We start from the raw sequence: 144,179 nt of genomic DNA on the forward strand, positions 1-144,179 counted from the left end.
CGTAATTCAGAGCACACTCGTGTCTTCAAACTGCCGCCTCTGCCTCTCGTCTTCTCGTACCTCGACTTTGATCAAGACCGCTCTGCTTGTCTGCACACTCGTCTCTTCAAACTGCCGCTTCCCTCTCTTCAGACCGCCACACACACTGAACCCCAGTCCGCCACACACACTGAACCCTGGACGCTGAACACTGAACGTTGAAATAGGCACTTGATTATCCACTGCAGCTGTCGCTCATCAACATGGGCGGCCATGACAGGTCACCGGAACCGGCCTGGTGTTACACCGGAACTGTTTCCCCAAGGGAACTCGTTCCATTTGTTATAGTTCCTATTTGTCACTCCCGTGACACACGCACACGCACACTTACACGAGACGAGGAAGAGACAGTGAATTCATGAACCGTGTCACTCTTCCTTCTCTTTTCCTGAGTGCTTGAAATTCGCCTGTCTGACATTTGACTTTGTTTTCGTGATTTTGTTCACAGCCACTTCTGCTTCTTCATGCAGCACTTTCATATGGCTTTGTGTTATTTCGTTTGCACGACAGTTATCAACAGCCTTTGCTAGGTTCAAATCCATTTCTCTGAGAAGCCTAGCTCTCACGGTGTCATTGTTAACACCACAGACAATGCGATCTTTAATCAAGTCATCAGTTAATCGTCCAAATTCACAGTCTTTTACCTTATTTTTCAAGTCAGTCACGTATGCATCAATGGTTTCGTTCGGTCCCTGTGCTCTCATGAAAAACATATGCCTCAGATATGTAATATTCTTTCTTGGCTCACAGTACTCTTTAAACTTCTCTTTGAGCACTTCAAAATCATCCACATCATCATCGGAGTCCATGGTATTAAATACCTCTATGGCATCATTTCCAGCCATGTGAAGAAATGTCAAGCATTTTACCTTGTCACTCTTCTCTGCAATGCCAATTGCAATGAAATACACATCGAACTTTTGAATCCACGTTCGCCAGTTTTCCGCCAGATTTCCTTCGAAATCCAAACTGTTAGGAGGCTTCAACTGCTCCATGGTTTTCTTCTGACACCATGTGATGTTTGTTGACTGTGTATTTTAGTAATAATTAACTGAGACACCAGGGGCCTGTTTCAGAAAGGAGGTTAAGTGAAAACTCTGAGTATGTTAACCCTGAAATGAGGGAAACTCTGAGTTTTCTGTTTCAGAATGGGAGATATGTTAAACCTGAGAAAGCAGAGTAAGTCAAGCCCGTTTCTGAAAGAGAGGTAACTTTTACTCAGAGTCAGTTACCATGGCAACTTACTCTGTGAACCTAACCTGGTCGGGAGCAGGTTTTCTTCAGTAAACCCAGAGTTTCTTTCGGTCTCCTCCCCTTTTTTAGAGAGGAAGTAGTGTTTAAACACCTCATTCATTCTTTCAGTACATTTTTATTAATAAAATTACTGCTTTACTTTAAATTTAAATTTACTGATGTTTTTTTTTTTTTTTTTTAATAAGATGAAGTCTATATAACTCCTTAACTGGCAACTGAAAATACAGTAGTAGATTAGAGTTACATAATGTAGTTCTAAACAAATTCTACAGAATTAAACTGTGGGATTTACTGGCAATCACTGAACTGTTCATCAGTGCAACAGAAGTTGCTGGACCGTCCTCCTGCTGTTCTTCCACACTCTGGGGGCTCGGGGAGAGATAAGAATACCCGTTTATACTTAGATTTAAACCTAGATTCTATAGGCTACTCCACATAAAAATGTGAAAAAATGTGAATTGTTTAATGTGTAGACACATAATGTTAACATTACCTCTGTAGGCCTCTCTGTGGCAGCAGAAACTATTTATCCCCATGTGATGAGCATTTGGTTGAATACACTTTATAACACTATTTGTCATAATTTCTGGTTTATTGAGTAGAGACAGGAGGCTCCAAAAGACAGATATTACCATCAGAATCTATTGGTCCAAAAAAAAAACCCTAACCCAAAGTAAAATAAATGGAAATATCAAACATAGCCTATATAAAAAATAACACATATGTAAACCTCTTACATTTTATGAAGGCCCTTGGATCTTCGGGAGTGAGTGGCTCTGAAGTCCCTCCAGGAATTCCCTCAGCTGTAAATGCTGCTACACTGGATGCTATTTAGTTATTTAATATGTCAAATGTTTGTAAAGTCAGGTAGCCTACACCCATGATATGCTCAAGCCTTACTTGACTGAATTATGTTTTTATATTTAATTTTCAGCTGCTGCCATGTTCTTTTAATGCCTGCAGGATTGCACCTACATGAAAATTAAAATTAGGTTGAATAACACACCGTTCTTCCAGTTTCACCTCTGATATTATAACAGTTGGGTAAGTTACTTGTATTACTAACTACAAATGACATCTTCAACAGTGTAATTAGATTAATGTAATAATGACTTATCTTTAGAAATTATTGGTCTACTTATTAATTACTAAATCCCATATCAACCTCAACCATTTGAACAATACAAGGAGAGACAAGAAACTGCACTTTTAATGCTTTCAAATAAACAATATACAATTGCATGAATTATTCTTGAATTGACCAAAGTGTGTAGAGGGAGAAGGTTACATTAGAAATATACCTTTTAAAAGTGTATATTAAATAGCCTATACAGAATTGTTCTATAGTCTAATACAATTACATCAGATTTAACTTTAAATTACAGAAGAATTAAGAGAAATCCCTTTAATTAAATTACAGTATTTAGATTACTTGGTAATTAATTACACCCATCACTGTATAACAGTAATTAAAATGTAAACTTATAAACGAAATAATATTCGTACTCTCCATATGCTTGCAGAAGCTCATCCAGTTCTGCTGGTGAGAAATATGCAGACCTCTTTTTGTCTGGCGCTGTTGCCATGGTGACTCATAATATCTGCGCTCCATTGATAATGGCTTTTATAGTTGTGGTGCACGCGCTTAACTCAGAGTCAGTCAACTCAGAGTTGATTGAACTAACTCATTTCAGCTGTTCTGTAACCGAAAACTCAGAGTTTCCCATCTCAGGGTAAGTCAACTCAGAGTTCAAGTTTTAACTCAGAGTTGGTTGAACCTCCTTATTGAAACAGGCCCCAGGTTAATGCAACTAACTGTTTTACTGAACTTTCTTATTTTTCTCTTAAAAGGTTATATCCACAACATATTTCTAGACCGAGAGCATCATCAACAGGTAAGGAGTAATAACACAATTCCTATACATTACAGTACAATCACTGTAACACGCAAACCTTTCCAGGGGCCTGTTTCAGAAAGGAGGTTAAGTGAAAACTCTGAGTATGTTAACCCTGAAATGAGGGAAACTCTGAGTTTTCTGTTTCAGAATGGGAGGTATGTTAAACCTGAGAAAGCAGAGTAAGTCAAGCCCGTTTCTGAAAGAGAGGTAACTTATACTCAGAGTCAGTTACCATGGTAACTTACTCTGTGAACCTAACCTGGTCGGGAGCAGGTTTTCTTCGGTAAACCCAGAGTTTCTATCGGTCTCCTCCCCTTTTTTAAAGGGGAAGCGGTGTTTAAACACCTCATTCATTCTTTCAGTGCCTTTTTATTAATAAAATTAATATTTTATTTATAAATAAAAGATTGCTATTTTTACTGCTGTTTTTTTTGTTGTTGTTTTTTTTAATAAAATGAAGTCTATATAACTCCTTAACTGGCAACTGAAAATACAGTAGTAGATTAGAGTTACATAATGTAGTTCTAAACAAATTCTACAGAATTAAACTGTGGGATTTACTGGCAATCACTGAACTGTTCATCTGTGAAACAGAAGTTGCTGGACCGTCCTCCTGCTGTTCTTCCACACTCTGGGGGCTCGGGGAGAGATAAGACACGTTTATACTTAGATTTAAACCTAGATTCTATAGGCTACTCCACATAAAAATGTGAAAAAATGTGAATTGTTTAATGTGTAGACACATAATGTTAACATTACCTCTGTAGGCCTCTCTGTGGCAGCAGAAACTATTTATCCCCATCGTCCTGTGAAGATGAGCATTTGGTTGAGTACACTTTATAACACTATTTGTCATAATTTCTTGTGTATTGAGTAGGCGACTTACGACTGCCTGGGGTTCTGTTGGGACAGGAGGCTCCAAAAGACAGATATTACCACCAGAATATATTGAGATCAACAAAAACCCTAACCCAAAGTAAAATATATGGAAATATAAAAAAATAGCCTATATTAAAAATAACACATATGTAAACCTCTTACATTTTGAGGTTTGGCCCTTGGATCTTCGGGAGTGAGTGGCTCTAAAGTCCCTCCAGGAATTCCCTCAGCTGTAAATGCTGCTACACTGGATGCTATTTAGTTATTTAATATGTCACATGTTTGTAAAGTCAGGTAGCCTACACCCATGATATGCTCAAGCCTTAATTGACTGAATTATGTTTTTATATTTAATTTTCAGCTGCTGCCATGTTCTTTTAATACCTGCAGGATTGCACCTACATGACAATTAAAATTAGGTTGAATAACACACCGTTCTTCCAGTTTCACCTCTGATATTATAACAGTTGGGTAAGTTACTTGTATTACTAACTAAAAATGACATCTTCAACAGTGTAATTAGATTAATGTAATAATGACTTATCTTTAGAAATTATTGGTCTACTTATTAATTAATTAATCCCATGTCATCCTTAAACACTTGAACAATACAAGGAGAGACAAGAAACTGCACTTTTAATGCTATCAAATAAACAATATACAATTGCATGAATTATTCTTGAATTGACCCAAAGTGTGTAGAGGGAGAAGGTTACATTAGAAATATACCTTTTAAAAATGTATATTAAATAGCCTATACAGAATTGTTCTATAGTCTAATACAATTACATCAGATTTAACTTTAAATTACAGAAGAATTAAGAGAAATCCCTTTAATTAAATTACAGTATTTAGATTACTTGTTAATTAATTACACCCATCACTGTATAACAGTAATTAAAATGTAAACTTATAACTTATAAACGAAATAATATTCGTACTCTCCATATGCTTGCAGAAGCTCATCCAGTTCTGCTGGTGAGAAATATGCAGACCTCTTTTTGTCTGGTGCTGTTGCCATGGTGACTCATAATATCTGCGCTCCATTGATAATGGCTTTTATAGTTGTGGTGCACGCGCTTAACTCAGAGTCAGTCAACTCAGAGTTGATTGAACTAACTCATTTCAGCTGTTCTGTAACCGAAAACTCAGAGTTTCCCATCTCAGGGTAAGTCAACTCAGAGTTCAAGTTTTAACTCAGAGTTGGTTGAACCTCCTTATTGAAACAGGCCCCAGGTTAATGCAACTAACTGTTTTACTGAACTTTCTTATTTTTCTCTTAAAAGGTTATATCCACAACATATTTCTAGACCGAGAGCATCATCAACAGGTAAGGAGTAATAACACAATTCCTATACATTACAGTAGGGTCCAAATATTGTCCAAAATGACTAACTGGCCTGGTTGATTCACTACCTTTCATAAGTTGGGGTCTGCAAGATAATGTGAGATGATTTAATCAGTTTTATGCTCGCCTGAATTTTTTCATCAAACACAGTAAACAGAAATATTCTGAAATATTACAATTTTAAACAATTTAAAAATAATTAAAATGACAAAAAAAAAAATAAAATAAAAAAAAATTAAAGGTTGTATCTAAGCATGATATGCTTCTCTGCTCGGTCACCAAAATTTCGCTATGAGTATTATTTCTCAAGGCAGGGCATTTATCTCTCGTCTGTTAACGATGGCCACTCCGTGCCTAATTTAAGCGACCCGATCCAGCTAAACGAAGGGTGCATGTCTGATCTCAGATCTTGGATACTTGGAACAAAAAAGGCCAGATGAATTTCCCAAGCTCGCTCAGGCTTCGTTTTGTCCGCGCTTCACGAAAACGATCCTACAGCGGTCGTTAGCTTCCTCAGGGGTTTGACGTGGTCGCAAAACATATTATATTGTTTGTGCTGCTAATGAAGCATGGTTGCCATCATTAAGGCAGATCTTATTGTCAGGCGATCATGCCATTCCTGAGACATCAATCTGGCTATCAGTCGTCATTAATTTTAGAATTAATGTCACACTCATTCCTGGCCACTGCAATGCCACAAGTATTTTAATCTTAATAATCCAAGTCTTTTCACCATACTTTCTGTTCACTTGCTACTCAAAGGCATAGCCAAGTCCTCTAGTAAACCTCCTGTGGTAGGTAGGGGGACGGGAAGAATTGTGTGAGGCATGACCGGTAAGGGTGCTAGGATTAATAATTGTCACACAAATTAGACCAGGTGAAAGAAATAATTTAAAGGGAGACAAAACGATCAGAACAGTAGAAGGTGAATGGGAAGCTGGGTTCTGTGATCGTTCAGGGGTGTGTTTCCCGAAAGCATCGTTGGCCAACTATGGTCGCACGTTCCATCGTTACCAATAGAGTTCAATGGACATTGCGATGAACTTGCGACCATAGTTGGCTAACGATGCTTTCGGGAAACGCACCCCAGGATGAGGGGGATGATTATTGCACTGCATAACGCAAGCTGCTAAGGCAAGGTAGTGACTGCTTTTGTGGTTTTGTTTACTGTTTTCTAAGCGTAATGTTATGTTCCTTGTTTGTTGCAGCATTTTGATGTTTCAGGAACGGGGCTGATGACTAATATATCAGTGGATAGCACAAGCTACTAAAACCAGGTATTAGTCCAATCGATAGTTATTAATAATTGTTTTTGTTTTAGAAATGTAGGCTACTAACGTGTGCATTTTTATTGTAGGACTGGCAGCGATTGTTATCTGTTTAGTTTAGAGTTTTGTTTTCTACTGGTTTTATTTAATATGGTGTTTAAATGAGTCTTTGAACTTGCTGGAAATGGTGTTTTAAGTGTGACTGAGTCCCTCTTTTTGAAGGGGTTATGCGAGGTTTGGCTCAGACAAATTTCAAAACTTTTAGCTTTTATGTTCAAACCGGAGTCAGACAAAGATAGAGAGACTCAAGAAGTGTCAACATGTAGACAACATTTCTGAATGGTTAGTTGATGAATTTATTAGTTGATTAGTATATTCTGTCTTGATAATCTATAAATCATGTTCCGGGGGCAGGATTTATGTAAATTTTAGGGTTTGTGATGTCACTAACCCGGGAGGATTGTCGCGTAGTCCCTCTCAGTGTTTGTTGTAGTCCTTAAAAAGCCATTTCTTTAAATGAAAATCTCCCATTGCTTGAACTTTGAGCATTGTAACTTTGCAGATGTTGTTTATGCTCAAACAGCAACATTACACACTAACTAAAATTAGAAAAGTGAAATCCATTTAACCACCCCTTTAATTACCTCCCGTCCGCAATGGTCTCTTCTCTTCCTATTTTCATATTCAGATTGTAGCCATGTTTTTAACTGCGTTTCATGGCTCATTGTCACAGTGTTGGTTTATGTTCCCTGGTGTCCACTAGAGGTCCTCTTTCCCCACGGTGTCATTCACATTAGGAATTCCCCACAATCCTTGTCTGCACTCATCACTGTTCATTGCACCCAGCTGTTCCCCATCATGATTGTTAGTTTCTGTGTGTATAAATACCCTGCCTGTTTAGTGTTTGTTACGGAGTCCTTGTTATTCATCACACCACTTTTGAGGTCTGTTTCCGCTCTGGTTTACCTGTTTATTGTTTTGTGTTTGGATTGCTTATTTGGATTTTGACCCCTGCCTGGACTGTTCATGAGTTACGGATTTCCCTAATAAAATATCACTGCATTATTAAATCTTCCCTTGTTTCTTTGAGTGTGGATCGTGACACTCATGCATCCAGGGGAATTTACTTCAGAATCTAAACACTCTTTAAATCTTGCCCGTGGTCTTTTTTTGATTTACGTTTCTCCCCTAATTTCTTTACTCTCTTTCTTAAGCACTCTAAGAACGGCTCTAAAATGGCTCATCTGTCCTAGAACTTCAGATTACTCCCCCCATTTATCTTATCTAATGGAGCACCTCTCTCTAAGGTCCTGGTTCAGGACAGTTACTGTCCTCAAAAGCTGCAGATCTTCTTCTCATTATACCAGACACTCCTTCAGGATTGGGGCAGCCAGTACAGCGGCTGAACGCGGTGTTTCCACGTCAGCTATCAAGATCCTGGGCAGATGGTCTTCCTCTGCATTCGAATCCTATAAGACCCGATTCCAAAATCCTCCTCAAAGCTCAACCCTTTCCAGCAACGATTAAGGTAATCCTCATGTAAATACTGGTGGTGGTGTCATACTCACACCTACTGTATTACTCATCTATCCTGTCGATAGTCTTAGCTTGCATTTCCAGTCTAAGTGGCTAATGTGTCATTGTCTCTATGTGGCTTAGTGGCCGTTGTCTCTGTGCGACCTCATCTCTGTGTGGCCTATTGTGGTCTTGTCCTGTGTGGCCCATCATGGCCTTGTGGCCTTCGGGCTCTGGTTCTGTGTGGTCTGTCATGGCCTTGTGGCATATCGTTGCCTTGTCCTTTTTGCCTATCATGGCAGTGTGGCCCTTCGGGGCATAGGTTCTGTGTGGCCTAGCGGCTTTGTCTCTGATAGGTTCATCTCTGTGTGGCATTAGCAGCCTTGTGGCCTATCGTGGCCTTGTCTCTGTGTGGGTCTTCCAGGCCTCGTGGCATATCGTTGCCTGGTCCTGTGTGTGGCCCATTGTGGCCTTGTGGCCCTTAGTGGCATTGGTTCTGTGTGGCCTCATCTCTATGTGGCATTTAGTGGCCTTGTGGCCTATCGGCTACACTTGTCCTGTGTGGCCTATCGCGGCCTCGTGGCCCTCGTGGCTTTGGTTCTGTGTGGTCTACCATGGCCTTGTGGCATATCGTTGCCTTGTCCTTTGTTCCTATCGTGGCAGTGTGGCCTTTAGGGGCGTAGATTCCATGTGGCCTAGCGGCTTTGTCTCTGAGTGGTTTGTCTCTGTGTGGCCTTAGTGGCCTTGTGGCCTATCATGGCCTTGTGGCCTATCATGGCCTTGTCTCTGTGTGGGTCTTCTAGGCCTCGTGGCATATCGTTGCCTTGTCCTTTGTGCCTATCGTGGCAGTGTGGCCCTGTGGGGCATTGGTTCTGTGTACCCTAGTGGCCTCGTCTCTGTGTGGCTTTGTGGCCTTGTCTGTGGGGCCTATCATGGCCTCGTGGCCCATCGTGGCCTTTGTTCTGTGTGGTCTTTCACGGCCTTGAGGCATATCGTTGCCTTGTCCTCTGTGCCTATCGTGGCAGTGTGGGCCCTCGGGGTGTAGGCTCTTGTCTCAGTGTGGTTTTTAGGAGTAGTATGCAGACTCGGAGCCTGCAGCTACAGTCCCGCACCCAGAGTCCCGCATTCTCAGACCCCTAGTTTTTCGAGACAGCGCCTCCTATCAAGTTGGATCGGATAAACATGTGAACAATGAGTTTTTTGGCACATGCATTAAGCAGGGAATGCAAATATTTATTTGGATAACTTTAAATAAAACAAGACCGTAATATTGCATCCTATTGTTTTCAATGGCATTTGGATAAGGGTGTTATACAATCTTCTGAACAGCAGGAGGCGCTGTCTCGAAAAACGAGGGGTCTGAGAATGCGGGACTGTGGGTGCGGGACTGTAGCTGCAGGCTCCGAGTCTGCATTGGTTTTTAGTGGCCTTGTCTCTGTGTGGCCCATCGTGGCCTGGCTCTGTGTCAAAGCGCAAGCTCTTGAAACTGTGCTAGGAGCAGCCAAACATCTATGTAATTCAAAATGTGAATGGCCTTGGAATCGCAGTGGAGACAGAGGTGCAACTACACATTTTGTGTATATGCGGGGTAACAAGGCTAGGTCGAATGGAAGAACCCGATATTGGTAAGTTTCGCCCCCAAAAACAAAACTCAGGAACTTCCTGTGTTGTGGCAATACTTCTATGTGAAGATATGCATCTTTAAGATCGATCGTGACGAACCAATCATGATGGTGAATTTGCGACACGATCATCTTGATAGTTAGCATCTTGAACTTCAGCGTTCTGACGGAACGGTTTAAGCCTCGAAGATCTAAAATCGGATGCAGTCCCCCATTTTTTCATTTTGGGAAACAGGAAATATTGACTGTAGTAGCCTGACTCTTCTCTCTGGGAGGGAAACATGTTCTATGGCCCTTTTGTCCAGAAGTGATTATCTTGTGACAGCTGATGCACCTAATCTGGTTTCACGGTAGTGGCAACCACGCTGTTGAAACAAGGAGGGCACTGTATTCCTTTATTTTTTATTTTTTACTGTCTTTAGGACCCAAAGAGAGATACCAGGCAGTAGCTTTAACACTGCCAATGTCTCTTCAAATGGGTACCAATTTCAACACTTTGGGCTCTATTTTAACGATCTGAAACGCAAGTTTCAAAGCGCAAAGCGCAAGTAACTTTGTGGGCGGGTCTTGGCGCTGTTGCTATTTTCCCGGCGGGATAAATGACTCTTGCGCCAGGCGCAAATCTAAAATGGGTTGGTCTGAAGTAGCTTCATTATTCATAGGTGTGGTTTGGGCGTAACGTGAAATAAACCAATCAGAGCGTCATCTCACATTCCCTTTAAGAGCAGGCGCGCTTGTTCTAAAGCGGATTCCTATTATAACGGCGGATTTGCCAGGCGCGCGCCAGGAGCGTTCACAGCCGAGGAGAGCAACACTCTCGTCAGGGACGTTGGGGATGGAGAACCCCACCCAAATTAACTTTGGTTAAAAAGGCGTATGATAATTTGGGTAAATGTGTAAGCTACATGTATGCTTTTATAATAAATTGTCTATCTATCTATCTATCTATCTATCTATCTATCTATCGTAATAATGTATGATTTGCAAAAAATGAAAACTGCTGCTTCTGTGTAGATGAGAGAATCAAAGTGTATGCGCGTTGTGCACACGCTACATTGATTATGGCCAAGCGAGCGCCATTAAAATAGCATATGAATAACATGCGCAACGCGCCACTGACTTTAAACAATTTTTTCCTGGTTAGTGGCGCAATTGTTTTCTAAACCTGCAAAATAGCATGAAGGAACGTTTGCGCCGGAACACACCTCCTTTTTTGCGCTGAACCGCCCAGGGAGCGCAAATTTATTCCCTAGTTTAGCGACGTGCTTCTGTGGAGGGAAAAACGCGCTTTGCGCGGGTGCAAAATAGGAATGATACATGCGTCGGTGTACAAAGTCAATTGCGCTGGGTGCAAGATAGGGCCCTTTGTGTTGGGGGGGGGGGTGTTAAATGTTCTGTGTCCTGGGCGATAACAGGAAATAGCAGAACTTCCAACATTTCCCTGGAAACTGCTGCTGCAAGGGGACTAAAAGGGAACGACTCGGTTACATATGTAACCCTCAAGAATTTTCTTAACTTTGTACTTAATAAACTTCCTTAGAAAAGTCTACGTTGGATTCATGACATGTTCTTAAACAACAGAATTGTTCGCACCTGTGTTCTTAGGATTGATGAATCCCACGTCTTCGTAATTGAAAGAGCGTGCCAGTTGCTCCTAATTAGCATAAGAAAACGCCCCATTCCCATATAAGGACATGACACTTCAGGGCCATGTGCAAGAAAAGTTGGAGAATGTCCAAAAGATGTACAGACAGTGGTGGGCCACCGATCACCAAACGAAAAAAGAACTTCAGTAATTCTGAAATAGAAATTCTACTGCAACAGGTAAATGCCAAACGAGGCATAATATTTGATTTAATCAGCTTAATTGCTGATGTAAATAGCAGTGATAGTGTTTCTTTGCATACTATGATTTTTTTTCAACAAATGATCAGAAATACATTACAGTAAAATTATATCATTGTAAACGACTGTAGAATTAAATAAAATGCAGTAACCAATTATTTGGAGCAAACCGTCATCACTCAAATGTGCACAAGAGTGCTCTTGAGTGTGCGTAGATTTTGTTCTTAGCTTAGAACCAATCCAAGATAAGAAAACATTAGTGAATGTCTGAATCTTCATATAAATTGCGTAAGTGGGGTTTAAGAACAAATTTCTTCGTAAGAACGGTTGGTGAATGAGTCCCATTCTTCTTATGCTGCACAATGAATGCTGTGTGATTTGTGGACTTTAATGTCCTAAACTTGCTAATAAAAGATGGCTGGTTTTCTCAATTGCCAAGGTAGGAATGTTAATGCTAAATTGCTTTCCACAACAGTACATCTTTTTTACAGTCCTTACTAGTTAATATGTTTAAGCTTATTATTACAAAGGTTAAAGAGCTGGGCCCGGTTTCCCAAAGCGTTCTTATCTCTAAGTAGTTCTTAACCTATTCCTTAACCTCTCTCTTAACCTTATGGCACGATTCCCGAAACGTTCGTACGCTAAGTATATCTTCTGTAAGTCACACTTTCGTAAGGTTGGTCTGGACCACTCTTAGCTTTACCTTATCACTGTTGCAGGTCTATACAAATATAATTCTGAAGTTTTAATACACCCAGACAGTGTTCAGTTAGGCTAATTCAAGTGTTTTCATGCAAAGAATAAAATTGTCATTACACTGATAGTTGTTAGATTTTTAATTATATTATTATACAATATTATTAATTTAATTAAAACGCTCTTTTGAAGGCCAGTGAAAGCATAGGCTACTGTCAGTTAAGTCCTATTCGGACGCTAATATTGTTTCTCATGGGCTCGTCCGGTATTTTAAACATTTACAGGGGTAAGTCTGTGATTTTAGTGCCTTCCGAATCCATAATATCAGTGTTTTTTCTCACCCAACCCGCGTAAAAATCCCTGGCCAAATTAGTACCTACTGTTTTTTGACAAACAGGTCGTGTGGGAATTTAATTGCCGTCTGAATCCACATCTCTGAGTTTACAAGAGATTAAAAATTCACGGTTTAAATCCTTTTTGATCAATGCCGAGCACCGTACACAAGATGTAAACTTTTATTACTGAAATGCTGGAAAGTATTTACAAGAACAATATTTCATCGCAGCTCCACCTCAGCGAACAAAAATGGGAAAGAGAAGAAGGCACGTAAATTTTTGAAAAGGTTATTGTGGCAGCAATATATGTTACAATTTTAAAATATGTAGGCTAGGCTATTATACAGTAGGCTATTATAGTTTGGATTATTTTTTATAATATCCAGTAATCATAATAAATTGCAATTTCAACTATTTCTGAAGTGCTTCATTTATAAAGATCACCGCTTTCTCACATAAACAGCCCCTGCACGAGAGAATAATTGATTCTCGAGCCATCGATATCAACCAATTCAGCACCATCGCCACGGACAGTGCCGGGTAACGTCGCACGTAAGAAGGCATATCTTAAGCAGCTTTCTAAGGTATGGTTCGGGGAACACACTTAGGAACATAAACAACTTTGGTAAGATATATCTTTCTAGCTTTCTTAGCGCGCTAAGAGTGAGCGTTATCGGGAAACCGGGCCCTGGTCATTTCCATGCATGTAATTTCCAAACATTACATTTCCATGTATTGTTTATGTACAATACATGGAAATGTATTGTACATAAACAATACATGGAAATGTAATGTACATGTATTGTTTATGTACAAGGGTGCACTTAATTTTTCAGTCCCATTTCCATGTACTTACTATGAACAAATTAGTGAATATACAAGATACACTATATTGACAAAAGTTTTGGGATGTCTGCCTTTACATGCACATGAAATTTAATGAGATCCCATTCCTGATCCATATGGAGTTGGCACACACTTTGCAGCTTTAAAGTCCCCGTGAACCAGAAGTTGCAAATGACTTTTCTCCAGTGTTGTGACGTATTTCCAAGTGAAAGGGAATATTGAACAGAGGGCAGGGTTTTACTTTAACACTCCTCCTCTCCATCTCTGCTCATAGCGGACTAATGGTTTGAGGGCAGTGTTTAGGCGTTTTCAACCCAAACCGTTGTTGTGGCAAAAACAATAACTAACAGAACAGCATAAGAGACATCAGGATTCAAATTGTCCTTTTATAAGATATTTATTCTTGCAAGAATAGTTCCCAGTCCATCCACAGTCCAGCTGCAGGCGGAGTGAGACATTTCAGAGGCTCAAAGCTATCTCTTACAGCCCCCCCCAAACAAAAGAAACAGAGGAACCCCTGTGGCTCCCCTAACCCCTCCCCAGCCCAGGAATCTTCCCACCTCTGAAGTCTCACACACACCCTTCCAGCTGTATCAACATCATAAAATAAACTCAAAATATAGCCAATCAGCATGGCATTCATTTGTTAAATCATTGAAAATAAAATACAAAGAAAAGATACATTTTTCCATAACACCGTCAAACTGAAGTCATCAGAAAAGGAACGCCATTCCAGACCTGAAGTAACTTTTCAGATTTTGATTAAAGATTACCATGGCAAACAATTTTTTTTTGTGTATTAACTGTTCCCACAAAATTGTGAGCATGAAATTGTCCAAAATGTCTTGGTATGCTGAAGCATGAAGAGCTCCTTTTACTGGAACTAAGGGGCCAAGCCCAACCCTGAAAATCACGGTACCACTCCTGAATTCACTGAGCTCCTGAGTGCGACCCATTCTTTCACAAATGTTTGTAGAAGCAGTCTGCATGCCTAAGTGCTTGATTTTATTCAACTGTTGTTACGGTATGCAGACACAGGAGAGGAAGTTTGATGGTGAATATTGATTTACTGATAATATAAAGATGCAGTGATGAGGAAAGCAGGGTAGTGAAGTCCAAGGGATGACCTTAATGGAGACACAGAGGAAAGGAAGACGCTGGAGACAGGGAGATCGCTGGAGACAGGGGAATAGTCCCATTGCATGAAGGAGGTCAGACCATGAACTGTGGTGAGGAGTGTGCATTTGAAGTGATGGTGATGATGACGTGCAGGTGTGTGTGATTGGAGATGACGTGCAGGTGGGGACCAGAAGGGATGATTAATTGATTGATTGATTAATTGATTGATTGATTGATTGATTGATTGATTAACTTTATGGTCCCCAGGGGGAAATCCCTTTCCACAGCACTGCTTCTTTAACACATACAACATAACCAATATAATACATGATGCTGGGATATGAAGTGCAGAGGATGGTCATGGAACTGGCCATGGAAGTGATTGGAACACCTGAATTCAATGATTTGGATGGGTGTCCCAATACTTTAGGCAATATAGTGTTCTTATTGAGTACCGGATGGTTAGCACCCTACCATTGGGGTTCAATTTACCTAATCTTTACTGGACAATGATTCATTTAACCGACTGGTCTAATAGGCATTTTTGATGACATGCATACACTAATAATTATGTGTTTGTTGACAGATCTGTAACAATTTAAAAATAGCTACCAGACTCATATTTGGACTTGGCATACTCAGTAGTCATCTGTCAAAAGTTAGCTTAAAAGGACTGTTCTTGCTAAGTATTAACTGTATAATTACTGCAGTGTTCCCATCCAACTTACAAAGCATGAGGACATGAACTAACAAATGTCTATCATTTTGGGAAGCACATTTGTTTCACATTAGTTCACTGCAAGTGGCCATTATTATCCACACATGTAAAATATAGTTACTATGTGTATGCATACACTATTAGCCGCTTTGCATACACATGAGTTAAACAAGACCCGCCCTTGTTGTGAAAATAACTAAACGTTAACAATGCGTTCAACCTTGACACATTAAGATTTTCAGTTTCAGTTCAATCATGATTGGCTGATTCTTACCATATCCTTTTATAGACATTAAGAAAGCAGCCTCTGTTCTTTCCTGTTGTTATAACAAAACTAGACCATCGACAATAAGATAGGGTAGTTCATTGGGGAGCATTATATATATATATATATATTATATATATGATTGATCAACATTTACAGTGAAGCTTATGAAAAACATTCACAACTAAGAAATATCCAGAAAAATTCCGAAATGAGTGATACGGGTAAGTAATTTATTGACATTTTTTAAGTAACATTCAATAAATATCAAATTTAATCAACATGATTTTTTCTTCCACAGAGGCATTACTGTCAAGTGACTATTCCAGAATGTTCTATAACTCAAATGTCCCATTGAGTAAGTGACTTAATTTTCCCATAATGTTTTTTTTTGAAAGTGATACTAACAAGTGTAACGATTATAAGAGGTTTCAATGTTGTCAGGCTTTCATTGTACACTATTGTTTTCAATAAGCTATAGATAGACTTTGTATAACACTTTATGAATTTCATTAAAAGGTTGTATTTGATTCTAATTTCTAATTATCAGTCAAAAGTTCACTGACAGTTTAGTAATGTAAAGACATCTCTTACGGAATGAAAATATATTTCCATATATTTAAGGGAAATCAGGGATGAAAGTAACACCTTTTGTTAGAACATTGTTAATTCAGAGGTTGTTTTTTCTATATCTCTCAAAATTTGATACATTGTAGCCACATTTGTCTACTAAAAATAACTCACTTGGACATATACAACATGATCACAGATTATGTGAGTCCCATTGTTACAACCCCACTACTCGGTGAGTTGTTACCCTAGCTGGGGCTAGATGTAACAATGAGAGGTAATTTGCTGAAAAAAGAACCACAATCACATTTTTTGCAAGAATGTTATTGAAGAACAAAGAACAACATGTACTGTATTTCTTTAAGGACTTTAAATTTAACACACACACACACACACACACACACACACACACAAACAGGGTTGCCAACTCTCACGCATCTGGCGTGACAGTCACGCATTCAGCCTCAATCTCACGCTCTCACGCTTAACAAAGAAATCTCACGCTAAATTTGACATTCTTCTGTGCTGTATTTTTTTTCACTCGTGTGCACTAAATTTCAGAATTACTATAAACAATTCAGGCTCTTAACTACTGGATGGACCACTATTTATGGCGCAAATTAGTTCAAATCTCCCGGAATCTAGAGCGAGCACGCATGCGAGACAGAAACCGTAGCGCACACACGGCGTACGGCAGCGTTGAGCATTGTAGCCAATCACTGACATGTCTGTTGAACGCATTGGCCAATCAGAGGCGTTTAAATGAGTCGCTGTCCTGAAGATGTGTTTTGCGCGAGCTCACCGAGTTCTACACTTTCGCAAACCTGTCATTATTATTGCCTATAAACTTAAGATGCAAATAAAAGATTCACTGCAATGTATTTGATATTCTTGATGCTGTTCCGATGCGCTCCATTACGCACCGCTCTGTTTGGTGTTAGGATGACTAAAAGTTCAGCGGTCTAGCTCTTCAATGTCAGAATGATTAAAGAAGTGAACGAATGCCTGGCAAAATGTAAGTGGAAAACATTTAATATTTGACTGTTTTACAATAGAAATGTTCAACTACTGACAGTATCCGGTGACGCGAATTACTCAACTTTTTTTTATTTATTTACTAAATTTAGCCTTTTTGAATTGAAAATATGCTATAATTTCTTTGATTCATTTAGAGAGATTGCATGCATAATAAAAAATAAAATATTATTTGCAAATAGTTACAATTATTTCACTAATACAATAAGCTTTTTTTTCTTTATTCCCTTAAATCGCTTTTATAATTAACTCCTTTAAATAAAAATACCCAAAAAAAATTTGGGTTGGAAATCACGTGACTCATCGCCCATCAGTACTTTTGATCTGAGTTTATGGTCTTTGCAAAGGCGTTTACCAAAACACATGATGTTGCAAAGGAAGTCAGAAAAGATGATCAGGTGGTATATTTTTCATCATCATAAAGTGGAATAATTTATCTCATTCCTGACCAAAAACTATTACTTACTACAGATCAGACACAGTGAGCTGCCACCTTACCGTGGTGGAGGGGTTTGAGTACCCGAATGAAGCTTATTGCCAGCAGTAAGTCAGACTTGTTCCCGGTGCGTGTTGGACTCCGGCAGGGCTGCCCTTTGTCGCCGGTTCTGTTCATAATTTTTATGGACAGAATTTCTAGGCGCAGCCAGGGGCCGGAGGGGGTTGGGTTTGGGGACCACACGATTTCATCTCTGCTCTTTGCGGATGATGTTGTCGTGTTGGCCTCATCAGACCAGGACCTCCGGCATGTACTGGGACGGTTTGCAGCCGAGTGTGAAGCGGCTGGGATGAAAATCAGCACCTCCAAGTCCGAGGCCATGGTTCTCAGTCGGAAAAGGGTGGCTTGCTCGCTTCAGGTTGGCGGAGAGCTCCTGCCTCAAGTGGAGGAGTTCAAGTATCTTGGGGTCTTGTTCACGAGTGAGGGAAGGATGGAATGGGAGATTGACAGGCGGATCGGTGCAGCTTCTGCAGTAATGCGGTCCCTGTACCGGTCTGTCGTGGTGAAGAAGGAGCTGAGCCGCAAGGCGAAGCTCTCGATTTACCAGTCAATCTACGTTCCTACTCTCACCTATGGTCATGAGATGTGGGTCATGACCGAAAGGACAAGATCCCGGATACAAGCGGCCGAAATGAGCTTTCTCCGCAGGGTGGCTGGGCGATCCCTTAGAGATAGGGTGAGAAGCTCGGTCACTCGGGAGGAGCTCAGAGTAGAGCCGCTGCTCCTCCACATCGAGAGGGGTCAGTCGAGGTGGCTCGGGCATCTTTTCCGGATGCCTCCTGGACGCCTTCCCGGGAAGGTGTTCCGGGCATGTCCCACCGGGAGGAGACCCCGGGGAAGACCTAGGACACGCTGGAGAGACTATGTCTCCCGGCTGGCCTGGGAACGCCTCGGTGTCCCCCCGGAAGAGCTGGAGGAAGTGTCTAGGGAGAGGGAAGTCTGGGCATCCCTGCTTAGACTGCTGCCCCCGCGACCCGGCCCCGGATAAGCGGTAGAAGATGGATGGATGGATAGATCAGACATTCAAAATTTAGATTTTAAATACATTGTGGGGAAATTATATATATAGATATATATATTAGACACACACAGACATCAAGAATCAGCATATGAATCTCAACAATAGTGACAATGCATCATGCGGTGTTACGTCCCTCGTTAATTATATGTTATTTGTCTAGGAATATTATTAGACATAAAGTTTTGCACGTGTGTGTCAAGACAGTTACGGGAATTGCAAAAGAAAAGGAACAGACAACAACCCACAACTTAGTTGAAAGATTTAATTCTTCAACTGCAAGTAATGAATGAAAATATAGCTGCGAGCAGCGATTGCGGGCCCAAGCCGGTGGAACCGCCACCCTGGTGCCTTTAGTTACACTAAAGGCACCGGGGTGGCGGTGTCACTGGCTTGGGCCCTCCATCGCTGCTTGCAGCTATATTTATATATATATATATATATATATATATATATATATATATATATATGTATGTATATATATATATATATATGTATGTATATATATCGGATAAGTAATATTCTCTGTCTTGTCACTTTAAAAAATATATATATAAAATTCAGAGGCCGATTTTGCAAATAAATCCACATTCAAACCAAAATATCTGACTTCCTGTTGGTCAGAGCTAATGACTGTAAATTAGAAACTTGTCCGGCTCGGTGAGACCAATATATATACTGATTTTTGTAACTGTTGGTAAAACTAACCCCCCCACTTTTGTCAAAAGCATGTTGAAAGTGACACACTTCCTGCTGCCAGTTGGTGGCGCTATAACTTTGACTCACAATAGTTACATCCATCTGATTGGCCTCTTACCACGAACACACTGCTGAAGTTTCATCAAGATCAGTTAATGTATGCAGAGGTTATACCGCTTTGTGTTTCTCTTTTCTCGCCATAAATTCGTTTCCTCGCCACGGCCAAACCGTTCGAGATATCAAAAATCCGTCCGCAATTTAGCATCCTCAATGTCTTGACTTCATGCACACGAGTTTGGTGGCGATTTAATTAATTCTCTAGGAGGAGTGTTTTAAATTCCACAGCAAGCGTTCTCCAAACAACCCATAATAGCTGACTTCCTGTTGGGCTGGCGTAAAACTTAACTAAGGGAAAGTTGTTCGGCCCGATGAGATCTATATGTGTACCGAGTTTCATATTAATTCATGTAAGCGTGTTTGATATATGGAGCAAGTTTTCAGACCCCGTTCAAGGGGGCGCTGTTGAGCCCCCCTGCCACGCCCATTTCTGAAACTTTTCACATGTCTACTGGCTAATAAATGTGATGTGTCTGTCGAGTTTCATCCAATTTCAAGCATGCTAAGAGTTTTAAAAGCATCCAAAAAGAATATTAAAGTTTGATGCGTTGCCACGGCAACAGTATCTAAGATATCAATAATCCTTTCACAGGTCTACATCTGCCATGTGTCTACATTATACACATAAAGTTTGAAGCAAATCGGGTAAAAATAAGAGGGTGATTTCAAAGCATTTTTAAAGTGACACACTTCCTGCTGCCAGTTGGTGGCACTATAACTTTGACTCACAATAGTCACATCCATGTGATTGGCCTCTTACAATGAACACACTGCGGAAGTTTAATCAAGATCAGTTAATGTATGCAGAAGTTATAACACACTTCCTGTTTCCATTATTCGCCATAAATTCGTTTCCTCGCCACAGGCAAACCGTTTGAGATATCAAAAATCCCCTGGCAATTTTTCATCCTCGATGTCTTGACTTCATGCACACCGAGTTTGGTGGCGATCGGATGAATTCTCTAGGAGGAGTATTTCAAATTCCAGAGCATACGTTTTTCAAACAACCCATAATAGCCGACTTCCTGTTGGGCGGCGCTAATAACATAGAGTGCGGAAGTTGTTCGGCCTGATGAGATCTATATGTGTACCAAGTTTCATACTAATACGTTCTTGTATGTGTCCAAGATTTCAGATTGTTTTCTAGGGGGCGCTGTCGAGCCCCCCTGCCACGCCCGGGTGCCAGCTTCAGCGCTTTCAAGAGTTTTCGAGCATGTTAAGGGCCCCAAAAGTGGCCGAGAAGTAGAAAAAAATAATAATAAATATATATATATATATATATATATATATATATATATATATATATATATATATATATATATATATATATATAATATAGCTGCGAGCAGCGATTACGGGCCCAAGCCGGTGGCACCGCAACCCCGGTGCCTTTAGTTACCTAAAGGCACCGGGGTGGCGGTACCGCCGGCTTGGGCCCTCCATCGCTGCTCGCAGCTATATTTATATATATATATATATATATATATATATATATATATATATATATACATACATACACACACATACATATATATGTATATATATATATATATATATATATATATATATATATATATATATATATATATATATATATTATTGTTCAAAAGTTTGGGGTCAGTAAGATTTTTAATGTTTTTAGGAGAAGTCTCTTCTGCTCACCAAGGCTGCATTTATTGATTAAAAATACAAACAAAAACAGTAATATTGTGAAATATTATTCCAATTTAAAACAGCTGTTTTCAATTTTTAAATATTTTACATAGTAATTCATTTCTGTGATCAAAGTTGGGTTTTCAGCATCATTACTCCAGTTTCAGTGTCACATGATCCTTCAGAAATCATACTAATATGATGATTGATGCTCAATAAATATTCATTATTATTTTCAATGTTGAAAACAGTTGTGTACAGATTTTTTTTTTCAAAATGCTTTGATGAATGTTAGTTCAAAAGAACAGCATATATTTCAAATATATATATTTTTAACATTATAAATGTCTTTACTGTAACTGTTGATCAGTTTAACTCATCCTTCATAAATAAAAGTACTGATTTATTTTATTTATTTACCCCAAAAATAAAATTTTAATTATTACTAACCCAAAACTTTTGAGCGGTAGTGTTTAACGTTACAAAAGCTTTAGATTTCAGATAAATGCTGTTCTTTTGAACTTTCTATTCATCAAAGACTGTACACAACTGTTTTCGACATTTAAAATAATAATGAATGTTTCTTGAGTATCAATCATCATATTAGAATAATTTCTGAAGGATCATGTGACAGTGACGACTGGAGTAATGATGCTGAAAACTCAGCTTTGATCACAGGAATAAATAACAGTTTAAAATATATTAAAATAGAAAGCAGCTGTTTTAAATTGGAATAATATTTTACAATATTACTGTTTTTGTTTGTATTTTTAATCAAATATATGCAGCCTTGGTGAGCAGAAGAAACTTCTCTGTTATGTGCGCGCCACAGACTGCACGCACGTCCGCTTAGAGTTCCGCCTTTTGCCTTCCGTCAATATTACGTTATTAGAAAAAATTTTTTTTAGAGAATCGATTTTTTGACATTTGTGAATCGATTCAGAATCGTCCACGTCCGCATCGCGATGCATCTAAGAATAATTTTTTTCTCCCACCCCTAGATTTCATACAAATAAACAGTTACAATTAAGTCACTTACATTTTAGATGCAATGTTGACTGTTTTTGTTCTGTTTCAGCAGCGAAAATAGTTAAACAAAGATCACGGCAGAACCATCACTTATCACGTGTTTTCTCATAACTGAACGATTCAGCATTTTTAACGAATCGGTTGACTCAAAGATTGAATGATCAATCCATAAACATCTGTCTTAATCATGATCGACTCATTCGAACGAATCGTTTGAACGAATGTATCAATGACTCGCTTATTAAGATGGATGCCTGGCGACACCTAATGGCGGTTTAGTGTTGTTTATTCTTTCCCACGTGTGTGTGATTTGTGTGTGCAACATTATCATTATTTTTCTTTCACTATTATATTAGCGATTTAAAAGCACCCACTCGTGTCACACGTCGATTAACCGGTGGGAAAATATCCTCAGACACATACCTAATAAATGTATATTTAAATACAATATTGGCCTACCTGGTAAAAAGTTTTATATACTATTTTGATGTCCTTTTGGACACAAGAGGGCAGTATAGCCCTATGTTTGCTTTTTTGTTGAACCAAATAGCACTAAATAGCCTGTTTTAACTTTTTCATTCTTCTTGAATTGCAAAAACAGAATAAAATGGGTTTAGTTCGATATTTGTATACTTTTATATAGAAATAAATGGTATATAATTACATTTTTAGAAGATTTTTAGTGTTTCCTTTTTGGACATTACTTTAATCCCTCGCCATAGCAAAACCGTTTAAGATATTTATTATCCATTCACAATTTAGCATATTTAATGTAGTTTCATCATGTTGAAAAAGTTTGGTACGAATAAAATAAATAGTTTAAGAGGAGTGGCTAAAAATTCAGAGGCTGATTTAGCAAAAAAAATCACATTCAGACCAAAATATCTGACTTCCTGATGGCCAGAGCTATTGAATGTAAATTAGAAAGTTGTCCGGCTTGATGAGAACAATATACAAACTATTTTTTCTTTACTGTAGTTAAAACTAACCCCCCCACTTTTGTCAAAAGCATGTTGAAAGTGACACACTTCCTGCTGCCAGTTGGTGGCGCTATAACTTTGACTCACAATAGCTACATCCATCTGATCGGCCTCTTACCACGAACACACTGCTGAAGTTTCATCAAGATCAGTTAATGTATGCAGAAGTTATTCCACTTCGTGTTTCTCTTTTCTCGCCATAAATTCGATTCCTCGCCACAGCCAAACCGTTCGAGATATCAAAAATCCGTTCGCAATTTAGCATCCTCAATGTCTTGACTTCATGCTGACTGAGTTTGGAGGTGATTGAATGAATTCTCTAGGAGTACATCACATTCCACAGCAAGCGTTTTCCAAACAACCCATAATAGCCGACTTCCTGTTGGGCTGGCGTGAAACTTGACAGAGGGAAAGTTGTTCGGCCCCATGAAATCTATATGTGTACCGAGTTTCATATTAATTCATGCAAGCGTGTTTGATATATGGACCAAGTTTTCAGACCCTGTTCAAGAGGGCGCTGTTGAGCCCCCCTGCCACGCCCGTTTCTGAAACTTTTCACATGTCTACTGGCTAATAAGTTTTATGTGTCTGTCGAGTTTCATCCAATTTCAAGCATGTTAAGAGTCTCAAACGCATCCGAAAAGAATATTAAAATTTGATGCGTTGCCACGGCAACAGTATCTAAGATATCAATAATCCTTTCACAGGTCTACATCTGCCGTGTGTTTACATTATACATATAAAGTTTGAAGCAAATCGTGTAAAATTAAGAGGGTGACTTCAAAGCATTTTGAAAGTGACACACTTCCTGCTGCCAGTTGGTGGCGCTATAACTTTGACTCACAATAGTCACATCCTTGTGATCGGCCTCTTACAACAAACACACTGCGAAAGTTTCATCAAGATCAGTTAATGTATGCAGAAGTTATAACACACTTCCTGTGTCCCATTAATCGCCATAAATTCGTTTCCTCGCCACAGCCAAACCGTTCGAGATATCAAAAATCCGTCCGCAATTTAGCATCCTCAATGTCTTGACTTCATGCACACCGAGTTTGGTTGTGATTGGACGAATATTCTAGGAGGAGTATTTCAAATTCCAGAGGATGCGTTTTTCAAACAACCCATAATAGTTGACTTCCTGTTGGGCTGGTGTAAAACTTAGAGCACGAAAGTTGTTCGGCCCGATGAGATCTATATGTGTACTGAGTTTCATATTATTATATGCAAGCGTGTTTGATTTATAGACCAAGTTTTCGGACACCATTCCAGGGGGCGCTGTCGAGCCCCCGTGCCACGCCCGGGTACCAGCTTCAGTCCGGCCCTGATGGCCGCAGGTTCTGATGTGTGTGCAAAATTTCAAGAGTTTTTGAGCATGTTAAGGGCCCCAAAAGTGCTTTTTTTTATTATTATTATTATTTTTTTATTCAGATTTTATGATACACTCAAAATATTCCACAACAAATCCTTTAAATTTAATGTAAAAGTAAAAATGAAAGTAAGCAGTGTTGGGCTCACGTAACCCTCTCATCAGAATCAAAATGTTTCAACATTTGCGATGTATTTGGATGCTAAACTATTCTTTATTATAGGCTTTGTTCTTCACTCGTGTTCCAATATTGATGGAAAAAATCATCCTCTTCACATGCGCAAAAATTTGCTTGGAAACATCACAGTGGAGCGAGCGGTGCTTACTGTGAATGTACGAATTGTACTACTGACTATTTAGAGCAGTGTAATTTTTATATGTTAGGTTGACTATTTTATTATTATATTTTATTAAGGCTATAATGAACAGGCTGCGATGTCAAGATTGTAATGCTGGAGTGTGTGTGTGTGTGTGTGTGTGTGTGTGTGTGTGTGTGTTCATGTTTTTCTATCCCGGTGGGGACTTTAACCTGAATGCACACAGACTCATGGGGACTCGTGTCACAGTGGGGACCTAAATAGAGGTCCCCATGGGTAAACAAGATTATAAATCATACAGAATGAGTTTTTTTGGAAATGTAAAAATGCAGAAAGTTTTATGGGATAGGTAGGTTTAGGGGTAGGGTTAGTGTGAGGAGATAGAATATACAGTTTGTACAGTATAAAAACCATTAAGTCCATGGAGAGTACCCACAAAGATAGTAAACCGTGTGTGTGTGTGTGTGTGTGTGTGTGTGGCGTGGGCGCGATTGAACAGTAGACACATAAAAACATACTCCATCATTATACAGGACGACATTCAAACTGCAAAGTGTTAACTTATATTTGTGTACAGTTGCAATAAAACACAAAATTGTGCTTTTGTAAAATAATTTCAAGCAATCCACCCCCCGAAAGGCGCTAATTTTAAAATGAAACTAAAATGCTCATGGCTGCACGGGCATTCATAACGGTGCACGTCCACGGCGAGGAACGAGCAGAACAGAGTGAACGTTTTTCAGTTAATTCCTACTTCCATAGGAATTCATTTGAAACGCTCGCTCAACCAATATAAATGTCAGTGCGGACGAACATATTTTACTTTAGTTTTTAAGTTAGCGATTAAAAAGCCCCCAGCGGTGTCACACGTCAGCTAACCGGTGGTAAAATATTCTCACCGTCACATACCTAGTATATTTATATATAGATATAATAGGCCTACCTGATTTTGAACACAAGAGGGCAGTATAGCACTATGTTTGACTTTATTTATGTATTGTTTAGACTAAACAACCATTCTGGCAGTTTTTAAACTTAAAATTCATTCTTAAATTGAAAAAAAAGAATAAAATGTTTAGTTGTGATGTTTGTATACTTTTATATAGAAATAAATGGTATATAATTACATTTTTAGAAAATTTGAGGCTTTTAGTTTTTCCTTTTTGGACATTACTTTAATCCCTCGCCATAGCAAAACCGTTTGAGATATTTATTATCCGTTCACAATTTAGCATATTTAATGTATTTTCATCATGTTGAAAAAGTTTGGTGGGAATAAAATAAATAGTTTAAGAGGAGTGGCTAAAAATTCATAGGCTGATTTTGCAAAAAAATCCACATTCAGACCAAAATATCTGACTTCCTTTTGCTCTGAGCTAATGAATGTAAATTAGAAAGTTGTCCGGCTTGATGAGAACAATATAAAAACATTTTTTTTTTACTGTATTTAAAACTAACCCCCCCACTTTTGTCAAAAGCATGTTGAAAGTGACACACTTCCTGCTGCCAGTTGGTGGCGCTATAACTTTGACTCACAATAGTCACATCCATCTGATCGGCCTCTTACCACGAACACACTGCTGAAGTTTCATCAAGATCAGTTGATGTATGCAGAAGTTATAACACTTCGTGTCTCTCTTTTCTCGCCATAAATTCGTTTCCTCACCACGGCCAAACCGTTCAAGATATCAAAAATCCGTCCGCAATTTAGCATCCTCAATGTCTTTACTTCATGCTGACTGAGTTTGGAGGTGATTGAATGAATTCTCTATGAGGAGTACATCACATTCCACAGCAAGCGTTTTCCAAACAACCCATAATAGCTGACTTCCTGTTGGGCTGGCGTGAAACTTGTCAGAGGGAAAGTTGTTCGGCCCGACGAAATCTATATGTGTACCGAGTTTCATATTATTTCATGCAAGCGTGTTTGATATATGGACCAAGTTTTCAGACCCTGTTCAAGAGGGCGCTGTTGAGCCCCCCTGCCACGCCCGTTTCTGAAACTTTTCACATGTCTACTGGCTAATAAGTGTTATGTGTCTGTCGAGTTTCATCCAATTTCAAGCATGTTAAGAGTCTCAAACGCATCCGAAAAGAATATTAAAACTTGATGCGTTGCCACGGCAACAGTATCTAAGATATCAATAATCCTTTCACAGGTCTACATCTGCCCTGTGTTTACATTATACACATAAAGTTTGAAGCAAATCGGGTCAAATTAAGAGGGTGACTTCAAAGCATTTTGAAAGTGACACACTTCCTGCTGCCAGTTGGTGGCGCTATAACTTTGACTCACAATAGTCACATCCATGTGATCGGCCTCTTACAACGAACACACTGCTGAAGTTTCATCAAGATCAGTTAATGTATGCAGAAGTTATAACACACTTCCTGTGTCCCATTATTCGCCATAAATTCGTTTCCTCGCCACGGCCAAACCGTTCGAGATATCAAAAATCCGTTCGCAAGAATTCATCCTCAATGTCTTGACTTTATTCTCACCGAGTTTGGTGGCGATCGGATGAAATCCCTAGGAGGAGTATTTCACATTCCATTGTATGCGTTTTCCAAACAACGTATAATAACCGACTTCCTGTTGGGCTTTTGTAAAACTTAGAGCACGAAAGTTGTTCGGCCCGATGAGATCTATATGTGTACTGAGTTTCATATTATTACATGCAAGCGTGTTTGATTTATGGACCAAGTTTTCGGACCCCATTCCAGGGGGCGCTGTCGAGCCCCCCTGCCACGCCCCAGTACCAGCTTCAGCCCGGCCCTGATGGCCGCAGGTTCTGACGTGTGTGCAAAATTTCAAGAGTTTTTGAGCATGTTAAGGGCCCCAAAAGTGGCAAAAAGGCAAAAAAAAAAATAATGAAGAAAAAAAAGAAAAAAAAAAAAAAAATCCTTACGGAAACAATAGGGCCTTCGCCCTTTCAGGGCTTGGGCCCTAAATATAGCTGCGAGCAGCGATTACGGGCCCAAGCCGGTGGCACCGCAACCCCGGTGCCTTTAGGGTGGCGGTGCCGCCGGCTTTGGCCCTTCATCGCTGCAATATATATATATATATATATATATATATATATATATATATATATATATATATATATATACACATATACATATATATATATATTTATTTATTTATTCATTCATTCATTCATTCATTTTATTTTTTTTATTATTATTATTTTTTTATTCTGATTTTATGATACACTCAAAATATTCCACAACAAATCCTTTAAATTTAATGTAAAGTAAAAATGAAAGTAAGCAGTGTTGGGCTCACGTAACCCTCTCATCAGAATCAAAATGTTTCAACATTTGCGATGTATTTGGATGCTAAACTATTCTTTATTATAGGCTTTGTTCTTCACTCGTGTTCCAATATCGACGGAAAAAAATCATCCTCTTCACATGCGTAAAAATTTGCTTGGAAACATCACAGTGGAGCGAGCGGTGCTTACTGTGAATGTACGAATTGTACTACTGACTATTTAGAGCAGTGTAATTTTTATATGTTAGGTTGACTATTTTATTATTATATTTTATTAAGGCTATAATAAACAGGCTGCGATGTCAAGATTGTAATGCTGGAGTGTGTGTGTGTGTGTGTGTGTGTGTGTGTTCATGTTTTTCTATCCCGGTGGGGACTTTAACCTGAATGCACACAGACTCATGGGGACTCGTGTCACAGTGGGGACCTAAATAGAGGTCCCCATGGGTAAACAAGATTATAAATCATACAGAATGAGTTTTTTTGGAAATGTAAAAATGCAGAAAGTTTTCTGGGATAGGTAGGTTTAGGGGTAGGGTTAGTGTGAGGAGATAGAATATACAGTTTGTACAGTATAAAAACCATTAAGTCCATGGAGAGTACCCACAAAGATAGTAAACCGTGTGTGTGTGTGTGTGTGTGTGTGTGGCGTGGGCGCGATTGAACAGTAGACACATAAAACACACTCCGTCATTATACAGGACGACATTCAAACTGCAAAGTGTTAACTTATATTTGTGTACAGTTGCAATAAAACACAAAATTGTGCTTTTGTAAAATAATTTCAAGCAATCCACCCCCCGAAAGGCGCTAATTTTAAAATGAAACTAAAATGCTCATGGCGGCACGGGCATTCATAACGGTGCGCGTCCACTGCGAGGAACGAGCAGAACAGAGTGAACGTTTTTCAGTTAATTCCTACTTCCATAGGAATTCATTTGAAACGCTCGCTCAACCAATATAAATGTCAGTGCGGACGAACATATTTTACTTTCGTTTTTAAGTTAGCGATTAAAAAGCCCCGAGCGGTGTCACACGTCAGTTAAAGGTACAATATGCAATAATTTTGCATTAAAATATCCCATAATCTCAAGGCCAGTGTTATATATTTTGTTAAGTTGATTACTTACAATATCCCAAATGTTTCCAACTATTTTTAAATCGTGAGAAAATTGCGATTTTAACCAAGGAAATGGGGCGTTAGAGCAGGGGGGACCTGGGAGTCGCCAGTCAATTGCGTCACATCCGCGTTACCCTCTGTTTCCGCTCGTACTGCGTGGAGTCCTAGACAAATGCGGAAGTTGTAATTGTAGCGTCTATCAAGCAACAAACGTTAGCTTGTTTCGTGCAGTCGTTATGGAACACAATTATTCTTTACCGATTGCAGCTGGTTCTGTCGACAAAGCATGCTTAAAGGGGTGGTTGATTGCTATTTCACTTTTTTCATTTTAAATACTGTGTAATGTTGCTGTTGGTGCATGAACAGTATCTGCAAAGTTGCTGCGCTTAAAGTTCAACATAAGCGGAGATATTGTCTTTTAAAAATCAGGAAGTTTAATGCCTACAAAAACGTCTCGAATGGGACTACAACGAGATACTTCCCGGGTTTTATACGTAACTAACCCATACATTTACATCCACCCTCCCTCCGGAACATGTTCTGCTGTCGAAGAGGAGGAGTTATAGTGGAGAGCTGTAGCTGTCAGGTCTTCTGTGTTCAGGCTTCCTACAGACGCTGTAGTTCGTCAACAATGGTTAAAATTTAAGTTTGGTTATGTTCCTGACAATTACAATCGTAGTTTAGCTCTCTGTGCTGCACATTTTACGGAAGACAGCTTCCAGAATCTACACGAGTTCAATGCCGGATTCAACAAGAAACTATTACTACAACATGAAGCAGTTACAGCTTTAAAACCAGAGGCCACAACCTGCAAGTAAGGTTTAATCATTTTAAATGTATTTGCCTGTATAATTTAAGACGTAATGTTTTAGTTTTATCAAGGATGTAAAAAAATGCCAGCGCTGGCTTTAGTATATGACAAACGCGTACAAACATTTTGGACCCGAATTTGTAATATGTACAAATTTTGTAAACGTATTTTCCATGTATACTTAATGACGTAATTTTTTGATTTGATCAAGAACGCAAACCAATGCCAAAGCTGTTTGTTTATAGTAGCTAGTTAGTTCGATGCTATTTTGTGTGTATAAGACAAACGTGTACAAACTTCAAAAAATTATCGCAACAGCAAACTTCAGCTGTTATCACATGTACACCTAAAGAAAACGACAAACTGAGTAAACTAAGCTTTGTGAATAGTTAAACGGTTGTTCATTCTATCAATAAAACAATATCTTTAAAAAACGGTATTACTCAGTCATGTATTCAGTTATATTAAATGTTTAATCAGGGGGAAAGCGTATCTCAAAAGCTAACAAACAGCAGTAGCATTTTCAAGTAACAGCGTATGGAAATTCTTTGAGAGAATAATAATAAAATAAAATAAATTACCATTCAGAAACGTTTAGTAAGAGCCGTGTTTGCGGAGGTTCTGCTTGACTCTCTTCATCACCGCTCTCTGGGTCTGATTCTGGCTCAAACTGATGAGGCAATATTGACACCATTACATTTGACCGGAGCACATGCAACTGTCGCCCGTAAAGGTAATGGGCGTGAAGATTCCGGGCGCAGTTTAGCCAATTACAACACACCGGCCGAACTAACCAATCTGAGCTCATTGCCTCTTTCTGAGGGAGTGGTTTCATAGAATCAGGAAGTCAACCGGTCGTTCAAATGACAGAGGAGGAAGCGGCTTACAATAAAGGTGAAATTTATGAAAAATAAGGCGTTTTTTAACAAACGAAACACGAAGACATGTTATATTGCAGCCCATAAACACAATCAAGCAAAGAAAAAAGGCAGTAAACCACCCCTTTAAATTTATATTTTCCAAATGTAGCATTCTGTAATAGTTATTTAAGGGAAGTATTATTGCTTTAGATTTGTGTTTAGTTCATTGACATTGTTTATCACGTCTGGTGTTTATGGCCATGTAAATAAATATAGCATGTGTTATACATAAAGATTAATCAGTATTTTGGCAAATGATGTGGGTATGTTCGAATGTACTTTTACAACAATGGTTTAGAACACGTAAAACTGCGCCGCTTTATCACAACAATGAATTCGACATACACAGTAACATCTATGATAACCAGTGTAGTATTAAACCTTACTTTTCTTGCGGTTAATTAATTTTAATGAAATAAAAGTGTGATGAGGTTTAAGAGTCAGGAAGGAAGAAGACAGGGGTCAGCGTGACTGGTACTTTATTAAAATAAAGCAAAACAAACTGAAGTCATGCACAACGCGCATTCACCGTGGCAACCGCGACGGCACAAAACAGTTCAAAAATGAGAGCTCGGATCCACCGGTTTTCTTTCTCTGCGTCCAATTTTCTCTTCAGTCTCTCTCTCGTTCCAGCGCGGCTTATAAGCAGTCTCTCCAAGCGGATCACAGCAATAAGACACAGGTGTTCGTCATTTGCACTTGACCTACTTGCGTCCCACGCTCTTCTCTTCTCTCTCCCATTACAGACCGCGCTGAACCATGCCCCCCTCGCCACAAAAAGCATGTCATTATAAAAATAGAACTTAGCCTCATCCATGAACATGATTTTTCGATTCCCATCTGACTGATTTACATCCACGGTGGAGTTTAAAACGACAGTTCCCATCATTCCCGCTCCTTCACATCGTCATCAAGCTACGCCGTTGTTGTTGTTTGGAATGTAGCGCCCTCTCGTGGCAAAAAATTCTTGCATATTGTAGTTCTCTTACGAGAGGTTCTCTCGTATTGCGTAGTTGCTTACGCTACGGGAAAGCCTTTCTTTCTCGAGATACTGAAGCCAAAAATTATCCTTAATTTTTATAATCTTGTCAACGCAGTGCGGCAGCCTGCAGACCTAGGGCAAGCTTACTAGCGTGCCCATTGGCTGCCCTGCGGCAACTGCAGCAGCCTACCGCTGAGCCCTTGGCGTGACGTCACGACCAATGAGCGCGCTTGGCGCGCTTAATGCGTCACAGCCCGCGAAAAGGGGTGTGGCTTAGCGTATATAAACAGGGCTCGGAGGCTGCTTCTCTGATTTCTGTCTTTTCAGCGAAGCTCTACGCATCGCTGCTCTCTGAGGAAGCCGCCGTCGAATCAAGCGACCAGCACGCCGAGGATCTCAGCCTGAGGACGCCGGCCGCCTTCGCCGCCTTCAGCTTTCCCTGCCTGCTTCGCTATCCGGCGAATATATCCTTTTACTGCTCTGTGTTGTATGTGTTTGTGTGTTCGCCCCGCGACACACTTTGCATCTAAAAGAGCGCGAGGCGTTGTTGCAAATGCCTCGCTCATCCTGTGGCTCGTGCAGAGCCGCGCTCAGCGACGGAGACCGCCACGTGATCTGCGCTCTCTGCCTGGGTTTCGACCACGCAGCCCGCGCCCTTCACAGGCGGCTGCGAACAGTGTGAGGACTTGCCGATGTCGACCCTGCGGGCTCGACTCGCCATGTTTCACGATCCTCCACCTTCTCCGGCTGCCTCTTCCGGGCCGCGTAAGAAAAAACGCCGCTCTCAAAGGCCTTCCGAGCCGGTGGTTATAGCTGAGCGCTCGCCGGAGCCCCTCCCGCGAGCCTCGCTCTCTCCTTCTCCCCCGCCCTTCACCGACGCGCAGCGGCCGGCCTCTGCCCGCACTGCCGTCGCCTCAGGGGATGAAGCAGACCAGCTGGTTACTCCCCTCTGTCAAGCCGCGCAAACGGCGCCGCTCACAAGGGATGTCAGAACGGACGGTCACGGGCTATAGCTTCCTTTACGTTACAAGGAAGCTACCCCCCCCGGATGACGCACGCCCTCTCCCCCTCTGTTCGAGCCGAGCAAGGCACCGCTCACAAGGGATGTCAGAAGTAGACGGTCACGGGCTGGCTTCCTTTACGTTATAAGAAAGCTACCCCGCGTCTCGGTCGCGCGCGTCACTCTCCGGCCACCTCCGTTTCTCACACATTTCTCAGTCCCCTCCTAGCTCAGGCGACTAGAAATATCTATATTGCAGTAAACGAGCCTGTTATACACGCACGCCTGCAAACAAACGATGTCACAGCACATAATGACATCTTCCCGCTCTCTCTCCCTTTGTTCGAGCCGCGCAACTGCGCCGTTCTCAAGGGATATCAGAGCGGACGTCACGAGCACCGGCGAAAGGAGGAAGAGAGAGTGTTTACGTCCCGCTTAGGCCGGACTCCCTCCAATCCTCGCATATTTCTCAGTCCCCTCTAAGTTCAGGCGGCTGGAAATACTATTATTGCAGTAAACGAGCCTGTTGTAATACACGCGCGCCTGCAAACAAACGCTCGGTCATATGCTCGCACTGACTGGAAGCTCATGTGTGCCCCTGTGGCTCAGTGGCAGAACATTAGACTTCCGCACCAGAGACCCGTGTTCGAATCCGGCTCTGGCAGCAGAAAAACTTTTTTCTGCTTGCTTCTCTCGAGCTCGCGGCCAGCTTTCTTACATACAGAAAGCAAACCCGCATCTCACGGGATACAGATTTCTCAGTCCCCTCTAAGTTCAGGCGGCTGGAAATACTAATACTGCAGTAAACGGGCCTGTTTTAATACACGCGCGCCTGCAAACAAACGCCGAAACGAAACACGACGCTCGGTCATATGCTTGCACTGACCGGAAGCTCATGTGTGCCCCTGTGGCTCAGTGGCAGAACATTAGGCTTCCGCACCAGAGACCCGTGTTCGAATCCGGCTCTGGCAGCAGAAAAAAAAAAAAAAAAAAACTTTTTTCTGCTTGCTTCTCCGAGCTCGCGGCCAGCTTTCTTACATACAGAAAGCAAACCCGCATCTCAAGGGATACATATTTCTCAGTCCCCTCTAAGTTAGGCGGCTGGAAATACTAATGCTGCAGTAAACGGGCCTGTTTTAATACACGCGCGCCTGCAAACAAACGCCGAAACACGACGCTCGGTCATATGCTCGCACCAACTGGAAGCTCATGTGTGCCCCTGTGGCTCAGTGGCAGAATTTTACTGGAGAACCGTGTTCAAATCCGGCTCTGGCGGCAGAAAATATTTTTTCTGCTGTCTTCTCCAAGCTCGCGGCCAGCTTTCTTACATACAGAAAGCAAACCTGCATCTCACAGGATGGTGCTTGAGTATTTATGAGCGTCTAAACATATGAGCCATCAAAGCATTTGCTCTATAACGCCGATGGTGTTACAAGTGTAGAAAATGTGCCCACTCCCATGTGCTCACTGCTACACACAAACGCGGTCCCCATGGTAACGCGTTCAGAGCGCTCTCTCATAAAGCGGTCACACGCCGCTCGAGTAATAAGTGTAGTAAATGTGCCCACAACTCTGTGCTCACATCTACCTGTAACTCGCTCTGCCACTCGGTTACCCCGGGCAACAGCGGCTCAAGCCGAGGGTGTTATAAGTGTAGAAAATGTGCCCACTCCCATGTGCTCACTGCTTCACACAAACATGGTCCCCATGGTAACGCGCATAGAGCGCTCTCTCATAAAGCGGACACAAGCCGCTCGAGTACTAAGTGTAGTAAATGTGCCCACAACTTTGTGCTCACACCTACCCGCTGCTCGCTCTGCCATTCAGTTACCTCGGGTCGCACACCCTCTAAGCTCCCAAACTCTGGCCGTGTCATAAGTGTAAACTCTGCGCCCGCTCAGGTGCACGCGCACTCACTTTTAGACATTACAATCCCCACGCCGCTTTCGCGCCAGGGGTGTTTGTCAGCAAATCGCGCTCCATCCTCTGGGACCGAGCTACCGAACGCTGTACAGCCGGCCAATACTGTTTACCAGCCCCCGTGTTCGAGCACCAGCGGCGCGCACGCCGCTCCATCCTCTCTGATACAGGTTCCCCAATCCCGCGCAGCGCGGCGATCTGAACCCAGAGACCATTCGACCCCTAGCTATGCATGCGGAAGCATGGGAAGCTATTCAGGGCGCGTCAGAATGGGTGCTGAGTACTATAAAACACGGCTATTCGCTTCAATTCGCTCGTCGCCCTCCGCGCTTTCTAGCACAGACGGAGACGAAAGTGAGTTCAGAAGCTGCGCACCTGCTTCAAGCCGAAATAGCGAAGCTACTGCGCAAAAGGGCTATAGAACAGGTTCATCCTTCTCTAAGCGAGTCGAGCCTTTACAGCCGCTACTTCCTCGTACCCAAGAAGGACGGAGCGTTAAGACCTATTTTAGATCTGAGACATCTGAACAAAGCCCTCATGAGACGGCCGTTCAAAATGATCACAACCAGAAAATCCTCGCGCAGATTTGCCCAGGAGACTGGTTTATCTCTCTCGATCTAAAAGACGCATATTTTCAGATCCAGATAACTCCCCGTCACAGGCCATTCTTGAGATTCGCCTTCAACGGTCGAGTATATCAGTACACAATCCTGCCCTTCGGCCTGTCTTTGGCACCCCGTACATTACGAAATGCATGGACACGGCTCTCGCTCCCCTGAGAAAACAGGGAATGCGAATACTGAATTATCTGGACGATTGGCTTATTCTAGCGCTGTCAGAGACGGAACTTGTGTCTCACGGAACAGCGCTTCTCAGCCATCTGGAGGAGCTGGGTCTCTCGGTCACTGGACCAAGAGCTCGCTATCGCCCCGTCAGTCAATTTCCTTCTTGGAATAGAACTGGACTCGGTGGCTATGACGGCCAGACTGTCGGAGCAGCGCGCGCGCCGCATCCGCCTCCTCGCCGCATCCCTCCAAATAGGCAGCCGGGTTCCGCTGAGGACATTCCAGCGTATCCTGGGGCATATGGCCTCAGCTGCAGCAGTGCTCCAGCTGGGCTTACTGCGCATGCGCCCGCTTCAACGCTGGCTGAAAGCGCGCGTGCCCCACCGAGCCTGGGCGGCCGGCGGCTTGCGAGTCAGAGTGAATCAGAGCTGCTTTTCAGCCCTGCAGCCCTGGCTGGCAGCCGAATGGTATCACACAGGAGTGACTATGGGAGTGATTTCACACCGGAAAGTTGTCTCGACAGACGCTTCCAACCTAGATTGGGGAGCGCTCTTCGAAGGCAGACCGGTCTATGGCCGCTGGTCAGACCAGGAGAATCTCCTACACATAAACTGTCTAGAGATGCTCGCGGTCGAGAAAGCTCTCAAACACTTCCTCCCATTCCTCCACGGTCACCATGTTCTAGTCCGCACGGACAATACATTGGTAGTGGCCTATGTGAATCGCCAGGGCGGTGTCAGATCAGACGCTCTGCACCCTGGCGGAACGCCTCCTCGTGTGGGCTCAGCACTCTCTGCACTCGCTGAGAGAGCCGCGCATGTGCCTGGCCACCTGAACGAGGGCCCCGACAGACTGTCCAGGGACAGCGTTCCCCCTGGGGAGTGGTCTCAACACCCCCAAACAGTCCAGTCACTGTGGCGCCGTTTCGGCAAAGCGAAAGTCGACCTTTTTGCGTCAAAAGACAACGCTCATTGCCCAGAGTTCTTCTCGAAGAACGAGGACACGCTGGCCCAGACCCGGCCCAGCGGCCCGCTGTATGCTTTTCCCCCGGTCTCTCTGCTGCCTCAGGTCATCAAGAGAATCAGGGAAGCGCGCCACACAGTGCTCCTCTTAGCCCCATACTGGGAGAACCAAGCTTGGTTCCCGGATCTAATACAGCTGGCAGACTCAGCCCCCTGGCCGATACCGGTGAAGAGAGACCTTTTCTCTCAAGCCCGCGGCTCGATATGGCATCCCCATCCAGAGCGCTGTCTCTGCATGCGTGGAGCCTCAACGATTACACGCTGATCTGCCAGACGGGGTCATGAACACGATCATACAATCTAGAGCCCCCTCTGCGAGGCGGCTCTACATGTCGAAATGGTCAGTGTTTAACAGATGGTGCACTGCTAAGGGGCTCGATCCACAGACATGTGGGGTATCGCGAGTACTGTGTTCCTTCAAGAGTTACTGGACGCGGGCAGGTCCCCCTCCACGCTCAAAGTCTATGTCACGGCCATTTCAGCGCTCTCTGTTCAGAGCTGGGCCGCGCATTAGGAAGGAACGAGTTCGTCATCCACTTCCTTAGAGGAGCCAGGAGGATGAACCCCCCGCGACCCCCCTCGGTTCCTATGTGGGATCTTTCACTGGTCTTGGAGGCCCTGAAAGCGCATCCCTTCGAACCCTTGGAAACTGTGGATATGAAATACCTCACGCTCAAAACCGTTTTTCTGATAGCACTGTCTTCAGTCAAACGAGTGGTGGAACAGCTCTTTGTTTCGTTTGGCGGGCGCACCAAGGGTCTCGCCGCCTCGAAACACAGCCTGTCCAGATGGATAGTGGACGCTATTGCTGCTGCTTATGCGTCTAAAGACCTGCAGTGCCCATTGGGCATTCAAGCTCACTCCACCAGAGGCATGGCCTCGTCGTGGGCGTGGTCCAGCGGGATTCCCATTCATGACATTTGTGCAGCGGCAGGCTGGGCCTCCCCCTCCACATTTGTTAGGTTTTACAACCTGGATGTTCCCGCCTTGCAGGCTAAAGTGTTATCAGTCTAAGTCTCGCGTATGCCAGCCCACTATCTGTGCGCGGGCTACGTTGTGTGATTTAGCTCTACTGGTTGAGCTGCACTATGCAGGGAATTGTCAGTTCGGACCGGCCGTGCCGCTCCTAACCCCCTAGTGTGTGCTTATGTACGGCGCTAGCCCTCTTCGGGCCGCCCGGCTCTCTGCTATCACGTTCCCCGGGCTCTCCCTGGGACTCATTCAGTGGATGCTGGGCGCGCACGGCGTTGACAAGGGCGTTCCCGTAGCGTAAGCAACTACGCAATACGAGAGAACCTCTCGTAAGAGAACGTTTCGGTTACTCACGTAACCTCTGTTCTCTCTAGAAGAGGGAACGAGTATTGCGTAGCCCGCCGTGCTCGCACCACGAGCTCATTTCGCTTCATGCGACAGAAACCAGAGAAGCAGCCTCCGAGCCCTGTTTATATACGCTAAGCCACACCCCTTTTCGCGGGCTGTGACGCATTAAGCGCGCCAAGCGCGCTCATTGGTCGTGACGTCACGCCAAGGGCTCAGCGGTAGGCTGCTGCAGTTGCCGCAGGGCAGCCAATGGGCACGCTAGTAAGCTTGCCCTAGGTCTGCAGGCTGCCGCACTGCGTTGACAAGATTATAAAAATTAAGGATAATTTTTGGCTTCAGTATCTCGAGAAAGAAAGGCTTTCCCGTAGCGTAAGCAACTACGCAATACTCGTTCCCTCTTCTAGAGAGAACAGAGGTTACGTGAGTAACCGAAACGCTTTAACCGGTGGTAAAATATTCTCACCGTCACATACCTAGTATATTTTTATATAGATATAATAGGCCTACCTGATTTTGAACACAAGAGGGCAGTATAGCACTATGTTTGACTTTATTTATGTATTGTTTAGACTAAACAACCATTCTGGCAGTTTTTAAACTTAAAATTCATTCTTAAATTGAAAAAAAGAATAAAATGTTTAGTTGTGATGTTTGTATACTTTTATATAGAAATAAATGGTATATAATTACATTTTTAGAAAATTTGAGGCTTTTAGTTTTTCCTTTTTGGACATTACTTTAATCCCTCGCCATAGCAAAACCGTTTGAGATATTTATTATCCGTTCACAATTTAGCATATTTAATGTATTTTCATCATGTTGAAAAAGTTTGGTGGGAATAAAATAAATAGTTTAAGAGGAGTGGCTAAAAATTCATAGGCTGATTTTGCAAAAAAATCCACATTCAGAACAAAATATCTGACTTCCTTTTGCTCTGAGCTAATGAACGTAAATTAGAAAGTTGTCCGGCTTGATGAGAACAATATAAAAACAATTTTTTTTTACTGTATTTAAAACTAACCCCCCCACTTTTGTCAAAAGCATGTTGAAAGTGACACACTTCCTGCTGCCAGTTGGTTGCGCTATAACTTTAAATCACAATAGTCACATCCATCTGATCGGCCTCTTACCACGAACACACTGCTGAAGTTTCATCAAGATCAGTTAATGTATGCAGAAGTTATAACACACTTCGTGTCTCTCTTTTCTCGCCATAAATTCGTTTCCTCACCACGGCCAAACCGTTCAAGATATCAAAAATCCGTCCGCAATTTAGCATCCTCAATGTCTTTACTTCATGCTGACTGAGTTTGGAGGTGATTGAATGAATTCTCTAGGAGGAGTACATCACATTCCACAGCAAGCGTTTTCCAAACAACCCATAATAGCTGACTTCCTTTTGGGCTGGCGTGAAACTTGACAAAGGGAAAGTTGTTCGGCCTGACGAGATCTATATGTGTCCCGAGTTTCATATTAATTCATGCAAGCGTGTTTGATATATGGACCAAGTTTTCAGACCCTGTTCAAGAGGGCGCTGTTGAGCCCCCCTGCCACGCCCGTTTCTGAAACTTTTCACATGTCTACTGGCTAATAAGTGTTATGTGTCTGTCGAGTTTCATCCAATTTCAAGCATGTTAAGAGTCTCAAACGCATCCGAAAAGAATATTAAACTTGATGCGTTGCCACGGCAACAGTATCTAAGATATCAATAATCCTTTCACAGGTCTACATCTGCCCTGTGTTTACATTATACACATAAAGTTTGAAGCAAATCGGGTAAAATTAAGAGGGTGACTTCAAAGCATTTTGAAAGTGACACACTTCCTGCTGCCAGTTGGTGGCGCTATAACTTTGACTCACAATAGTCACATCCATGTGATCGGCCTCTTACAACGAACACACTGCTGAAGTTTCATCAAGATCAGTTAATGTATGCAGAAGTTATAACACACTTCCTGTGTCCCATTATTCGCCATAAATTTGTTTCCTCGCCACGGCCAAACCGTTCGGTTCGAGATATCAAAAATCCATTCGCAAGAATTCATCCTCAATGTCTTGACTTTATTCTCACCGAGTTTGGTGGCGATCGGATGAAATCCCTAGGAGGAGTATTTCACATTCCATTGTATGCGTTTTCCAAACAACGTATAATAACCGACTTCCTGTTGGGCTTTTGTAAAACTTAGAGCACGAAAGTTGTTCGGCCCGATGAGATCTATATGTGTACTGAGTTTCATATTATTACATGCAAGCGTGTTTGATTTATGGACCAAGTTTTCGGACCCCATTCCAGGGGGCGCTGTCGAGCCCCCCTGCCACGCCCCAGTACCAGCTTCAGCCCGGCCCTGATGGCCGCAGGTTCTGACGTGTGTGCAAAATTTCAAGAGTTTTTGAGCATGTTAAGGGCCCCAAAAGTGGCAAAAAGGCAAAAAAAAAAATAATGAAGAAAAAAAAAAAAAATATAGCTGCGAGCAGCGATTACGGGCCCAAGCCGGTGGCACCGCAACCCCGGTGCCTTAAGTTACCTAAAGGCACCGGGGTGGCGGTACCGCCGGCTTGGGCCCTCCATCGCTGCTCGCAGCTATATTATATATATATATATATATATATATATATATATATATATATATATATATATATATATATATATATATACATACATACACACACATACATATATATGTATATATATATATATATATATATATATATATATATATATATATATTATTGTTCAAAAGTTTGGGGTCAGTAAGATTTTTAATGTTTTTAGGAGAAGTCTCTTCTGCTCACCAAGGCTGCATTTATTGATTAAAAATACAAACAAAAACAGTAATATTGTGAAATATTATTCCAATTTAAAACAGCTGTTTTCAATTTTTAAATATTTTACATAGTAATTCATTTCTGTGATCAAAGTTGAGTTTTCAGCATCATTACTCCAGTCTTCAGTGTCACATGATCCTTCAGAAATCATACTAATATGATGATTGATGCTCAATAAATATTCATTATTATTTTCAATGTTGAAAACAGTTGTGTACAGATTTTTTTTTTCAAAATGCTTTGATGAATGTTAGTTCAAAAGAACAGCATATATTTCAAATATATATATTTTTAACATTATAAATGTCTTTACTGTAACTGTTGATCAGTTTAACTCATCCTTCATAAATAAAAGTACTGATTTATTTTATTTATTTCCCCCAAAAATAAAATTTGAATTATTACTAACCCAAAACTTTTGAGCGGTAGTGTTTAACGTTACAAAAGCTTTAGATTTCAGATAAATGCTGTTCTTTTGAACTTTCTATTCATCAAAGACTGTACACAACTGTTTTCGACATTTAAAATAATAATGAATGTTTCTTGAGTATCAATCATCATGTTAGAATAATTTCTGAAGGATCATGTGACAGTGACGACTGGAGTAATGATGCTGAAAACTCAGCTTTGATCACAGGAATAAATAACAGTTTAAAATATATTAAAATAGAAAGCAGCTGTTTTAAATTGGAATAATATTTTACAATATTACTGTTTTTGTTTGTATTTTTAATCAAATATATGCAGCCTTGGTGAGCAGAAGAAACTTCTCTGTTATGTGCGCGCCACAGACTGCACGCACGTCCGCTTAGAGTTCCGCCTTTTGCCTTCCGTCAATATTACGTTATTAGAAAAATATTTTTTTAGAGAATCGATTTTTTGACATTTGTGAATCGATTCAGAATCGTCCACGTCCGCATCGCGATGCATCTAAGAATAATTTTTTTCTCCCACCCCTAGATTTCATACAAATAAACAGTTACAATTAAGTCACTTACATTTTAGATGCAATGTTGACTGTTTTTGTTCTGTTTCAGCAGCGAAAATAGTTAAACAAAGATCACGGCAGAACCATCACTTATCACGTGTTTTCTCATAACTGAACGATTCAGCATTTTTAACGAATCGGTTGACTCAAAGATTGAATGATCAATCCATAAACATCTGTCTTAATCATGATCGACTCATTCGAACGAATCGTTTGAACGAATGAATCAATGACTCGCTTATTAAGATGGATGCCTGGCGACACCTAATGGCGGTTTAGTGTTGTTTATTCTTTCCCACATGTGTGTGTTTTATGTGTGCAACATTATCATTATTTTTCTTTCACTATTATATTAGCGATTTAAAAGCACCCACTCGTGTCACACGTCGATTAACCGGTGGGAAAATATCCTCAGACACATACCTAAAAAATGTATATTTAAATACAATATTGGCCTACCTGGTAAAAAGTTTTATATACTATTTTGATGTCCTTTTGGACACAAGAGGGCAGTATAGCCCTATGTTTGCTTTTTTGTTGAACCAAATAGCACTAAATAGCCTGTTTTAACTTTTTCATTCTTCTTGAATTGCAAAAACAGAATAAAATGGGTTTAGTTGTGATATTTGTATTCTTTTATATAGAAATAAATGGTATATCATTACATTTTTAGAAGATTTTTAGTGTTTCCTTTTTGGACATTACTTTAATCCCTCGCCATAGCAAAACCGTTTGAGATATTTATTATCCATTCACAATTTAGCATATTTAATGTAGTTTCATCATGTTGAAAAAGTTTGGTACGAATAAAAAAAATAGTTTAAGAGGAGTGGCTAAAAATTCAGAGGCTGATTTTGCAAAAAAAATCACATTCAGACCAAAATATCTGACTTCCTGATGGCCAGAGCTATTGAATGTAAATTAGAAAGTTGTCCGGCTTGATGAGAACAATATACAAACTGTTTTTTCTTTACTGTAGTTAAAACTAACCCCCCCACTTTTGTCAAAAGCATGTTGAAAGTGACACACTTCCTGCTGCCAGTTGGTGGCGCTATAACTTTGACTCACAATAGCTACATCCATCTGATCGGCCTCTTACCACGAACACACTGCTGAAGTTTCATCAAGATCAGTTAATGTATGCAGAAGTTATTCCACTTCCGTGTTTCTCTTTTCTCGCCATAAATTCGATTCCTCGCCACAGCCAAACCGTTCGAGATATAAAAAATCCGTCCGCAATTTAGCATCCTCAAAGTCTTGACTACATGCACACCGAGTTTGGAGGGGACACGGTGAATTTTCTAGGAGGAGTATTTCACATTCCACAGCAAGCGTTTTCCAAACAACCCATAATAGCCGACTTCCTGTTGGGCTGGCGTAAAACTTGACCGGGGTAAAGTTGTTCGGCCCGATGAGATCTATATGTGTACCGAGTTTCATATTAATTCATGCGAGCGTGTTTGATATATGGATCAAGTTTTGGGACACCGTTCAAGGGGGCGCTGTTGAGCCCCCCTGCCACGCCCGGGTACCAGCTTCAGCCCGGCCCTGATGGCCGTGGGTTCTGACCTGTGTGCAAAGTTTCAAGAGTTTTTGAGCACGTTAAGGACCCCAAAAGCCCCTGAAACCTTGATTAACAATATAAAAGCAATAGTCAAATCCCCCCCTCCCCTCACACACACACAGACAGAGAGAGGGAGAGAAAATTCTTCAGAAAATCCATATTCAAACCAAAATATCTCTCTTCCTGTTGGTCGGAGATGGTTCATATAAATTAGAAAGTTGTCCGTCTTGATGAGAACAATACACATACCAAGTTTTGTGATTCTAGGAAAAACTAAGCCCCCATTTTTGACTAAAGGTGGCGCTACTGAGCCATTCCACCACGCCCGTTTCTGAAACTTTGCACATGTCTACGGGCTAATAAATGTGATGTGTCTGTTGAGTTTCATGCAATTTCAAGTATGTTAAGAGTCTCAAAAGCATCAAAAAATAATATTAAAGTTTGATGCGTTGCCACGGCAACAGTATCTAAGATATCAATAATCCTTTCACAGGTTTACATCTGCCGTGTGTCTACATTGTACACATAAAGTTTGAAGCAAATCTGGTAAAAATAAGACAGTGATTTCAAAGCATTTTAATAGTGATGTACTTCCTGCTGCCTGTTGGTGGCGCTATAACTTTGACTCACAATAGTCACATCTGTGCGATCGGCCTCTTACAACGAACACACTGCTGAAGTTTCATCAAGATCAGTTAATGTATGCAGAAGTTATAACACACTTCCTGTTTCTTTTTTTCGCCATAAATTCGTTTCCTCGCCATGGCCAAACCGTTCGAGATATCAAAAATCCGTCCGCAATTTAGCATCCTCAATGTCTTGACTTCATGCACACCGAGTTTGGAGGCGAATCGATGAATTCCCTAGGAGGAGTACATTAAATTCCACAGCATGCGTTTCCAAACAACGCTAAATAGCCAACTTCCTGTTTGGCTGGCGTAAAACTTAGAGCACGAAAGTTGTTCGGCCCGATGAGATCTATATGTGTACCGAGTTTCATATTATTACATGCAAGCGTGTTTGATTTATGGACACGTGTTCGGATCTCGTTCCAGGGGGCGCTGTCGAGCCCCCCTGCCACGCCCGGGTACCAGCTTCAGTCCGGCCCTGATGGCCGCGGGTTCTGACGTGTGTGCAAAATTTCAAGAGTTTTCGAGCATGTTAAGGGCCCCAAAAGTGCCCGAAAGGTTGACAAAATAATAATAATAATAATAATAATAAATATAGCTGCGAGCAGCGATTACGGGCCCAAGCCGATGGCACCGCAACCCCGGTGCCTTTACCTAAAGGCACCGGGGTGGCGGTACCGCCGGCTTTGGCCCTTCATCGCTGCTCGCAGCTATATTTATATATATATATATATATATATATATATATATATATATATATACATACACATGGCTATAATGAACAGGCTGCGATGTCAAGATTGCAATGCTGGAATGTGTGTGTGTGTGTGTGTGTGTGTGTGTGTGTGTGTGTGTGTGTGTGTGTGTGTGTGTGTGTGTGTTTTTCTATCCCGGTGGGGACTTCAACCTGAATGCACACAGACTCATGGGGACTCGTGTCACAGTGGGGACCTAAATAGAGGTCCCCATGGGTAAACAAGCTTAGAAATCATACACAATGAGTCTTTTTGGAAATGTAAAAATGCAGAAAGTTTTCTGTAATGGGTAGGTTTAGGGGTAGGGTTAGTGTGAGGAGATAGAATATACAGTTTGTAAAGTATAAAAACCATTAAGTCTATGGAGAGTCCCCACAAAGATAGTAAACCGTGTGTGTGTGTGTGTGTGTGTGTGGCGTGGGCGCGATGGAACAGTGGACACATAAAAACATACGTCATTATACAGGAGCACATTCAAACTGCAAAGTGTTAACTTATATTTGTGTACTGTCGCAATAAGACACAACATTGTGCTTTTGTAAAATAATTTCAAGCAATCCACCCCCCGAAAGGCGCTAATTTTAAAATTAAACTAAAATGCTCATGGCTGCACGGGCATTCATGGTGCGCATCCACGACAAGGAACGAGCAGAACAAAGTGGACGTTTTTCAGTTTATTCCTACTTCCATAGGAATTCATTTGAAACGCCCGCTCAACCGCTCACCCTGTGGTCTGTGTGAGTCCTAATGCCCCAGTGTAGTGACGGGGACACTATACTGCCAAAAGAGCACCGTCCTTCGGATTAGACGTTAAACCGAGGTCCTGACTCTCTGTGGTCATTAAAAATTCCAGGATGTCCTTCGAAAAAGAGTTGGGGTGTAACCCCGGCATCCTGGCCAAATTTGCCCCTTGGCCTCTATCCATCATGGCCTCCTAATCATCCCCATCAGGGCCGGCCCGAGGCATAAGCGAACTAAGCGGCTGCTTGGGGCCCCCTCGCCACCAGGGGGCCCCCAAGCGAGTTTTTTTTTTTTTTTTTTTTACATATTAATTAAATTAAACAAGTGACATAAATTAATGAATGAATTAATAATTCAAGACAAGAAAATTCTGATTTCATGATCAATATACCTGCCTACAACTGCTGCTGTGTCTGCCAGTGTTTGAGTCATATGCGCATAACCTTGCGTGCATAGAAAATTCGTGCGCAAAGTCACGGTAATGTTAAGCCATTTCACACAAATTTGATTTGATCAATGATTTATCCTTTAAATTTAATGATATTCAGAACAGAACAAGAATAAAAAAAATAACTATAAACAAGCCAAAACGAAATCATTTAAAGCGAAAGTGAAAGCGGATCTCTCTCACTAGAATCAAAATGTTTCAACATTCGCTATGGATTTGGATGGTAAACTATTCTTTATTATAGGCTTATTTGTACTTCACCCACGTTCCAATATCGAGGGAAAAAATCATTCTCTTCACATGCGCAAAAATGTGCTTGAAATCCAATATCGAGGGAAAAAATCATTCTCTTATGCGCAAAAATGCTCTTGGAAACATCACAGTGGAGCGGTGCTTAGGCTACGCAGCGCTGAATGGGACGAATTGTAGGCTACTACTGACTATTTAAAAAGAGCAGTGTAATTTTTATATGTTAGTTTGACTATTTTATTATTATATTTTATTACGGCTATAACGAACAGGCTGCAATGTCAAGATTGCAGTGCTGGAATATGTTGTGTGTGCTGCGCGCGCGCGCGCGGTGTGTGTGTGTGTGTGTGTGTGTGTGTGTGTGTGAGGCGCGGGCGCGATCGAACAGTGGAAACATAAACACATACTCCGTCATGTTCATATAAGACATCATTCAAACTGCAAAGGGTTGCAAAACGTTGGAGGATATTTTGCAAATATATTTTTTTAATATGTTTTTTGACAGTTTGTTTTCAGAAGTTTCAAAGAGTTAGTAAAAGAGTAAAGAAAAAATGTAAACATTTTTATTTAAGTATCTATTTTTTATTAAGTAGGCTATTTATTTTGTATTAATACATAACCTCATTGTATTAATTTATAATGTAACATTATAGAGTGGCATTGTGTCAATAATCGTCAAGCACAGGTGACTCCGCGTGGTGGGAGGGGGCCCCCAAATCAAATTCTGCTTAGGGCCCCCAAAAGGCTCGGGCCGGCACTGATCCCCATGTACTGATATACTGATTGGCTTCATCACTGTCTCCTCTCCACCAGTAAGCTGGTGTGTGGTGGGCGTTCTGGCGCAATATGGCTGCCGTCGCATCATCCAAGTGGATGCTGCACATTGGTGGTGGTTGAGGAGATTCCCCCCATCTATGTAAAGCGCTTTGAGGTCTCAGAAAAAGCGCTATATAAATGTAACAAATTATTATTATTATTATCAACCACTATCAATGTCAGTGCGGACGAAAATATTGTACTTTCGTTTTTAAGTTTGCGATTCAAAAGCCCCCAGCGGTGTCACACGTCGATTAACCGGTGGTAAAATATTCTCACCGTCACATACCTAGTATATTTTTATGTAAATACAATAGGCCTACCTGATTTTGAACACAAGAGGGCAGTATAGCCCTATGAATGACTTGACTTTTATGAGACTAAATGGTACAATTACTATTTTTAAACTTATAAATAATTATTAAATTAAAAAAAAGAATAAAATGAGTTTGGTTGTGATATTTGTATACTTTTATAGAAATAAATGGTGTATAATTACATTTTTAGAAGATGAGGCTTTTAGTGTTTAATTTTTGTACATTACTTCAGTCCCTCACTATAGCAAAACCATTTGAGATGTCTAATATCCGTTCACAATTTAGCATCTTTAATGTATTTTCATCATTTTGAAAAAGTTTGGTGTGAAAAAAATAAGCCAGTTTGGAAGAGTAGCTAAAAACTCAGAGTCTGAAATATCCCAAAAATCCACATTCAAACCAAAAATATCTGACTTTCTTTTGCTCTGAGCTAATGACTGTTAATTAGAAAGTTGTCCGGCTCGGTGAGACCAATATATATACTCATGTTTGTAACTGTTGGTAAAACTAACCCCCCCACTTTTGTCAAAAGCATGTTGAAAGTGACACACTTCCTGCTGCCAGTTGGTGGCGCTATAACTTTGACTCACAATAGTTACATCCATCTGATCGGCCTCTTATCACAAACACACTGCTGAAGTTTCATCAAGATCAGTTAATGTATGCAGAAGTTATAACACTTCGTGTCTCTCTTTTCTCGCCATAAATTCATTTCCTCGCCACGGCCAAACCGTTCAAGATATCAAAAATCCGTCCGCAATTTAGCATCCTCAATGCCTTGACTTCACGCTGACCGAGTTTGGAGGCGAATCGATGTATTTCCTAGGAGGAGTACATTAAATTCCACAGCAAGCGTTTCCAAACAACCCTAAATAGCCGACTTCCTGTTGGGCTGGCGTAAAACTTAGAGCACGAAAGTTGTTCGGCCCGATGAGATCTATATGTGTACCGAGTTTCAAATTAATTCATGCAAGTGTGTTTGATATATGGACCAAGTTTTAGAACCCCGTTCAAGGGGGTGCTGTCGAGCCCCCCTGCCACGCCCGGCTACCAGATTCAGCCCCGCCCTGATGGCCGCGGGTTCTGACCTGTGTGCAAAGTTTCAAGAGTTTTCGAGCACGTTTAGGGACCCAAAAGCCCCAGAAACCTTGAAAAACAAATGAAAAAGTAAAATCTCACTCAACTGACAAATCACCCCCACCCCTCACACACTCAGAGACAGAGAGAGAGAGAAAATGCTCCAAAAAAATCACATTCAAACCAAAATATCTGACTTTCTGTTGCTTTGAGCTATTAAGTGTAAATTAGAAAGTTGTCCGGCTCGATGAGAACAATATATATACCGATTTTGGTGATTCTAGGCAAAACTAAGGCCCCATTTTTGACTAAAGGTGGCGCTACTGAGCCATTCCACCACGCCCGTTTTTGAAACTTTGCACATGTCTACAGGCTAATAAGTGTGATGTGTCTGTTGAGTTTCATGCAATTTCAAGTATGTTAAGAGTCTCAAAAGCATCAAAAAAGAATAATAAAGTTTGATGCGTTGCCATGGCAACAGTATCTAAGATATCAATAATCCTTTCACAGGTCTACATCTGCCGTGTGTCTACATTATACACATAAAGTTTGAAGCAAATCGGGTAAAAATAAGAGAGTGATTTCAAAGCATTTTGAAAGTGACACACTTCCTGCTGCCAGTTGGTGGCGCTATAACTTTGACTCACAATAGTCACATCCTTGTGTTCGGCCTCTTACAACGAACACACTGCGGAAGTTTCATCAAGATCAGTTAATGTATGCAGAAGTTATAACACACTTCCTGTGTCCCATTATTCGCCATAAATTCGTTTCCTCGCCACGGCCAAACCGTTCGAGATATCAAAAATCCGTCCGCAATTTATCATCCTCAATGTCTTGACTTCATGCACACCGAGTTTGGAGGCGAATGGATGAATTTCCTAGGAGGAGTATTTCACATTCCATTGTATGCATTTTCCAAACAACGTATAATAACCGACTTCCTGTTGGGCTGGTGTAAAACTTAGAGCACGAAAGTTGTTCGGCCCGATGAGATCTATATGTGTACTGAGTTTCATATTATTACATGCAAGCGTGTTTGATTTATGGACCAATTTTTCCGACATAATTCCAGGGGGCGCTGTCGAGCCCCCGTGCCACGCCCGGGTACCAGCTTCAGTCCGGCCCTGATGGCCGCGGGTTCTGACCCGTGTGCAAAGTTCCAAGAGTTTTCGAGCATGTTAAGGGCCCCAAAAGTGCCCGAGAAGTAGAAAAAAATAATAATAATAATAATAACAAATAATCCTACCGAAAACAATAGGGCCTTCGCCCTTTCAGGGCTTGGGCCCTAATAATAATCCTACCGGAAACAATAGGGCCTTCGCCCTTTCAGGGCTTGGGCCCTAATAAAATATATATATAAATATAGCTGCGAGCAGCGATTACGGGCCCAAGCCGGTGGCACCGCAACCCCGGAGCCTTTAGTTACCTAAAGGCACCGGGGATGGCGGTGCCGCCGGCTTTGGCCCTCCATCGCTGCTCGCAGCTATATTTATATATATATATATACACACACACACACACACACACACACACATATATATATATATATATATATATATATATATATATATATATATATATATATATATATACATACACGTATATATATATATATATATATATAAGACAGAAAATATGACTTGTTTTAGCTTATTCTGATTTTATGATACACTCAAAATATTTCACAACAAAACCTTTAAATTTAATGTAAAAATAAAAACGAAAGTAAGCAGTGTTGGTCTCACGTAACCCTCTCATTAGAATCAAAATGTTTCAATATTTGCGATGTATTTGGATGCAAAACTATTCTTTATTATAGGCTTTGTACTTCACTCGTGTTCCAATATCGATGGAAAAAATCATCCTCTTCACACGCGCAAAAATGTGCTTGGAAACATCACAGTGGAGCTCTGCTTTCTGTGAATGGTACAAATTGTACTACTGACTATTTAAACAGAGCAGTGTAATTTGTTTATGTTAGGTTGACTATTTTTATTATTATATTGTATTAGGGCTATAATGAACAGGCTGCGATGTCAAGATTGCAATTCTGGAATGTGTGTGTGTGTGTGTGACGCGGTTGCGGTTGAACAGTGGACACAAAAACATAAATAAAATGTTTTAGTTAATTCCTACATCCATAGGAATACATTGAAAATGCTCGCTCTACTCCGCACCATTATCAATGTCTGCGGACGTCTGTATTTTACTAGTATATAGTATACTATAGTTAGCGATTTAAAAGCCCTCAGCGGTGTCACACGTCGATTAACCGGTGGGAAAATTTTATCACAGTCACATCCCTAATATATTTATATATAAATACAATAGGCCTACCTGAAAGAGAATTTACTTGCCCGACCAGAGTATAGCCTGATTAGAACGTCAATAACAAAAAAATAACTTGGGAGTCACTAAAACGAGAGATTATTCTAATTTCATAACATTCATTTTAAGTTGCAATCAGCAGTTAAAAATGAATGTATTACTGATCAATGGTAACAAGGTTGCACTGCTGAGGCTCATGCTGCTTCTCCAGGAGAATTGTAAACAAATGAGCGCAGCACACAAAAAAGCAAACCAGTTAACAACATACTGACTATAAAAATTACAAATATGGAGTTTTTATATATTTTATAACATATGATAGAGTTAAGCAACCTCACTTGACGAGTAGGCAACTATTTCCTGAATACAATCACGATTGAAACTGTGACATTGATTTCATACAACAGGTTAATAAACAGTTACAATTAAGTCACTTACATTTTAGATGCAATATTGACTGTTTTTGTTCTGTTTCAGCAGCAAAAATAGTTAAACAAAGATCACAGCAGAACCATCGCGCATCTCACAGCAACTTGTTTTCTCATTACTGAATGATTCAGCATTTTGAATCGAATCGGTTGACTTAAAGATTCAATGGTCAATCCATAAACATCTGTCTCAATCATGAATGACTCAGTCATTGGAACGAATCGTTTGAACGAATGAATCAATGACTCGCTCATTAAGATGGTCGCCTGGCGACACCTAATGGCGGTTTAGTGTTATGTTTAAAAGTGTCATTTTCTCCAACGTGCACCATTATCAATGTCCGTGCGGACGTCCGTGTTTTACTTTCACTTTTATATTAGCGATTTAAAAGCACCCGCTCGTGTCACACGTCGATTAACCGATGGGAAAATATCCTCACAGTCATATACCTAATAAATTTATATTTAAATACAATAGGCCTACCTAGTAAAACGTTTTATATACTATTTTGATATCCTTTTGGACACAAGAGGGCAGTATAGCCCTATGTTTGCTTTTTTGTTGAACCAAATAGCACTAAATAGCCTGTTTTTAACTTTTTCATACTTCTTGAATTGCAAAAACAGAATAAAATAGGTTTAGTTCTAATATTTGTATAATTTTATATAAAAATAAATGGTGTATAATTACATTTTTAGAAGTTATGAGATGTTTCCTGCTTCCTTTTTGACATTAATTTAATCCCTCGCCATAGCAAAACCATTTGAGATATTCAATATCCGTTTACAATTTAGCATCATTAATATATTTTTATCATGTTGAAAAAGTTTGGTGGGAATAAAATAAACCTTTTAAGGAGGAGTAACTAAAAACTCAGAGGCTGATTTAACAAAAAATCCATATTCAGACCAAAATATCTAACACCCTGTTGGTCGTAGCTAATAACTGTCAATTAGAAAGTTGTCCGGCTCGATGAGACCAATATACGTACTGATTTTTGTAATTGTGGGTAAAACTAACCCCCCCACTTTTGTCAAAAACATTTTGAAAGTGACACACTTCCTGCTGCCAGTTGGTGGCGCTATAACTTTGACTCACAATAGTCACATCCATCTGATCGGCCTCTTACCACGAACTCACTGCTGAAGTGTCATCAAGATCAGTTAATGTGTGCAGAAGTTATAACACTTCGTGTTTCTCTTTTCTCCCCATAAATTCGTGTCCTCGCCACGGCCAAACCGTTTGAGATATCAAAAATCCGTCCGCAATTTAGCATCCTCAATGTCTTGACTTCATGCTCACCGAGTTTGGTGGCGATTTAATTAATTCTCTAGGAGAAGTGTTTCAAATTCCACAGCAAGCGTTCTCCAAACAACCCATAATTGCCGACTTCCTGTTGGGCTGGCGTAAAATTTAGAGCACGAAAGTTGTTCGGCCCGATGAGATCTATATGTGTACCGAGTTTCATATTACAGTTTTTGCCCGTTGCTTGAACACATTTTGAAAAATTTCGCTCATTGTGCCAAAACTCTACACACAAGTAAACATGACACAACACTGGGAAATATACCATTCACATCTGTGTCACATTGAAACTCTACTATCAAAACCTAAACTCTGCTATCAAATCCTAACATTCATTTGCCAAAATTTAACTCTGATGACAAAATGACACATACTTGCATCATATGCATACACTTTCAGATCAGGGGGAATACACTAGTCTACTTTATATAAAACACTGCAGTCTTTGATTTTCACTGTTAATTCAGAAGGCATATTTTCAGGAGGCACATTTTCAAACAACCAAAAATTGTGCAAAATAAAAAATTGTCCACAATTGCCCTTTGGCCAATTACATTACGGCCCCGTCGTCTTGTTTTGCCCAGGTCGAATTCAGCTTCATCAATGACAATGAATTCATGAGGCTGTGCAGCTCCATCCATGGCCAAGATTCTCTGTAACAAAAAAAAAAAAAAAACATATTACTGTACTACAGTACACATACAGAACCCTCACCCCATCACACAGGTACCCATGTAGCTCTCCGAATGGACCTATGTGGTACTGATATGGTACATATTCAGCTGCTACTGGATTTCACCAATACTGTATTGTAAATGTAAAGGACAGTTACACTTACCCGTACATATTCAGCTCGAAGTCCTTTGACCCTGACACGGTTCCTCTCAAATGGGAACCTGTAGAGCTGCTTCATGGTGATGTTGTGTTTTCCCAAGATGCGTCTGATGGTAGTGATGCTCACATGGTTTATGTTGTTGAACACTTGCCTGTCTGCAAGTATTTTCTGTTGTAGCTGGTGGAGACGGATGGCATTGTCTGCCCTCACCAGGTCCACAACGGCAAGTTCCCGCTGTTGTGTGAACAGGCGTTGGCGTCCTCCCCCAGGAGGTTTTCTAGTCATTCTAGAGAAATACAACCACAAATTGTCATCGGTTTGCTTCTTTTTCTTACAGTACTTTACTGTATACTGTATCATCCACTGTACTGAAACATCTCAATATAAGTAATCATGGTATGTTTCACAAAAACTACCACTTTGGCTGCAAAAGGAGCATTAGCACCCTGCAATACCCTGTTGTTTTACATGATGTGGTAATGTGATATACTGTAGTACAGTGCTGTAAATACCATCTGAGTAGAGTAGAAGGTAGAGAGGTGAAGACATACCTGTTTTCTAGTCAGAATGTTCTTACAGATGCCACTGTGAAGCGGCTTAGATGTGGGTGGACTCTCTGCCCAGCTTCCCTCATAGTCAGGCCATGGTTGATGACATGGTCCACCAAAGTTGCTCTTATATCATCAGAAATAGGGGTCCGTGCATGGCCTCTTCGACCTTGACCTTGTCCTCTTCGTCCTCCTCATCCTCCTCGTCCTCCTCTTCCTCTTCCTCTTGCTCTCCCTCCATCCATGCTTGCAAAGTTCTTGAAATGGCTAAACTGAGGGCTTTTTGTTGCTGGCTGATTGGTGTTCAGTTTTGCAAGTAAGTGTCTTCATGTGTGTATTTGAGTGGTTGCAATTACCCGATGTGTTTTGTATTTTGGATACATGTGTTTTCCAAATGGCACCCTGAGATTTCATTTTTGAACTAAGTGTCTTATGTATGAAATAGAGTGTAGTATGCAGGACCAAGTGTGTTGCATAAAGGAGAAAGTGTGTTGCAGAATTGCAACTAGAGTGCAAAGCAGCGCTTTTGTTTAAGGTATGGGTACATGTGTTTGAGGTATGGTAACAAAAGCTTCAAGTTGTGTTACTTTAGTCTAAGCATGGGTCTATAGTGTTCAAGCAACGGGCAAAAACTGTATTACATGCAAGTGTGTTTGATTTATGGACAAGTGTTCGGATCCCGTTCCAGGGGGCGCTGTTGAGCCCCCCTGCCACGCCCGGGTACCAGCTTCAGCCCGGCCCTGATGGCCGCGGGTTCTGACCTGTGTGCAAAGTTTCAAGAGTTTTCGAGCACGTTAAAGGCCCAAAAAAACCCTGAAACCTTGAAAAACAGGAATTTTAAACAAATCTCACTCAAAATACAAATCCCCCCACCCCTCACACACACAGAGACGCAGAGGCAGAGAGAGAGAGGGAGAGAATTCTCCAAAAAATCACATTCAAACCAAAATATCTCACTTCCTGTTGGTCACAGCTTATGACTATAAATTAGAAAGTTGTCCGGCTTGATGAGAACAATATACATAACGATTTTTGTGACTCTACTTAAAACTAAGCTCCCATTTTTGACTAAAGGTGGCGCTACTGAGCCCCTCACCACGCCCGTTTCTGAAACTTTGCACATGTCTACTGGATAATAAATGTGATGTGTCTGTCGAGTTTCATCCAATTTCAAGTATGTTAAGAGTCTCAAAAGCATCTGAAAAGAATATAAAAGTTTGATGCGTTGCCACGGCAACAGTATCTAAGATATCAATAAACCTTTCACAGGTCTACATCTGCCGTGTGTCTACATTATACACATAAAGTTTGAAGCAAATCGGGTAAAAATAAGAGGGTGATTTCAAAGCATTATGAAAGTGACACACTTCCTGTTGCCAGTTGGTGGCGCTATAACTTTGACTCACAATAGTCACATCCATGTGATCGGCCTCTTACAACGAACACACTGCTGAAGTTTCATCAAGATCAGTTAATGTATGCAGATGTTATAACACACTTCCTGTTTGAATTATTCGCCATAAATTCGTTTCCTTGCCACGGCCAAACCGTTCGAGATATCAAAAATCCGTCCGCAATTTAGCATCCTTAATGTCTTGACTTCATGCACACCGAGTTTGGAGGCGAATGGATGAATTTCCTAGGAGGAGTACATCAAATTCCACAGCATGCGTTTCCAAACAACCCATAATAGCTGACTTCCTGTTGGTCTGGCGTAAAACTTGACCGGGGGAAAGTTGTTCGGCCCGATGAGATATATATGTGTACCGAGTTTCATATTAATTCATGCAAGCGTGTTTGATCTATGGACCAAGTTTTGGGACACCGTTCAAGGGGGCGCTGTTGAGCCCCCCTGCCACGCCCGGGTACCAGCTTCAGCCCGTCCCTGATGGCAGGGGGTTCTGACTTGTGTGCAAAGTTTCAAGAGTTTTTGAGCACGTTAAGGACCCCAAAAGCCCCTGAAACCTTGATTAACAATATAAAAGCAATAGTCAAATCCCCCCTCCCCTCACACACACAGAGACACAGAGAGAGGGAGAGAAAATTCTTCAGAAAATCCACATTCAAACCAAAATATCTCTCTTCCTGTTGGTCAGAGATAGATCATGTAAATTAGAAAGTTGTCCGTCTTGATGAGAACAATACACATACCAAGTTTTGTTGCTGTTGATAAAACTAACCCCCCCACTTATGACTAAAGGTGGCGCTACTGAGCCCCTCACCACGCCCGTTTCTGAAACTTTGCACATGTCTACGGGCTAATAAATGTGATGTGTCTGTCGAGTTTCATGCAATTTCAAGTATGTTAAGAGTCTCAAAAGCATAAAAAAAGAATATTAAAGTTTGATGCGTTGCCACGGCAACAGTATCTAAGATATCAATAATCCTTTCACAGGTTTACATCTGCCGTGTGTCTACATTGTACACATAAAGTTTGAAGCAAATCTGGTAAAAATAAGACAGTGATTTCAAAGCATTTTAATAGTGATGTACTTCCTGCTGCCTGTTGGTGGCGCTATAACTTTGACTCACAATAGTCACATCTCTGCGATCGGCCTCTTACAACGAACACACTGCTGAAGTTTCATCAAGATCAGTTAATGTATGCAGAAGTTATAACACACTTCCTGTTTCATTTTTTCGCCATAAATTCGTTTCCTCGCCACGGCCAAACCGTTCGAGATATCAAAAATCCGTCCGCAATTTAGCATCCTCAATGTCTTGACTTCATGCACACCGAGTTTGGAGGCGAATCGATGAATTCCCTAGGAGGAGTACATTAAATTCCACAGCATGCGTTTCCAAACAACCCTAAATAGCCGACTTCCTGTTGGGCTGGCGTAAAACTTAGAGCACGAAAGTTGTTCGGCCCGATGAGATCTATATGTGTACCGAGTTTCATATTATTACATGCAAGCGTGTCTGATTTATGGACAAGTGTTCGGATCCCGTTCCAGGGGGCGCTGTCGAGCCCCCCTGCCACGCCCGGGTACCAGCTTCAGTCCGGCCCTGATGGCCGCGGGTTCTGACCTGTGTGCAAAATTTCAAGAGTTTTCGAGCATGTTAAGGGCCCCAAAAGTGGCCGAAAGGTTGACAAAATAATAATAAATATAGCTGCGAGCAGCGATTACGGGCCCAAGCCGGTGGCACCGCAACCCCGGTGCCTTTGGCAACGGGGTGGCGGTACCGCCGGCTTTGGCCCTTCATCGCTGCTCGCAGCTATATTTATATATATATATATATATATATATATATATATATATATATATATATATATACAGTATGTATATATATATATATATATATATATATATATATATATATATATACACACATATATAAACATATAAAAGACAGAAAATATTACTTGACTTACCTTATTCTGATTTTATGATACACTCAAAATATTCCACAACAAATCCTTTAAATTTAATGTAAAAATAAAAATGAAAGTAAGCAGTGTTGGGTTCACGTAACCCTCTGATTAGAATCAAAATGTTTCAACATTTGCCATGTATTTGGATGCTAAACTATTCTTTATTATAGGCTTTGTTCTTCACTCGTGTTCCAATATTGATGGAAAAAATCATCCTCTTCACATGCGCAAAAATGTGCTTGGAAACATCACAGTGGAGCGGTGCTTACTGTGAATGTACGAATTGTACTACTGACTATTTAGAGCAGTGTAATTTTTATATGTTAGGTTGACTATTTTATTATTATATTTTATTAAGGCTATAATTATCAGGCTCTGATGTCAAGATTGCAATGCTGGAATGTGTGTGTGTGTGTGTGTGTGTGTGTGTGTGTGTGTGTGTGTGTGTGTGTGTGTGTGTGTGTGTGTGTGTGTGTGTGTGTGTGTGTGTGTGTGTGTGTGTGTGTGTGTGTGTGTGTGTGTGTGTGTGTGTGTGTGTGTGTGTGTGTGTGTGTGTGTGTATGTGTGTTCATGTTTTTCTATCCCGGTGGGGACTTCAACCTGAATGCACACAGACTCATGGGGACTCGTGTCACAGTGGGGACCTAAATAGAGGTCCCCATGGGTAAACAAGCTTATAAATCATACAGAATGATTTTTTTTGGAAATGTAAAAATGCAGAAAGTTTTCTGGGATAGGTAGGTTTAGGAGTAGGGTTAGTGTGAGGAGATAGAATATACAGCTTGTACAGTATAAAAACCATTAAGTCTATGGAGAGTCCCCACAAAGATAGTAAACCGTGTGTGTGTGTGTGGCGTGGGCGCGATTGAACAGTGGACACGTAAAAACATACTCCGTCATTATACAGGACGACATTCAAACTGCAAAGTGTTAACTTATATTTGTGTACAGTTGCAATAAAACATTGTGCTTTTGTAAAATCATTTCAAGCAATCCACCCCCCGAAAGGTGCTAATTTTAAAATTAAACTAAAATGCTCATGGCTGCACGGGCATTCATAACGGTGCGCGTCCACGGCGAGGAACGAGCAGAACAGAGTGAACGTTTTTCAGTTAATTCCTACTTCCATAGGAATTCATTTGAAATGCTTGCTCTACCACTATCAATGTCAGTGCGGACGAACATATTTTACTTTCGTTTTTAAGTTGGAGATTCAAAAGCCCCCAGCGGTGTCACACGTCGATTAACCGGTGGCAAAACATTCTCAAAGTCACATATTACCTAGTATATTTTTATATAGATACAATAGGCCTACCTGATTTTGAACACAAGAGGGCAGTATAGCCCTATGTATAAGGAGGAGTAACTAAAAACTCAGAGTCTGAAATATCCAAAAAATCCACATTCAGACCAAAATATCTGACTTCCAGATGGCCGGAGCTAATGAATGTAAATTAGAAAGTTGTCCGGCTTGATGAGTACAATATAGAAACTATTTATTTCTTACTGTAGTTAAAACTAACCCGCCCACTTTTGTCAAAAGCATGTTGAAAGTGACACACTTCCTGCTGCCAGTTGGTGGCGCTATAACTTTGACTCACAATAGTTACATCCATCTGATCGGCCTCTTACCACGAACACACTGCTGAAGTTTCATCAAGATCAGTTAATGTATGCATAAGTTATTCCACTTCGTGTTTCTCTTTTCTCGCCATAAATTCGTTTCCTCGCCACGGCCAAACCGTTCGAGATATCAAAAATCCGTCTGCAATTTAGAATCCTCAATGTCTTGACTTCATGCACCCCGAAGTTTGGTGGGGATTGGATGAATTGTCTAGGAGGAGTACTTCGCATTCCACAGCAAGCGTTTTCCAAACAACCCATAATAGCCGACTTCCTGTTGGGCTGGCGTAAAACTTGACAGGGGTAAAGTTGTTCGGCCCGATGAGATCTATATGTGTACCGAGTTTCATATTAATTCATGCGAGCGTGTTTGATATATGGATCAAGTTTTAGAACCCCGTTCAAGGGGGCGCTGTTGAGCCCCCCAGCCACGCCCGGGTACCAGCTTCAGCCCGGCCCTGATGGCCGTGGGTTCTGACCTGTGTGCAAAGTTTCAAGAGTTTTTGAGCACGTTAAGGACCCCAAAAGCCCCTGAAACCTTGATTAACAATATAAAAGCAATAGTCAAATCCCCCCCTCCCCTCACACACACACAGACACAGAGAGAGGGAGAGAAAATTCTTCAGAAAATCCACATTCAAACCAAAATATCTCTCTTCCTGTTGGTCAGAGATGGTTCATGTAAATTAGAAAGTTGTCCGTCTTGATGAGAACAATACACATACCAAGTTTTGTTGCTGTTGATAAAACTAACCCCCCCACTTATGACTAAAGGTGGCGCTACTGAGCCATTCCACCACGCCCGTTTCTGAAACTTTGCACATGTCTACTGGATAATAAATGTGATGTGTCTGTCGAGTTTCATGCAATTTCAAGTATGTTAAGAGTCTCAAAAGCATAAAAAAAGAATATTAAAGATTGATGCGTTGCCACGGCAACAGTATCTAAGATATCAATAATCCTTTCACAGGTTTACATCTGCCGTGTGTCTACATTGTACACATAAAGTTTGAAGCAAATCTGGTAAAAATAAGACAGTGATTTCAAAGCATTTTAATAGTGATGTACTTCCTGCTGCCTGTTGGTGGCGCTATAACTTTGACTCACAATAGTCACATCTGTGCGATCGGCCTCTTACAACGAACACACTGCTGAAGTTTCATCAAGATCAGTTAATGTATGCAGAAGTTATAACACACTTCCTGTTTCATTTTTTCGCCATAAATTCGTTTCCTCGCCACGGCCAAACCGTTCAAGATATCAAAAATCCGTCCGCAATTTAGCATCCTCAATGTCTTGACTTCATGCACACCGAGTTTGGAGGCGAATCGATGAATTCCCTAGGAGGAGTACATTAAATTCCACAGCATGCGTTTCCAAACAACCCTAAATAGCCAACTTCCTGTTGGGCTGGCGTAAAACTTAGAGCACGAAAGTTGTTCGGCCCGATGAGTTCTATATGTGTACCGAGTTTCATATTATTACATGCAAGCGTGTCTGATTTATGGACAAGTGTTCGGATCCCGTTCCAGGGGGCGCTGTCGAGCTTTCGAGCATGTTAAGGGCCCCAAAAGTGGCCGAAAGGTTGACAAAATAATAATAATAATAATAATAATAATAATAATCCTACCGAAAACAATAGGGCCTTCGCCCTTTCAGGGCTTGGGCCCTAATAATAATAATAATAATAATCCTACCGAAAACAATAGGGCCTTCGCCCCTTCAGGGCTTGGGCCCTAATAATCCTACCGGAAACAATAGGGCTCTTCGCCCTTTCAGGGCTTGGGCCCTAATAACAAATAATCCTAACGAAAACAATAGGGCCTTCGCCCTTTCAGGGCTTGGGCCCTAATAATAATAATAATAAAGTAATAAATTAATGAGTATTTACAACAAGCACAACGTAACAAGGACGAGCAAAAATCATTAAACAATCTGGTGGAGAGGAAGGAGCAAGAGAGTGGTGCTTAAATCAAAAACGTACTCGTTTACTAACATAACCTCGGTTCCCTGAGAGTAGGGAACGAGTATTGCGTAGCTAATACGCAGTGGGGAAACTCCTTTCCTCGAGAAATATTGAAGCCTATATTTAAAACACAGTGCAGCTGCACAGCGAACACAGCAGAGCATCTAGCTCTCCCATTGGCTGTGCTGCGGCAACTGCACACCCTATGGCGAAGCGCGAACCAATCAGGCGACTCCGCGCCAGAGCACATCAGAGCCCGCCAGAATGGGCGGGGCTTATGGCTATAAAAGCCCATTATTTCACCATAAAATCAGGTTAAATCGACTGAAGCGACAAACTCTGACAGATTGCAATAGTGCGGCAGGCTACACAATACTCGTTCCCTACTCTTAGGGAAGCGAGGTTACATTAGTAACCGAGTACGTTCCCTTTCGAAAATGGTCACTTCGTATTGTGTAGCTAAAACACAGTGGGGACACAATGTAACACGTCGCATGTTGAGGCAAAAACAATAACTAACAAAACAGCATCAGGCATAAGAGACATCAGGATTCAAATTGTCCTTAAAAGATATTTATTCTTGCAAGAATGTTCCCAGTCCATCCACAGTCCAGCTGCAGGCGGAGTGAGACCCAGATTAGAGGTTGGCCAGCTTCTTTATAGTGTTCTTTTCAAAGCTATCTCCTGTCATCCACCCCAAACACAAGGAACAAAAGGGACCCCCCCTTGACCCCTCCCTAGCACGGGAATTCTCTCACCTCTGAAGTCCCACACACACACACCCTGCAGCTGTATCAACATCACAAAACTCAAAATACAGCAAAAGAACGCATGGCATTCTTTTGTTAAATCATTGAAAATAAATGATATAAAGGAAAGATTAATTTTTTTCCACAACAATTCCTCCTCTTTATCATTCTCTGATAAACAATTTGGTTTCATTAACATTAGGTTTGATTATAACAACTTAAAAACACGCTTGTTTCTAATTCCGCATCAATCCCATAAATGATAAGAGTTATTTCAAGTCTTTACATCACAGTTACCTTTCATATCTAATTTTCATATACCTGATCACTCTACTTGAACCTTGAAAGAAATAAGAAAAATAAAAAATAAAAACTTAGAAGCAAGTAAGTAAATATTTTATCCGAAGCCGGGCTGAATGGATAAACACTGTTATCGCAATCCTGGGTTAAACCCAGACCCTCTGTCACCTCAAGACAAAACATGGTAGGAAATAAGAGTAGAAGTAAAAATTAAAATAATAATAAAAATTAAAATAAAATAAAATAGCCTATATATATATATATATATATATATATATATATATATATATATATATATATATATATATATATATAAAATAAAAATAAAAAATAATAATAAATCATCTCGTAACACGGATGACTGTTGCTTTTAACTTTCCTTTACATATCCTCGTCCTTAGGAAGAAAAACAAAACAAAACATACCTTAACTCAGTTAATACTTTTCCCTGTAATTTCCGCTACTCGAATCGTCTGCATAATTTTGTTCATCCTTCTAACCAATGTAGTTGTTCAAAATTAACTCTAATATTTCCATTACGGACCGTCTTTTTTCTTATTACACATCAGTTAATAGATTTCCTACCTGAAAACACATTTTTCTTTGCACAAGTCAAATCATTAGATTTATATCAATACTAAGCCCTAATTTGATTCAATCAAATAAAATCACAAAACTTTTCTTCAACCATTAATTGGTCAACATTTTTCTCCAGATGTGTTGATCATCTCGTTGCCCCATGGACGTTCCACCTTCACCATTTTGTCACTTTGCGCGCCGTTGCAATGGTCTTTCCCCCGTAGGCAGGAGAGGTATGTTTCTAGCACATCCTTGATCCCCCACTTTATTCTTCGCGTTGGCGTATGGGGTTGCTGACGTTGGTTGGTGTAGTTTAAGGTGAGATGCTTGGACCCAGGTCTCACACTCTTCAATCATTTTCAAATCCTTACAAGATTTTCCCTTAGATCATGATCGCACCCCCACTGGAATGAGTCATTTACTGTCTGCTGTCACCTGCGAATGGAGACCTTAAGTGATTTTGTTAGTGACCGCTTGTCTTGTCGTCCCTTTTTGTGTGACCTGGGGAATTTTCAACCTGAAACATATCATCGGATAATTTCTTGCTCATTGAATAGCACTCAGGGTCCTTTTCCCCTGAAAAACACTCAACCCACGTTGCTCATGTTAACAAAACAATATTTATACATTTGGAACAGAATCAGTTCTGTTTGATGCAATCCATTCTGACATCCTGCAAAATAAAAATTTAAGTTATGCGCTGCGCAAGTGTTGCACCTTTCTTTCTGACACAATAATAACCCAGGCCAGGATAACTAGCCAAATTCATCCATAGCCATTATTTTCATTGGGCACAGTCTGCCCTGCCCGTTCACTCCTGTATGACAAGATCAAGCTGGTTTTAAAAACAAACGGTCCCTCTGACCCCCTGGGCTTTCCTGTCCTTCTGACCCCCCTGAAGAGTTGAAAGGCTCTTATCTGACCATTTGTTCATGTGTGTGTGTGTCTTTGCTCATGACATGTGCGCAAAAGTCTGCATCTTCTGTAAAGAAAAACAAATGTTGAAGTTATTGTCACATAGTTTCCTTTTGTCTGCTGTGCTGCCGCATCTGCCCTGGCGTTTTCTGTCGAAACAATTCTTGTTATTAGCACACTTACAGACAGCAATTTTGTTAGGGGGAAGAATGGCTTCTTGCAGGGCTTTTACCCAATTAAACCCAATGTCCTTCCAACATTTATCTTCCCACCTGTGCGTGTCTTCCCAACATTTATCTTCCCACCTGTGCAATGGCTTTCAGCAAATGTGAACCCCTTAGTAAACCATATTTGGCAACTGTTATCATCCTCCTCTTTTGGATTTTTTTTGGAGATCGAGGTCGTGCATCATAATAAAATTCTCTTGCTTTTATCAGACGCTTTTATCCAAAGCAACTCCACATTTCAAGGTACACATTTACATTCTTATCAGTTCTTGCTTTCCCTCGGAAATCGAACCCATGACCTTGGCGTTACAAGCGCCAAACTCTACTGTTTGAGCTATAGGAAAACTGCAATATATGTTAATATTTATTTGGTAACATTTGTTTGGATAAAGTTTGCTAACCCAAACGTTGTCCTTCAGCCAAATTTCCTTTAGACATCTTTCTCTGCCTCTGAAACAAAAATATTACTTAAAGCCACAATTTCATCTTCTTATCAAATTGTTTTAAAGGGCAGCGACCCCGAGTTTCACAGCGTTTCTTGCTTTTCAGGCCTATTGTTGGTCTCCCAATTAAGTCATCTACAAACATTTCTTAAAGTCATCAATTGTTTCTATCAAGTCAGGTCGTGGTGTCTCAATGTCAGTCAAACAACATTCCCTTCCTTTTTTCACAATAATCATAAATGTGAGGGGCTCTCTGGACAATTTGATATTAACTTAGCCAAAGTGTCACTTTGTTGTTGCTGTCAAATCTATAACATTGTCTCAACACATGACTGATGGCTATCTATGACTTCACAATTCTAATTTACACATCAATACTTAAACCTGTCCAGAAAGTAATTCAAATCTACTGCACATCATACATGACCAAAATAATAATTAACAGACAGAGCTCAATGATCAATCAACTTAAAGCTCGTTCCATGTTCTGTGTTGTCTTCTCATCAGATTGACTCACAATCCTCAGCTTACTTTCGAATTTGTCATCTTAACCCATCTATAATGTTAAAACACTCTTTCCAGAGGTTAATGATACATTCATACACACTAATCAGACCATTTCTTATTCATATCTTTTCTCTAAAAAGATTTAAATTTTAAATGACATTTTAGCCTTACATTTTCCTGTATCTTTTATCTAATGTTTTTATGGCCTCTTAACCAGTTTCAAAGCATGTCTGTTCATTATTCATTTGATTTTAGAAAAGTCAGCTGGACTGTTTTGGTGCATAATTATTACTTTGCTTTAGCTTTCTTTGGCTGACTGATAACAGAAAGACAGACAGAGTACCATCCCTTCCTCCACTCAAGCAGTCTCTTTCTCTCTCACTATAAGCAAATAATCTTTTCAACAGCCTCCTAGGACTGTAACTAAAATAATCATAGTCGTAGTCAATTCTTAATAGTTCACACATGTCAAAAAACAGATGTTTGACTCAAATTAGAACCATTACAACAATCTAAAATATATTATGCTATGATCTTTTCTAAGGTTTTCTTTAGTTTAAATACTCAATTTACCTAACCTTTGTTTTCCAGAAAATTCTCTTGACTCATCACAAGTTGTTCTCATCTTTAGCCACCACCATATCTTATAATGGTCCTTTGTCATTTCTAATGATCTACAGGAGTCAGAATTGACACATTAGTTCAACATCAAAACAATCTCTGCGTTTTCCTTGCCCATCAGGCCACTAAAATTACAAAAGTTTTTGTTACTGTCTCCACAACAGATAATTAGATTAGTTCAATGGTCTCTGCTGGCTCTTGAAAGCCCATTCAGATCAGCTCTTAAAGCAACAACATGGAACTTTTCCTCTGCGGTCGCCCTACAGGTTGGAAGCGGAATTGTCCATTACCGCTGTCGTAAAATGATTTACGGTTACTGTATATGAAGCATGCAGGTTTTTTTTCATATGGGCAATGATAATATTATTAATCTTCCCCCTTTCATAATTTATACATGTTTAGTAGACTAAACATTTTAACTCAAACATTTACGATTTGCATGTCGATTGCAATGCTCAAATCTGAACGAGAATGATAGCGATAGCATCCTAACCATCTAAAACTACCATGTTAGTGTTTACTAGCTACCAGATTGATAATTCGCTCATCTACTAGCTGATTCATGAAGATAAATAAATGGAGGACCAGATAGTTTCCATAACGTAGCCAGGCAGACAACAGATTAGAAAAACTAAAGATAGTATGCAAGCAATTTACAGTTTCTTACTAGTTCAACAGCATGACGGCCAAGTCAGCATCGGTCTGGTAACACTCCTCCTCCATAAGCTAACGCCAGCGAGCAAACGCTCGACCCATATTGATCCTCGTCCTGCCTTTCAGTTTATCACTCTCCCTTTTCCTCTTTCGACTCTACTCCGACAAAACCTTGGACTTCTTACGTTTCGCTGCTGCTTCAGCCATGACGAAAACAGACGTACGAAAACAAACGCGCTGGTTGGCCACATTTGAGGAAGTGGTGGGCAAAGTGACGTATGCCGTAAAGCAGTCGAATTTTGTAGTTCTTTTTGAGCGCTGGTTACTACCCGCACCCCGAAGTTACATAGTGCCAGTAAAAGCGATACAGACCCCGTCAGGCTCTGGCAGACGTCTCATTCAACCTATTGTAAGTCGATGTACTATCACAAGGGTCTTGGAAATATATTATGAAGGTTGAAAAGTTACATGTTGTTGCTTTAAGCAATAATTTTCTTTTCTTCAGGGTGTTGTTCCCTGGTATAGTTGCAGACACTTGATACAATGAAGCCATACAATGAATGCTGTTTTTGGTGAGTGGTAAAGGGGTCTCACATTTTTCTGGGTCAGACTGCCGTAACTTCTCACAGCTCATCTCGCCTCTCAATGATCTGCTGATGCTGGTGGCCACTCAGTCAATCAGCGCCACTCTCATACCCATCTCACATAAAACACCTCCATCAGGAGATGCCCAGTGTTTGTGGCGTGACTTCCCCTGTCTTAGGTTGCCCTCTGGCCAAAGAGGATCTTACCCGTCCCTGGGGTAATCACTTTGTGCACACTGGTAACCGCTCTTCCCCATAACAGAATCTGTGACCGTTTTCTTCAATATAATCTGTTGTTTTCTGGAGCCTAGGAAAGGCACATTCAAGAGTCACACAGAGCCATTTGGACCTAATAGTGTTCACAGGGAGGTTAATAACAACAGTATTTAATCACTTAAATTCATTAATCATCTTAAATGTAGCAACCTAGCTGCTTAGATTATAGTCAGTGAATTTAGATCACAACCGTACATTCAGTGTACTGTTACTTCTGTAGCCGGAGCCATCGGCCCTGTTTCATGGGGGAGGCTAATATCAGACAAAGAAGTGGTCCTAAAATAAACTAGTCAAAAATGTCACTTCTATCATTTAAGGTCTGCATTATTATTTTAAAGACTTCTTTTAAATCATTCAGTTTTATTTATAAAACATTTACAAATTCTCCTCTAAATTTGTCAAATCTGAACTGCCTGTAGCATGATTTGTTTTAGCTTTTCCATATCTATGATTTTCAACTGAAACACTGTGCTTTACACAGGCTCAGACAACAGCTTTCAGCTGACATTGAATGAGAGAGAGACTCTTGAGGCATTCAGGACTGGTACACTGCATTCTCATAAACTTTTAACTTAAGACTTTATCTACCATCTTTTTTTAACTGTAGCCCATCTTAAAGGTGGTATCAGCAATTTCAGGCCCAAACATAAATGATCACATTCATCTAATATTTCGCTAGCTGCACGCCCCATAAGCATGCTGTCAAAAAACCGCGTCTCTCTAGGTAGCCTAGGCTCTGAGATCTGCACACAAAAACAGTTGGTATCAACATCACTCAAAACCAAAATAAATAGTGTTCCAACCAATCACCGACAGGGGCGGGTGTTGTGAGGTTTTGCGCTCGTGCACGGCTGCCTATGACGGCTGCACGCGAAAACCTCACAACACCCGCCCCTGTCGATGATTGGTTGGAACACTATTTGTTTGGGTTTTGAGTGTTTGGCTAAAACGGGTGAAAACAACTGTTTTTGTGTGCAGATCTCAGAGCCTAGGCTACCTAGAGAGACGCGGTTTTTTGACAGCATGCTTATGGTGCGTGCAGCTAGCGAAATATTAGATGAATGTGATCATTTATGTTTGGGCCTGAAATCGCTGATACCACCTTTAAGGTATCTTTTCCATAAATTACATGTATTGTAATTTAGACATTACAAATTTCCACTCAGAACTCTGTTGCACTGAAACTGTGGCAGTTTCAGTCACAGCACTTGCCAGATTTAGATAAGCAAATTGTTTCAGCAAATCACAAGCTTATCTTTTAAAATCAACATTAACAAGCTTTTGTTTAATCAAATGCCTTTTTTTACACATTTTACATTTAGCAACTGTTAATCCTGTAACACTGCTTCTGTTTATTTTATCTTAAAGAAATAATAATAATTATTCTAGTTCTTAATAATGTTTAAAATTTCATTTCAATTTTAGTTGTCAGGTTTTCAATTGCCATAATTTAATACCCGACTTCAATGTTTTCTCTAGGAGTTTATCAATCTGCTTCTATGATTCATACTAACTTTTGAGGCTGCGCTCTCTGCTTGTGATACATTTTTTTTGATTATCATTATAAATCATTTGTTAGATTCGTCTCTCTATATCATCTAAAACCTTATCAAAGCGTTTTATCTGTAATTTTACGTCAACCGGTACTTTTTATAGTTCTTTCCTTTCAAAAGGAATTCCTTACACTTAAATCATTCAATCTTCTTACAACTTTCAAAAGTTCCATCTATCAACTTTCTTTTCTCCCTCATTTACATTTACAGTCATACAGTGGGCATTTACAGTCACTGAATGACCCCGCTGACCGCAATAAAACACTCTCTGTTATTCTGCCTACAGTCTTATCACTCTGATCTTTCTAACATCTCCACCCTACAGGTGGGACTTACTCAGTTTTTCTAAAACAGGTGGGACTTACAGTCCCAGTTGCAAATTCAATTACAATAGCCAAATCATAATCTTCATCATATTAACAGTGATCTACTTTCTAACCCATATTAACACAGACTTTTCTTTAAATTTGTGTCATTTTGGCACTTTCTTTGTTTGGAGCCAGTTAAGTTATTGTTTATCTTTCCAATCACAATCAAACTTTTATAAAACATAATCTGCAAATCTCTTCAGAGCTGAGCAGAGCTGCTTACAGCATTTGCTCTCTTTTATCTCACTATTTATCAGGACTGTTCAGTTACTCTTCATACAGTATTAAAACTTTAACGTGTCATTAATTTCATCAACACTGGTTTTAAAAGCTTATTCTTCTATCAAATGGTTAGTTTGCAGATTCAACTTAAATCACAAGATTGTATTATAATTATTCAGTCCCACTTATCTCTACTGTTTCACAGAAACCACAAGATTCCCTAAATCTTCTCAGTCTCTAAATTACACAGACAGCTATCCTAGATGCTTGCACCTTCAACTCTTGTTACAAAAATATGGCAATCTATTCTTAAATACCCTTGTTTTCATAACATTAATGCAATAAAGCACATTCACATCATTATTATTGGCAGAACATTCATTTTCATAAGCGACACGGAAAATCTAAATATTCTAAACGGGTTTCACAAAGTTTCTGAATAACTTTAGTCACACGTGTCTAGGGAAATTATCTCCAACCCATAATTTTCTTTGTAAAACAATATATTTTCCTTAAATGGCTTAATATCCACAAAATATCCAATCTTTGGACATTTCTAATTTGGTATTATCATCAACAACACTGATTACAAAACAAGTATACATTTAACATCCAGAAGCCATAGAATTTTTCCTTATTCTGCTTGATCAAACTTTTCATACTGCAATCCAACAATTCACTGTTTGTAATTTCCATCAGGAAAAAACATTCTATTTTTTCCTACATGCCAGTTCCTTCTACATTTATTTTCGTTTTCTTCTATCTTCTTCTTCAGTTCAACAAACTACTGTCTATTCACAGTTTTACACTCATGAACAAACTACAACAACCTCTTTGTTAAACAATTATCCGTTTCCCAAATTCTTGCATGCATTTCTGGCCGTAATTTTTCCATTTGACCGAAAACTGGTGTATAAAATTATCTGGTTTAGGCCTACTGTTAGATGACCCCATATTGGCTGAATCTCCTATCTTGGATTTTACTTTTGACGCGCGTCTTACTAATCTGTCAAACGTCTTCAACAGATCCGACTTTTTAACCCAAAATCGGACAGGTTTTAGCAAATATGCTTCCTGTAATTACGATTTTACTCAAAATCTTTCCGTGAGCACTTTCTAGCGCTCGATTAATTCTCTAATTAATCAGGTGTGGCTCTTCCGTCCATTTGTACAAGACTTCCTCAGGTTACAGAGATTTTGAGTAAACCTAATTAATCAGGTGTGGCTCTTCCGTCCACGTGTGGCTCTTCCATCCACTTACGAGCTAGTTTTCGGCATCCATCGAAAAACCTTCTCTGCCCGTCAAGTCAAGTCATCTTCATTTATATAGCGCCTTTAACAATGTAGATTGTTTCAAAGCAGCTTTACAGATATAAACGTATAATTTATGGTAACAGAGATTGTTTTGGCTTTATAGCGGCTCTTTAGTAAAGTTATTTTCCAGCTAAGGTTAGTTATGATTGATTCGCTTCCGTCGGAACAATCATTTGTTATTAAATTAGGGGCCGCTAAGACGACACCATTCTCTCTACACAGACTTTAACCTGTGAGAAACGCTGACGCGTTCACATGCACATTAAGAATTGGTTCTATAGTTATGTGCGTTTGAATGTACGCAGGTTTGTAATTCCCTACAAACCAAGCCTAAACAACTAATTTTGATACAGAATTTTATTTTATTTTATCAATTCGGGTTAGATACGCGAATTGAGTTTCCCGGCAACGCTTTATCTGTAGAGTGGTAAAGGGATCCTCCATAGGGAGAGACTAGTTGGCACTTCAGCACTGCGTTGTCATCGGGTCCAGGCGAAGGTCCTTCATCAGATCTGGATACGGCCTGGATCCGGCAGGCTGCGGGAAAACCTTGGGATAAACAAAGACACTAAAATTAGCGTAGATGCCATTCTTCTTATGATGTAACGAGTACATCAGGATTTATGGGAAGTGTTCCAGCTGACCTAATCTATGCAGCCTAACATTGAATTATAGAAGTCTATAATGTATTATGTGAAAGCTAGGTCAAAGAGATGTGTTTTTAATCTGGCTTTGAACTGACAGAGTGTGTCTGCTTCCCGGACAATGGTAGGAAGGCTGTTCCAAAGTTTTGGTGCTAAATAGGAGAAGGATCTACCGCCAGCAGTCGAATTTGATATTCTAGGTATTATCAACTGGCCGGAATTTTGAGATCGCAATAGACATAAAGGACTATAATGCGTTAAGAGCTCGCTCAAGTACTGCGGAGCTAAACCATTTAGTGCTTTGTAAGTGATCAGCAATATTTTAAAATTGATGCGATGTTTAATAGGGAGCCAGTGCAGTTTTGACAGAACCGGGCTAATATGGTCATACTTCCTGGTTCTGGTAAGAACTCGAGCTGCTGCGTTTTGAACTAGCTGTAGTTTGTTTATTAAGCATGCCCGTACCAAAGAGATAGTTCCAGCCACTATGGTTCACCTACAGTCATATCAGATTACACCACACAAAATAAAATAATTTAACTGTCTCTTACCCGAGATGCTTTTACTGCCACCGAGTTCTTTCTGATTCCAGTGATGTTTCTCCCTGGCCCTGATAGCAGCTTTGGCTCTTCTCTCTTAAATTCAGCGAGGTAAGATCAAAGCCTGGTGCTTTGAGATGATCAGTTCGTCAAATCCGCTGTCAGGACCAGAAGAAAACCTCAAGGAATCCCACTTCTGACACCAATTTGTTGAGGCAAAAACAATAACTAACAAAACCGCATCAGGCATAAGATACATCAGGATTCAAATTGTCCTTAAAAGATATTTATTCTTGCAAGAATGTTCCCAGTCCATCCACAGTCCAGCTGCAGGCGGAGTGAGACCCAGATTAGAGGTTGGCCAGCTTCTTTATAGTGTTCTTTTCAAAGCTATCTCCTGTCACCCACCCCAAACACAAGGAACAAAAGGGACCCCTCTTGACCCCTCCCCAGCATGGGAATTCTCTCACCTCTGAAGTCCCACACACACACACCCTGCAGCTGTATCAACATCACAAAACTCAAAATACAGCAAAAGAACGCATGGCATTCTTTTGTTAAATCATTGAAAATAAATGATATAAAGGAAAGATTCATTTTTTCACAACACCGCACTATTAGCAACTGGCTTCATCCCAACTGGAGCCTGGGGAAGCCACCCGAGGCTCACAGAAGACAAGCCATTAATAAAAAAAAAAAAACAGAAAAGGAACAGACTTAACTTAACAAGGGCTGGAACACCTGAACCAGGCTCGCTCTTATAACATATAGTCCTAGGACAACTTGTGCTTATGGACAGTAATCATGTTAGACTGATAAGACCGGACACCGTCGGGTCCGAAACGGCTGCGGTGAGGATGTGCAGCATCTCAGCGTCTGAGTTAGTCCTGGTAGCAGTAGCACTAGCACCTGACTGTGAGAGGAGGGCGGAGTCAGCTGAGCCCGACCACTCTTCCTCAGACGCAGCAATGGAGAGGCTGTCGTTGCGTTCTTCGTCCGATCCGCCAAAGGAGACGAGACTCGCTGCTTGAAGAGAGGGGCGCTGGTCTGCCTGAGTATACAGGACCGGAGAAGGAGACTGTGATGGGGAAAACGAGGAATGCGGGGGCGTGGCCGGCGTGGGCTAGCTTATTTCCATCTGTTGGGACTGCCGTTGGCTGCGGCGATTCTTCTCCCGCGGCTGAAATAGTGCGGGAAAAGGAAGAGCAGGAGGAGCGGTGTCGCCGTCTTTAAAGAGAGCTAACCGCATCCGCAGCACCGAGATAGGCAAACTCTCGCAATGAGAGCAGCTCCCGGCAGAGAGTGCAGCTTCAGCTTCACACTCTGTGTGCCCGTCCGCCTCGTGCAGAAGGGATCCGCACGAGGTGCATGAAGAGCGAGGCTTTTGTAACAACACTCACGCATTTGCTCTTTTAGAAAAACTGAGTGTCACAGCAGCGAGCACACAGTTAGCAAAAAAAGGATATAGCGTATTCGCCGGATGGCTACAGGAGAACGGCGTCAGAAGAGAAGCGGCTTCTAGGTGAGTGAAGAAAGTGCTGTCCGCTGCATGCAAGGCTCGTTCTAGCCTTGTTTCCACGGCGAAGGCTTCAGATGAGGCGGAGACGTGAAATGTCGCTGAAGGAAATCAAATCAGATTTTATGGCGAAATAATGGGCTTTGTGCGTCAGAGGCGCTTCATCATAGGGTGTGCAGTTTCCGCAGCACAGCCAACGGGAAAGCTAGACGCTCTGCTGTGTTCGCTGCACTGCGTTTTAAATATAGACTTCAATATTTCTCGAGGAAGGGAGTTGCGTATTAGCTACACAATACGAAGTGACCGTTCTCGAAAGGGGACTGAATATATATAAAAAAAAAAACTCTAACTAAAGTTATGGAACTAGACTAACAACAAAAAATGTAGAAAGAAAAATCTTCAGTGTACAAGACGCTATAACTAACCTATACTAACTAAACAGACAAAAGCATACATAATTAGCACCACTCCTAACACATTTCTGTGTGTCTAATACATTTCATAGAAACTACGTGTGCAACCCCCAGACATCGATCAGTCTCTCAGACTGGTCTCTCCAACCTTACAGAATGTGCATACTCTTTCCCAACCCAGAGTCTCTCGACTGTTGCCATTGAAGTTAGAGGCATTCATAAACTGCACAGCGACAAGTGATGGCGCGATTCTAAACCTGAAGCAGTATTTGAGCTCTAGATAAGGTGTCAGCAATAATATTTCCTGTACCCTTTTTATGCTTTATGATTAAGTTATAATTTTGCACAATCAACGACCAACGCATAAGACGTTGATTGTGATTGTACATTCTGGACAAGAACACTAACGGATTGTGATCAGTGTACACAGTAACAGGTAGAACAGAACCCACATAAACCTCAAAGAATTGAAAAAGACAAAGTACACAGACAGACACGCATATGCAGCAACATAGGCAAGAAACAAAATTACGTATAATGGTGTACGTAACATGCGGCAATGCATGCTCGAAGCCACCATAATATAAAACTCATGGCTCCCAGCATGCATTGCGACATGAAGCTGTCACCATTGTTGAGATTAATATGCTGATTTTTTATGTCTGTGTGTGTCTAAAGGTTTTTTCACCCACAATGCATTTAAAATTCAGAATTCAGAATGTCTGACATGTGACAAGAGAATACAGCTGGTGAAAATAATCAATTTGAAAGCAAATAACCACTTTTGATCAGTGACAAGACTAGTGAATCATTCTACTTTACAATGATGAAAACTATATCACCTGATTATTATTACCTTTATTTAACCAGAATAAAACTCATTGAGATTAAAAATCTCTTTTCCAAGAGTGTCCTGGCCAAGACAGGCAGCAGCACAATTAACAAGGTTACAGACATAAAAGCATATAACATATAACATCAACATATAACAACTTGTACAAGTAATAAATAATTATAAAGTCATAAGAAATCAGAATTTCACATATTGTCGCAAGCGATAAACAACAGCAAGGATCGTCCGTCATAACTGGGTCAGTCATAACATCTACAGCCAGTTTGTGTAGCTTCCATGTTGTTTAAAAGTAATTTAAAATCAACCAATGAAACTGGCTCCTTAAGATTCAGGACATTTTGCAGCTGATTCCAAGTGCAGGGAGCCGCATACTTAAACGCCCCTTTTCCCAGTTCCTGATCATCTATGTTCCTGGCTTCGTTTACAACAAATTAATGTGTTTAGATAAACACTGTTACAAAGACCACAAACTGACATAAAAAGCCAAGAGTCAAACTAAAGGAAACACTATTCACCATAATGGTGACAAAACATGTTCAATAAAACCTCAACATCTAAACCTCTGTTAATTCTCAATAATTATTAACTGGTTAATAATAAGTGAAGCTGGTAATGCTGTTTGTGGAGTTGTTTAATCCTCCTCTGCTGAGACCATAGAGATTTAATGTCTACTTTTATCTTCAGATGATTGCATCCCAGCCCAGATCCCAGCCGAGGAATAAGAGTCTTATCTAGACAAACATTTATATACTTTTTAACCACAAATGCTCACCATTATAATTGTCCCTCCCTCAGCCGCTGTATTAGAAACACCCTTAAAGCAGCTTTAACTAGTTTTTTTTTTATTATTTGATGCAAATGTAATATAATACATAGTATAGTGTTATAAATGTACATTTTTAATGAAAATATTAAATCTTTGCAGGTTTTACGATGCTGATGACTGTTAAAAAACATCATCAGAGTCTGTGATAAGCATCCATTTAGGAAAGAAGAAATATGGGACAAAACATTTTTTCATAATAAGTCAGGACACTAATCATAGGTCTGAATTACGGAACTGTCCCAGGGAAAATCGGACATCTAAACACCCTAGTGTTGGGACAATGATAGACTGAGCATTTATTTATATTAATTAAACTGCAAACTTTTTTTGCATGCCTGAAACTTAAGTATTTATTTTTAATGTACTAAACAATATTTAATAGACTTCATTGCAATACAGTTACTTCTTTTAAAAAAAATCAACATGCATCATATATCAATGTTTCTTGGTCTTCTCCTGGACTGAAGCAACGGCTCTACTCTTCAGCACAATGGTGACATAATACTCAGACAACAGAAACCCTTTAAATCCCAACAGAACATTAAACACGAACAGATCAGAGAAGAGTTAAACAACAAAAACATCATTACAAGCTTCACTTATTACTAATCAGATTGACTTTATTTCTGTCAGATATAGATTTTATTGACAATTAACAGAGGTTTATGGCAAATACACCAAGAGAAATGCTTGGGATAATCTGTTGGGTGTTTATTGATGAACTCATAATCATCTTTGAGATTTAGGGTGCTAATTCAAAAGTGTGTTAGTTCATTAAATGCATTTTTAATATTGTAGGACAAAAACACATCCCATATGAACAAATCCTATTTGAAATATAATGATTGTTGTTGATTTGCAGCATCTGAGGAAGTAAGGATCATTCTGATGGGTAAGACTGGAGTAGGGAAGAGTGCGACAGGAAACACCATCCTGGGACAGGAAGCGTTTCATTCAGAAATTTCCCCTAAAGAGGTTACAACAGAGTCCAGTAAACAATCTGCTCAGCAAGGAGGAAGAATAATCTCTGTGATTGACATGCCAGGGTTTTGTGGAGGAATGACTGCAGAAGACATGAAGACTCAGATACAGCATTGTGTTGACCTGTCAGTTCCTGGTCCTCATGCGTTTCTGCTGGTGATCAATCTGGGTGTGAGATATACAGCGGAGGAGGTGAACGCGGTCGAACTGATTCAGAAGAACTTTGGAGAAGATGCTGTGCGCTACACCATCATTGTCTTCACTCACAGCGATCAGCTGAAAGGTAAACCTTTGCAAAATTATGTAGGAGAATGTCAGCATCTAAGGGCTCTTACTGACAGCTGTGGTGGCAGATATCACGCATTCAACAATGAAGACATGGAGAACCGCACTCAGGTCACTGAACTGATGGAGAAGATTGACAGAATGATTGCGGAAAATGGAGGAAACAACTACACTAATGAAATGTTTGAAGAAGCTCAGAAAATTATTAAAAGAAAAGAGATGAAAGAAAAGGCAGTGGATATTGCATTAGGAGTTGGAACAGCTGTAGGAACAGGAGCAGCAATAGCAGGAGGTGTAGTCTTGGGAGTAACAGAGGCCGTGCTCATACCTGCAGTTGTTCTTGCAGCTGGTGCTGCAACTGGAGTGGGAATGGGTGTGAATCTTGTTGTGAAGAAGGTCAAGGACTACAGAGAGAAAAAAAAAAAAAACAATTAGCCCAAAAATAGCAACCTCTTTTCAACTTGTAATTATACCCAGATCTATATTACTTTCAGCTATTGTTAATCTGTTGTTTTTGCTTCTTAAACTGGGACATAGTATGTGCTTTTTGTTTTTAATTTTAAGCTTTTTATGTTAAAGGGGAATCATTTATTACTTTTTGTTTCATTCTTTTAGTTTAAGTCTGAACATATCTTCAACACAAATGTGGGTATACTATTTCCAGCTATTGTATTATTTGACTTCTTGTTCATTATGAATTGTTATGAGCATAGCCTATAGCAAATGATTGTGCTTCAACGTTACTTTCCTGTGTTTTTGTAATTAATAAAGAGGCATTTCAACTCTGAATTTATACACATCTAAAAGGGATAGTGTTTTTAACCTTGCTCCTGCACATTGTGTATGTCTCCCTCATCTAACACACTGATTCAACTCATCAGCTCATTAGTAGAGACTACAAGACCTGAAGTGGGTTTCAGATAAGGTAATGTGCAAAATGTACAGTGCTGGCTGGGGTTTTACCTGGGTTATCTCATTTTAGGCGCCGACTAATGCCCCAAATCTGAGGCAAATCGGTGCTCGTTCACGTGAGTGACAATCAGACAGAATTTTTAAAGATTAATTATTAAATTATCAAAGACGTGAACTGAGAGATTCAACGATGAGTCGCCGATGCCGTGAGATATTTGGCATGCTAAATATCTGGACCTGTCAGCGATTCAAAATCCTGCTGTGTGAAATGTGTTGACCTACAGCCAATGAGAGAGCAAGGGCTTTCGCACCGGAGGAACCTTTTCATAGTTCCTAGAATTAATGGCGGAAATTCACGGATTTTGGCGCGTTCGATTTCAGTTCTAGGAACTCCTTATGGAGGAACTAATTTAGCTAATAACTAATCTAACCCTAACCCTCCTACCCTAGAGTCGGTCTAAACCAGCGCTGTAGGAACTATCCTCATAGGAACATTGGTGGGAACATTATATAGATTCAACATTATATAATACAGGTTATTATAATCAAAATTGTCAATGATGTTGAAATTTCGATTAGATCACTAATTGAATTATTTCTGAAAAAAAAAATTCTGTTTTATTATTTCTATCAAGTCAAGTTTTGTCCACAGTTTCCATGTAGGCCAGATGAAATGAACACTGCTCAGTCTCCACACTAATTGGAGTTAATGAGATAATTAAGTGATTAATTGAGTGATGATGATTGAGCATTATTGAAGACACCTGATGATAACAAGCAGAATCACTGAAGAAAAGAGAAATATAATACTTCCAGCTTTTTAACTGAATTCAACTGAAGATAAAAAAACAATGCCTTTACCGTCTCCATGTAATCAGTGTTTGCTTTAGTTGGGCTCTTGACTTTTTAGCATTAGTTTTGCTCTGGCTGCTTTAACTGTGTGTCTCTGATACGTGATTGTTATGGCAAAAACATGTAAGAGAAACTCTGATCAGATGATGTTGGTCACTTTTTAGTGATGATATAGTTATGTAGTGGCATGGTTCACTGATATCAGTCTATTCTCTGATTAAATTGTTCAATATTAGTTGATTAATTATCATGCCAATAATACTACAGAAATTCCTGCAGTGCTTTGATACTCTGAAAGATGAAGTCATTATGCAGAATTTTTTTTAACTGGATCATGTAGACTCACACAGACATCATAATCAGCGTATTAATCACAACAATGGTGACAAACAACACATTATTCAGATCAACTCTCCTAAAAAAACACAGCACAAAATATTTTCTGTATAATGAATGTATAAAACTCAGAACACCAGATGCCACAATATCACACACTACTGTAAATCATGCAGAATTAACTGTTAATATACTTAGATATAAGTGATATCAGTGAATCAGTCCCCTACATGATGACAGTATCAACAATATCATTTTTTGCCATAACAAACATGTAGAAAAACAGTTCAGAAGTCAGAAGTAACTTTAGTACTTCTAGTAGAAGTAAGTAGTGTTTTACACATACAAGGAATTTGCTTTGGTCAAAAGGTGCTACACGTAAACAAAACATACAGTTGACATAAATAAAATATAAAATATAAAAATATACAAATATGTAAGGGACAATACGAATACAATATGGAATGGACAATAATATAAAAAATATACAACAACAACAAGAATTAAAAATTCTCTTCACTGCCACAATGTGCAATGAGCCAAGTTATACATAATATAAAATAAGATAATAATTACATGTGCAAAGACATTTGTATAATTTGCAAGGGAAGAAGTGTCAGTGGGGGAGCCGGGCTTGTTAATGAGGCTAAATTCATCTAAATTAAATTCATGGCAATTCAAAGAAATTCCACACAGTCACAACAGAAAGAATGTGTTGAGTCTCACATACATTCAGTGTTAGGGAGGTTACTTTGGAAATGTTATTGCTTACTGTTATTAGTTACCCATTATAAATGTGGTTTGGATTACTTTATTTGGATAACTTTATCAATGCAAAGCAATTTCGTTTTAAGTTGATTAGTAACTGATTGAATTAAACATTTTACCTCAGTAATACAACTAAATACAATTACATCATTTTGTAATTTAATAACAGAAATTTCATTTCATGTAACTATTTACTCCTCAACCATGCATACATTTTGTTCTAAAATAGATATTGATCAAATTCTTGAAATAAATTACCCCCTTAATGTTGTTTAATTAGTTTTGTTTTTAACATTGCTTTTAACATTCATTGCTGGAGAAAAACATATCCTTTTAATGTAATCTGTACAAGTAGTTGAAACTAATACCATTTATAATGCAATCATATCTGACATATACTGTAAAGCTTCTTTGTTAAACACTTCACTTAAAATATGTATATGAATTTCTTTGAATTTTTATTGAATTGCAATTCTGCTTCCTTTTATTCAAATTCGAATTGTAATTCTAGATCCTGTTTTTGACATCAATTCAAATTCAGTTCAAATTCAATAATTGAATTGGAATTAAGGAGTCATTCTCAATTCAATTCTGAATTGTGCACAAGCCTGACTAGAACATTCCACTAGACCAGTGTCCTCAACTCTGGACCTTGAGATCCACTTTCTTGCAGAGTTTAGCTCCAACCCTAATCAAATAGCTAAATCCCCAGTTAAATCAACACTGCGTAGAGTACATATTGTCCCAATCTACAGTGTTAAAGTAACACTGATGCAGTGTTAAGTTAATGAGATAATTAAGTGATTAATTAAGGGATAATTAAGCTTGAATGATGAACACATGCTGTTAACAAGCAGGATCACGGGAGAATAGAGAAAAACTGTGACTTTAGCCACAGCCTTAGGGACTGTTTACACAATACTGTTTTTAACCAAAAGCGTAAAACTTTTTATGCGTTCTGGCCGTTCGTTTACACGACAACGGCGCTTTGGGTGCCTGAAAAAGCAAAGTTTTAATAACGAGTTTCACAGTGCAAGTTTTTGATAATGGTCTCCATGTAAACAGCAAAAACGCGAATCTGTGAAGATGATGACGTCATGCACATGCGTATTATGTGTTCAGTCTATAGTTTATTCGTTTTCGCGGATCCGTGTGAATGGGGATCGTTTTGACAAAGGTGTCGTTTGTACGCGGAAAACTAAAAGGAAATGCTTCTCCATTTTAAGCACTGTCGCGTAAACGTACCCTCAGATGAAATCAACTGAAGATAAAAGAGGAAATTAAATTTAATTTAATGCGTCCTAAAACTTAGGCAGCTGACTTGTTGCCTCGCTGCCCTATCAGGCAATGCATTAGCAGTAGGGATGTGCTGAACGAGGCTTCTGAAGCAGTGAGGCTTTTACAACAAACTGCATTGGTGCTTCGAAGCTTTTGACACAGTGCTCTACTTCATGTAGTATATGTATATGTAATAAGCATGTATGTCATTAGCAAGATGACGGTGTGTGTGTGCAGCGATAGAGTTTCCTAATTTCATTTTATTTTGCACAATACAATGACAATAAAAGACTTTCTGTTCTTCATTTTTACTCGTATAAAACTTGTCTTTTCCCCTTCTAAATCTAAAGTTTAACACGCCAATAAATTAGGCCTATGTGTGTTCCTTACAAAACAACACAAACATGCACATTGTTAAACACAAATGCACAAATACAAATACAATTACATATTTTTATTCAAGAATAATTGACAACAATACACCACGTTAATTTTGTTTTTACATACATATAGACATGACCGATATAATATTGTACTAAATGGATAGTGGGTGTGGGACAGCGCAATCGATGCACTTTGTATTTTTTATTATTGTATTTTTTGTGAGGTAACAAAGCTTCATTTCCACCGGTCACGTGACAGCCTCATTTCAAGCAATGCTCCAGAACACTGTTGAGATGCAAAACTCGAAACCTCGAGACGTGTGTCGACACATCCCTACTTTGCAGGCAGTGTCTGCGCACAAAGGTACGTCTCGATACTGCAGCACACAATGTATTTAATGTGCATTTGGAAACTCACAGCACAGATGTAGTCGACTACATTTACTGTGAATCGAGACGCTCTGAGAAAGAAAACACTGACGGATTACGAGCTGCTTACGTGTAAATAAACACAGTGCTGCGCTTTACTATGAAACACAGCGCAACAAACTATATACTTGTTAAATAGAAAGCGCAGCAGGTATCGGTATATTGATACTGCAGAAGATCGTATTGTAACTATTCAGAAATATTCATATAAAAATATTATGATGTTGAAGTTTTATTTTGGAAGACATAATAAACAAAAATTATCATAATAAAAAACAGTTTTAAAATAAACGCACAAAACCTCTGGAACTCGTATTTACTAAGATACTATTGGTATTTCGTAGTAGCTTAATTATTCTGTAAACTGGATTCATTATCTGTCATATTCTGTGCAAAGAATCAACACATGCTGGCAGACCAGGAAACTCTCTATCTCTATTATAGAACTATCCGGGTGTGTGATGATCTGGAATCCAAAATCCGCTGATAAAAAAAAAAAAAAAGGAATCTGCTGATGATGCTCCGGATTACTGCGCATGCGCGGCGCAGTTTGCGTACGCTCTCTTGTGTAAGTCTGTCGTGACTCGTGTCTCTTTGCACGTCTCTCCTCCTCTCGGCTGAGTGCTGTCCTCCTCACGACCTTACAGAGGTATGTTCAGATCTGAGACCTTTATCCTGCGGGAGATTATAAAGTCGTGAGGGTCATTGAGGGTGAATGTGATTGCCTGTATCTCTAGTGTTTTAGTGACTCTGGGATGATGATTGTGATGGTGAAGCGCAACAATGTCGCGAGCAGGGCCTGAATGCCACAACTCATGCTTATAATGCGCTCGCAGTGTCTGTGCATGAGCATCGAGTGCGCGCTATCCTGATCAAATGTGCACGTGCTGTTTAAATGCATTCATCCTGTTTATGTTATTGCATTTTAATGGTTTTATTGAAATGCAAACGCGCACGCATGACTCTTGTCATTGTGTCGCTGCGCAAGCAGATCGCTTTGACAAACCAAAGGACATATTGAAGTGTTGCGGTACTGATGTGTGAAAGTGTCTGACAGCTGTGATTCTGTGCTCATTTATCCTCAATCTACTCTGATGGTGGCCTAAAAACCTGCGCCACTGAGTCTGATGCTTTTATGTGTAGAGCTCGTGTTGATTCATGCATGGAATATGCTCTGTGTGCTTAACTTCTCTGGCTTATTCTTAGAGAAATATTCATGTGTCAACCAACATTAGGCCGGTTTTTGCTGTGTAAAATATCTCACCGGGGCTGAATTGGTCCATCTTTGGGGAGGTTGCTCACTGCAGAGCCAATGGGTGGGGCTTGATGTTAAGCCCGTCCTCTCTGGATGCAGAGGGCGGTGCTTAAACCCATAACCTTATCCCTAATGAGGTCAAGCTCCGCCCATTAGAGCCACAGAGGTGAATGTGTCTGCAGTTTGCAACACTTGCACGTGTTCATGCGCCGCTCACTGTGTGACCTTGCCGTGACCTATGCCATCTTCTGTCCTGCTCACCTGACACTCTCTCTGCATTGCAGACAATGGCCGTTCCTCCGACATATGTGGACCTGGGCAAGTCTGCCAGGGACATCTTCACCAAAGGATACGGTATGAATTCATCTGTTTTTATATTAGCGCTACAGGTGCATTCACACTACAGGCGACTTGGGCGTTAGGTCGCTAGTGGGCGTTCCCACTACTGGTTGCCTAGTAATGTTTGTGAGTGACATTCACGGATGTTACTCCAATATTGTTGACAACAAATCTGTTTTCTTGCCGCTACAAACAAACATTTTGTAAGGAAAAGTCTAAATATAAATGGAATCAGTATATAAAATGCAGAATATTAAAGATGAAGGAGAAACAGCGAGTGCTCATTGCCATCGCGGCTATTTAACTGCAGCAAACGGGCAAATGTTGGTCTATGGGTTCACGAAAGCATTCAGTCTCGGAGTCAGCACGGCGAGGACCACCGTATGCACACGGACGCATATCATAAATTATAGGTCAGTTTCTGACTGCTAAAATAACCTTCTCATTCATCTAGCCTCGGTCGGACTCGGCACTGAAGGGTGACGGATCACGTGACTCCACTGACTTCACTCCTATTGGTTGTCTCTTCATTTGCATAAAGTTGAACATATCGCTGGACACGCCCCATCCAGTCGGTCACTGTCACTCGTGTCGCCGGAAATCACCCACTGTCCAATGAAATGAATTGTATCCTGTCGCTTTGTCGCTGATAGTGTGAATGCACCTTAAGGCTGTAACCATGTCTTGAACATTGGCGAGGACCAAAGATATTTTTTTGTTTGTGTGTTAATAGTGTTATATAATGCTATAATGGTAAAAATCCACACACTCCTCGTTTTTTTGTTTTTAAATCTCCATAAATCATAAACAGTGTCTCAGAACAAGCCGTTTGCAGATTGTAGTGTTTGTGGCGTCACACATGATTAGGCCCCGCCCATGACTGCTGACAGACTCCGCCCTATTAGCATAGGCCCCACCCACTACTGCTGATAGACTCTGCCCTATTCACATAGCTCCACCCTCAGTGATCTGTACAGAATGCACTCTTGCGAAGGTCATAATTTTGTAGGGCTGATAAAAAACTAAATTTGGTCACAATCAGCTACACAACTGAAAAGCATCTTTTTTTCTTAAAAAAGTACAAAATAAATAGAATCATGAAAAATAAAACGTGAAGAGATTATTTTTCTTTGCGCGTGAGAGTTCATTAACATGCGGTGACAATGGCGGATGCACAAAGTTCAATATTACACTTTCTCAAGAAGCGGCACCTGAGGCTTCCCATTTCCAGCACACGCATATTCATCACTGAACTATAGTGAGACTTCCACGAGTCACAACACAAATCTGCACAATACCAAATGATTTTCTCTCATTATAACAGTGGAAACAACATAAAATCGTCATTTAGCGTCATCTGAGGCTCTTTTGTCCAGAGGCGAGAGACTCCAGCCAGTAGGAGGAGCTCGTCCCGCATGTCCTCAACCCGCCCATAGGGGGATCTCACCATAAAATGCCGTCTTTTCAGTTTCGAGTCGACTAGTAGCCTAGCTGTCTCATTTCTCCCGACACTGCCCTCTGTAACCGGTGGGAGTGGCTTGGGAGTGGCCTCGTAGGGCAGCGAAGCAAGTGCATTCTGGGAGTTGTTGTCTTTCATCCACATGAGCCAAAAATACATTTTCTGTCTTTTCTCAGTCTAGAAGGCTCCAACTTGTGACATCTGACCTGAATACTGCGCGCTGAGTCGCTAAAACGGACTTATCGTGTTGTGCTCACCAACAAGGGTGCGACTGCTTGTCTCTGCTGTAAAACATGAACTCGCGATGCCTTGACAGCGGACAACCGGCTTTTGTGAAAAAACTTAGGGTTTAGTCAGTCTTGTCAGGTGTCTATTTCAGATGAGGAGATTAATGTTATAAAGACACACCGGCAGGCGGTTGGTGAGTAAACGAAAATGTGCGCTTTGGCAGAAGGATGTTACGTGAGAATGTGGAGAGTGTCAAAATAAAGGTGTATATCGAAATTTTAAGTGTGGAATCGATGCATCGTATCGTTAGGCGTTATATCGATGCATCGATCCATATCGTTACACCCCTATATATATATATATATACATACACACATATACACACACACACACACACACACACACACACACACACACACACACACACACACAGTGCTTTATGTAGAGACTTCTGTAGTTTTTTACCTTAAATTCTGATAAAAAACAAATAAGTTGAAATAATGCAGGATAATGACTTAAAGAAGCAGCAGATAACATCAGTTAACAACCTCATAGCTCACAGTGTAACCATTTGTCTTTAATGGTTCACAAGAAAAAATCGTTAAAAATCAATTCCCCTATGGAGAAAAGGAATTTTTACTCCAGGAACCTGACTGTTGCACTCTATTAGAAGTCTATTAGAATGACTGAACAGCGAGTCCTCCAAAAACAGACAGAACATCTGTTATAATATAATGAAATTACATGATGTTATCGATCAGCCGTTTCACACAGTTGGTGGAAACTTTCTCTGAAACCCTGGCTTGCTTTGGTCAGAAGTCTCTGGCAGCTTATTAAAGTGCATGTGTGATTCCCTGAGATATTGAGGTCCTCTCAGGAGCGAAACGAGGATCTTCAGTTCAGTAATGTGCTTTCAGAGCAGTGATTCACTACATCCACAGCTTATAGACTCTTATAGACAGTCAGTCAGATCACACACTGATCGCTCTTCATGCTGTTTTGTGTTTGTGATGCTTGTCTTTGTCGTTTGCAGGTTTTGGTCTTATCAAGTTGGACTTGAAAACGAGGTCAGAGAATGGATTGGTAAGTAGACAGTGGATCATGGACAAAATCAACAGCGCTTGACGTGATTTCTGTTCAGATGTCTATTTCACTCACAGAATCAGACTGTGGGACAAACTCAGTTGAAATGCTGCTGATGTGTAGTTTTAAAAAGCCAGAATCTGTAATGCTTTCTTTTTTTGGCAAGAATCTGCTCTGAGGTTAATGTAGACACTAAGACATGTATAGAGCACTTGACCTTTTGACTGTTTACTCGTGTTAGTATGAGCTAGGAATGTTAATGTCCGTACACTTAAACCTGCCATCAACAATGAAAGGACTTGGAAATGACAAAGGATTTTGTCTTTAGACACAGAAGAGTTTAGGCCTGGTTGTTGACACTGATTTCACGAATCAGTTTTGGCTCTTGATTTAATTCGTATTTTGATTTAGTACGTGTCCATTCAAGGGAGAGAGTCTCTCAACTGAAGCTGTAAACTATACAGGGAATCCTGGCAGCTTGCACATTATTATAACAGTTTATATTTAAGTGCTTAATTTGGATAATTCGTTGTTTAAGTATAAACATTAAAACGATCTGTTTTCATGACAGTTTGTTTTAAACATAAATTAAATGAAGACATCACTAACAGGTTAAGAAAAAAATATAGTGCATATGTAATATCTGGGCTCCAGAATAACATCTGAGAAGAGTAGGTGTATTTAATTATTACATTTCTGTTGTTTTGCATCAATAAGTGCAGTTTTACAATAAGGTTCATTAGTTAACATTAGTTAATGTATTAATTAACATGAACTAACCATGAGCAATACATTAGTTACTGTTGTATCATAATTGATACAAATACAGCTGTTCATTGTTTGTTCATGTTAGTTCACAGTGCATTAACAAGATTTAATAAAGTATTAGTAAATGTTGAAATCAACAAAGATTAATAATGCTGTATAAGGGCAGTTCATTTATAGTTCATGCTAACTTATGTAGTTAACTAATGAACCTTATTGTAAAGTGTTAGCATTTATTTATTAGAAATGCACGTTTGACAGTAAAGCACTGAGCTGGAGTTAAGATGCAGATGAAATTAACTTCTGTTAACAACAGAAACATGCAAAAACCTCATTTTTATAGGGATTTTTTTAAATATCCTTCTCTTATTAAATGTACCACTGTTCTTCTATAGTATCATACTGAACTGACCGACAGCTTCAGTGATTATATAAAAGCGAGGCTTTATGTCGAACGCACATGAACTAACAAAAAAGAGGTCTCGTCACATCCGCTTGTCGGAGAAAGTGTTAACGGCAGTATGAACTGATGCCGATATCAATGGACCTTTAAGATAATCAACTTAACTAGCTAGTTCTTTTCATTGTTGCCGTTTTAGTCAATTTAAATATTTGAATGTTAGTGAGAAGAAGAAAAATAATAAAGTAAAACTGCTCTATATTTAACAAAACGCATGCAAAAGACAGAACTAGAAGCGATTTGACCCATTTTACAGAATACTTTGACAAAGAATGATGTGTTATTTTATAATAGTGATTTCATTATGTCTAAATATAAATTTAAAAGCAAAATTTGTGCAAAAAAATATATATTAGTGAGTGGAAATGGCTAATAAGTCAATAAGTACTCTGCCGCCATCTACTGGTTATACTGGTAATTTCATGAATAAAAGCGTTTGTTTGCCACTAAGAGTTAGTTTTCCTAGATCTTGAAACTGAGCTTTACAAATGGGGACTATCTTTTAAGGATGAATAAATAATGTTATCACATTAATGTTACTGGTTATCACATTAAAAAAAACATTTAAATCGGATAATATTTAGAGCTTTGAAGTGTTTTGAAATTGTGAGAAGTACTTGAAAGTCCTTAAAGTGCTTGAAATTCACTCTCAAAAGGTTGCATGAACCAGAAATTAATAATGTAAAAACATTAGACTCTTTCTGCCACAACACCATGGTTATAGTTAGCGTTTCTACATTAAATCCATGGTAAATGATGGTGATTTGTGGACTGAAAAGCATTTCATAACTTGGCTCAATGTTTTACAATGTCTCTCCTAGTTTCCAGGTTATCTATGATTATTAACAAAGAAAATGAGGGGCTTTTGTACCGGAGGAAACTTTTCCTAGAACTATTGGTGGAAGATCCCGGATTTTGCCGCGTTCGCACCGCAGGATCTAGGAATGATTTCAGTTCTAGGAACTCCTTATGGAGGAACTAATTTAGCTAATAACTAATGTAACCCTAACCCTCCTACCCTAGAGTCGGTCTAAACCAGCGCTGTATGAACTATCCGTGACGTTAGTGTTCGCTGATTGGCTGAACACACTCGAAACACCCGCCATTCTTAAAAAGCTGTAAACACAGATTATAGCCTATATATTTACTCCAGAAACTAACTCTACGAACATGTAAAACAGGGATAGATGAGCCTCTAAACCTTTACGCTGAGGAGAACATCCAACGGCACTTTGAGGAGAACAAGAGAAACATGATTATGTGTTTCTGCTCATCAGACACACGGCATACGCTAATAACTCTTCATCACTGTCTACTCTCTGTGTGTAACAGTTCTGTCTGATAACGTATGAGACGGCACTGATAGACAGATCACACACTAATGAACACGGAGAATGAGAGCGCTGCCGTTCTCAGAGACGTCAAAATAAAAGTCTCAACAACAAGCGTCTCACGTCACTTCAGAGTTCCTGCAGGCGCTGCGAACGCAACCAGAAAACGTTCTCGGGGAATCATCCTGGTGGCTCGTTCCTAGAACTATCCAGTGCGAAAGCCCCTAATGTTGATATATGCTGGTGCCCTGATTATAGTTCATATATGCTCCTCTCTAGAGTTAATTTTTATACCCAACTATCAATTTTATGGATATTGAATGGCTTTTCTGATGTTATGAATCATTGTTTACAAGCTGTTTTACTGATATCTTTCCACTGTTGAAACGCTGATTGAGCGATTACTCACCATTTTTTCATACTTGACCGGTTTGGTCTGACTGATCGACCCATCAGTGTCCATCATGTGTTCTCCTGCTACTGTAGGAATTTAAAAGCTCCGGCTCGGCTAACACAGAGACCAGTAAGGTAGCAGGAACACTGGAGACCAAGTACAAGTGGGCCGAACACGGGCTGACGTTCACCGAGAAGTGGAACACCGACAACACTCTCGGCACAGAGATCACTCTGGAAGACCAGGTGAGAGACGTGGAAAACTGATCCAGTGCACATGATGTGATATGAGTTACAGTCTTCTAACATGAATGCTGCTTTATTTTCCTCAGTTGGCCAAAGGGCTGAAGTTGACATTTGATTCCTCCTTTTCTCCAAACACTGGGTATGTGCCTCGTTCACCACATCTGTTCTCCAGTATAACCAATGCAGATGCAGCAACACGGGGCACTTATATGACAGATGTGTGATATCATCGCTGTCGGGTGGAAAACTTGCATGTCCAAAAACGCTACCTTTCAGGAAATGAAAAAAAAAAAAAAGTCAAAGTACATATAGTCAGACAGTTGCATGTCATATTATTAACATTTTACCAAAATTAAGCTCAATGTAGTTACTAGGATTTAGAACAGCAAATGTCGGAAAATGCGTGTTTTGTCCATCATTTGAACAGCTGCATCTGAGGCAGCAAGTGCATGCTGTTACACTTCATCAACTTACAAATTAGTTAGTTAGTTAAGTTTATTTCGGTCAACTTCAAAAGAAGGAAAAGAAAAGAAATACAATTTACAAGCAAACATAGAAATGAAAAACAATATTTTCAAAAGAAAAAAAAAAGGTTGCTTGACCGAAAAGGTGTCGGCTGAAGCTTATGCTTATTTAATTTATTTGACACAAATAAATAAAAAAGTATAAAGGTTAAGTAAGGGATAATGTATAGTGAGCCGGTTGTTATAGTGAATAACAACCCCGACAGGCTGAACGGGATCCCGACGCGAAGCGGAGGGATCTTGAATCAGCCTGAAGGGGTTGTTATTCACTATAACAACCGGCTCACTATACATTATCCCGCTTATTACATGGCTACCTACAAAATAAATGAATAATTTGCCGCGAATTATTGATTTAAAAAGGGGTTATTGATTTAAAAACGATTGTATTGCTTCCGCTAAAGAAAATAGTCCGTTCCGCGTCCATAGCAACGCGCTGTTTTTCATGGCAACGGTCTGTTATACTTCGCAGCGGTCTGTTATAAAGAAATAACAGACCGCATTCTATATTGGAATTCAGCCAAGCCATGTAATAAAAAGTTATAAAGTATAGTTATGTTAAAGTATAGGTACTGATATTGATATCTGATATTTGACCAAAATGTTAGAATTTTTTTTTTTATAAAAGATGAATTGCTTTGCTCAGGCTATTTAAGACACTAGACTATTGACTATGACTCGACGACAAATATACATATTTCCTCAAATACATAAAACATTATCCTTATTAGGGATGCATGGATAGGATTTTGTTTTGGGCCGCTACTAGTTTGAATAAACAACTGTTAGCCGATACCCATATTTGTCATTTGCTCACTTATTTGAACTTTTGTTATTAAAATAGATTACTGTTTTGATCATAGTTTAAATTAGTAACATTAAAAATGTTAAAAAAGGTTACAAATATGTTTTACATTACAGCTGTAAAATTACAATACCAATATTTATGGCTGTCTTAATTTCTTAATTTTGCAACATTACACCATTAAACTTTCATTTTGACAGAAAACCGCTATGTCATTAAGCCGTATCGCAATTTCATCAATTGTGCAGCTCTTGTCCAACCCCTGAATCAGGACTGCTTCAATAGTGTTAAACACGTGAAAATCAAATAGTATATTAACTCTGTATGTGACCCTGGACCACAAAACCAGTCACAAGGGTACATTTTTTTAAATAAATAAGCTTTCCATTGATGTGTGGTTTGTCAGGATAGGACAATATTTGAGAGTGATACAACTATTGAAAATCTGGAATCTGAGGATGCACAAAAAATTGAAACATTGAGAAAATCTCCTTTAAAGTTGTTCATTTATGTTGGAGATTGTGCTGCATCCACTCACAAAAATGTCTTTTTGATATATTTGCAGTAAGAAATTTACAAAATATCTTCATGGAACATGATCTTTACTTAATATCCTAATGATTTTTGTCATAAAGGAAAAATCTATAATTTTGACCCATACAGTGTATTGTTGGCTATTGCCTCAGATATACCCGTGCGACATGTGACTAGTTTTGTGGTCCAGGGTCACATATTAGTTGATGACTTCCTCATATTAAGTGTTGTTGTTGTTCTTCCACACGAATCACACAAATGGAGCACAGAATCACCAATACATTTCTGAATTTCTGACGTTTCTCATGGCTTCTTTCGTAACTTCCCATAGCAAGAAGAGCGGGAAGATCAAGAGCAGCTTCCAGCACGATCACCTGAACCTGGGCTGTGACGTGGACTACGATATCAACGGCACCGCAGTGCATGGAGGCGTGGTGGTGGGCTTCGAGGGCTGGCTGGCCGGGTACCAGATGACCTTCGAGGCCGGCAGGAACCGGATCTCTCAGAGCAACTTCGCTGTCGGATACAAGACCGACGAGTTTCAGCTGCACACAAACGTGTACGTACTGAACCCAGTATCTGCATTAGTGAGATGTCGTACTGAACCCAGTATCTGCATTAGTGAGATGTCGTACTGAACCCAGTGTCTGCATTAGTGAGATGTCGTACTGAACGCTGGATCTGCATTAGTGAGATGTCGTACTGAACCCAGTGTCTGCATTAGTGAGATGTCGTACTGAACCCAGTGTCTGCATTAGTGAGATGTCGTACTGAACCCAGTGTCTGCATTAGTGAGATGTCGTACTGAACGCTGGATCTGCATTAGTGAGATGTCGTACTGAACCCAGTGTCTGCATTAGTGAGATGTCGTACTGAACCCAGTATCTGCATTAGTGAGATGTCGTACTGAACCCAGTATCTGCATTAGTGAGATGTCGTACTGAACCCAGTGTCTGCATTAGTGAGATGTCGTACTGAACCCAGTGTCTGCATCAGTGAGATGGCGTACTGAACCCAGTGTCTGCATTAGTGAGATGTCGTACTGAACGCTGGATCTGCATTAGTGAGATGTCGTACTGAACCCAGTATCTGCATTAGTGAGATGTCGTACTGAACCCAGTGTCTGCATCAGTGAGATGTCGTACTGAACCCAGTGTCTGCATTAGTGAGATGTCGTACTGAACGCTGGATCTGCATTAGTGAGATGTCGTACTGAACCCAGTGTCTGCATTAGTGAGATGTCGTACTGAACCCAGTGTCTGCATTAGTGAGATGTCGTACTGAACCCAGTGTCTGCATTAGTGAGATGTCGTACTGAACCCAGTGTCTGCATTAGTGAGATGTCGTACTGAACCCAGTGTCTGCATCAGTGAGATGTCGTACTGAACGCTGGATCTGCATTAGTGAGATGTCGTACTGAACCCAGTGTCTGCATTAGTGAGATGTCGTACTGAACCCAGTGTCTGCATCAGTGAGATGGCGTACTGAACCCAGTGTCTGCATCAGTGAGATGTCGTACTGAACGCTGGATCTGCATTAGTGAGATGTCGTACTGAACCCAGTGTCTGCATTAGTGAGATGTCGTACTGAACCCAGTGTCTGCATTAGTGAGATGTCGTACTGAACCCAGTGTCTGCATTAGTGAGATGTCGTACTGAACCCTGTGTCTGCATTAGTGAGATGTCGTACTGAACCCAGTGTCTGCATTAGTGAGATGTCGTACTGAACCCAGTGTCTGCATTAGTGAGATGTCGTACTGAACCCAGTATCTGCATTAGTGAGATGTCGTACTGAACCCAGTGTCTGCATTAGTGAGATGTCGTACTGAACCCAGTGTCTGCATTAGTGAGATGTCGTACTGAACCCAGTATCTGCATTAATGAGATGTCGTACTGAACCCAGTGTCTGCATTAGTGAGATGTCGTACTGAACCCAGTATCTGCATTAGTGAGATGTCGTACTGAACCCAGTGTCTGCATTAGTGAGATGTCGTACTGAACCCAGTATCTGCATTAGTGAGATGTCGTACTGAACCCAGTATCTGCATTAGTGAGATGTCGTACTGAACCCAGTGTCTGCATTAGTGAGATGTCGTACTGAACCCAGTGTCTGCATTAGTGAGATGTCGTACTGAACCCAGTGTCTGCATTAGTGAGATGTCGTACTGAACCCAGTATCTGCATTAGTGAGATGTCGTACTGAACCCTGTGTCTGCATTAGTGAGATGTCGTACTGAACCCAGTGTCTGCATTAGTGAGATGTCGTACTGAACCCAGTGTCTGCATTAGTGAGATGTCGTACTGAACCCAGTGTCTGCATTAGTGAGATGTCGTACTGAACCCAGTGTCTGCATTAGTGAGATGTCGTACTGAACGCTGGATCTGCATTAGTGAGATGTCGTACTGAACCCAGTGTCTGCATTAGTGAGATGTCGTACTGAACGCTGGATCTGCATTAGTGAGATGTCGTACTGAACCCAGTGTCTGCATTAGTGAGATGTCGTACTGAACGCTGGATCTGCATTAGTGAGATGTCGTACTGAACCCAGTGTCTGCATTAGTGAGATGTCGTACTGAACCCAGTATCTGCATTAGTGAGATGTCGTACTGAACCCAGTGTCTGCATTAGTGAGATGTCGTACTGAACGCTGGATCTGCATTAGTGAGATGTCGTACTGAACCCAGTGTCTGCATTAGTGAGATGTCGTACTGAACCCTGTGTCTGCATTAGTGAGATGTCGTACTGAACCCAGTGTCTGCATTAGTGAGATGTCGTACTGAACCCAGTGTCTGCATTAGTGAGATGTCGTACTGAACCCAGTGTCTGCATTAGTGAGATGTCGTACTGAACCCAGTGTCTGCATTAGTGAGATGTCGTACTGAACCCAGTGTCTGCATTAGTGAGATGTCGTACTGAACCCAGTGTCTGCATTAGTGAGATGTCGTACTGAACCCAGTGTCTGCATTAGTGAGATGTCGTACTGAACCCAGTGTCTGCATTAGTGAGATGTCGTACTGAACCCAGTGTCTGCATTAGTGAGATGTCGTACTGAACCCAGTGTCTGCATTAGTGAGATGTCGTACTGAACGCTGGATCTGCATTAGTGAGATGTCGTACTGAACCCAGTGTCTGCATTAGTGAGATGTCGTACTGAACCCAGTGTCTGCATTAGTGAGATGGCGTACTGAACCCAGTGTCTGCATTAGTGAGATGTCGTACTGAACCCAGTGTCTGCATTAGTGAGATGTCGTACTGAACCCAGTGTCTGCATTAGTGAGATGTCGTACTGAACGCTGGATCTGCATTAGTGAGATGTCGTACTGAACCCAGTGTCTGCATTAGTGAGATGTCGTACTGAACCCAGTATCTGCATTAGTGAGATGTCGTACTGAACCCAGTGTCTGCATTAGTGAGATGTCGTACTGAACGCTGGATCTGCATTAGTGAGATGTCGTACTGAACCCAGTATCTGCATTAGTGAGATGTCGTACTGAACCCAGTGTCTGCATTAGTGAGATGTCGTACTGAACCCAGTGTCTGCATTAGTGAGATGTCGTACTGAACCCAGTGTCTGCATTAGTGAGATGTCGTACTGAACCCAGTATCTGCATTAGTGAGATGTCGTACTGAACCCAGTGTCTGCATTAGTGAGATGTCGTACTGAACCCAGTGTCTGCATTAGTGAGATGTCGTACTGAACCCAGTATCTGCATTAGTGAGATGTCGTACTGAACCCAGTATCTGCATTAGTGAGATGTCGTACTGAACCCAGTATCTGCATTAGTGAGATGTCGTACTGAACCCAGTGTCTGCATTAGTGAGATGTCGTACTGAACCCAGTGTCTGCATTAGTGAGATGTCGTACTGAACCCTGTGTCTGCATTAGTGAGATGTCGTACTGAACGCTGGATCTGCATTAGTGAGATGTCGTACTGAACCCAGTGTCTGCATTAGTGAGATGTCGTACTGAACGCTGGATCTGCATTAGTGAGATGTCGTACTGAACCCAGTGTCTGCATTAGTGAGATGTCGTACTGAACGCTGGATCTGCATTAGTGAGATGTCGTACTGAACGCTGGATCTGCATTAGTGAGATGGATAGGGTTCTCCATGCGTGTTGTTTTTCCAGGCTCAAGGTTAGAAAGGTGGGTTATTTATATATTTGTTTATTCCCTGGCGATTGGATTTGTCCAGGGCTTTGCTGCTGGAAGGAACGCACTAATGTCACTGCCTACTTCTTTATATAATTGAGGCTCAAATAAAAGAGTGAGTTAATTCTGTGCAGTTGTTTAAGGCTCTGCAGTAAAAACACCCTAGATAACACATACATGATGTATTTTAAAGATCCAGTCTTTTTATCTTTTAAACTCATTTGATCATCAAAATAACATATGTTAAAATAATGTTTTTTTTCCTTGAAAGAAATGCCTTGAAAAAATATCTTGAATGTAACTCGACACTCTTGCCTCATTTAGTATGCGTGGTTCTATGAATATGCAAATGAGCCCCGCCTCCACTCACTCACTCAGCTCAGAGATCCACTGGTTGACGATCACACGTTGATCTGATTGGTTACAAGGTAGTTTGTGACGTCAGAAACACCAGCGATTTCAAAGCGTGTTTTTGAGACTGTCTTTGGTTCACTGCAGTTTTAAGGAGGAAATACTCAGCAATGGTGTCGACTTATGAATTTACACATGGTTTGTCTTAAAGCATATTAAAAACACCACATAGACACATAAACAACATTAAAAGCTGGATTTTAAAGGGCAGTTTTGTGTGTGGTGTTTTTCTTCTAGAGCAGTCTATTTGACCATTTGACAATTTAGTGCCATTTACTGTTTTAAAAAGCTTAGTATTGAATTGAAAAGATGAAAAAGATGTGTCTGAATGATGTGTTTTCTAATCACAGGAATGATGGAACAGAATTCGGTGGCTCCATTTACCAGAAAGTGAATGATAACCTGGAGACGGCGGTGAACCTGGCCTGGACCGCCGGGAACAGCAACACCCGCTTCGGCATCGCGGCCAAGTATCAGATCGACGCCGACGCTTCCTTCTCGGTGTGTGTTGAGTAACTAAGTGAAAATGTGATATGAATCTGTGATGTGAAACCAATTCAATCATACGATACACTTCTCTCTTCTGCAGAATATTACGAGATGGAAAAATATTAAGAATTTAAACGCATTTACTGAGCTAGAAGAAAAGAGTAGATTTTGCTGTTTCTTATGTGTCTTACCCAGAACATAATGACTGTTTTTACACTCACACACTTTTTGTCTGTCTTACAGGCCAAAGTGAATAATTCTAGCCTCGTCGGCCTGGGATATACTCAAACCTTGAAGCCCGGTAAGTAAATATAGATGTAAATTATGTGCAACAAGTTTAATAACACTGTTCAAAATGCATATGCAACCGTTTAAACCAGGCGTGTCCAGTCCTGCTCGTAGAGGACCTGCAGTCCTAAAGTAACCCAGCTGATCAACATCTGGAGGATTGCTAGAAACATTTGAAACATTGCTTAATAGTTCAAAGGAGCTGCTAAGTAATGTTATTTTTAAATCCATTAATAACTTCAATATTCTGAATTTATTGCATTTATTTAATAAATGATCCTGGGGTTTTCAATGACCTCAGAGAGTCAGGACCTCGGTATAACGTTCGGAAGAAATAGCAAGGAGCCATTTTAATGATTTATTTATAAACTAGTGTTTTCTGAGTCAGTGTCGTCTGCAGAGATGATGATGCTGACTCTCCAGTGAACGCATCTATAGAGAGAAATTACCTTTCATGCGGATTACATAATCAGAGAGCATCTGTTTTAGATTTGAATTGGTTTGTTTAAAAATAAACAATTAAAGCTTTCTATAGATCTATTTCTCATGTCTGGGAGGCAATTGGCCTAGACGCTGAGTTCTGGTTCATTTTTGTGAAGCGCTCCAGTTCACAGAGACTGAGACGGCAGAAAGCGCATCCTGATTGTTTTCTTTATTTTAGAAAGGCACAAAAATTTTTCTGATTTTGTGAGTGTACACTAATAAAAGTTTTCCTTTACAGTTTCAAATGATGCATTACTCTTATCTTATATGACCAAAAATGACCAAAAATGCAAGCGCTGGCACCTCCATGTCATGCAGTAAAGTTATCTGGACAAGCGCACTATTGGTCAGATCCAACACTGCGCACAAACACTTGGATATCCGCCTAATACTAGCGCACATTTATCTAGGTTAATGTCAGATCGAACGGACTTGTAAAGTTTCTACTACATACGTTTCAAATGATAAGAAATATTTAAGTCGATGGATGATAGGCGAACGTTTGGATTTTCTGCCCGACATACTGTAATTGTTTTTTTCTGCGACTAACTGACTAATACAGTTTTGGTTGACTTAATTTTATTTTCGATTTAAGCGAAATCGAAGAACGAACTGATGTGACGTCATTTCGTTTGGAGTTCGTTTTGGGAGTTCGAAACAGCTTGCCGAAGCGCTGACGTCGACGTCCGGCTTCTATCACACACTCAAGCTCCGCCCTCTGTGCTGGGAGCAGCAGCTCATTTGCATTTAAAGGGACACACACAAAAACTGTGCGTTTTTGCTCACCCTCAAAAAGTGACAACTTCAACATGCTATATAAAAATATCTGTGGGGTATTTTGAGCTAAAACTTCACATACACACTCTGGGGACATCAGAGACTTATTTTACATCTTGTGAAAAGGGCCTTATTGGATCACAAATTGTTGACATGTCCTCAAAAATATGTGTAGGAAATAGGCCCGTAAAATCTAAAACCAGGCACCTCAGCTCCACTCACGTCCCGCCTCTTTGCCCATTATCCGGGAGTCACGCTCCAAGATAACGACGGCCGGCTCCGCCCACTTTGGGCTTCAAAAATGCTCTTCAGAAACAGACGGGTGACATCACGGACACTACGTCCACTGTATGTTAGGACCCACACTGGGTGAGCAGCGCCCCCTGCTGGCCTCGCTAACACCGCTTCCAGCAGCAACCCAGTTTTCCCAGGACTCTCCCATCCTTCGCTTCAGAGGGAAACCAGTCTTGGGCTACAGGCTGATAGCTGTTGGATTAATGTGCATGAACTCTGAACTCAGCTGGGCATCGAACACCCCTGGTTTAAACTATTTAAAGATATTTGGCTTGTGGCGTTTATGTACCAATGCAGCATTAGTAAGGGTTCGTACAAGGTGCTAAAAATGCTTGAAGTACTTGAATTTGAATTTTTGAAATTTAGTCCTGGGAAACCCTTGAAAACAGCCATATTTATGAAAAGACATATTTATTGAAAGACAATCAGTAAACAAATACATGTGAAATTAGTGTTTAATTTTGTGTGAAAAGATTGTTTTATCGATGAAATGAATGCTGCAGCCCATCTGATATAGATATAGAGCCGTTTCGCATGACTGAGCGTGATATTGCTCATATAAATATCCAAGTATATGATACAGCTTTCATTCTTCAGGTCAATCATATATTAATGAGGGAAAAATCAGTTTGAATAAGTAAAGCGATGTCTTTGTCATAGTATCCTTTCAATGGTTAAAGTTGCATCTGCTGCACGTTATTTGTACCATTTTGTTTTATTGGTTTATTTTTGTTTATCTTACCTTTTTTGGAATTCGAAAGATAATAAAGACATTGTTTGATACGTGAGATCTCTGATTGAAGTACTTCAAAAGTACCCAAAACAGTAGTGCTTGAATACTTGCATTTTGCAGTATCTGTACGAACCCTGAATTTACTGCTGTACTAAACTGATCCTTTACTTTCAGTAAGTTCTCATGGATGTAAATGTTCCCTGTCTAACTCTTTCCCATCTCTTCACTCAGGTATTAAGCTGACCCTTTCTGCTCTTCTGGATGGGAAGAACATTAATGCTGGTGGACACAAACTGGGTTTGGGTCTGGAGTTTGAGGCATAGGAAGCCGAGGATTGCAATAATCCTGACTTGATTTTTTTTCTTTTTCTTCCCTTTTGAATACCTCCCCTCACAAACCTTGTTTCTCTTAGAATACCTGGCCGAGGACACACACTCGGTCAAATAATGCGTTAGTAGAGGCTCACTTCTTCAGAGAGTGTATTTACTAAAGGAAAGACACTGCTATAGGTCACACAGAATGAAAGGAGAGCATAAATGGCTTTAAAATGTATTTTCAATACATCATTGACATTATTTATTTCAGTGTTGATTGTGACAGAATGTTTCACCAATATTTTTGGCCGTTGGCTAGGAAGAGATGTTTACGTCAGAAAACACTAATGCTAGCTGACAACATTCCTGATCCACGGTTTTCACCCCAACTAACCTTGAAAGAAGGGACCCGTACATAAGAATACACTCGAGGGCCGCTGTAGGAGCCCTTCACGTCTTTAGTGGTAGACACCAGACTTTTGGGTGCGTTTCGTGTTTGTCTCGTCTGTGCGAGTGAACCCACATGTGTATCTTGTCCATTATTGTTTTATTACTGCATACTTGCCTGTACCTTTTATGGCAAAACTCTTTCAGCTGTCCCCGAACTAAAGGAGATTGGAAACAACCTTTAGATGTGCCGGGGAAGAGCATGAGAGATTTGAATATGTGGACGTAGTCTTCCGTTTTTAAATGTTGGATTAGCATACTGTGGATTTAGCAGTTTGGTTACTTTAAGTTGAATAAAACATTTGGACCTGGAACACATTACTGGATTTTGCAGTTTGGTTTCTTACTAAAAACAGAATATTGGTAGTTATTATATGCAAAAGACTGATTTTTATTTTTAGAGCAAGCTTTACTATTATTTAAAATCCCCCTGTGGTGAAAATCCAGCTTTTAAAGCAACACCAAAGCACTTTTCCTCTTCGGTCCGCCTACAGGTTGGAAGTGGAATTGTCCATTTCATTCATTCAAACCTTTATTTAACCAGGATAACCAACTCCTTGAGATTAAAAATCTCTTTTACAAGAGTGTCCTGGCAAGTGGCAGCAGTGCGGTTTCAAATAGATACAGAGACACTTACAGGCAAATACATAGACACACTTTCATTCATCATATGCAAACAACAATGTCATCATAAAAGTTACCGCTGTCGTAAATAATTTAGCCTACCGTCGCACGCACGCTATTTGTTTATCCAGCACTGGCTTTGGAAATAACTATGTCCACAGACCAGGTAGAGTGTGTTGCATGATTTTATGAAAGTATGATGTATTGCAACATCAGAAACTGCTATTTTTTATATAGGCTCCACCTATCGGCTATAGACCTTCTGTAGCCCCGCCCCTTTTCAGCGCTGGGCTCGTTGTCTTTTGTCTTCCGTCTTCCGGTCTGTATTTTCACAGCGATCTTGCGTATTTATGAATGAACGGCTCGTTTTAAAATCTTCCCGGTCTACTGACATTTGTTAAGACATCTGCTTTAAACATTACAGTCCTCATGATAACTTTCGTTACCTTTACATTAAGTAAATCCACTTCAAAAGCGAATTACTCCTGGACAGCAGCGCCATAGAAATATACAGAGCGACCGCAAAAACGGAAGTTAAAAGACAATATTCTAAAGATGGCGGCGCCCTCGTTTCACTGGCGCATAAGGTCTATAGTAACGCTTGCCGTAAAGCAAGTCAAATTTGTAGTTTCTTATGTCTCATTCGAACTACAGATCCGCTACCCGATCTGGCAAACTTGCATAGTGCGGTTATCGCCGATAGAGGGTCGCGAAGCGAATGCAGAAGTGCCGTTCACCCTGATACGAGTTGATGAACCACTGAAACGATTTTGGAAACATTATTTTAAGGTACAAAGGAACCTTTGGTGTTGCTTTAATGTTGTTTATATGTCTATGTGGTGTTTTTAATATGCTTTAAGACAAAGCATGTGTAAATTCATAAGTCGACAGCATTGCTGAATATTTCCTCCTTAAAACTGCAGTGAACCAAAGACAGTCTCAAACACACGCTTTGAAATCGCTGGTGTTGCTGACGTCACAAACTACCTTGTAACCAATCAGATCAACGTGTGATCATCAACCAGTGGATCTCTGAGCTGAGTGAGTGGAGGCGGGGCTCACTTGCATATTCATAGAACCGCACATACTAAATGAGGCAAGGGAGTCGAGTTACATTCAAGATATTTTAAGACATGAAGGAAAAAACACTTAAATATATAATTTTAGTGATGATTGACCATGATGATTGAAAATGATTGACCACAGGGGACTCTAAGTATGTTTTAGAACAAGTTTGTTTTAACTTTTTATATAAAAAAGCAGAAGTAAATTTTTAAATACTACAACCATTGTGAGGGATGTTATAAAAGTTATTGGTATATATGTTTGATATATAGCCTATTATTGCGGTTCACTCATGCATCATTTAGGGTGAAACATTGCCTCGATTAAATTGCATTAGATTCTGATCCAGACATCGTCTGATTTCTTTCAATGTAAGATGTAAACACTCGCATGTATTTAAGATTTGAGGAAAAGATGCATTGTATATTTTTCCTTTCAGAAAAAAGTTCCCCTTTAAAGTCTCTCATAGAAAACTGTGATGAACGTAATTTTTTTTTTTACATACTGTAATTCACGTTCTCTTTTGCTGTTTGTCAAAGAATTAAGAATATCAATAATTAGAAGTTTATTAAAGCAAAAGTCGTAGTTAATAGTTATTTAATAGTGAGAACTGGAACCTAAACTAAAGTGTGACTGGAAAATTAATATAATAAAATAATTAGGGCTATCCCCAGTGGCATGATCATTTTAACCAAATCCTCAGATGTAAATATCAATGGTGCAACCTTTCAAAATCCATAACTTTTTGTAAATGGTCTTTTCTGATAAACGTTTGAGTAACAACTCCTTTAATGTTTGATTCAGTCCTTCATGTAAATCAACATGGCTTAAACCTCGCCTTATATATGGACATTACCGTATAAATATATTGCAAAATGAAATAATTTACAAAATCATAGAAGTTATCCTGTAAATGCATCAGTAAATAATGAATTGTGTTTTTGATGCATGTACTTTTTGCAATATATTCAGTTATATTGAACACTTATTCTTATTTCCCTTCATTTTGGATTGATGTCCAAATAGACATGCCAAAAAAAGTAACCTTATGACATTTTACTTTTTACAAACCCCATAGTTTTCCTGAACGACAAAATTACATGCGTCCTTTAATTATCTTGGCAAAGTTTACATTCAAAAGACCAGAAATACTCATTATCTTTTGTCATTATCTCACGATCAACAAGAAACACATAAAAAGTTACAAATCCAAAGCTTGTCAGATTTATGTAACCCACACACACTTTTTGCAATAAATTTCGGGTGAAAATCAAGGATCTTGCAACCCCCTTACAACGCCGCGACGGACACTGCGCATGCGCGCTGATGACGACATCACTGAAGATGGCGACGTTACGGAAGACTCGATGCAGGAACTCAACGATGGGAATAATCGCAGTTTTAGTGTCACTGCAGATCCTTTCTGTGAGCTGCGCTCCATTAAGCACAACAGGTTAGTGGAAAGATTTCCCTTCAAACCTCAGAGGGTTGTTCCTGCGGCCAGTGATGTCATTTAATCATCAATCATATAACGCTAGCTCATACAATCTAGCCTAAGTTTCGTGTGAAGGTTAACCTGTGACTGAATTCCCCTGTGCGCCGTAAATGTCTTTCTAATCAAATGGTTGTGTCTCGGTACCAATAAATGCCACGTTTACATAAATATAAGTATATGAATCAATATAGAAAACTCACACAAGACTCTTTCTGATACTGATACCGGAAGTCTCGTGCTTTTTGTGACGTGGTCAGTTTCGCAACTGTCAAACCGTTGTAAACAACGCAGGGTTGGAAAAAATTATATTTTTTTGCACTCAAACAAGTTGATCTTCAGATTCATCTTTTATATATATATATATATATATATATATATATATATATATATATATATATATATATATATATATATACACTGTTCCAATAATTAAAATACGTATCTCACAGGGAAAAACCCATGTATCATCAGAATGCTGTTATTTTCACATATAGTATCAAAAGTGATACTATATGTGAAAAAAGGGCAAAAGTGAAAAACAAAAGCCACACCTTTAGATTACAGGTGAGGTAAACTTGGTTGGTTGGGTATCGTTTCAATTTTAACGATTCCGATTTCGATTCTGCTTATCGCTTCCGATTCTTATCGATTCCTAATTTAGATTCCAATAAGGTAAAAAAAAAAACAAAAAAAACTTGGATATCATTCACATTTAGCCTTATTGCAAAACATTTAATTGTAGCTGAATATCATGAACAAAAATCAACAGGCTAAAGAACACTTACACAAGGAGCGTTTGCCTGTAGTTTAAAAACACCATAGAAGAACTACTTGCCGAACTAATATACATTTCAAGCATTATTAAACCCAGGTAAATACTCAGACCTTGGTCAGATCGCCTGTCAATCAAACTCCATGCAAAGGGTGAATTAAAATCGATTTTCAATTATCTTCATTGATGTTCAACACACTTACCTTTGTAAATAACTTAAAATTTAGTTGAGCCTTTAAAGACAAACACTCAGTAATTAAGAAAAGAACAAATAAAAATTAGCAATCGCAACAAATAAATACAACTGAACAAAGATACGATTGAAATAAACAGTGTTTTAAGATTTTCAGGTATTCGGGTACAGAAACTAATCAAATGTAAATGAACACTGCAGTTTATAAATAAAACATTAAGGCTGGGTATTGACACAAATTTCACAATTTGATTCGATTTTGATTCACAAGCTTGCAATTCGATTACGATTCGATTCAATATTGATTATTTTGGCTATCAGGTACAATACATGGCAAATTTTCTCAAGGAAAACATCTCTTAACTAATGCTGTAACTATGGGAGTCAGTGTTAGCCTATAGGCTTCATTAGCCTACTATAATATTGAAGGTAAAAATTAACTGATTTGTATACAAACACTTAAAATACACTTTTATTTATTTTTATAATAATAAAGTTATATGAAATATAAACATTTAAATGGTGACTGTCATAAAAAACTTTTCAGATTTATTCAAACATGCATTAAATATTGAAGAACATTAAAAATTATAATGAATATGTAATATGGTGCATATATTTAACAAAATGCTCCTCTCTAGAGTTAATTATTCTCGCTGACTAACGAGTTTATGGTCACTGGATATGTTTTTTCTGAGGTAAATGTGACGTTACATGACATTGTTTACTGACGTCTTTCCACGGTCTTTCCACCCCAAAACATCTCAGGAGCACCTCATAAGACCACGAGCGTCAGTGTATCGGGCCCGGTTTCGAATGCAACGGCAGCTCCTGTTATCGACTCCAACAGCAGCACCACCACCAAAGCAGAAGACGTTCCCACCACCATATCTGCATCAGATCAAAACAAAACCACATCGGATCAGCCGAAAACCACACCAGGCCAGCCGAAAACCACACCTGGCCAGCCGAAAACCACACCAGGCCAGCCGAAAACCACACCAGGCCAGCCGAAAACCACACCTGGCCAGCCGAAAACCACACCAGGCCAGCCGAAAACCACACCAGGCCAGCCGAAAACCACACCAGGCCAGCCGAAAACCACACCAGGCCAGCCGAAAGCCACACCAGAGCCCACCGTTACACCGGCAAACAAGCCAGTCTCCACCCCGGCAGGAGATAAACTAGAGAGCACCTTAGATTACGTGGCTGACAGCACGTCTCCAGAACCAGACCTGTCCTTTAGAGAAACTAAAGATGAAGATGAAGATGATGATGATGATGGTGACATCCAGGGTTTGGGGAAAGACCTTTACGACAATCTCCCCTCTGAAAACATAGATGTAAACATCAAGGACACAGTCATCTATACAACCAAGGATGAAGATTCCCACTTCTTCTTTCATCTGGTTGTCATCGCCTTTCTCGTTGCCATCGTGTACATCACCTACCACAACAAGAGGAAGGTATGTACTGTCGCAACTTGATGTGACATGGCAAAAAAAATGGGCTTCTCTTCAGAATGGTTTCACGATTATCAATTAATGGATGAGTTGTTTGATCTAATTGCGTTATTCGTAGTGGTTGACCGATATATTGCCAATGCTGATTGGAATATATAAAAAAAAAAAATAATTCTGGATCAATGTGTCAGACACATTAAACAAATAAAGTAAGTTTTGCATATCGAATATGGTACCATAGTCGTTTTAGAGTCACGGTAAGTGAACCGTATTTGGATCAGCTGATAGGCGTGTGAAAAGTCCAGCTCTGGTTTGGTTCGCGCCAAAATCACGGTAAAGTTTATATTTAAAGGTGCAGTGTGTAATATTCACGGTTTGAAAAAGTCAAAATATTGGAGAGAGTTGTTTCTCTTTGACTCGACTCGACGGGTTGCCAGATTGAGATCATGCACCGCGGAACGAGCGCGATAAGCTTTACACTGTAATTTGATCAGCTTCTATATCTGCGTTTTAACATTCCTCTGATCATCGTAGAGCTCTGTAATTGGATTTCGAGTATTATTAGGTCGTGTGGGTGTAGGTTCGTTCGCTGCTTCCTCGGTTGAAATACGCGGAGTTTCCCGCCAACTGGCAACCCGGGTGTTGAAATACTATTGGGTGAATTGGCAGTGGGCGGAGTCAAATCCGACACACTGACATGTGGTTCTGTGTCGAAGTAGAATAACTGGGTGTAGTATTGAGATGTTTTAGCATGTTTCCTAAATATCTGCACACATAATATGGTGTTTTTATGCTTTAGCACAGTCAAAAAAATTACAGACAGCACCTTTAAGGATTAACTTGCGCAATGGACAAAAACACTTTGGTTTTTCAGTTATTTCACATTCACTTCATGGCAAACATTCTTGGTCACATAAAGGTAATGACAGGAGACAAGTTGCATTTTTATTTCTGTGGAAAAGAAGAAAAAAAAAAGAAACAAACACTGTTGTAAAGTACATAAAGACAGTCAAAGGTCTATGAATCGAGGGCTTGTAGGTTTAATCAGACTGTGTTATGTTATATTTTATAAAAATTTTCAGGTTTTCAGGGCTCTTGTGAATGTAACATGGACTAAGATTAAATTTAAACAAATAGAAAAATATTTTAACTTTTAAAATATTAAAGAAATCATATGGGCCTTTTTTAATAATGTTTCCATCTAAAATATAATAAATTAATGTATTAGGCTTAAGGTCCTTGCACACCAAGTCCGAAATTTTCCTATTCGTTTTTTCGCATCCGTGATTCGTTGGCTCTGAATTGTCAAAACGCTTCTCAAAATACTTGTAACGGATGCGAAAAACGCAGAAAATCTAACCCGATCCGAATTGTTTCATGACGGACGAAAGTTTCGGAGGCAGTGTGTATGTGATTGACACAACATGAGGTCGTATTTATTTTTTAACATGCGAACATTTCGGACGAGAATTTCGTACTCACTGTGCAAGGACCTTAACACTGTAAGTGAGAGAATTTTTATTTTAATTACAATTATTTGTTTGACAATTTATGGAAGCTTGTTTCTGCCACAAAATAAAACATTTTAAAAGATAATTGCGAGTTTTTATCTCGCAATTCTGACTTTATTTCTCAGAATTGCGAGATATAAAGTCAGAATTGCGTGAAATAAAGTCGCAATTGCGTCTTATAAAGTCAGAATTCTGACTTTTTTTCTTGCAATTGCGACTTTATATCACGCAATTCAGACTTTATAACATATAATTGTGAGTTTACATCTCGCAATTCTGACATCTTTTCTCACAATTGTGAGATATAAAGTCAAATTCTAAGGAAAAAAAAGATGGACTTTTTTTTTTACCTCAGAATAGTTTATATCTCACAATTCTGACTTTATAACACGCAATTGCGACTTTATATCATGCAATTCTGACTTTATATCTCCCAATTGCGACTTTATATCTCGCAGTTGCGACTTTATTTCTCAGAATTGCGACTTGATATATCGCTATTGTGAGAAAAAAAAGTCAGAATTGTGAGGAAAGAAAGTCGCAATTATTATTATTTATTTATTATTCAGTGGTGGAAACAAGCTTCCATAACAATTAGCCTAATCGAGAGCACAAAAATCATGATCGTGACAGAGCTCGAAACACGTGAGCAGTTTAACATGTTGCTCTTCTCTTGTTGCAGCACATAATGTGGTGTCAAAGGTCAAATATCAGTGAGGAACATGTGAAACATGTTAAACATGCTGAAATGATACATCGATTAGTCATTTTAGGGTAAACAAGACAAGCTTTACAATACGCATAATGTTTAAATAATCCAGTTTGTATATCGTTGTTTCTGAGTTTTTTTTTGTGCATTATGCTCATAAGAATTTGCTTGAGAATGTGCGCTAAAGTAAACTAAAACTAGCAGGGCTCCACAGTAACTGTAGCATGACTTATATAAAGTCATGCTACAGTTATAATAAAGTCCAGTCCCTTAATGTTTTTATTCTATTGTGATTTTGCTTTTTAATCAAGAAAGACACATTGTTTTCAGGCAAAGTATAGTTTAAAACAGGAAGTAATAGAAAAGAAACGATGCATAATGAATTATTTTCCAACAACATATTGGTTCATACCACTGTTGTCATAGTTTTTTCAAAACACATCAATTCTGAATATTTCTTACTAGTGTCAATAAGCGTATTTAATGATTTTTGAAGGATCATGTGACACTGAAGACTGGAGTAATGATGCTGAAAATTCAGCTTTGATCACAGGAATAAATTACACTTTACTATATATTCACATACACAACAGTTATTTAAAATTGCAATAATATTTCACAATATTACTATATTTTTTGGTATTTTTAATCACATAAATGCAGCCTGAGCATAAGAGACTTCTTTTAAAAACATAATAAATCGTATGGATCCCAATCTCTTGAACAGCAGTGTGTGTATATGTCAGATCCAGCAGTGTTTAAAACGAAGGTAATGAATAGACTGAGCATTGCATGATCTGTCCTGATGATGAACTCTTTCCCCCGTGTCTCTCTGTGTGTGTGTGTGTGTGTGTGTGTGTGTGTGTGTGTGTGTGTGTGTGTGTGTGTGTGTGTGTGTGTGTGTGTGTGTGTGTGTGTGTGTGTGTGTGTGTGTGTGTGTGTGTGTGTGTGTGTGTGTGTGTGTGTGTGTGTGTGTGTGTGTGTGTGTGTGTGTGTGTGTGTGTGTGTGTGTGTGTGTGTGTGTGTGTGTGTGTGTGTGTGTGTGTGTGTGTGTGTGTGTAGCTGATGCTTCTGGCTCAGAGTCGACGCTGGCGGGACGGTTTCTGCTCCCGAGGAGTCGAGTATCACCGGCTCGACCAGAACGTCAACGAGGCCATGCCTTCGCTCAAGATGACCAGCGATTACATCTTCTGACCAGAGCAACACATGCTAACCGGCTACACATGGTGTCTTATTTAATCAAGGGGAAGAAGAAGGCGGACTGTTAAATGTATTAAAAATGTATATTTGTACTGTACTTAAAAACATACTCAAGTTCATTTTTAATACGTTTAATAGTAGGTCTTTTTCACCGGGGTGAGAGATTGTGCTTTAGTAGATGTGTGTTTATTTTGTGGGTCTTTTTTTTTTGCTGCTTGTTCTCCTTTGTGTTTTTCTTTTTGGTGTCTATGAAAGCAGAGGTTTTGAATGCGGCTGATGCGTGTAAACGATTGTGTTCTTCGGCAGAACTGCATTATTACATGTCTGCCGGATCATTCGTGAAGAAAAACAAATGAAGGTATGTAGATATCTGATTATAAAGCTGCTGTCTGTCACATATGGGCCAAGCACAAAATACAGACGATTCATTTGCTTCCATGCAGTGGTTTGTTGACATTGGCTTCTCTGTGTGTGTGTGTGTGTGTGTGTGTGTGTGTGTGTGTGTGTGTGTGCAATTAATCTGTAAAAGATCGCGACTAGGGCTGCACGATATTGAAGAAAAACGTGAGATGCGATAACTCATTAAATACTGCGATATGCGATAATGCTTAAAGTGTGTAAAATAAACTTAAATTATCTTTAAAATATTTAAAATGATATAACCTACATACGTGTTTCACATTCTTTTTGTGACGAGAAAACATTCAGCTTCTGAAAGTGAACATTAGTGTTTTACTGTAGCGTAAGAAGTTAATAGTTAATTAAAGAGGTGTTATTTTAATATCAGGTTTCAGGAAAGCCTACATTATTATTTAACAACAGAAACTGAATAATCAAATGTAAAAATAAACACTGCTTAGTTTTCACTGTACAAATTAAATATACACTTATTCTTATTAAAGCTACGAAAGTTATTCAGCCGAGAGCAGCGAGTGATTTTCTCTTTGTCTTTAGTTCATGAACACAGTTATTGCAAGCCGTTGCGATATTCATATCACGATATATACATTTGCAATATTCCTATATATTGTGCAGCCCTAATCGCGACCCGTGAAATCTTATTGCAGTCGTACAACAGCGATTCACCTGTGTCTATTAAACCTTTGACAAGTACAATCGCAGCGAACATTCAGATCTCAGAGCCGCTGTCCTGTATAGATATGAAACGGCTTCAGTCTTTTCAACCACACCGTATCGTTATTTCTGTTACAAACATTCAAATCATCTCTAAAGAGCTGGGATTAAAGGTTATAGTTCAGATATAAACACTGATGTCTACGGTAGCAACAGCGACCACAGTGTCTGACTTTAAAAAAGTCTTTTGAAAACCCGTTTGTACTCGTGTGCTTTTAACGTTTTGTGAATGTTTATTTTGGTGTTGGACCTGGGCAATTTTGTACAGCACTTTGGGCAACCAAGGTTGTTTTAAATGTGCTTTATAAATAAATTAAACTTGAAACTGAAACTTTTGGAAGTAGCTTGACGCTTTAAATTAATTTTCTATTAATTGCATCGTTACACCTGTAGGTGGCGACAAGTGGCTTCATTTTTATCTGTCACTGAATAATTCACTCGAGAGATTTGTTGAAAAACTGATTAATCTGGTAATGAAACAAGTGAAGTCTTAATGAGTGAATCATTGAATCATTCACTCAACCAGGTTTTTTTCTTTTCAATAATTCAAATTAATTAAATATGTTAAAATAGACTGCACCAATTAACATTTTTTCAAAACCTCTACTAAATTACATGTTTTTTTGTTTTGTTTAGTTGTCTATTTTGAATCGTGATCTCTATTTTAAACAAAACGGTGCAGCTCTAGTGTGTGTTCAGCACAGATCATATGTGTGGGTTTAGCAAAGATCATATGTGTGTGTGTGTGTGTGTGTGTGTGTGTGTGTGTGTGTGTGTGTGTGTGTGTGTGTTCAACACAGATCATATGTGTGGGTTTAGCAAAGATCATATGTGTGTGTGTGTGTGTGTGTGTGTGTGTGTGTGTGTGTGTGTGTGTGTGTGTGTGTGTGTGTTCAACACAGATCATATGTGTGGGTTTAGCACAGATCATATATGTGTGTGTGTGTGTGTGTGTGTGTGTGTGTGTGTGTGTGTGTGTGTGTGTGTGTGTGTGTGTGTGTGTGTGTGTGTTCAGCACAGATCGTGTGTGTGTTCAACACAGATCATATGTGTGTGTTCAGCACAGATCATATATGTGTGTGTGTGTGTGTGTGTGTGTGTGTGTGTTCAGCACAGATCATGTGTGTGTGGTGACCTTGTTGACCACATCTGAGAACCCATGCTAACTAACAGCAATATTGTCATGAAACGTGTGTTTGCTATGATCCCCTTTATGTTTTTGTGTTATGACTTCAGTGAAGTTGTTTTATATTGCACATGATGTTTAGATGAGCAGGGTCCACCGTTGCCTAAATCAAATTTGTTTTTTGTGTCTTTCTTTATGTGAGCGTTGCCTAATATCAAACAGGACTGTTGCAGCAGCCGAAGTCATCATATCAGTTTTATGTGTGCAGGACACTAATAATAACTCTAATATGAGCGTTAGTAGAGCAGCTCTGATGTACCGTCTGTGCATGAAGACCGCATATTGATTTCCACTGTCAATTCAACAATAAAGCACCTCTGTATGCAGACAGTCTCTGAGTGTGTCTTTCATTATGATATATGAATTATACATACACATGCACATCAGAAAATGACATGTTTGTCGATTTTTTTATTGGAGTTTCCCAGTTTTAAATCACATTCAGCCACATGTTGGATGATTATTATGCATTTCAATTCACACATTGTTTTAGGGGATGGTTACGCATAATTAAGATTTTAAATGAATACATTTAAATGAATGTGAACAACATCAGCCTGTCAAAAAAAAAGCTGAAACACCTCAGTGACAATTTCATGAGCTCTCAATTACTTTTAATCAAAACTCCAGGGGCCTCATGTACAAAGACTTGCGTTGAATTCATACTAAAACATTGCGTACGGACAAAGCTGTAAATGTGCGTACGCACAAAAAAATCCAGATGTATGAATCTCTGCGTACGAAGGATCCCACGCATATTCTCTTTGTACATCCCAATTAACGTAAATTTGAGCGCACATGCACGAGCACAACGTCCCACCCAGTCTCCTCCCTTAATTAAACTAATTTAAATATGGTAATGAGTCCACTTTGGCAAAAGAAAACAGTAAGAAAATGACGGCAAGAAATTAAACTTTACAGAAAGTGAATTGGAGGTGCTACTATCGGAGGTAGAAACGAAAAAAAAAAAAAGTTTGGAACTTTGTCCTCCGGAATTAATAACAAAAGGAAAAAAATATGAGTGGGAGAGTTTGGCTGATGCCGTCAATGCGGTGGGATCGTCGTACTGTAGAGTAGACTGAGTACAGTTGAGACACTTTTTGCGTTTTGATTTTTCACACAAAAATAGACATTGAAAAGAAGTGAATTTCCACATGACACGCCACATGATTACATTAGCTTGTAGACTAAGATATTATCAATCAATAATACCCACAAGTAGTTTTTATTTTAAATATAAGGTGCTTTTTGTCTCAACTTTGTCTCAACTGTACCCATAGTGGTACACTTGAGACAGTGCATGGTACAGTTGAGGGACCCATTTCTAATGTCGTGAAGGTAACTAACCATTCATGGTAAATATAAAAAATAAAGACAAATAGAAAAGAAAATAACAACTGGGGCAACATTTTTGTTTATTCATCCATTTATATTCATTCATTTTATTTAAATTAGCACTGGTTAAAATGTATAAAGCAGGAACAAGATATGTAACAATATTTATTTATAATACACAGTTTAAATATCACACATATCAAATTGTATTTTCATTTGCGTCCTATGCTGGCTACATGATTGCTGGCTGAACAACTAAACAGTGTGTTTTAGAACTCTATCGGGGGTACAGTTGGTACATGTGTGTCTCAACTATACCCCGCTGGCCACCTCGCACATTTCTCTAGATTTTGCAATTACCTTGCATGACACAATACCATGAAATATGCCCGTTTTTAGGGCACAGAATAACGTTTGTGGTGATACCAGTTACGTTTAACAGTCACATAAGGATAATAAGCTAGTCATTGTGGAGAGCGCATGGTGAAGTGAACGTCATATCTTAGAAAAAAAAAAGTTTTTCCGATTTCTTCGGATCGGAGATGTGTCCGTTGTTCAAATTTCCCACGATCAAAGAGGACACTAATACGCACGTGCACAGCAAAAATACAACTTGTTATTTAAGCAAGTTATTTAAGGTGTCTCAACTGTACACAGTCTACTCTAAATTACCTTAAAAAGAAATGGTCTGATATAAAGGTGGACATTAAAACCAAAGCTGCCATAGAATAAGGGTTGTATCATTTTGCATAATATGCTTTTATATGTTCTTACTTAATTCCATAATTGATAGAATATTTTCATAAGGCTCGTGTGACAATATATGTCATTTATTTTATAAATTGCAAATTAATAGCAATGTTTCCCACAGGTGGTGGTGCGATAGACTTGTAGAACAATTCGTTGTGTAATGTTTGCAACTTCACTTCATTGCCTGTAAGAGTCGCCAACGGACAAAAACAGTGAGAAATATACGTACGCCAGACATGAAATTGGCGTGGAGGAACGCACATTCTCGCGTTAATTTCACTGTTAGTACATACGACCGTGAGCGTGAAAGCTGCCGTACGCAAAGTTTTTGTGCGTACGCAAGATTGATACATGAGGCCCCAGATCTTCTTAATCTAATTCACAAATATAAGTGTAAAGTTGCAGGAAATGTACGTAAATGTTTGTGTTACTGTGGGTGTGTGTGTAGACATGAATACATACAGAAATAAATATTCAAATATTTATCTGACTCCAATATAATTAATCTGATCTGATTTAAGTTGTTGTTATTCTTCAACCTCTTATTTAACCTGAACATTAAGTTAACGTAGCCTCGGTTCCCTGAGAGTAAGGAAACGAGTGTTGCGTAGCTATACGCTATGGGAAAACTAAATAAACATTAGGCCTATGCTAAAGCTATTAAATAGCAGTCCCAAACTGTTTGTATTAGTATTATGTTTTTAATTTGTATTAGTTTTTGTTAACACAATGTTGGTATGAGCCACCACAGTCATTTAAAAATATAAAAAAATAACACAAAGTGAAAATAAAGTGTAATTTTGGGGTTATGGAAACAACAGTTACCATGGTGAATACACAATACTAACAAGAACTGTTAATGAAACATGGAAACTGCTCCTGGTGGATAGAAGGAAAATCATCCCTGCATGCAAATCCTTCTCAGCTTACACACGACGTACCAGTAACGTGATTTATTGGTATTTTAATTTTATTTCGTGACTTGGTGTGTGCACATTAGTGTGTGCAATTGAAGAGTGCGCGCTACGAACAGTTTAACGGCTGACAGGACAGGAAAGTCCGTTTTTCTGAGGTGAAAGACTTTTTATTTCAGCATACACTTCTATCATCTCTATCTTCTTCCGAAGGGGGAAGAGCTGATAGAGAAATGACCTGAGCTCTGAACAGAGTCAAGAGCTCTTTGGGAACATAGCCATGCCTGGGCCTGAGGACATCTTTGGAGTCGTTGGGCCCGAGCTCAAGGCAGGCAGCGCTCACAGAGAGTGCTTGTAAATCACCCACTCGCTTGACCGATACTAAGGCTAGCAGAAGTGCGGTCTTCAGTGAAAGAGGCTTTAGATCAGCCGACTGAAGTGGCTCGGAAGGGGGTCCCTTCAGGGCCCTGAGGACCGTGGAAAGGTCCCAGGCCGGTATAAAAGGGCGTCGAGGCGGGTTCAGCCTCCTGGCCCCTGTGAGGAAACACACGACAAGGTCGTTCCTTCCCAGTGACTGGCCGGCCACAGGAGCATGGAAGGCTGCTATGGCCGCCACATATACTTTGAGCGTGGAGGGGGTTCGACCCGCGTCCAGCAGCTCTTGAAGAAAAGAAAGTACCAGTGGTACTTCACTTGAATAAGGGTCAAGGTACCGGGCTGCGCACCAGTCTGTGAACACTGACCATTTCAGGGCATAGAGGCGTCTAGCTGACGGTGCTCTAACCTCACTGATGGTGTTTAAGACCTTTTCCGGGAGGCTCCCGGGTACCCGTTGAGGGGCCATATGTGGAGGGCCCACAAGTGGGGCCGGGAATGCCAGATCGTCGCGTTCACCTGCATGAGGAGGTCCCTCCTCAGTGGTATAGGCCAAGGAGCTGTTTCCAGCAGCTGCGTCAACCCAGACCTGAGTCTTCCAGAGAGGGGCTATTAGGAGGACAGCACTCTTGCTTTTCCTGATCCGTTCAAAGACCTGAGGGAGCATCGAGACCGGAGGGAATGCATAAAGAGGGCGGCTTGGCCAGTCGTGGGCCAGCGCATCCCTGTCTTTGGAAAAGAAGATTGGGCATTGAGAGTTGCCTTCTGAGGCGAAGAGGTCGACCTCTGCCTCGCCAAAAAAACACTCCAGATTGTGTGTGTGCAGGTTGTTCGACCTGAGACCGCCCTGGAGATTTATATAGGATACCACTGACATATTGTCTGTCCGGACCAAGACGTGGAAATTGATATGTAAGCGACTTTCCAGGCTCGACCAGAGGCCGGAAACGGGCCTGCCCTCGAACAGGGCTCCCCAACCTAGGTTGGAGGCATCTGTTGAAATCACCTTCCTCCTCGAAACCACTCCCATGTTCATGCCCGATTAGTACCAGTCGGCTACTTTCCAAGGAGCCAGGGCTCTGCTACAGCCGTGGTTCACTTTGACCAGGCCTGAATATTACGCATGTGCCGGTACTCTGGGCTTTAGCCAGCGCTGCAGGGGCCCTGTTGGAGCACTGACGATGCTGAGGCCATAAGGCCCAAAATCCTCTTAAATGTTCTGGGGCGTGTGAGAGCCCGCCCTGAACGAAGCTGCTAGCTGTCGAATGGAGAGAGAGCGGTCAGGCGTGAGCCATGCTCTCATCTGAACCGAGTCGATATCTGTTCCCAGGAAGGTTACACTTTGGCTGGGAGACAGTACACTCTTGGAAAAATGTATCCTGACCCCAAGGCATTGCAAATGGCTGAGAAGCCAGGATCTGAATCGTCGAGGTAATTCAGAATGCGCATTCCCCGCTGTCTCAAGGGGGAAAGAGCTGCGTCCATGCACTTCGTAGATGTACGAGGTGCCAGAGACAGGCCGAATGGCAGGCCTGTGTATTGATAAGCCTGCCCCTCGAAGGCGAATCTCAAGAATGGCCTGTGATAGGGGGCTATCTGGATATGAAAGTAAGCATCTTTCAGATCCACTGACAAAAACCAATCCCCTGGGCGAATTTGCGCGAGGATTTGTTTGGTTGTCAACATCCTGAATGGCCGTCTCATGAGGGCCTTGTTCAGGTGTCTGAGGTCTAGAATGGGCCTGAGGCCGCCATCCTTCTTTGGAACGAGGAAGTAGTGGCTGTTAAAGCCTGACTCGCTCAGTGACAGGGGAACAGTTTCTACAGCTCCTTTTGCCAACAGGTTTGATACTTCGATCCGAAGGATGTGAGCCACGCTGCTTCTCACCGTGGTCTTGACCACGGCGCGAAACCACAGGGGTCTGCGCGCGAATTGGATTGAGTAACCTCGCTTTATTGTGTTCATTACCCATTCTGACACATCAGGGATGGCTGCCCAGACCTCGGCCCGGATGGGCTAGGGGTTGAATGAAGTCTGGGGGTGGGCCACCATGTCAAAGGGGACCCGGCCACCCGGATGTTGTGAGTTGGAAAAATGCTCTTTTTGTGCTCTATTTGAGTGCTCTATTTGAGAGACTGGAGAGTCCAGAAAAGCAGTCTTATCTGCGTCCTTCATCTCCGTCAGGTTTAGCCAGAGGTGACGCTCTAGCACAAACAAACTGGCCATACTCCTTCCAATAGCCTGGGCGGTGGTCTTAGTGGCATGCAGTGCTAGATCAGTGGTGCTGTGCAGGTGCCTAAAAGCCTCGAGATTAGGTTCAGACTCGTCCATGGAGCAGAGGAGTTTAGCTTGGAACACCTGGAGGACCGCCATGGTGTGCAGGGCCGATGCAGCTTGGCCAGCGGTGGTGTAAGCTCGGCCAGCGAGAGCTGAAATGGCTCTGCAGGGTTTAGATGGGTGAACTGCTTTGGATCTCCATCCAATAGCAGTGGGTGGGCAGGGGTGCGCGGCCACTGCTTTCTCTGGGGGGGCAGCTTGTCATATCCCTTCTCCTCAGCGCCATCAATGGTAGAGAGCGTTGCGAAGGTGGATGTTCTTAGTGCAGGCTGAGTAGGGGGCGCGCCATCTTCCTCCTCTGATCCCCCGAAAGAGACGAGGCCTGCCGCTTGAAGAGAGGTGTGCTGGTCCGTCTGAGCGGACAAAACTGGCCGCTCACCTGGACCCGGACAAAACATGTGAAGGGGTCTCCGCGGGGACGTGGCCGGCGTGGGCTCGCTCGTCTCAATTCGCTCAGGCATCCTCTGGCCCCGCCGTTTCTTCCTCCTGACTGACTCTGATCACGGACGAGTGTTCTCCAAGTCCAATCGACTCGGGTATATTACACACAATGTTAAACATGTTATGTTAAACAGACCCGGGACCCGAAGTAATAGAATAGGACCCGACACGGACCCGGCTGATAATTTAAAATATAGACCCGTACGGGTCGGATCCAGGGTCTTTGGGTCTCGGGTGCTCTGTGTAGACCTCTATCTCAAAGCCTTTAAAGCAGTCACAGTTATTTATTAAGTTACATGTTTAAATATACATACAGTAGAATGGAATAGCAGACTGTATAGAAAACTTAGTTTTAACAAATAATGCACTGTTGTGCAAACGAGGCCCTAAAAGCCTTTCTCAGGTTACGCATCGGTGTGCGGGAGTGACGGGGTTAAAGCCTTTCTCCTAGATCAACAGTTAGCTTTCCTTCTTATACCCTGAGCAAAGCATTGCTAAACATGAGTGGAATACCAACACCAAACCGACCGACAGGAAACCAAAAGATGAGGCAAATGGGTGGAGATCAAGAGGGGGAGAAGAACATGAACATATTCTCCTTAATGCATGTTTAAACAATAGTCTCTAGATTGTACATTAGGATACTTTAATATCTCTTAAGTTCACCACCATTCATTTCAGTTTGTAAGCTGTCAGATGAGACCAAACATGGCATATGTTATAATGGCATAATATATACATAATAGAAGACACTAGTAAATAAACAGTGTGAAGTTGAAAGCATATGTCCTGTGAAGTAAATTGTACAGACTAGGGCTGCACGATTATGACAAAAATCATAATTGTCGATTATTCCCTTGAAATTGAAATTGCAATTATTAACTACAATTATCATAATTTACATTGAAGCGGGTCCGCTTACATCGACATGTTTCTACAGTGGCCCTGAGCAGACAAAACGCGTTCGTCACTATGTTGTTCTTCGTGCAAAGAAGCGAGCTAAAGTCAGCGAATAAAACACTGACACAATGAACAAGTAGTAACAATATTACTCGCAATAACATTGTTTTAGTGAATAATTAAGTAAACCTAATTTCTTAATTTGTCTTTAAGAAACCTCATTGATTAACTGGCTACTCTCTGCTGTCTCAGACGACGACATCACTTCCTGTCAGCCACCGTAACTTCTGTTGGTTGCAATAGTGCCAAAACTTTTTTTTGTAATTGCGCCTTTAAACGATCACGTAATTGTGGCATCCGTAATTGTAAATGAGATTACAAATTCGATTAATTGTGCAGCCCTAGTACAGACGTGTCATTGAGGTGCAAATGACTCTCCCGACAGAACCGTCCTGTGCCTGGAGTGTCCCAACAGTCCTCAATTAGCATACTGATGAAATCCCTTTGCACTAGATAGGCATTAGCATACTGTGTTGATGAAGGCCATTGTGCCCTGTTTAATTCACATGTATACCTTTAAAAGGCTTTTAAGTACAAGGGCAGTAAAGAGTTCTGCCCATTTTTGCTCAACCCTACACTTTTCTATCCCAGCTGGGACTTTAACTTCAATGCACACAGACTCATGGGAACTCGTGTCTCTGTGGACATAAATTAAGGTCCCCATGAGGAAACAAGCTTATAAATGATACAGAATGAGATTTTTTTTTTAAGTTTTGTGTGATGGGAAGGTTTAGAGCTTAAAGAAAACCGTGTGTGTGTGTGTGTGTGTGTGTGTGTGTCAGGATCCACATGGGAGCCATTTTTAGTTAAAATAATTTTGTTACTATTGATTAGGGTTGTTAAATACAATGGGCAACCCCTTGATTTAATGTAAAATAAAGTAAATGTATTCATTAGAAAGAATCACACATTTCGTTCTTTTTTGTATTTCTTATTGCTCAAGCACTATAGGGTTCAAATGGTTTGGGTTGAGTTCAAGTAACAATGGATGGGTGTGTTTCCAGTTAGAGAAACAAGAGAGAGATTAATGTCCCAGTTCAAAGATTTATTGAGGTTATTCTGTCTGCATGTTGATATTTGAGGTCTATACCTAAACAGAAACAGGGAACAATTAAGTAGGTTCATAAACAGTATTTCAAACAGAACAAAGTAAATTACAAATTCATTTGTGGGGCCTAACAAGTAGAAAACTGGTTGAATATGTTACAAATAGCAATTAGTACCACAGGAATTGTATAGTATTAGCATATGAGGTATTTCCCTGTAAGTCTAGGCTCGTCTTGCACAGGAATTTAGTGTAATTTGCAATATAACAAGCGTCTTGTCAGTTATCAAGGATATTTTGGGCCTCTGGACAAATTCACAATCTGTGTGATTTCAATGCAAAAAAATAGTTCTCAGCTCATCACCTCTAAGAACAGTGAGACTAAAAACAAGATGTTTATGGATAATGGCTTTTTGTTGCCATTGATTCAAAAATTCCAACTTTTGCTTAATCTGAATATCGCATTACTTCCCAGAGAGCAACATAGTGTCGGCCCACATCCGGTACATGTGGATTCAGTGTTCAGTCCGTACCGGATCTGGGCCGACACTATGTTGCGCTTTAAGTCACGGATCTGAATGTGAAACTTTGCTCACTTAGATAACTTGGGGCAATGCTTGTTCTTATGTCTTATTAGATTACTTAATTTGGAAAAACTCTTCGCACATGCAGAGCACTGGTGCGGCTTCTCTCTGGTGTGAACTCTCTCGTGATCGTTCAGGTTTCCCGATGTAGAGTAACTCTTGTCACAGTGTGAGCACTTGTACGGTCTCTCTCCAGTATGAACTCTCTCATGTATTGTTAAATTGCCCTGTGTAATGAAGGTCTTCCCACAGTCAAAGCACATATAAGCTCTCACGCCAGTATGGATACGCAGGTGACGTTGTAAATGCTGCAGAAGTCTAAAACTCTTTCCACACGAAGAACAAAAGTGAGGCCTGACAGCTGTGTGGATGCTAAGGTGCTTTCTTAAGCTTGATGACTGAACAAATGTCTTCTGGCACTGATCACAGCTGAAGGACTTTTCGGAGTGAGACCGCAGATGACAGGACAAGATCGTTTTACTCCTGAAACTCTTTCCACACTGAGAGCATGAGAACGGCCTTTCTCCAGTGTGAATGCGCATGTGATTATTTAGGTCTCTTTTGTAAGCGAAACTGTATCCACACTGACTGCATGAGAACGGTCTTTCTCCAGTGTGAATCATCATGTGTATTTTGAGTTTTGATTTATGTACGAAACCGTGTCCACACTGAGTGCATGTGAAGGGTTTATCTCCAGTGTGATTTTTCATGTGCACTTTAAGGTTTCCTTCACGTGTGAAACTCTTTCCACACTCAGAGCAGGAGAAAGATCCCGTTTTTACAGCTTGTTTCTGTGTGAAATTCTTTTCAGTCTGTGAAACGCCTGCGTTTACATCGTTGAAATGATGCTGTTTGTCTTCATTCACTTCCATCGGGTCTAAAAATCAACATAATAAATTGCCATAATTAAAGAAGGATAAGTGAGGAACATAAACAATTAAGTTCATTCTTAATTTACCACAAATCTGGTCTTATATTGAGTCTACTACCCGGACAGCAACATAGTGTCGGCCCAGATCCGGCCCACATCTGGGACACATTGAACCCACATGTACCGGATCTGGGCCGACACTATGTTGCTGTCCGGGTAGTATCTAGTTTTAGATGTATTGTTATATGTCAGTTTTCATTATAGGGGATGAACCGATATGAACATTTTGGCCGATACCAATAACCGATAACTCTTTTTATTTTAATGCCGATAACTGATATATTTATGGCAGGCCATTTTAACTTTTATTCATTTCCAGTATATGAATTGTTGATATCTGTAATTGTATTTTCACTAGTGAAATGTACGGTGGCCGAGAAGGGTCACAACACAAACAAACGCCACAACAACTACATATTCAGAAAACACCTCCAAATTCAGAAAACATATACAAACGCCACAACAACTACATATTCAGAAAACACATACAAACGCCACAACAACTACATATTCCGAAAACACATACAAACGCCACAACAACTACATATTCAGAAAACACATACAAACGCCACAACAACTACATATTCAGAAAACAACTTCGTCGATTTCACATCACGTACGCTGCAAATATTCACAGCACGAGCAAATAGGGAAACGAACTGCAAACTGCAAAGACACAACGGAAATGTTTCCAGGGGGGCCATAATCAGTGACGGCTACAAGAGGTAAGTGTTTCCAGAGCCCGTCTACGGCCTTATTAGACATTCTCTGGTGTTTCTCTTTTATTATGACAGACTTGTCGATGTGCTCTGATACCGAAGTGGTTTGCTGCACAAAACGGACAGAACATTTCAATCTGAAAAATAAATAAATAGTTCAGATATCAGGACAACAATGTACAAACGCCGGTAATGCATCTATTTAGTGACCAGAAGCGAGCTAGCCAGCTAGTTTCCAGCTAACAACGTTGGCAGAACATTTAACAATTATCTGCGTGGACTAATACGTTATGGGGACAATAACTTAATATGTTGAAAACACACAAAAACCAATTCGGTATCAGAGCACATCGACAAGTCTGTCATAACAAAGCCCATAGACTTTCTCTGGCCATAATAAAAGAGAAACACTTACCTCTAGTAGCCGTCACTGATTATGGCCCCCCTGGAAACATTTCCGTTGTGTCTTTGCAGTTTGCAGTTCGTTTCCCTATTTGCTCGTGCTGTGAATATTTGCCGCGTAGGCCTACGTGATGTGAAATCGACGAAGTTGTTTTCTGAATATGTAGTTGTTGTGGCGTTTGTATGTGTTTTCTGAATATGTAGTTGTTGTGGCGTTTGTATGTGTTTTCTGAATTTGGAGGTGTTTTCTGAATATGTAGTTGTTGTGGCAGCGTTTACATGTGTTTTCTGCATATGTAGTTGTTGTGGCGTTTGTTTGTGTTGTGACCCTTCTCGGCCACCGTAGAAATGTCACTAGGCTTCCATTCAAAATCAATTGTTGATATCAATGATTGATTTCTTACTAGTAGAAATATAATTTTTTATATCAATAATTGAGCATCTGGGCATCTGGGCTGAGCATCTACGCAAACTAATAGAAAACAACCATAACAATCCTAAGTTCTTATTTAACACAGTGGCGAGACTAACAAATAAACAGATGTCTCCTGAACAAAATATTCCATTACAGTTTAGTAGTAATGATTTCATGAAGTTCTTCACTGAGAAAATAGAAAACATCAGAACCACAATTGTAAACGTTCAATCTTCAATCGCGCCTTATAATTCTGCCTCAATTATCACCCCGCAAGAACATTTACAGTGCTTTACAACTATAGAACAAAAAGAGTTAAATAAACTTTTTACTTCATCTAAAACAACAACATGTTTACTAGATCCTATACCAACTCAACTATTGAAAGAAGTGTTACCTGTAGTGGAAGAGCCTCTCCTCAATATTATTAACTCGTCTTTATCTTTAGGTTATGTTCCAAGAACATTTAAACTGGCAGTTATAAAACCTCTTATTAAGAAACCACAATTAGATCCGAATAATCTAGTAAATTATAGACCCATTTCAAATCTACCTTTTATGTCTAAAATACTAGAAAAAGTTGTGTCCGCTCAACTGGGCTCTTTCTTACAAGAAAATGACACCTATGAAAAGTTTCAGTCTGGGTTCAGGCCGCATCATAGCACTGAAACTGCGCTCGTTAAAATCACAAATGATTTACTTTTAGCTTCTGACCAAGGCTGTATCTCAATATTAGTTTTACTTGATCTTAGTGCTGCGTTCGATACTATAGATCACACAATACTCTTAGATCGACTACAAAATTATACTGGTGTTCAAGGACAAGCATTAAGCTGGTTTAGATCGTATTTATCTGACCGCTACCATTTTGTTTATTTAAATGGAGAAAAATCGATCATAACTCCAGTAAACTATGGAGTGCCGCAGGGATCTGTGTTAGGCCCTCTATTATTCTCAATATATATGCTGCCACTTGGAAATATTATAAGGAAACATGGAATTAGTTTCCATTGTTATGCTGATGACACTCAAATATATATTTCATCACGGCCAGATGAAAACGCTAAATTATCCAAATTGACAGAGTGTGTTAAAGATATAAAAGATTGGATGACGCATAATTTTCTTTTATTAAATCCAGACAAGACAGAGGTACTACTTATCGGTTCAAAAAACCACCCACAAAACCTCTCACAATACAACTTTAACATAGTAGGATGTCCTGTTACTTCATCCTCTACAGTAAAAGACCTGGGTGTTATATTAGACTGCAACCTGTCTTTTGAAAATCATATTTCATATGTTACAAGAACAGCCTTTTTCCACCTTAGAAACATTGCTAAGCTACGTAATATGCTATCAGTTTCTGATGCAGAAAAGTTAGTTCATGCATTCATGACCTCGAGACTAGATTACTGTAATGCGTTATTAGCCGGTTGTCCTGCATCCTCAATAAACAAGCTACAGTTAGTCCAAAATGCCGCCGCTAGAGTTCTAACTAGATCAAGAAAATATGATCATATAACACCGATTTTATCATCTCTACATTGGTTACCTATAAAGTCCCGTATTAATTACAAGGTATTGCTACTGACTTATAAAGCCCTAAACGGCTTAGCTCCAGTCTATTTAACGGATCTTCTATCGCCCTATAATCCATCGCGCTCTTTAAGGTCACTAAATTCGAGGCTTTTGGTCACACCTAGGATATCTAGGTCCACCAAAGGAGGGAGAGCATTTTCACATTTAGCACCAAAACTCTGGAATAGTCTTCCGGATACTGTTCGTTGCTCAGACTCGCTCTCCCAGTTTAAAACTAGATTAAAGACGCATCTCTTCAGCCAGGCATTCATATAATACTTTTAATCCTACAGTTAAATCCGACCTCTAGTTCATAAACGCCAGAGGAGAACTGGCCCCCGACTGAGCCCGGGTTCTCCCAAGGTTTTTTTTTCTCCATTAGGTCACCTGATGGAGTTTTTCGGTTCCTTGCCACTGTTGCCTTTGGCTTGCTCAGTTGGGGATATTTGGGGATATTTAATTGAATTAATCAATCAACGATACTATTGATCAGCATTACCGAACGTAGACGTTCCACTAGAAACAAACATTGATGTATTGTTCTAATTTATTACTGTGAAGCTGCTTTGATACAACCTGTGTTGTGAAAAGCGCTATATAAATAAACTTGACTTGACTTGACTTGACTTAATTACATTATTACTAGTAAAAATGCGAATTACTGATATCAATAATTCAACTGTCACTAGTTGAAATGTCTATTCTTGATATCAACAATTGAATTGCTACTAGTAAAATTTTTCATTTTTGATATAAGAAAATTTATTTCTGATATCAATATTATTTCAGATATCTAAAATGGCTTTCTTACTAGTTACAATCACATTCATGATATCAGAAATTAACATTGTCACTAGTGAAAATGGAATTATTGATATCAAAAATGAACATTGTTACTAGTAGCAATTCAATTGTTGATATAAAGAATAGACATTTCAACTAGTGACAACTGAATTCTTGATATCAAAAATAAAGTTTTTTACTAGTAAGAATTGTATTTCTGATATGTGAAACTGGAATTTCAACTAGTAAGAAATCAATTCTTGATATCAACAATTGATTTCACTAGTGAAAATACAATTACAGATATCAAGAATTATAGTTGTTACTAGTTGAAATTTAATTGTGGATATCAAAAATAGCCATTGTTACCTGTAGAAATCTAATTCCTGATATCAATAACTATCATTTTAACTAGTGAAAATTGATATCCTGGAAATGAATAAAAGTTAAAACGGCTTGCCATATATATTGGCCGATAAATCTAAATCCATATTTTGATCAATCTTTTGAGAGCCTGATTACAAAAACAAAAGTCTCGCCATTAAAATTAATGTCCCAAACACACAATTATAACGTTCTCATTATATTTTCATGTAGCCGATATGTCAGACTTGCGCTGCACATGTTGCACTTTACAATATTTTCCTTTTTTGAAGTGATTTCAATCATATTTCAAGCAATTCAAAACCATCATGTTGAACAGTGCGCATCTGAAGAGTCTCAGCTGATAATACTTTATTTATCGGCTGTAATAATAACAATAACATTAAATATAAACATATATCGGCCGATACCGATACGGTGGCTGATATATCATGTCTGTGCATCCCTAGTTTTCATCTTAATGTTCCTCATCAGTGATTAAAGAGAATGAAGGAAAACACAGACCAGTTTGTTCCTCTGTTTCTTCATCTCTCGTTCCGCAGGGTTCCTCCTCAAACTCCATCTTTACAATAGTGTGTCAGTCGTTTCTCCTGCTTCTTCTTCTTCTCCTGTGGGAAGATGGGAATATTCCCAGCATTTAAACTCTCGTGAACGGCTGTGGGAACGGCTTCACTGACTGAACGAGTGAATTGTGGTCGTTTTTGCTCGTTTAGCAGATGATCATCACATTTACAGTCACTCTCAATTATCCAGGTGCAAATGTTTGCTCAAATAGTCATTCAGAAACTATTGCATAATTCATTTCTAACTCCTCTATCTGAGTTTCGTGTTGCCTTTACATGATGGTCTACCATTGATTCATTAAATTAAATGTTGTGAGATTTATGTTCGAACACTTTCTTGCAACAAAACGAACACCATCCAGATAGTAAATAATTACAAACATCAAATGAGTGTTGTGTTTGCCTACTTTATTATATTACCGGTAACCTACTTATTTCTTCATGGTATTTTAGACTATATCAGCGGTTATCATCATAGAGGATTATCTTAAAATGATTAAAAATAACACAAAATAAGCATGAAAATAAGCTAAAAACAACTAAAATCAAGATAACAAATATACATATTTCTAGTTATGCTCAGCTCTAATGTGTTTTATCAAGTAGAAATTGTGAGTGAAGTGAAAAAGGTTGAGATCTACTGGTCTAATCTCAAAAGTGGTGTTAAGATCAGGAATAAGCTCTATATTTACACTGTTAAACTGTAAATTCTTCCGTTCAGAGAGAAGCTGCTAGAATATTGATGAGGGTTGATTGCTGTAATCAGACATCGATTAAACGTGTGAATGTGTGCAAAGTAAAGACGAGAAATAAGGCTCTTATCTCGCGAAACAATCTGTAATTTTCTAAAAAAACAATAAATACTTTTTAACCACAAATGCTCGTCGTGTACCATCTCTGAGATACGCCACGTATTGCGTCATCATGTTGGAGAGGTCACGAAAATAAACATAATAATAATAATAAATTAAAACAAAGATGTCGGGCGATTTTGAAGTTGGAGGAGAAAATGAGATGACATTTTTCGCCCTTTCCCAGCTTTCTGAACCGGAGAACACAGACAAATAACTTAGATAGATGACGTGACGCGTGACCGTATATAGCCTATATATATATTATTATTATTTTTAGAAAATGACCGATTGTTTCGCGAGATAAGACCCTCGACTGGGATCGTGTCGAGATTTGAAGCTGCATTGAGACGGACATTTGAACCTTCTTTGAACATTGGTATAGTTGGTTGCAATTGAAGTCCATTCTGTGTAGAAAAATCCTGGAATGTTTTCCTCAAAAACCTTAATTTCTTTTCCACTGAAGAAAGACAGACATGGATATCTTGGATGACATCGGGGTGAGTAAATTATCAGCAAAAATTTTAATCAAAAAACTAATCCTTTAACTCTTAAGAAAGATTGTCTAAATCATTTGCAAATCGTCTTAAGACGGTTATTTGGTTCATGAAGATCAGTCTTATTGTGTTCCTAAAAGATGTATTTATGATCATTTGTGTTTAATGAGAGATCTTCTGGAATATGCAAGAATGTACAATGTTAGCGCTGGTCTAATATCTCTAGAAAAAGCATTTGATCGGGTGGATCATCTGTATTTGTTTCATGTTTTAAAGTGTTTTGGCGATAAGTTAATATCTTGGATAAAATTGTTGTATAAAGGATCCGTGAGTATGATAAGGTGGGTTAAGTGTACCAGTTAAAATTCCGTTGGAAATGGTTGCTACCCCAGTTATTATATAATGGGAGATAACAGCTATTCACCGTGGACCTACAGAGAACTTCTCTCGGTGGACTTAACTCTTTTTACCTCAATATTTTGGATTCATGGCACTTGTTTTCTGTTTCAAGAGAGTGGTCAAAACCAGGTCCATGCCTGTTTAACAAATCTCTTTTTCTCAATCCTCTTTTCCTGTTGAGATTCTGAACTCTGAGACTATACGGTCAATTTTTTATTTATTTTTACTGGAATATCCATGTTTCGGGATCTAAGAAAAGGAGATGGGTGGACTGAAGCTGAAGAACTTGCTCAAAAAGTAGGCTTCAGGTCTGTGCATCTTGCCAATCGAGTGCTAGAAGACCTAGAAGCTGCACTTACTCTTTCAGCTAAAGAATTAAAGAGACTTGTACAGGAGATGATACAGAGCCATATTCTGTTTCGGAATTTGACTTTTTGATGAAAAATAATTTTCAAGAGGAAGATCCTGCAAAATTGCTGTCTTTGAATACTCCAGAAATGGGGTTGTTCAGTGATTTGTCAAAAATAACTTTATATACAGCACATGCATTATTAAGACCTTAAAGATCAAACAGAAAGTTATTTTTTTACTATATATTTTTTTTTATTACAGGGACTGTGCATATTAATAAACATTTGTCAATATGCCAGAATTTGCCAAAAGGCTATTTTTTTCATCTGCAGTCCCTAGACAGATCACCATAAAAAGTCACCATAAAAGGGAGTAAAATTACATATTTACATAACAATATAAAGTGTTGGGGTCAGGCTCTTCCTTGAAAGGTATGGCAGACTGTACAAAAAACCCACTGAAAAGAGATTGTATAATCAAAATACATGACAATAGACTTTTATTACAAAGTTACATCTTTCATTGGGATATCAAATGTATGGTACATTAACAAAAATTCAGCATTATAGAAATAAGTATATCATGTAGTTCGACATAAACTGTGCCAAAATAAGAATATTTATGATAATGTCTATAACAATAAATGTATGTTTGAGAGAATAATGGAAAATAGATAGCTCCAGACGTATGGCAGATGCACATAGTCATAATCATCAGCATCATCTTCATCATCTTCAGCATCATCATCCACTGAAACAGCTCGACTCAGTCAGGAATAAAATCCTAAAATTAATCTGTTCATCATGTAAAACGATCGAGTCTCTTCAGGAGATTTGGACTAAACCGCTCGATTTAAATGGATTATAGTTTAACAATCTCTTTAACTCGTTGTGTGGAAATCTGTCAGATTTAATTAAAAATATCTTCATTTGTGTTCCAAAGACGATCGAAAGTCTCACGCGTTTGGACCGACGTGAGGGATTAAATTATGACTTTTTTGTTTTTGGGTGAATGTCCCTTTAAATGTGTTAGCGGCGATCGATCGGCCGCGGCCAGAGCAGCCGCTGTGACGTCACAGGCAGCGCGAGTTCCATATGACGTCACAGGCAGAGTTGTTCAGGTCAGTGCAGCGATTACCAGACTCAGAGTTATTAGTCAAACATTGTAGAAACTCAGACACAGAGTTAGTCAAACAGTGATAAAGTCCAGGGTCTGCAGAGGGCACGATGTCTGAACACTTCCCAATGGATGAGGAGATCTGCAGTGCAGTGTTGGAGGAGCCGCTGAGTGGCGCTGTTGAGGAGAGAAACACAGCAGAGGAGTGTGAAGCTCCTGCGCCCTCTAGAGTCGCGTGGGGGAACAAAACCTCAGGTGCTTTCACACACACACACACACACACACACACACCAGGGATGCCAACTGACACGCAATTGACACTTTTCACACGCTCTCACGCCACACATCCAGACAAGACAGAGCTGGTTACTTTTGATATGTGAAACAAATATGAACCGCTCAAATTCTGTCAGTTTTATTGAGAAATTCAAACAATAAATACTGTTTTGGCGCTTGTATATGTGAGGTGACAGATCGCTGGCGCACGTGAACCAATCATCTCTTACTCTTACTACTAGTTAATAGTAAATAAACACGAATGAACGATATGTTGAAAGATACAGTAGGCTACAACTTACAGAAGTGTTTATGCTTCATACAGAATGACCATAGCACGTTAAAACTGCTATAGAGATGAGTATTTTTTGTGACTATATGTACATTTCTGAAATTGCATAACTTAGACCGTTTCCTCTGATAACAGATTAGTCTAAATTGTAATATGGACTGCAAAAATTCAAATTATATATACACTGTTGTATTGATACATTTTACTGAATGGAAATGACATTTATGCCATTTTCCCCTCAAATTGCATTAAGTAAAATGGCATATCAATTCATTCCGTTATATCTTCCATAACATAGTTGAAAAAACAATTGTTTTAAAGTCCCCGGTGTCCACTACAGAGGACATAGCATAACATATGAATAAAACATCCTTTTTCACAAATGTGTTCCCCCATTTGTTTTGAACTAGCAACATAAAGCAGCTGTACATGAGGATAACCACTCAGCTTTAATCTGTGCTAATAAAACACATGTTTCTAATCAATAATGTTGTTTGCAGAAAAGCAATCAAGATGGATGAGTTTCCGTGCTGGCGTCTTGCGAGAGTGGAATGCTGGGAAACGTCTCTTCCAGACCAACGAAACCCAAGTGTGTGCTTTTGTGCCATCGCAGGAGCTTCCACACACACCCAGTGTCGAGCCCACAGAACCGCTCGAGACCAGGCCGACAGAACCGCTCGAGACCAGGCCGACAGACCCGCTGGAGTCCAGGCCGACAGACCCGCTCGAGTCCAGGCCGACAGACCCGCTCGAGACCAGGCCGACAGACCCGCTCGAGTCCAGGCCGACAGACCCGCTCGAGACCAGGCCGACAGACCCGCTCGACTTCATACGGACAGACAGTCAGTGTTTTTTATCATGACCTCTGGCTTTAGTTTAATCTCCACTCCTGTCGGTTCCTCACCTGATCTCAGGTGTGTTTGCTGCTGGAGTTCAGTCTCATGCTGTATATTAACATGCTAACGTGTTTTTCAGGATCCTTTAAATCTCTTTATGAAGTGGGACGGAAACTGAAATCCAGAGGCGATCGCTGGGATTATTTGGGATTTCGAATGTCAGATAACAAACGAGTATGTTGCTCAAACTTTGCCCTTCTTGTTTCCTTCTATCTTTAGTCTTTCAGTCCTGACATAAACATCAGTGTGTACAGTTTTGATCAGAAATGTTAAGATTGTAGATTACCGTGCACACAAACAAAAATGGATCAGATTACGTTTGCAACAATAATCTTCATTTTTTAGGTGATCATCCGTTGTATTAAGAAGAGGCGGCCTAAGAAGCTGGTGGAATTGGTAAGTTGACAACTTTATTCTTCATGAAATTCTCCAAGAACCGTTTTATTAAATTGTAATTTGGTAATTGATACACCTGTATGTTGACAGTATAAGATATAGTTGAAAGCCTAGAAACATCAGTTGTAAAGTACATTGCTTTCATTTTTAATTAACTCTTTAAGCCAAAAGTATGTGGTTTAGCAACCCCCCCCCATCCCCAAATATATTTAAGTAATTAAATTAATGTAAACATGCGATTAATCAACTAATGGCTTGAATGAATGACTACTCTTTAGTCAGGGCAGCCCAAGAGTTTACTTTGAAAAGCTCACGAGATGGAAAATGAAGTATCCCGGGCCTTTAGTTAGGAGATTAGAGATTAGTCAGGAGTCAACTAACCTTCTGTCAATCTCTTTTCTTTAGTCTGAGTGTCCCTTTCCTTTGAGTCGAGAGGCAGCTGCAATGTTGATGCTACAAAAGTCTCCAACTAGCACACATATCATACAGTTATATGGCATGTATATCCTGAAAGATCAAGACGTCTTGGTTCTGGAAGATCCACTTCACAGAATGACCTTGTATGAGTTCTACCAACAAAACCGAGGTTCCCTGACGGAACACTCAGTGAAATACATCGTTCAGCAGCTCGTTGTGGCGCTGCAGCACTGCCTGGATCATGGTGTTTATCACAAAACACACATGATGAACGTTCTCATCAACCCAAACACCCTGAAAGTCAAGCTGATGAACTTCGGAGGCACACTGTTCTTCAAAGAAATATGTGAGTCGGCTTCTTGACACCGTTCACTGTTGATGTGTTTGATGATGTTTTACTAAACACTGGAAATGTATTCTTACAGGTGCTGATGAACCCATACTATACACAGCGATCAGAGAGTACGCTAAATGGGTCCCGTTTGACGACACACGCATACTGTTTGAACACCTGGTCACAAGAATAGGCCATTGGTTTTGGCAAAGGTCACGTCTGTCCAAAGGTGAGACCAACAACAAGAACGAAATGGAAATAACATTGCTTAAAAAACATATAGAGCTCAGTAAAATTATTAGTGGCAATGATGAGCAAAGTGTAAAACATCCAGAGAATATCGTAGTAACAGCAAGAAATGCTGTGTATTTAATGGTAACATGACCTTACATGAACTACATTTCTCAAAATCTGTTTATGAGTGTCTATAAGGACAAACGTGACTAATCAACTGTCTTCTGAACACTTTGACAGAATGCCTGGATCTTCTTGAGAAACTTAATGAAAAAAAGTCACAGATCACCTTAGATAACATTTTACATCATGACTGGTTTAAAACCCCTTCAAAGAGATGAAGATGTTGTCCTTCCACGTTTTCCTGCGTCCCTGATGGATTGCCGTGATTAAAGCTTCTGCCTGCTTGATTGCCTCCGTACTAATTTGGCTCTGAAAATTTCTACTTTGTGATTGTGTTTGTGGATGTTCTGCAAAGCCTCTTCTATCAGGGTTTCTTAGAAATCTATCAGGGGTTCGATTGCTCCTATCTGCCTCATTGCTGCTGCTGAGTTGGCTTGCGTCTGTAAGCTTTCTATATCTTTCTGTTTTGAATCATTATTTACTATCATTCCTTGTTGTTTATATGGCTAAATATAGCTTACTCAACATCACCTTGAAAACTCAACAAGCTACGGAAAGAGATGCTTCCAGATGTCATAGATCCTCTTCTTAATATCATTAATTCATCTTTGTCATTGATACGTACCAAAAACTTTTAAGCTGGCTATGATTAAACCGCTTGTTAAAAAAACGCAACTTGATCGTACAGAATTAGTCAATTTGTGTATTAGTCGATGAGGTAGGAACAAGGCAGAGAGATAATCCACATGCAACACTGACTTTAATAAAACAAACAGGTAATCCAGGGCAAATTACAGAACAACGGAACTCAGGACAGGAACAGGAAACAGCTACAACGACCGACAAACAACAACTGAAGCACAGAGGTTTAAATACAAAGGCAAACAAGCTAGCCAAGATAACAAGGGGGCGTGGTAAATAAGAAACACCTGGGAAGACTTATCAACATAATGGGGAACTGCTAAACATGATAAGACAGGGGAACACAGACATGAATCGTGACACAATTACAGGCCGATCTCGAATCTACCTTTTCTGTCAAAGATACTAGAAAAGGCGGTATTCTCACAACTATATTTCTTTTAAGAAAGAAGTGATATCTGCGAGGATTTCCAGTCAGGATTTAGACCGTACCATAGTACTGAGACTGCTCTCATTAGAGTTACAAATGATTTCCTCTTATCATCCGATCGTGGTTGTGTCTCTCTATTAGTGTTACACGATCTTAGTGCTGCATTTGACACCATCGACCACAACATTCTTTTAAATAGACTCGAAAATTATGTTAGCATTAGTGGAATTGTATTTGCATGGTTTAAATCATACTTATCTGACTGTTATCAGTTTGTAGCAAATGAAGAGATGTCTTATCGATCACAAGTTCAGTATGGCGTACCACAAGGCTCAGTACTAGGACCGCTGCTGTTCACTCTGTACATGCTACCCTTAGGAGATATCATTAGGAAACATGGCATTAGCTTTCACTGTTATGCTGATGATACTCAGCTCTATATTTCTTCATGCCCTGACAAAACTTACCAATTCACAAAATTAACGGAATGTATAGGTGATATAAAAAATTGGATGACTTGTAATTTCCTACTTCTAAATTCTGAAAAAACAGAGTTTCTAATTATTGGACAAAAAACTTCCTCACGTAATAACCTAGAATACTGTCCAACACTTGATGGCTGCTCTGTTAAGTCTTCGTCGTCAGTTAGGAACCTGGGTGTGCTCTTTGATACCAGTCTTTCATTTGAAAGTCGCGTGTCTAGTATCTGTAAAACCGCATTCTTCCATCTTGAAAATATATCTAAATTACGTCATATACTCTCATTGACAAATGCGGAACAATTAGTTCATGCGTTCATGACCTCAAGGCTAGATTACTGTAATGCTCTACTGGGTGGTTGCCCTGCACGCTTAATAAACAAACTACAGCTAGTTCAGAACGCAGCATCTCGAGTTCTTACCAGAATCAGGAAGTATGACTATATTAGCCCAGTTCTGTCAACACTGCATTGGCTCCCTATTAAACATTGTATAAATTTTTAAATATTGCTGATTACTGTAAGATATTTGTATTTGTAGTGATTCGTCAATTTAGCTCAAAGTAATTATTAATTACTTTATAGGGAATTCGAAAGAGTCACTTATAGCAACCAAGCAAATGACTCGTTCACGGTTCATTTGAACTGGCTGTAACTATCAACTCTGCAACGGATATAAATATCCGAACTATAGTGAAACACTATAGTTAGTAGGGCTTGCATAGACTAGTCGAGTAGTCGATAGATCGACTACTTCAACCACTATTCGACGCTGTCGGAAACAATCGACTACTCGAGCGTCCATTAAACATAAATTAATTAAAAATGGCGAACGTCACCAACAGACAACACACGTCAGATGTGTGGAAGTATTTCATCAAGGATGACAAAAATATTGTAATTGGCCAACTCTGCAAGAGGCCGTTCACATATTGCGTCTAAAAACGTGTGGAAAGCGCGCGTGGCCGTGCCGCTGTCTCCTCCAAGCGCTTGCGCTCCCGCGGCGTCTGTCGTCGCTATGCAACCAAACTGCGCTCTCCATGATGACGACGAGGAAGTTATCATTCAGCAAAGGATTCATTTATTTCTAGCCCTTGCATTAGCTTTACTACTAGATATATTTCTGGAGATGAGAAGGAAAAACCCGCCTGGAAAAAATAGCGCACCATGTTTCTTTCATTATGAGCGCGCTCGCCGCGCGCCTACATTTGAAATAACGACCTTGAGCGCGGAAAAGACGCGATATGTGAACGGCCCCTAGAAGCAGACGTCTAAAATGAAAGGCAAGAACGACTATTTATTTGGCTTTAGACTTGTACATGAAAATTTAAAAATGAAATGTCATAATTATAATGTTTTGAGAGTTTACTTATGTAATTGTTGCATTAGGCTATGAATTAATAAATGTTTATTGATAAGATCTAGCTATTTCATTTACAGTAGCATGAACGACGAGTAGTCGAGTAACTCGACTATTGTTTTGATAAGAAATCGACTAGCAGAAATCAGTAGTCGTGCAATCCCTAATAGTTAGCAAGGTAACTTAGATCGAGGTTCAAGACAATAAATTCGTAAGCACATAACAAGTAATACTTCTCTTTAAAATACAAACATGACTTTATTGATTATTCTAACACAACACAAAAACATGCACACACATTCATACGAGTTGCAGAAAGAAAGAGAGAGAGAGGAAAGAGTGAGTTTTAAGAGTGAGATGATGAAATCCCAAATTTCTATATGCACTTATAAGACATGACCTGGAACAAACCATCAATCATTAATTTAAACCTTCTTTCGTTTCTTAGACAGGTTATTAAATCTGTATCAAATACACCAGTTCAGCTTAGGAGTCTGGAGGCAGTACTTGCTTGTCTTTGCTTTTGGGGATTCCCTTTTGTTGCGTGAAAGAGGTTTTTCCCGGTCCGTTCGTTGGCTGGTCTCCTCGTGCCTGATGTCTGGGGCAGCCAGTCACGTGGTGTGCTGGCGGAATGAAAGTCTTTGTTTGAAGCTGGCTTTGCAGAAGAAACGTGGCTCGAAATCTTGTCGCAAAACAACTTAGAACCGAGACTCACAACGAAAAGAGAGGAAAACTTAGAAAAGAAAGGAAATTGAGACGAGAGTAGATGATGGCTTGAATGAAGTTGTTTAACTCATGTTATTCTGATCTTGATTTGGGTTCTGTCTCTTCGCGTCTACATGGTTACTGGTCTGATTGAGATCTTCATCTTTTTCCGCCCATATCTCTTGAGAGTGATAGCAGATCGTTTCTTGAGGGTGAACCCAGAGAGCGAGAGCACAGAGATAGAGAGAGAGCTTTGTTTCGGGTCTAAGATTTTAAACTCAAAAGTTTGTCCCACCTCCTGAAGAGATTGGACCAATTAGACACTGGCTTTATTTGTCTCATCGTAAATCATGCGTTATCTGGGATCTCCTTACTTTCCAAGCTCTAGCAGAGAGTACAGAGGCCACAGTTTAGACATCATTACCTTTATAAGAATACAAAACATTTTACACAGATTTCAATCAAGCCATCTTTTGAATCACGAGCATACGATCCTACTGATATGAAACACAACACACTTTCATTCAAACATCTAACAGTTATAACCATTAAATGACTTACATGGGATTTAAACATATTAAAAATGCACATATGTGGTAGAAACAACACAGGATTATGTAGTTGCATGATGTTCATCGAAACTTGTTCTGAGATGATTTTATTTATTTTGATATGTAAAGTGTGTTGGTGTGTAAAGTTTATGGGGTTTAAGAAATTCCAATCTGAGGTCATGTATAGTTCCTGTTGACGTCTGTTTTGTTCATCTCCTTGGTCCTTAAGAAAGACGGGGTCTGTTAGTCGCAGGGGTCATGTGACCTCTTGTTAGGGCCCTGAGCAGTACCATTCTCTGAACCGATCATTCTTTTAAAAACCATCAAACGTTGACAACGTTCTTCCTTAAAGTTCAGATAATTGTCAGCAATCAGAGAAATCCTAAACTACTGTTTCACTCAATCAACAAGCTGCTTAAAAATCCCAGCCTCTCTAATGTTCCTGCTTCAAATCACCTTTGTAATAAGTTTTTGGAGTTTTTTAGCACCAAGATTGATAATATACGTAACCACATTGTTACTACTCATACTATTGCTGCTGCCTCCTTAACCCTCTGGGGTCCTTCGTTTAACAGTCACACTTGGGACCTTCGGGTCCAAATGGACCCGGAGGGCGGAATTAATATATATAAAAAGAAATCATAATTTTTTTTTTTTTACTTGTTTTTTATAATATTTTTTCTTTTCTTTTTTGGTGTTTTGAGATAATTTTATAATTTATAATTAATATTTATGCAATAATTATGACCCATTTTTTCCCATTGAATATAATAGAATTTTTTTATATATACATAATTTTTATTTTATTTTTATTAAAGCTGTATTTCATTTTAGAGTCAAGCCTAGGCCTCATGAAAGCAATTTTTTAAATGAGATGGGCGCCAACTGGTGGACACACTGAGCATTTTTATCACGCAATAGCACATTTTTACCACTAGTGGATTTACAGCTCTCTGTAGAAAGGCTTGCGAATCTAGTGATTTTTGCCTGAACAGATTTAGTCTGTTTTGCACTCTTGATGTTTTAGAGATTCACCCCTTCACTGTTGAGTCCTTTTTTTCTGCATCCTGGCTGATTTGTAGATTGTATGCACAAAAAAACTCTGTGTTTTCATATTTTTGACAATTTCCCATTCATTTCCTATGGGGGTCATTTTTGACCAAAGAGCAGAAGTGTGATGACCACTTAGCATGCTTGGATCATGACCTCAATATTTTTTGTGTGTTCACATACCTAATACCATAAAAGTCACCTAGTTTCGTAACATTCCGATGAAGCTGTGCTTTTTAAAAATTCAAAACAGATTTTTGTAATCTGAATTTATTAGTGTGTATGTGTATAAAAGTGTGTTTGTGTGTGTGTGTGTGTGTGTGTGTGTGTGTGTGTGTGTGTGTGTGGATTTGTCTGTTTTGCACTCTTGATGTTTTAGAGATTCACCCCTTCACTGTTGAGTCCTTTTTTTCTGCATCCTGGCTGATTTGTAGATTGTATGCACAAAAAAAAAACTGTGTTTTCATATTTTTGACAATTTCCCATTCATTTCCTATGGGGGTCATTTTTAACCAAAGAGCAGAAGTGTGATGACCACTTAGCATGCTTGGATCATGACCTCAATATTTTTTGTGTGTTCACATACCTAATACCATAAAAGTCACCTAGTTTCGTAACATTCCGATGAAGGTGTGATTTTTAAAAATTCTAAACAGATCTTTGTAATCTGAATTTATTAGTGTGTATGTGTATAAAAGTGTGTTTGTGTGTGTGTGTGTGTGTGTGGATGTGTCTGTTTTGCACTCTTGATGTTTTATAGATTCACCCCTTCACTGTTGTGTGCTTTTTTTCTGGATCGTGGCTGATTTGTAGATTGTACGCACAAAAAAACTCTGTATTGTCACATTTTTGCCAATTTCCCATTCATTTCCTATGGCGGGTCCATTTGGACCCGAAGGTCCTGAGTGTGACTATTTTTTTTACAACCACTTAGACTATTCAAATCCTGTCCCCAATTTTTTTGGGTGTTCATATACCAAGTACCAACAAAGTCACCAAATTTCGGACCATTCCGATGAAGCTATGATTTTTTACATTTTTTTATTTAAACGCTTCGGGTCCATTTGGACCCGAAGGACCCCAGAGGGTTAAATATTTCTGCATTTTCTGGTATCTCTCTCTCTAATTTTGCAATTCATGACTCCCAGTCTCTATGTAATATGGTTTCAAAACTGAAAGCCTCAACTTCCAGAGTTGATCCCATACCATCTTGTCTTTTTAAATCATGTTTTGATTCCCTCTCTCCTGTTGTTTTGAGAATTATCAATAACTCTCTGTGCACCGGTATTGTGCCAGCAGCACTTAAAATTGCTGCTGTCACCCCTGTACCCAAAACTAACAACATGAACTTTGATAATCTGAATAATTTTCGTCCCATCTCTAATCTTCCATTCCTTGCCAAAATTTTAGAACAAACAGTGGCTTCTCAACTGCTTTCTCATCTTTCATCTAATGATCTTTTTGAGCCACTTCAGTCTGGATTCCGTAAACTCCACAGCACTGAAACTGCACTAGTTAGAGTCACTAATGACTTGTTAATGGCTTCTGATTCTGGCCACTTATCTATACTGATTCTTCTTGATCTTAGTGCCGCTTTTGACACTATAGATCACTCCATTTTAATCACCCGCTTAGAGACTATCTTTGGAGTTTCTGATTCTGCATTAAAGTGGTTTAAGTCCTACCTCTCTGATCGCAAGCAGTTTGTTGTGATGGGTGATTGCAAGTCTGAGGTCGGTGTGGTGCACTCTGGTGTTCCCCAGGGATCAGTTTTGGGCCCTTTACTTTTTAGTATTTACATTTTTCCATTTGGCCAACTTTTAAGAACACTTGGTCTTAACTTTCACTTTTATGCCGATGACACTCAGATATATATATACATTCAAAACCTGATGTCAATATGCCTGTGTCTTTCCTTTCTCAGTGTTTTACTGAGATTAAGAAATGGATGTCTGAAAATTTTCTCTGTCTAAACAGTGACAAAGACTGAAGTGATGCTTATTGGTTCACCTCATCAGTTGCGTAAAGCAGAGTCCATAACCTTAAGTGTGGATGGCTCTGCTCTGCAATTCAAAACTAACCTAAAAAATCTGGGGGTGATATTTGATGCCAATTTAACATTTGACCATCAAGTTCGTAACACAGTAAAAACATAATTTTTTCATCTCAGAAACATTGCCAAATTTCGTCCCATGTTGACTTTCTCTGTAGCTGAAAAATTAATCAACACCTTTGTTTTCTCACGTATTAATTACTGTAATGCTTTGCTGGCTGGAGTATCTAGAGCTACCCTAAGTAAATTACAGTTGGTACAGAATTCAGCTGCTAGAATTCTTACAAGGACCAGTGCAAGGGAGCACATCACACCTGTCCTGGAAAAATTGCACTGGCTTCCTGTTAGTTTTCGTATCGATTTTAAAATTCTCATGCTCACTTATAAGGCCTTGAATAATCTGGCCCCTCAATATTTGTGTGAGCTTCTAACCCCCTACACTCCTTTACGTGCTCTACGCTCCTCTGAAGTTGGTCTTTTTAACTGTCCAAACAACACGGCTAAAAACTATGGGTGATCGGGCTTTTTCTTCTTTGGCTCCTAAATTGTGGAATTCCCTTCCCTCTGAGATTAGGAATGCAGAATCCCTTAGGGTTTTTAAATCATCCCTTAAAACTGACTTTTTTAGGGTAGCGTTTGTGTGATTCATGTCATTATTATGCTTGTTTTTCTTTATTGATTTTTTTTATTGATTTTTTGTTTGGTCAGTTTTTTACTGTTTGCACTGTTATGTGTACCTTTTAAAAGGTATATGTACCTTTTAATTTCATATTTTTATGTAAAGCTCTTTGAGATGCTACTTTTAAAGGCGCTATATAAAATAAAGTTTATTATTATTATTATTAAAGTTAACCAATAAAAGTCTTTGGTTGCAGACTCTCTGGAGCCTGGGTGATTTGAGCCTGGAATGTGAGAACTCTGTGTGGGACCTTGGTCTCTGTCTTTCTCTTAACCAGTCAGTGTTTTGGCAACAAACCTAGCATTGACCAGTTATTTCGTTAGTGCTGGGGGCTCTTTTAATTAGTCAGACCGGTGATGCCTGGACCTCATGACAAGACTGATGAGGATACGAAGTCCTGACCAAATCTTCCCCTTTGTTCGGCAGGAAGTGGAAAGTTAGAATTAATTTTCTGGAAGAAGATTAGTTTGTGTTTGGTTCATTCTCGTAGTTGTTACATTACTTACAAAGCACTAAATCAGTGGTCACCAACCTTTTCAAGCCTAAGATCACATCCAAAGTCCAAATGTAAACCAAGATCTACCACTTGCAAAAAATTATGAAAAAACAAGGCCACAATGTAGTTCTACTTTGACATTCTTTGTTGCCTGTTAGTCACTAGCAAAATATTTATTTAACTATACAAATAGTATATAACTATACAAACTGTCAACTATAATTCAAAATTTTCAACAGTAATATAACATTAAGTATTTCCACAGGCTTATAGCTTGGGAAGTGCACTAGGCTTCCATTCTTCAGCTGAGAAGCCTACACTACCACCTTGGCCTTAAAGGCATTGACAGCGCTGATCATGTGGGTCACGTCTTTGTCTCTTCCCTGAAGCTCATAGTTCAGCTCGTTCAATTTTGCTGTTACGTTTGTGAGGAAACCCAAGTCTAGCAGCCATGCATCATCAGACAGTTCCTCATGCTGCTCATTTCGTGACTCCAGAAATGATTTGATTTCAGGCAGCAAGTCCACAAATCGCTGGAGTACTTTTCCACGACTCAACCACCTTATGGAAGAGTGGAGAATCAAGTCACCATATGAGGCATGAAGCTAATCTAATAAAGATTTAAACAAGCGGTGCTGAAGTCCTTTTGCCCGAATCGAATTTACAATTTTAACGACAAGTGTCATGACATGAGACAAGTGCACTACTTTACTAGCCAGTGCTTGCTGATGGATCACACAGTGATAGTTTAAAAACCTGGGGAAATCGGGATCACGACGGCACAGTGCAACGAAGCCTGAATGCAGCCCACGCATTGCCGGTGCCCCGTCTGTGGTGATCGCAATCAGCTTATGAATAGAGATGCTGTTATCATGCACATAACATTTAAACTCGTTGTAAATGTCCTCACCTCTTGTCCTCCCTTGTAATGGTAATAGAGTGAGAAAAGCCTCCTTAGTAGTTGAATCTTTAAAAGTCATGCGAACAAATACCATTAGCTGTGCAGTGTCTGTCACATCCTGGGATTCATCAAATTGCAGAGAATAACACGTCCTCCGATAACAACTCTACCCTTCTTGCCACAGTGGCTGGGCCAAGTGGCACACTTCCGATAGCATTTGTTATGTCCTCTTTGTTTTTTTTAAATCTTTAAATAAGGTATCTGCGGCAACGACCATTGCCTCCTTGTATAGCTCTCCATCGGTGAACGGTTTCTTATGTTTAGCCAACAGGTGGCTGACACGGAAGGATGCCTCTGTTGCAGCCTTATTTTTAGCTGTCGGTCTGGAAAAAAAGTGACTGCTGTGCTTTCAAAACAGACTTCAGCTCGTCAACTTTCTTTGAACGAAGAGTGCTCTTTAGCGGGTATGTATCTTTGAAATTGGGGTGGATGGCACCACTCTCCATATTACCCCTTTTTGCTAGCGCAACAGCCTGGTGACAAATCAGGCAAATAGTTTTGTCGTTAACTATGGTGAATAGAAAATCATGTTCCCATTCTACATGAAAATTTAGTTTTTTGCTTTTTCCTTTGTGCCGGTTGTGCCTTAGCCATCATTTCGTTAGCTTGCTTGCGTATCGTTAGCTTGAAGTGAGCGTAGTAGTGTGAAGTGGCTGAGCTGTAAAACCTTGTGTATACTCGACGAGTCCGCATGAGCGCGAAGGTAATAAAAAACTAATATCCGTCTGCTCGGGCAGATTCGGCTCAAAGTCGTGCATCTTCTGATGCGGCAAAAATGACATCATTGTAAAAGCGTGCGTGCTTCCGCATCCGAAGATGCACGACTTTGAGCCGAATCTGCCTGAGCAGACGGATATTAGCACATCTCATCACACCGGCACCCAGTTTGTGCGTCTAAATCAGTTGTATGGTCTGGTTTTCAATCTAAAACAGTTGCTTCAAGTATAAATGCCTCGTCTGTTTGGGGAGGTGCGCGCGCAGTCAGTGGAGGCTCGCGCTGCGGTGCCAGGCGAAACTATAAACAAGGCTTTAACCCTCTGAGGTCGGCAATCACGCCGGCGTGATTTGCTTGTGTTTTTTCTTATCAGTTCAAACGAGAGTCCAAATACTCTGTTGACTTTGATCTTACAAACCAGTTTCATACATCAATCGATCCTGTTAAGTGTGTATTATTTTTGTGTATACTCACAATAAAAACAATGTGTTGTGCTTTTTGCCAAATAAAGAAAAATAAACATGATGTGAGTTCTGCTTTCTCTCTGTCAGTGAAGTCAATTCTGAAACGCGTCCGAAAATGAACAATAACTCAGTGAATTCTCAGTCAAACAGGCATACAGACACACAGGCATGAAGCTTGAATTCTCTTCTTTTAAATGAAGTATTTTTATAAAAAACAAATATTCTCAATTAATGTAATCTGTATGAAAAGAGTGAGATGTCAGTCCTTCTCATCTCAGCTAATTATTTTTAATCTGCCCCGCCCACGGAGAGCGCGCGCTATTCAAACGCAAATGACTGAGGGATCCATGCAAACTGTGAACGCCCCCATATCAGCTCGAGAAAACACATCAAGTTTATTCAGATCATTACTTGTTTACACCGTCTCGCAGCGCTGTGAGGAATAATAATAATAATGGAAAATGTACCTCAGAAGTGCTGGTATTTCGAGGAGCAAAGGATGGAAGACTGTAGTAAGTTTTTTTTCATTCTCAAGTGAATCGCGTTTCTCTGTGTGAATGAATGAACGGCAGAGATGCGCTGTTTACCACAACTCGCAAAAAGATGGTTTAAATTTGAATCGCATTTCTGTGTGTAAATGAATGATCCACTTTTAGCAAACTATATTGCTATACTGAGACGAGTAAAAATCAACTGAAATATGTTGAAATAAAATGTATTTGTATAAGCAACGTATTAAACTTCAAATTAACATTTATATTTCTTATATAAGCGAAAGACCTATGTTACAGACATATGAAAGACAACATTTCGTTGACTAGTTTTGGATAGATTATAAATTTTTACTGTAAAATATCTGCCACCTCAAATAAGCTTTTGTTTGCCAATTTTTGCTTATATATTAAATATTGTATGTTTTGTCAAAAATAAAGTAATCAAATAATCAATCAAATCCTTAACTTTGAAATATGTATGATAAATTGTATACTGTTTTTAAAATTGTTTTTACAAAGAAAGATTGCACTTGAATTGTTGTTGTAATTGTAATCTTTTTAATAAAAAAAATATATTTACAAGGTAGATGATTTGGGGAGAGGATACATATTCCAAAACTGAAAATATGCGAATTAACTGCACAATTACTAGACATGTTTTCCTTGGATATTATACGAATTGCAAGCACAATTTGTGAAAAAATAAATAAAATAATTAGATGCTTCCAACTGTGAACCAATTTGGTAATATATATATATATATATATATATATATACACATATTGCTCTTGCATTCTATCTTGTGGCTCAGTGACTCACTTGAATGAATGGCTCATTAAGTATGCGGGCCCCATTGTCTCCTCAGGTGCAAACCACCATATGCATGATGGTGTTGGATCATTGACGCCCACTCGCATATTGCCTTTGCAATTAGAAAGTGTTGATTTTCACATCATTTTGAAGAAAAACTCTAGGCGACAGCATCCATTAGTCAAAAGTCTTATTGACACATATTTAGTATGTGTTTTGTGGCCTTATTTCAGAAACTTTAGTTTTTAGTTTTTTTTCAATAACCATGCATAAACATTATTCTCTCAAAAATACAAACATGTATACATTCATTGCTCACATATTATGGTAGCCCTGTTTGTGCTAAATAGTGTAATTACACCTTTGCCATTAATATGTTTATAAGCAACTGAAAAAAGCACAAATGTCAGGGCATGTCAGAACATCTCAAGGACCCCAAAAACACCCTAGATCCCTGAGGGTTAAGTTGGCAGTTGTTTAACAGACATTATATGTAAACTATAGGCTATTTGATTGGACAGATATACCCCTCTCCCTCCCCTAGACACCATTTACTACACACAATAGGCTCACACATGGTGCATTTTAAATTAATAAATAATAATGAATAAAAATATTGGGGTTTTTGTCAGGGTTCTGCCCTGGCAGCGTTGTCTGTGTTGTCTCTGTTTAATGTATCTATGTTTATGTTATGCTTAAACGCATGGTTGTGTCTTTGTTTGTGTTTGCCATGTGCTCCTCTGTCCTTTCCTCCTTGTTTTCCGTTACCACGCCCCCTTGTTTAGGTGAGTCCTTGTTTGAGTGTTAGCACCTGTCTCCTCGTTAAGTCCTTGTTTGTCTGAGTGTGCTCACCTGTTCCTCATGTCCTTAGCTCCCTTTATATGTTCGCTCTTTCCCTCTTGTGTTTGCCAGTTTGTTAAATGCTGTACCTCTGAGTACTACAGTTTCTCAGTATCATTTCTCTTAAGTGTTTTGTTGTAAAAGTTTGTTAGTGCTCTGGTTACTGCCATTGGCTCTGTCTGTCTTGTTCCCTGTTCCAGTCCTGTCCAGCAAGCAGCCCTGTTCTGAGCCTGAGATACCTGAGCGCCAAGCTGTAAGAAGTTCATGTCTGGCTTTAGCTGGTAACCTCTGGTCTCTCTTTGATCTGTCATATCAACACTCCAGCCTACGGACACCTCATTACATCTACATCTGC

General features: G+C 39.9%; 4 protein-coding genes across 7 annotated transcripts; all 4 read left to right on the plus strand.

Annotated features, from left to right (window-relative positions):
• The first annotated feature begins 15,698 nt into the window (after window positions 1-15,698).
• Window positions 15,699-77,078, plus strand: LOC308705542 (GTPase IMAP family member 9-like). The gene is made up of 3 exons (XM_081390587.1): window positions 15,699-15,871; window positions 15,949-16,005; window positions 75,873-77,078. Exons 1-3 carry the CDS (start codon window positions 15,859-15,861, stop codon window positions 76,709-76,711), a joined length of 909 nt encoding a protein of 302 aa, XP_081246713.1. The 5' UTR covers window positions 15,699-15,858; the 3' UTR covers window positions 76,712-77,078.
• Window positions 77,079-81,678: 4,600 nt separating this feature from the next.
• On the plus strand, window positions 81,679-99,361 carry vdac1 (voltage-dependent anion channel 1). The gene is made up of 9 exons (XM_081390960.1): window positions 81,679-81,883; window positions 82,774-82,843; window positions 85,549-85,598; window positions 88,641-88,793; window positions 88,880-88,932; window positions 90,988-91,215; window positions 95,569-95,719; window positions 95,951-96,008; window positions 98,514-99,361. The coding sequence occupies exons 2-9, from the start codon at window positions 82,777-82,779 to the stop codon at window positions 98,603-98,605; spliced, it is 852 nt and encodes a 283-aa protein (XP_081247086.1). The 5' UTR covers window positions 81,679-81,883; window positions 82,774-82,776; the 3' UTR covers window positions 98,606-99,361.
• Window positions 99,362-102,032: 2,671 nt separating this feature from the next.
• On the plus strand, window positions 102,033-110,725 carry cUnh5orf15 (chromosome Un C5orf15 homolog). 4 transcript variants are annotated; one of them, XR_014031978.1, is made up of 5 exons: window positions 102,057-102,185; window positions 103,961-104,658; window positions 107,938-108,231; window positions 108,382-108,433; window positions 110,558-110,725. XR_014031978.1 is itself a non-coding variant. In XM_081391166.1 (3 exons), the coding sequence occupies exons 1-3, from the start codon at window positions 102,059-102,061 to the stop codon at window positions 108,067-108,069; spliced, it is 957 nt and encodes a 318-aa protein (XP_081247292.1). In that variant the 5' UTR covers window positions 102,033-102,058; the 3' UTR covers window positions 108,070-110,725. The 4 variants fall into 4 exon arrangements, 1 of the variants encoding a protein (XP_081247292.1); XR_014031976.1 differs by having other exon boundaries at window positions 107,938-108,433; XR_014031977.1 differs by having other exon boundaries at window positions 108,382-110,725.
• Window positions 110,726-129,202: 18,477 nt separating this feature from the next.
• LOC308706247 (serine/threonine-protein kinase pim-1-like) lies at window positions 129,203-131,393 on the plus strand. The gene is made up of 6 exons (XM_081391746.1): window positions 129,203-129,538; window positions 129,672-129,766; window positions 129,938-129,988; window positions 130,394-130,751; window positions 130,831-130,968; window positions 131,214-131,393. Exons 1-6 carry the CDS (start codon window positions 129,214-129,216, stop codon window positions 131,312-131,314), a joined length of 1,068 nt encoding a protein of 355 aa, XP_081247872.1. The 5' UTR covers window positions 129,203-129,213; the 3' UTR covers window positions 131,315-131,393.
• The last annotated feature ends 12,786 nt before the right edge of the window (window positions 131,394-144,179 follow it).

Source organism: Scardinius erythrophthalmus, assembly GCF_964197995.2.
Source record: "Scardinius erythrophthalmus genome assembly, chromosome: 17".
NCBI lineage: Eukaryota > Metazoa > Chordata > Actinopteri > Cypriniformes > Leuciscidae > Scardinius > Scardinius erythrophthalmus.

Coding starts and splice junctions, on each gene's coding strand:
- LOC308706247 (XM_081391746.1), top strand. CDS start 129,214: ATGAGTTTCCGTGCTGGCGTCTTGCGAGAGTGGAATGCTGGGAAACGT. Junction 129,989..130,393: donor CTAAGAAGCTGGTGGAATTG/GTAAGTTGACAA, acceptor TCTTTTCTTTAG/TCTGAGTGTCCCTTTCCTTT. Junction 130,752..130,830: donor ACTGTTCTTCAAAGAAATAT/GTGAGTCGGCTT, acceptor GTATTCTTACAG/GTGCTGATGAACCCATACTA.
- cUnh5orf15 (XM_081391166.1), top strand. CDS start 102,059: ATGACGACATCACTGAAGATGGCGACGTTACGGAAGACTCGATGCAGG. Junction 102,186..103,960: donor CGCTCCATTAAGCACAACAG/GTTAGTGGAAAG, acceptor AAAACATCTCAG/GAGCACCTCATAAGACCACG. Junction 104,659..107,937: donor CCTACCACAACAAGAGGAAG/GTATGTACTGTC, acceptor GTGTGTGTGTAG/CTGATGCTTCTGGCTCAGAG.
- LOC308705542 (XM_081390587.1), top strand. Junction 16,006..75,872: donor TAACTCAAATGTCCCATTGA/GTAAGTGACTTA, acceptor GTTGATTTGCAG/CATCTGAGGAAGTAAGGATC.
- vdac1 (XM_081390960.1), top strand. CDS start 82,777: ATGGCCGTTCCTCCGACATATGTGGACCTGGGCAAGTCTGCCAGGGAC. Junction 88,933..90,987: donor TCCTTTTCTCCAAACACTGG/GTATGTGCCTCG, acceptor AACTTCCCATAG/CAAGAAGAGCGGGAAGATCA. Junction 91,216..95,568: donor TTTCAGCTGCACACAAACGT/GTACGTACTGAA, acceptor TTCTAATCACAG/GAATGATGGAACAGAATTCG.